General features: G+C 43.0%; 1 protein-coding gene across 1 annotated transcript; it reads right to left on the reverse strand.

Annotated features, from left to right (window-relative positions):
- Positions 1-33,184: 33,184 nt before the first annotated feature.
- LOC120017391 (adhesion G protein-coupled receptor A1-like) lies at positions 33,185-98,607 on the reverse strand. The gene is made up of 7 exons (XM_038960141.1): positions 98,598-98,607; positions 96,728-96,936; positions 75,794-75,921; positions 71,450-71,573; positions 60,702-60,847; positions 39,074-39,169; positions 33,185-37,030 (listed from the first exon to the last, which is right to left on the reverse strand). Exons 1-7 carry the CDS (start codon positions 98,605-98,607, stop codon positions 35,590-35,592), a joined length of 2,154 nt encoding a protein of 717 aa, XP_038816069.1. The 3' UTR covers positions 33,185-35,589.
- Positions 98,608-144,179: the final 45,572 nt, after the last annotated feature.

The raw sequence follows: 144,179 nt of genomic DNA on the forward strand, positions 1-144,179 counted from the left end.
CCAGGCATAGGTATGCTTTCAGGAAGTAAATAAAGAATAAGAAAGAAAAGTAAGCCTAAGAGGTTAATACATTTTAATAAATTACATAAAATGTATGTCGAACTAAACAAAGTTTTAAATGATTTATTGCCACTGCCATAGTGACGTTTCTCATTATAATTTAATCAACAGCAAAGTGGTTTACAGAGACCAGACAAGGTGAGGGATTGGATGCTTACTGCTTAGTAAATCATGTAATTGATTTACACAGAGCAGAGAATCAGTGGTTGGTTAACTGAAGAAGTGAGGAGTCCAACCTGGGTAGTCTAAGTAGGTCTGCAGTGTGGAGAGGCAGGTATGACACAGGGCCCATAGCTCATTCACAGACAGTCTCTGCCCACTCCGTGTGAGTAGATCCCTCAGAGAGATCCACTAGGTCACAGTCAATAAAAATCACTGTTAACATTTCTTTCCCTCTTGGCCAGTTTACCAGTCCCAGATTAAGCTAGTCCTGGATAAAAACCATGGTCAATGAAAAATCACCACTGAAAGTGATTTTTAGTTCAGGAATAGGCTTAATCTGGGTCTGGGAAACCGTCCCAAAGAGTTGTGAACAGAGTTGTGAAACGAAGGCATGTAAATCTACATACATTGTACAGTACATGAAACTAATCCTTGAACTCACCTCATCCTGAGATTCTTCATTGAGGCACAGCATGCTTTTAGTCATGTGATTATTGGGAGTGTAAAGGTTGGAGGTTGAAGTCATGTTGCAAGCAGAGTCGACCAACACGTCCGGGTCTTGAGCTGGGCGGGACGAAGAGGTTTCATCTCGTGTTCCACTTTGACTGTCTGAATCCGTTTCACCACCACATATGGGAAGGGTAGAATCTCTTTCCCCTTCTAATGTCTCACTGTCTCTCGCTGAGTCCCATTGCTCGGAGTCATTGCACTCATAAGGGGCCTTCTCTCTGTCCCCTCTCTTGCTCCAAACAGACCCGTGCCCCATGCATTCCTCAGCTCCTATCTCCGTGAGGTCCGATACATTGACACTGATATCCGCATGGGGCGCGGGCGGGAATGCGGGGGGATTATTGGAGTCTGGGACAGAGCAGGAACGATTCAGAACCCCCCTCACCCTCCCAGCCCTCTCCTGAGCCCGCCTGTGTACAGGAGAACTATTCTGAGATCTGCTATCCAACTGAGAACCAAACATGTCCTCCTCTCTGACACATCCATCCTCTTCCACATCCCCCATACCGTCAGCCCAAAGGGTGGAGTCCCAGGCTCCACATACGTGATGCCGAAGCAGGCCGTTGGAGTCGTTTAAGTCCGGGTTCTCTGCCGTGGTATGTGAGACAATGCCCTGGTTTTTGGAGCTACTGTCCTCAGAGTTGATGCTCTTGTGGAGCTGCCAGTTGGGTTTGGGCTGCTGCCATCGAGCCTCCCAAGAGCCATCACACCCATCTGTGGATAGATACACAGGTAGTATGGTTATGGCCACAGTGGACCACAACAGAAATGTACGTTTACATAGATATACACAGACATATCCCATGTCTAAAGGCTAACCTTGAAATGTTGCGACGGATTCGATTGACAGAACTCTTCGTCCTATAGAAGAGAGTTTCCGGCACAGGGCTGTGGAAGAGGCATCTACTAGCTTTTCCTCTGCAAGGGAGAGGAGGTCCTGAGAGGAAGACACATAATATATCAGCTAGCATAGACATAAAGTACTTTATGATGCAATGGTACGTTTAAGTTTATATAGAAACGGTACGTTTCTCACATTTACCATTGAGATTATATTAATATAAACTATGAACTTTAGGGGGTTTAATACGTTTTGCCATTTCATTGTTGATGACTCACTGTTGAGGACACAGTGTTGAAACAGATTGAATTTGTTTCCCAAAAGAAAATACATCCTGTTATTGGTATTTGAGTTTTATCCCCTGGGCAGAATTCTTGTTTCTTGCATGACTAGTGACCCTGAAGAAGGTACAATGATGCCGAAACGTTGGCGGTTTACCCAATAAATGATTGGGAAATTTTATATAGAGTGTGCGACTCGCTTTATTTATTTTTAGAGCATGACTGTAACATCCTCCATTTTGTTTTTCCCTATCTGTAGCGATGTGCAGTTTGAGAACGATTTGTTATTTTTTAACAGCTATTTTTACTGACCCGAGTCAGGATTCGTTTTTTTTCTGAGTGACTCGTTAATTTTAGCCGTTTGTTTGACCTGCTGGCCCCAATAAGTCCTACAGCATGATTGATACACACTTCTCCGGCTCATGAGGATCTAGAGACGTGCTCTGCTCCAACCAATAACTCTCTTTCATATATGCGCGCAGGACAATAGATCATGCAGCAGGTAACATAGAGAAGAAAATTACATTTTTTAGAACTAATAATTGATCGCATGGTGCAAGAAGGAATTCAATTGATTATTGAATGTTATGATGGACACAGCTTTATAGAACCAAAACATACACCGTCTCTGCTGAACAAACTCAAACTTGAGAAGGAATCGTTTGGGGGGGGGGGGGACGACTACAGTTCACAAACGATATTGGTGCTTATCAGCCTCACAGCAGTCAAGCAATGCATTCCATCAAGAGTCCTTCACAATCTAGTCCGGTTGCGTCCACAACTAGATCTCCTTTCAAATGTATCAAGAAATAATCGATTTTGTATGCCTAGCAATCAACAAATGTACATTGTTTAAAGCAGTCACAAATGACAGCTCCAATAGGCCCACTATGGTGAATGAGAGGCTTGTAGAATCATCTTTCGAGTTTTCAGTTCATCGTTCACCGGTAGAGGGTCCTGCGTGCTCTGGGCGTTGCTCACTCAAATGAACAAAATTTGTCGAAAGATTTGTTCTTTTGACTGAACGAGTCGAAAAGATCAGAGTCATTAAAAATAGCCAACCTTCCCATTACTACCTATCTACATTGCACTGCCATTGCTCCTCCACACGGTGCTGCTCATGTTCAGTGTCTGTGCACATCCAAAGGTACTCTACATGAAGGGTTAAAGTGACTGATATAAATGTTATACAAAAAAAGATTTATTGAAACTTGGACACTTTTGGCAATGTTGGGGTAATTCTTCTGTTCACATGCATATCATTACCTGCAAAGACATCGGCCATCTCCTCAATATCAGTATGTCATATCTCTTGTATCTGTTTGCCAAAGGTGCTTCTACAAAGTATTGACTCAGGGGTGTGAATACTTATGTAAATGAGATACCTGTATTTCATTTTAAATACATTTGCAAACATTTCTGAAAACATGTTTCCACTTTGTCATTACGGGGTATAGTGTGTAGATGGGTAAGAATAATAATACATGTAATCCATTTTGAATGCAGGCTGTAACACAACAAAATGTGGAATAAGTCAATGGGTATGAATACTTTCTGAAGACACTCTATTTAGTTATGTTATGTAGAATACTATCATATTGTGATCTTGCAGACTTCGATTCAGCTTTGATCTAACGTTATAAAATGAGCACCAATCTCCATTCATCACTGACATTTGCCAGAGTAGTTTGTTGGTAGCCTGTTCTCTGGGCAGCCAAATGAGTAGATCAAGAGACTGTGAGTAAAGTAGAGAATCCCGGACATGTACAAACATTTAGGATTTTGTGCTATCGGGAAGAGACTTGCAGAGAATTCGGAATCGCAGCCACTCCGTAATTTGTATAATAAGAGCGTAAAGACAGCACTCCATTAAAGTTCATCCATGACGGTGACGTTACCTGGGGGAGTGGCCTGTCCTCTGGCCCCTCCTCCTGCATCTGCTCCAGCAGTCTCTGAATCTCCTCCCCCAGCTCTGCCTCCAGCTCTGGCTCAATGACAAAGTCCAACGCGGCAGAGAGGGTGGAGCCCAGAGAGTACACATGTCCCTGGAGAAGATTCAGAGCGTCATTGACCTCAAACTGACCCATAACATTCACCACACTGCAATTGTTTATCATAAAAAATAAAAAAAACAAGACTGCTTAGTCATGTTTACACTGTATGGACACGTTCACTTTAAACCATATGGGAATTAAAACCTCAAATATGTGTTATTTACCTCATGTCAGCAGCTCATGTACTAAAAAAGAATCCATAAATCACTACTGTATCCCATGACAACCTCCGTTTATTAGTATATGCAGCAGATGTCCTTTGGGCATCTCTGTGGGGTCTTGGTGGAAACTAGGCCTAGTTGCCATGCTTTTGGTTGAGGAAGTAATTCATCAGGCCATTATTAAGATGTCAATAAAGCTGCAGTAGGCCAGGCCAAGGCAATGTTCCTCCCTCATATGAGTGCCTTCAGATCCATTAGGACAATCGCAACCATCGAAAGCTACTAAATTATCGCCAGCTGATCTCTCGTTAAAACAATCAACACGGGCTAAAATAACCCGCAGAGCCGATCTCAATTTGCAACCAACATTACCGCTCCCTAACGTGGATGTTGAGGTTATCTTTTAGTCTTGATTGCAGCCATCATTTTTCAAGACCATTTCACCATCTGGTTGGTATTATCATGGGAACAATTTATTCCTATTTTATGAGCAAACTAATGGCGATTTATCTATTTGACAATCATTCCTTACAACTGAAATAAAGTAGTTCCTCATTTACCACAGCAAATCTACTGTGGTAATTGTCAAATAGATAAATCTATGCGAACTGGTATTGTTCCGAAAGACTTGAAAATCACAGATATGGCTCTTTTGCAACTGGTGGATAAAATCTTTACAGCCCTCAACAACTCTTGGCACCTTTTTAAATTTATCCAAAACGTTTGACATGGCTGAAATATTACTTTCTAAATTGTATTATTACGGTTTTCATGATTATACATATAAATTGGTTATATAGTTAGGTATATGATAGAGAATCATTTGTTGATGCAAACAGCTGTGCATCTACCAGGGCCAAGATATCCTGTGGCGTGCCACATGGTTCGATAACTGGACCTTTGTTATTCCTAATCTATATCAATGACCTTGCTGCTGTGTCTTCTACCGTACTTCCCATTTACTTTGCTGATGATACCAATTTGATTTTATCCCAAAATTTGGATTCACTAATTAATGAAGTCAACTCAGGCATGGCTAAATTTTCTGAATGGTTCCAGACAAACAAATTATCTTTGAATGTAAAACAATCCAACTTTATTGTATTCACTAGTAAGAATAGGAAATATTAAAATATACAATTTGAAAAAAGAGCCAGAATCTCAATTAGTGGGAACGAAATGGAACCAGTCACATCAATTAGATTCCTTTGAGTTCTAATTGATGAAAATTTATACTGGAAAGATCATATTCAATTTGTCTGCAGCAAAGTGATGAAATCTGTTGGTATCATCAGATAGATAAGTGGTTTGGTTTATCAGGCTTGCTTCCTAACTCTATACTATAGCTTAATTTACCCATATCTCATTTACTGTAATATTGTCTGGGCCAGTACATATGCCTCCTACCTACACAAATGACTCATCATACAAAATACATTTGCATGCCTAGCCACCTCCTCTAATTACCTGGCACCATCTGCACCTTTTGTTATAGAAACTCAATATCTTGTCTATTTACAACAATGTACGCCAATTATGCACTTTTATCTACAAATACTCATACCGCCCGGACAATTAACCTAAACCCTTCAATGGATACTTCCAGGTTAATTCTGAAATCCATCTATATAACACAAGACACTGCGATAACCTTCACCCTCCCCACTGCCGCATCTCACATAGTCAATTCTCTATCAGATACAGAGGTACCATACTCTGTCATTCTTATCTTCACATTGCCAAAATATCATCATCGCTCAATAACTTCAAGCGAAGACTGGGGGTCAGCCTGATGATCCTACTCAGTAATCTCCTCAATATAGCCTAACTCTCACATGAACACACACATTTAAACAAATTATTACTGATCAATAAACGTTTTCATTTACAATTAGTGTTACACATTTATAATTAGTAGGTTTTGTTATCTGTTTTAACAAACCGTTTTTTTATTTATTTGTACTTATGTATTGTAGATAGTTTTTTTGTAGTGTGCTTTTCATATAATCCCATGGGCTTTCAACCACACCTGCACACTATTTTTAATTATTAATTGTTTTTATCTGTATTGTTGTTTATCACTTGTTTTCTCTGGTGCAAATAAATTAAACCAAAGTTATTTAAAATGGCATGTATTATTTTGCCATTTAAAGTGAAACGTTTGAATGAAATATAGGCCTACTACTTCTATATTCTTATACTCTAATAAGTATTTTTTACATTCATCAGCTTTATGGTTTTCAATGCTCCTGATAGGTCGATATTTAATTGGGAGCGGGATTAGGGAATCTAGACCAGCTATCTGGTATCATAATCACTTGACATGGTAACAACAAGAGATCAACTGATCTGCTGGTTTATCCTAATTGGTGTTGTTACAACCAAGCTCAATTTAGCCCGCAGGTGCATGTAATCTCCCGTTAGTAGTGTTTCAAGAAATCCAGCGGCAACCTGCACAAGTGCGTTAAGTTCTGCCTGTTCGTTGTAATCGAGCCATTACGCCTTGCAGGCAATGCATTCGGGGGCCTCATCTAACAAACGCATAATGATCTCTCCATATTTGCCTTGGATCTCATCAGATCATTGGCTGCAATACCAGGAGTCAGTGGAGATGAAATTACAGCACATAAGTGGGAATTTCATGAGAGCCTGTCTCTTTGTAAGACTCAAGAGACTGAAAGCTGAAAAGTCAGACACTTTTACTCCAGTGAACTATTATTGTAACTTGCAGATATTTGACAATCTTCTCTTGTGCTTTACTTGGGGGAATTGTGCTCTCTGTTGCAATTATGGTTGACATGTTGGGTCTTGAATGAATCTGAACCAGGTGGGTTTTTTAGGTCAAATCTCAGACAAGATACGTACTGTATTGTAAACAATTAAAAGGAATGTAACCCATACTTATGTGGTGGATATGGGGAAGGTGAACGATCCAGATCTCAAAGTGTGAGACATAAACATGCCAAGAGCCAGAACATGTTAAATCCACCAGCTGTTAGGTAATGTCTAGTTCCCGTTGTGTGCACAAGCAGGTCCCAGCCATAGAAATATAATGACTAGAAAGAATTATATTTCTATGGCCTCAGCCATTCCACTTGGAGCACTTACGTACATTGGAAGATATTGGAAGACTAGATACATTAGACAACCATTAAACCTGAAATTGAGCAACTGATACATGTAGTCAAGACAGGAAATAAATTCATGGAGCTACACAACCCAAAGGGAGAAATTAGAGAGAGGGAGATCTGATAGAGAATAAGTGAACAAGAGACGAGAGAGAGAGGGGAGGGAGGGAAAATAAGTGAATCAGACAGAAAGATAGATGTAATGAGAGAGTGAAATCCTTTCTTAGTGAGACATATTGTTATCCTCTGTATATGCTGCTATACATAAAGAGGATTTAGATTCCTTTGATTTCCAACATGTTTGTTTTGAAATAGCGTTTATGTAATATTGATTTCTAGTAAATGAAGTATGGTGGACTAATGTGTAGGCACAGTGTTCATCAAACAAACTTCAACAGTGAAAGGTTGTTGCCGTATTGTGCATTTTTATTATGTCCAGTAACAACAATAAATGGAAGAGAATGTCTTGAGAAGAGATCTTATCACTTCCTTTCTAGCGGACATATTTCAGAGTGCAAGTCTTTTCCCCAATGCCAAAATCCACTTACATGAATATACACGAAAATATTACAAAAAAAGGCCTGGTAAACGAAAGGCACCTCAACTGTTGTTTTCTTACTCGTTCTCAACCCTCAATGTCAAGAATGTATTGTAGCATCTGCTACAATGAGACACAAAACACACTGTGAAGTAACCATTGGTAGTGAAAGAATCCCCTTACCTCAAAGGTACTGCCAGTCTTGTCAAACTCTGGAGGTATAAACGCGCCCTCAGGGTCATCTGCAAGACAAGCGTACAAAAGTACATCTAGTTAACGGGTGTAATACATCTTTGATTATATGTGGTGTTGTTAGGCCTACTGTTCCACAAACATATGATCACACGATTCCATCTTAATTGACAATATGGGGCCAATTATAAGACCAGGTGCTAAGCCAATAAAACCATTTGCAACCAGTCATCTACGTCATTCAGTCCAGAAGAATAAGCACAAAACAATACAGTGTTAAAATGTGTAACAAATGTTTTATGACATGTAGTGTTGGTATCAGTCCTAATTGACAATATGGGGCCAATTATAAAACCAGGTGCTAAGCCAATGAAACTACCCACTCATACTGTACATCATTCATTAGCTCAGAGACAATCCCACACAAATGGGACTGCAGCTATCTCCCGATCAGAGCCTTGGTGTTGCGATGCGGAGCATCTTCCGTCTTAAGTAGGCCAGTGTTTGCGCTGGGGTGGAAGCAGGGATAAAGCCGCCCGCCTTCAGCCTCCTCTAACCACAGTTAGAGACGGTTAAGTAGGTCAGGTCTAGATTTGGGGCTGTCTCTGACTACTAGAGTTATGACGGGCTCCCAGCTAGGAGGAGGCCAGACACTCCAGAGGGTCAGAACGAACGGCCAAGGAGAAGTGAGCACTATTGGGTAGAGATCATAGGTGAGCTGGCTCTATGATATGACAGGAGGGGCAAACACATAGGAAGGAGACTGCAGTGAACTCAGTGAGTGAAGGAATGTGCTCCCTCACACTATGATTGAGAAAAACGATCTAAATTAAGGCTCCCATATTCTCCCAGATGGGACTGGAGAGAGCTTATATGAATATGTATTACAATGTGGTCGATGTGTCATAAAAGTATAATGTCATTTTCTACCAATGAATTGAATGGATACTGCCCCATGAGTTATAACACTGCTGCATGCTGATCATTAACTGGCCACATAAGGTCACTCTGTAGGCTCAATCCTGAGGGGACACGTGATGATCTCACACATGCATCAGTATTCAAGAAAAAGCTTCTAAGGTCAATTAAACCTAATGCAGGGAAGAAGAGTAGTATTGGCATATAAGTGCTGGTTAGTGTTCCATTGTGGTTAAAACAAATCAACCCAATTACTGATCAGCAATAGATTCTAATGTGAATCCAGGGTGAGTCAAAGGCACTTATAGGCAGCTGACCGCCAGAATATCTGTTACCGTGGCAACAATCCCCTTGGCAATGTGGACACTGTTGAGCTCATTAATGCTTATCAATTACTGATGTTGCCATGGGGAAAATGGGAGGCTATCCCGGAATGGTTATGTGTGTGTGTGTGTGTGTGTGTGTGTGTGTGTGTGTGTGTGTGTGTGTGTGTGTGTGTGTGTGTGTGTGTGTGTGTGTGTGTGTGTGTGTGTGTGTGTGTGTGTGTGTGTGTGTGTGTGTGTGTGTGAGAGAGAGAGAGAGAGAGAGAATCCGGTGCGCATGTATGTCTGTGCGTCCATGCATACGTGTGTGTGTGTGTGTGTTTGTGTGCCTGCTTGTGTATGTTTGTGTTGAAGGGACAACACAGGTGAGTGTGACAGGTGGTGACATAACCCTGTTTGGTAAAAGACAGATGATTGAGGTTCGTTGAGAGGAGAAGAAGCTAGTCTGTTGGCAGAGACGATTTATCACAATGTCTGAGGGACAAGCCATAGTGAGAAAGCGGCAGAGTATCCTGAACTTGAAAGATGTGACTCAGTTTCACCAACACTCTCCATCCAAATGAGACCAGGCACTGCAGACGACTGCAAAATCACATCACACAGATGTAATCGCACAAAGGCTCAGCATTTTTTAATTAAGAAACAGCCCTCTTTTGCAAATGCAGCCATTTTACATTTCAATCATTTTGGGAAAAGGTGTCATTTTTGTTTGAGACAGATACTGCTGACCAATAGAGAATATGATGGGGTTTGGAAACAAACTTTTCATGGAGAGGAGAGTCTAGGGACCCATTCATAAAGCATCTCAGAGTATGAGTACTGATCTAGGATCAGTTTGAACTTTCAAATCATAATGAATAGAAGGGGGGACTTGAATACGGGCCCTGATCTTCATGACCCTTTGACTTCCCATAGGAAGGACATATTGATCTATGACCTCAGGATACCATGGTCGATCAGATCAGACAGATTGATTGATCAGTGGAGAGAGTGCCGCCTCAGCCTTTTACAATAGCAGACAGCACTGACTAACAGATGTACTGTACGAGACGAAACACCAGATAATCCACTGAATAACTAATAGACCTGGGTCGTGTTCATTAGGCACCCAATGGTAGAACATTAACTGAAACAGGGAGGGACTGCCTGGACTTGTCCAATAGGACACACTCATTTTAGTTTCCCGTTGCAAAACATTTTAAACGTTTGTTTGTGCCCTAATGAATGTGACCCTGAATAGACAGGGAGACCGCATCGTCTGTGATGTAGAGAGGGCCGTGTTGAGCTGTGTTGAGCTGTGCAGGGTTGTGTTGAACTGTGCAGGGTTGTGTTGAGCTGTGTTGACTCACCACTGAGTTGCTCCATGAAGCACACGTTGCCATGGGCGTTGAAGGCCAGGGTGTCGGGCGTGATGCACAGGGTGTGGAACAGGGGTGATGAGGCGATACTCTGCAAGGCCAGGATACACTCCACACACACCGCCCACACCTCCTGCTCCGTCAGACAGATGTCCCGCAACGACAGGATATCCGCCAGGGACACGTTCTCCTGTGGACACACACAGACAGGCATCGACCCAAGCATGCATGTGCTCACACGTAGACATACACACACAAACACACACAGGAGTAACACACACGCACACACAAAATTAATACAGTAAGTGTCCTGCAGCAATATACACACTTACACCTACATCCTTGTATGTCATGCTGCAAACGGTGGAAAGCCAAGTGGGCACATTTCGTGTTATGAAGAAGCCTAATTGCATCCATAAATAGAAAACATCTCATGGCATGTTCGACATTTTCATCACGTGAAGAAGACAGGATCTTTTGTTGGCTTGGCACATGAGCACAAAAGAAAGTCTTTGATAGCACTGAGATAGAGAGACTCCATTGTGACGTGGTGTCCAATACTCTGCATTTCCATGATATGCATGTGACTGAACAGTGTAACAGACCACTGTCTTTTCACAAAAGCCTAGTCTCATGGGACATGGGCATTCAGTCGTTGTCATTCGTTTCATAATGGGAGTCAAGTTGTCTTTCTAAGTTGAATGATGAGCTCATCCCTCACTAGGATGTCCCGTCCTCACTAACGTTCCATGACTATTTTCTCTGTAAAACATCTGGGTCTGTATACACAAAGCATTTCAGAGACGGAGCGCTGATCTAGGATCAGTTTAGTCTTTTAGACCATAATGAATGAGATTACATGGACAGGGGGAACCTGATCCTAGATCAGCACTCCTACTCAGATACTTTGCAGGCCCTGGTTGTCACGTCCTGACCATAGAAAGCCTGTATTTTCTATGGTAGAGTAGGTCAGGGCGTGACTATGGGTTTTAGTCTAGTTTATTATTTCTATGTGGGGTTCTAGGTTGAATTTTCTATGTTGGTGTTTGTGTATGATTCCCAATTAGAGGCAGCTGGTAATCGTTGTCTCTAATTGGGGATCATACTTAAGTTGCATTTTTCCACCTGTGGGTTACGGGATATTGTTTGAATGTATGTGTTTTGAGTTGGTGCACATAGCATATCTGTTGTCACGGTTCGTTGTTAGTTTATTGTTTATTTGTTTTTGTGTTTGCTTAGTTTCACTTTCATTAAAATATGTGGAACTCAACATACGCTGCTCCTTAGTCCGACCATTATTACAACGAACGTGACACTGGTTTTGTGTCTTTGTCATACATTTAAAAAATTGGAACTGGAGTGAATACAGAATATCCTTCTTCAGTTGATCTGAGAGATTATTGTTCGTTACAATCCATTTTTTTTGCAGAACTTGAATAAAGCACACCCATAATGCTGTAGAATATGGCACAATAATAGGACAGAGAGAAGTCACTAAGCAGCAGCATACAGTAAGCCTATAAATAGACTGTTGCCCTTGAGAACAGTGCAGAGAAACATTGAGTCTCTCCCTCTCCCTCCTCAAGTTAAATATGCCGGCCTACATAACTTTCCCTCTCACTCCATGAGCTCTAATAAGACCAACTATACACTGGTGGAGCACCTCAAAGGTTTAGAGAAGGACATACAAGAAGATCGAGGAACAAAAAGAAGAGTGAAGTAGTGATGGACTTTTTTTTTCTGGGTGGGCTACTAAGTGGGTGACTAAGTCATTGAGGGAAATCATGGTGAGCTGTTAGTGGTTTAATTAACCCCTTAGTATTCAAAGGTAAAATGTGATTAAGTTTACACTTGTTCCCCTTGTGTGTAGGCTACAGCTGAATGCATCTGTCAGGCTGACCTCGCACATACCGCCCTCCACTCAAGATTACCCTGCAGTGTCTCTGGACTCTCCACACTTGCAAAGGCACCTGCAGCTCAAAACGTCTGGAGTGAATAACTGTGAATAACTGTTCTGCGCTGAATCATATTTCCCACTGTACATTGTTTAACATTGGAACTTTAAAACACTCAAACTAAGGGATGGGGTAGTGTTTTAATGAATGCCCGTAATATCCACATAAAGCCAAGAGAGGACACAGCAGGGGTCAATACATCTGTACAGTGAGCTAGTCATGCAGATCAATGGTGGATACTACTGTACATCCCACAGTACAATTAATATGGTCCCTGATCACCATGAGAGTTATAAGGAAAGGGGCCACAGACACATTAATCTCATCTTGTTGTCCTGAGAGAGAGAGAGGGAGGGAGGGAGGGAGCATGTTGTTGATTAAATTAGACCTTAGAAAACAGCATGTCTTCTTCAATCATTCAATCCCTCGGTCAAGAGCATAGGTTAGCCTATACACTCTTTTTAAAGGGTACCAAATGGGTTCTTCGGCTGTCCCAATAGTATAACCCTTTTTTGTCCCAGGTTGAACCCTTTTTGGTTCCATGTAGAACCCTCTGTGGAAAGGGTGTTAAATGGAACCCAAATGGGTTCTACCTGGAACTAAAAGGGTTATACTTGGAATCAAAAAGGGTACTTCAAAGGGTTTTCCTATGGGGAACGAGTGTATATATTGGGACTGCACATGTGAATAACACAAGTGCATATGTCACAGCCAATAAAGTCAGTCCCCTGGGGACCTCAGTCCACAATATTGCTGGTACATAATTCTGGCTGATATAATATATGCCATTGAGAGAACAATAATAATTACGATGATAATAATGTAGGCTAAACATAAATGTTTACTCTCACCTCATCTTCAAGGAGTGGAGGCAGATGCTCAACTTCATAGTATTCCTCCTCTTCTTCCTCCTCCACTTCCCCTGAGAATGCGACTGCATCAGTTCCAGACGTCCCCATTGTATTTAGTTTTAATCAAGACTGTGGATATTTGTAGAATTGGGTGAGTGTAGTGTCACTCCCATAGCCTTAAACCTACTGTAAAGCTTTCCCCTTTTGCTTACTGTCCTAGCAACAGTGTATCAGGTCAGGAAAGATTACATGAATGAAAGATTAACGTTACATGAAATCGTTTTCCAAACACGGACAGCGCGGTCTACTTTTTCAAATGTTCCCCGTTCTACCAGCAAGTTGCAACATGATGCAGCATCCCACAAAACGTTCGGTGTCACTGCGGTTCTTTTAATTCCAAAACAGGCGAAGGACAGCTGAAAAACGACCAGAGCAATTGCGTTTGAATGTGTAGCCTATTGCTAATAATTGATGGCAACAGGGTAGTTTGCCAACTATATGCTGTCATGGCAACAACTGCCGCACCTCCACAGAAACAACTGACATTGCGATAATGAACTGCAGTTCTCAAGTCCTCCTAGCAAGGGCTACACTATGCACTACACTACAGTCTATATAACGTTACAATTTGTTTTGAAGAGGCGTTGCCTGTGCTGCCCTACATACAAGATTCGCTCCGCAGTGGCGTGTATTCATGGTTGCCAAGGGAAGCCAGGCTGTACCAAGATTTTTTTATTTTATATAATGCATCTTTCGTCTCTCTGTGTTTCATACTTTTCCTTCAATTCTCAAGAGGCTGAATGTATCTCACAGGAGAACGCTATCGAGCGAGCGAAACAACGGCCCTCTGTCTCTGTATGTGTAGCCCATCTAGCTGATGCTGTCTGGTCAAAAAATAGTATGACATTGTTGCCGCCTGTAGCATCGCACACAAGCGATTGGCCTACCTTCATAAACATACATACAGATGAAACAACAGCCGAACAGCTGTTGAGTGAACTCAACTGTGAATGATCCTGGTGCACAAAAAAAAGTGTCAAGGGAAGCAAGTTTGGATTTGGCTTCACACCAATCACATCAAAGGAAAAAGGTAATTTACAGAAAAAACTTGAACTATTGCATCTCGTTGTGTCTTTGTCCTCCGGTGGCTAGCTAGCTCAAATTGCCCCTTTCCTAAATTAGCCATGTATGAAGATAGGGATTTGGACTTAATTCTTAATTCTCAGTACCGGCCAATCGTTATTCTGATCCAACCATAAATTCATACATTGTGCCCCTGGTCTGAGAGGATGAAAGTTCAATATGTAGCTAGATGTAATAGGCTAATGTTAACTAGCTGGCCTGGCACATCTTTACCCATGAAAGGAAGTTAGGCTAGCAAGCAAGCATTTTAGCCAGGTAGCCTAGGACTGTATGAGTCACAGTCCTAGGCTAGGGCATTGTTTCTATACAAGTAGGGTCAACATGTTTTTTTCTCCTCACGCACGCAGGCACACACACACGCACACACACACACACACACACACACACACACACACACACACACACACACACACACACACACACACACACACACAGAGAGAGAGAAATCAGTACCATGGACAGCCACGTCATATTTAGCTTACGTTGATTGGACTGATTTGTTTTTGGAATCTTAGTTGTCACTGGACTAAGCATAGGTGATTTGATAATGTTGGAGTTGAAATGGTCCTGGAATAGTGGTGGCAGCTCCTGTTTTATTTGCGACTTGCGGTAACACCGGGGTTCTAAATCAATTGTTGGTTAGTAGTCCGAAAATGTCGTAAACATTAACTTGCTGGACCATGATGAAGGTCATGTAACTGTTTGCTACATACAATATGCTTTGTGGACTTCACCGGACAGATGAAGGCTCTCCGGTTTTGTGATGAAACAAATGTGTGGTTGAATTTATTCTGCCACTGTGTCGACTTATTGTCTCGGCCTTTAGGCCTATAGATCACAGTGGAAAACTATATGAACTAACAGGGTATAGAGCAAACAACTCAATTATCACAACACAGATTGTAATATGTTTTTTTTCCTGGCTTGGCTTCCCCAGTGATTTTACCCACGCACCAACGCTACTGTTCGCTCCAAGGTGCCTCTGCATCAAAGCAATTCGTGACATGAGTCATGGGGACTTTTGCTGCAAAGCCTGTCCTACACATATTTTGCACTCCTCGTGACATGAATTGCAAGTGTCACTCATGTATTACCAAGGGCAAAATCACACCTGCACTGGTGACTTATGCACTGATATTCTTAACATTTGATTGAGGATCTCTCTCTCTATCACCAACAGTTGTCTGTGCCAATGCACCACACAACCTAAAGCAAAGCATAATTGCTTACCAATTACTGACTTTGGGCACTTCAACATCATGGTTTGCGTTTTCAACACCACAATCAAATAGACGAGGGTTATGTCAATCTCGACAAACAGAAAATACATCCCTCCCTACTCAGTATGGAAGGCCTGGCTTGACAGTCTCCGAATGTCATTAAACATTTTGGTGTTTTGTAACAAATGTCACTTTACGTTCATTAAGTGGCAGGTGCACTGTTTGGATGCTGAAATTATATTCGAGTAGAGGGGACGAACGTGTGCAGGTAGCATACAGGAGACTTTTGAAGTAGCCTAATGAGATTAAAACATTGTGACTGGTCGTGTTTATGCCACACATAAGGTGATACATTTGAAAGGTTAAATGACAAATATTTTCACTTAGATCGGAGATCCATGCGCAATGATGCACCTGCCTCTTTGCCGCCTATCAGCTATTCCTCTTTGCTCTTGTGGATTTGTATAGAACATTTGGTTCAGCTTTTAATGATTTCATGTGTGGTACATAGCCGCGGGACAAACAATCCACCTACCACTATTGCAACTATGAATGGTGGATAGAGGGCAGGATAGACAGACTGGTAGACTATATTGTCTAGTGGTATAGTAAGCGCACGGAAAAGCGTGAAAGGTGGAGGCGCATGCAAGCAGATTAGGAGATTTGACCAGGATGGAAGATATTATTTAGTAAATCCTGAAAAACGGTGAATGTAAACCAGGGAGAAAACACACTACCCTCCCCTGTGCCCAACAAAACACACACAAGCTTCCCCAAAGAAAAAAATATATTACACAACCCTCCCCTGTTTTGGACCCCCCCCCCCCCCCCCCATGGGTCATGGCTCTGAGGAAGTTTTGAGCCTGCTTGTGTGGGTTCCTTAATCTTATTCTAGTCTCACGGTACCACTACCCAGCTCAGGGTGAAGCTCTCATATCAGCCATCAGCTGATATGATAAAGCTTGCCATGATTCGTCCCCCATATCTAACCAGTGGTGCATTTGTTGCCCAATCCATTGAGGTGGTCACCGATCTGCCTGGCATACATTGTAGATGTACAATGCCATTTGCAGAACTTGATTGCCAACATCATTACGAAGTCCATTTGAGCATAATCCCATGCCTGTTCTAGCGGGTTGAAGTCGAGCCTGTTTGGGTGCCTGCCGAGATGGAGGTGGCAGGGCGGGTGGCAGGGAATGAGATTGCTATTATGTTGGCAGCGCCCCGTGGCTGCTCAGCAGTGATGTAGAGGTCTGCCCTGGCTGGACTGGGGTAAAGACTATTAGATTCAAAGAGTTTCTTTCCAAAACGCTATATATCCATTTTCAGAAATGTTGGTAAATTAGCTTTTATTGTTTAAAGAACTTATGAAATAGATGTGGGTTTTCTTTTCATGGGATGGGATTGTTCAATGATAGTGTATTTGTGTAATGTATTTGTTTGAAATCTATCACTTTATGGTTTCATTTCAGAGAGACAAATAAAAGTTTTGTTGCAAAACGCTATATACCTGCCTCACTCTCAGAGAAATAAGCAGTACTACTAGTTTTTACAAAGACAAATGTGACAAATAACTGCATTTTTTATAAGGAATTGTACACGTGACATGTATTTATTTTTTTATCAATAAAGTAATATGAGATCTGTATGTAAAATATTTACATTTGACATTTTAGTCATTTAGCAGAAGCTCTTATTGTAACGACTTTCTTCCTGGGATGAAGGAGAGGACCAAAATGCAGCGCAGTTAGTGTTCAACATGTTTAATTAAACAATAAACGATGAACATTAACAAATAACAAAATAACAAACGTGAAAGCCGAGACAGTCCTATCTGGTGCAGAACACAAACACAGAGACAGGAAACAACCACCCACAATCCCCAACACAAAACAAGCCACCTATATATGATTCTCAATCAGGGACAACGATTGACAGCTGTCTCTGATTGAGAACCATATTAGGCTGAACACAGAAACAGACGAACTAGACACACAACATAGAATACCCACCCCAACTCACGCCCTGACCAACTAAACACATACAAAACAACAGAAAACAGGTCAGGAACATGACAGAACCCCCCCCTCAAGGTGCGAACTCCGGGCGCACCCCTAAAACTCAAGGGGAGGGTCTGGGTGGGCATCTGTCCGCGGTGGCGGCTCCGGCGGTCGACGAGGACACCACTCCACCACTGTCTTTGTCCCCCTCCTTAGCGTCCTTTGAGTGGCGACCCTCGCCCCCGACCATGGTCCAGGAACCTTCACCAAGGCCCCTCCTAAATAGAGGAGACAACTCAGGACCGAGAGGTAGCTCAGGACAGAGAGGTAGCTCAGGACAGAGAGGTAGCTCAGGACAGAGAGGTAGCTCAGGACAGAGAGGTAGCTCAGGACAGAGAGGTAGCTCAGGACAGAGAGGTAGCTCAGGACAGAGAGGTAGCTCAGGACAGAGAGGTAGCTCAGGGCAGAGAAATCGCTCCGGACAGAGAGGTAGCTTAGGACAGAGAGGTAGCTTAGGACAGAGGGACAACTCTGGACTAATGGCAGCTCCGGACTGAGTGGCAGCTCCGGACTGGGTGGCAGCTCCGGACTGGGTGGCAGCTCATGACTGGGTGGCAGCTCATGACTGGGTGGCAGCTCATGACTGGGTGGCAGCTCATGACTGGAGGGCAGCTCATGACTGGAGGGCAGCTCATGACTGGAGGGCAGCTCATGACTGGAGGGCAGCTCATGACTGAAGGGCAGCTCATGACTGAAGGGCGGCTCTGGCAGCTCCTGACTGGCTGGCGGCTCTGGCAGCTCCTGACTGGCTGGCGACTCTGGCAGCTCCTGACTGGCTGGCGGCTCTGGCAGCTCCTGACTGGCTGGCGGCTCTGGCAGCTCCTGACTGGCTGGCGGCTCTGGCAGCTCCTGACTGGCTGGCGGCTCTGGCAGCTCCTGACTGGCTGGCGGCTCTGGCGGCTCCTAACTGGCTGGCGGCTCTGGCAGCTCCTGACTGGCTGGCGGCTCTGGCGGCTCCTGACTGACGGACGGCTCTAGCGGCTCCTGACTGACGGGCGGCTCTAATGGCTCGGGACAGACGGGCGGCTCTAAAGGCTCGTGGCAGACGGACGGCTCAGACGGCGCTGGGCAGACGGATGGCTCAGACGGCGCTGGGCAGACGGATGGCTCAGACGGCGCTGGGCAGACGGATGGCTCAGACGGCGCTGGGCAGACGGATGGCTCAGACGGCGCTGGGCAGACGGATGGCTCAGACGGCGCTGGGCAGACGGATGGCTCAGACGGCGCTGGGCAGACGGATGGCTCAGACGGCGCTGGGCAGACGGATGGCTCAGACGGCGCTGGGCAGACGGATGGCTCAGACGGCGCTGGGCAGACAGGCAGCTCAGACGGTGCTGGGCAGACGAGCAGTGCAGGCAGCTCAGACGGCGCTGGGCAGACGAGCAGTACAGGCGGCGTTGGGCAGACGGCCGACTCTGACCTGCTGAGGCGCACAGTAGGCCTGGTGCGTGGTGCCGGAACTGGAGGTACCGGACTGGAGACACGCACCTCAAGGCTAGTGCGGGGAGCAGGAACAGGGCACACTGGACTCTCGATGCTCACTATAGGCCTGGTGCGTGGTACCGGAACTGGAGGTACCGGGCTGAGGGCACGCACCTCAGGGCGAGTGCGGGGAGCAGGAACAGGGCACACTGGACTCTCGAGGCACACTATAGGCCTGGTGCGTGGTACCGGAACTGGAGGTACCGGGCTGAGGGCACGCACCTCAGGGCGAGTGCGGGGAGAAGGAACAGTGCATACAGGGCTCTGGAGACGCACAGGAGGCTTGGTGCGTGGTGCTGGAACTGGTGGTACTGGGCTGGAGACACGCACCACAGGGAGAGTGCGTGGAGGAGGAACAGGGCTCTGGAGACGCACTGGAAGCCTGGTGCGTGGTGTAGGCACTGGTGGTACTGGGCTGGGGCGGGAAGGTGGCGCCGGATATACCGGACCGTGCAGGCGTACTGGCTCCCTTGAGCACTGAGCCTGCCCAACCTTACCTGGTTGCATGCTCCCCGTAGCCCGTCCAGTGCGGGGAGGTGGAATAACCCGCACTGGGCTGTGTTGGCGAACCGGGGACACCATGCGTAAGGCTGGTGCCATGTACACCGGCCCGAGGAGACGTACTGGAGGCCAGATATGTAGAGCCGGCTTCATGGCACTTGGCTCAATGCTCAATCTAGCCCGCCCAGTGCGGGGAGGTGGAATAACCCGCACCGGGCTATGCACCCGTACAGGAGACACCATGCGCTCTTCCGCATAACACGGTGTCTGCCCGTACTCCCGCTCTCCACGGTAAGCATGGGAAGTGGGCGCAGGTCTCCTACCTGCCCTCGCCACACTACCCTTTAGCCCCCCCCCAAGACATTTTTGGGATTTCCTCTCGGGTTTCCGTGCTAGCCGCGTACCTTCATAACTCCGGTTCCTCTCTCCGGATGCCTCTGCTCTCCTAACTGCCTCCAGCTGTTCCCATGGGAGGCGATCCCTTCCAGCCAGGATCTCCTCCCATGTGTAGCAACCCTTGCCGTCCAAAACGTCTTCCCATGTCCATTTCTCCTTTCTCTGCTCCTGCTGTCGCTGCTGTCGCTGCCCGTAGCCACGCTGCTTGGTCCTTTGTTGGTGGGTGGTTCTGTAACGACTTTCTTCCTGGGATGAAGGAGAGGACCAAAATGCAGCGCAGTTAGTGTTCAACATGTTTAATTAAACAATAAACGATGAACATTAACAAATAACAAAATAACAAACGTGAAAGCCGAGACAGTCCTATCTGGTGCAGAACACAAACACAGAGACAGGAAACAACCACCCACAATCCCCAACACAAAACAAGCCACCTATATATGATTCTCAATCAGGGACAACGATTGACAGCTGTCTCTGATTGAGAACCATATTAGGCTGAACACAGAAACAGACGAACTAGACACACAACATAGAATACCCACCCCAACTCACGCCCTGACCAACTAAACACATACAAAACAACAGAAAACAGGTCAGGAACGTGACACTTATTCAGAGTGCATTGAGTTTAGGATTAGGGTTACACATATCATATCATATCATATCACATATCACATACATACATGTAGGTGAGACAAGCACATATCACAGTCTGGATACGAGCATTCCATTCCAGCTAGACAATTGATATATAGCTTTTTTGTAACAAAACATATTTTAATACACATTGAAAATCTATGAATTAACAATCTGAAAAAAATTACATTTTACACACACATGAAGGTACCCAGAAGCAATGATTTCAGATGAAAAAAACACAAACATGAAAGATGTGTATATATGGCGTTTTGAAACGAAACTATTCATTTGCTGACTGTTCAGCACTTTGTGGTGTTGAGATATTGGGGCAACACTTTTTACGAGGTTAGCCAGATAATTAATGGGGAACACACACATCCGCACAATGGCTATAGCATTACACTAACTGGGTAATTCATATTTTAGCATAGCTGGCACCCCCGTAGCAGAAAAACACAGTCTCATATTCACAAGATATTTCCTCAGGGAATATGTGAATACTAGTAATACGTTACTAGTTACCACAGCCACAAAGTCATAATTATGGCTAAACCCCTATTTCTACAATTTATTTTCTTAAAATCTGATTTTAGACCTAACCCTAACCTTAACCACCCTGCTAACCTTATGTCTAACCCTAACCTTAAATTTAAAAAAAAGTTTTTGTTTGAATGAATTCTTACAATATAACGTAAACTCACCCCATTCCGTACAAATGTGCGCAACCGTGACATTCAAAAGAGGCTGCAAAGAAAACTAATGGGACTGTAGCGACTGTGTTGACTTCAAAATCTGGGGTATGAACTACGTTTCTACTCAAGCGTTGATCGGTAATGGCTCTATAGTATTGGAGAAAAGTTGAAAAAACGGACCCTCCGTTACATCGTGACGTGTCATGCCGTAACGTACAGCACGCATAAAGCTACTATTTCTGTCTTACATTCTCTCTCCACCAGGTGTAGCACTTCTTTCATCGTTTAAAAACAAGAAATGGACAGTGACGGGGTAATACCTAGTCATATTTTGCGTCGTCCCTGCAAGCGATCACGACTCTCAAAAAAACAGTTTACTTCTGAAGATCAGTTTAGCACCGTCCTAAAAACCCGATTCAAATTCGACACAAACCTTCAAATAGGTATGTAATCACACATTATATAAACTCTTTATAGTGTTTTATTTACATTTTAGAGGCGATAAGGTGATAAGTTGGACAGATCGAGTGGGAAAAAAGCAATTTTCCCACACAACATCTCTCCTTCTCACTATCACGCATTAGTTTCGCTTCCCCACCCGCCATTTTTAAAAAGACCCGACGGGGCTCATTGCCTTCTTGAATCATGCAGAAACGGGCAGCGTTTAGGTCATGTCATTTATTTTGTTGGAAAGGGGAGAACGTGTGCCTTACAATGGTATTGACATTACAGTTGTTCTGGAAGTATTACGTTTTTTGGGCGCTAAAATAAGTGAGTGAGTTTACGTTAGCCATATTTTGACTTCGTTGTTGTGGTAACTAATGACAACCGGATTGTGGCTGCGAACCCAGGTAATGCTTCAGCTGCTCTGCTTCCCTTTGGGAGATGCATCCACAGTATACAAATGAGCCCATATTTGGCAGGTGTGCGCTCAACAATGGCAGCTGCTGTCATCTGATAACACTGAGGCAGACTAAGGTGACCTACCTGATATCATAACCAGTCGATTAATGAGTATACCAAACATTAGGAACACCTTTATAATATTGAGTTGCATCCTCAATTCACTGGGGCATGGACAACACAAGGTGTCAAAAGCATTCCACAGGGATTCTGGCCTATGTTGACTCCTATTGCCTCCCACAGTTGTGTCAAGTTGGCTGGATGTTCTTTGGGTGGTGGACCATTCGTGATACACATGGGAAACTGTTGAGTGTGGAAAACCCCAGCAGCGTTGCAGTTCTTGACACACTTAAACCAGTGCACCTGGCACCTACTACCGTAACTCATTCAACAAAGGCACTTAAAATCTTTTGTCTTGCCCATTCGCCCTCTGAATGGCACACATACACAATCCATGTCTCAAATGTCTAAAGGCTTAAACATCCTTCTTTAACCTGTCTCCTCCCCTTCATCTACACTGATTGAAGTGGATGTAACAAGTGACATCAATAAGGGATCTTAGCTTTCACCTGGTCAGTCTATGTCATGGAAATAGCAGGTGTTCTTAATATTTTTTATACTCAGTGTGTATGGGTGATTCTACAGAAGTGGTGAAAATTGGGGGTTTGATTTAAAAAAAAATGTATATCCTATTTTTACCAAACTTTCAGCACACATCTCTTACAACATACAGTATGTTACATAGACATATGTAGACATATCTACGTCTCACATATTTGAAATATTGCCCTGAATTGTGAATTGTGTAACTGACTAGGTATCCCCTTTCTGTTCCCTTTTTTTTTTAAACAGTACAATACAACACAGTACAGAACATTATAGACTTCTATGTTTGGGCCAAATAGATGTAAATGTTTAGGCTCTTGGAGGGTTGGAGCCCCCTACTGGCTATGCATCTCAATACTCTACGCTTTTCCCTTAAGTGTGCACTTGTCCACTACCCACACGGTCGTTCTCTGTAGCTCAGCTGATAGACCACGGCACTTGCAACTTTAAAATAGAGATAGCCTCAATGGCGCTGCCTGTGCGGTCACAGACGCCATAATGGCCCAGATACAAAGATGAGACCACTATATATCTCTATGGTGTAAATTGTTTTGGTTGTGACTGTTTCGGTTTGCACAATTTAGATTTATTATGGACTAATGAATCCCATAGCTAGCATATGACTGGCTAGCTTTCATTTGGACAGATATACATCCTAGGAAATATATTTTAGTCCCAAAACTATACTTTACACATTTCTTCAAATATTAGATATTAAATATTAGGCATGGCCGATTAATTAGGGCCGATTTCAAGTTTTCCTAACAATCGGTAATCTGCCTTTTTGGATGTCGATTATGGCCAATTACATTGCAATCCACGAGGAGACTGCATGGCAGGCTGACCACCTGTTACACGAGTGCAGCATCAAAAGGACCTGTGGCTGCAAGAAGTCAAGGTAAGTTGCTAGCTAGCATTAAACTTATCTTATAAAAAACAATCAATCTTAACATAATCACTAGTTAACTAAACATGGTTGATGATATTACTAGGTTTACTAGCTTGTCCTGCGTTGTATATATGTAACAGTAAAACTTTTGACCGTCCCCTCGCCCCGACACGGGCGCGAACCAGGGACCCTCTGCACACATCAACAACGGTCGCCCACGAAGCATCGTTACCCATCGCTCCACAAAGGCCACGGCCCTTGCAGAGCAAGGGGCAACACTACTTAAGTCTCAGAGCAAGTGACGTAACTGATTGAAATGCTACTAGCGCGTACCCGCTAACTAGCTAGCCATTTCACATCCGTTACATATAGTCAATGCGGTGCCTGTTAATTTATCACCGCATCACAGCCTACTTCAACTTCGCCAAACAGGTGATGATTTAACAAAAGCGCATTCGCAAAAAAAAGCACATTCGTTGCACAAATGTACCTAACCATAAATAACAATGCCTTTCTTCAAATAAATACATAGAAGTATATTTTTTTAAACCTGCATATTTAGTTAAAATAAATGCATGTTAGCATGCAATATTAACTAGGGAAATTATGTCACTTCTCTTGCGTTCAGTGCAAGCAGAGTCAGGGTATATGCAACAGTTTGGGCCGCCTGGCTCGTTGCGAACTGTGTTTCTTCCTAACAAAGACTGTAATTAATTTGCCAGAATTTTACATAATTATGACATAATATTGAAGGTTGTGCAATGTAACAGCAATATTTAGACTTAGGGTTGCCACCCGTTCGACAAAATACGTAATGGTTCCGAATTTCACTGAAAGAAGAAATGTTTTGTTTTCGAAATGATCGTTTCCGGATTTGACCATACTAATGACCAAAGGCTCGTATTTCTGTGTGTTATTATGTTATAATTAAGTCTATGATTTGATAGAGCAGTCTGACAGATCGGTGGTAGGCAGCAGCAGGCTCGTAAGCATTCATTCAAACAGCACTTTACTGCGTTTGCGAGCAGCTCTTTGCAGTGCTTGAAGCACAGCGCTGTTTATGACTTCAAGCCTATCAACTCCCGAGATTAGGCTGGCAATACTAAAGTGCCTATAAGAACATCCAATAGTCAAAGGTATATGAAATATAAATGGTGTAGAGAGAAATAGTTGACGCGTCATAATTCCTATAATAACTACAACCTAAAACCTCTTAACTGGGAATATTGAACCACCAGCTTTCATATGTTCACATGTTCTGAGCAAGGAACTTAAACGTTAGCTTTTTTACATGGCACATAATGCGCTTTTACTTTCCAAATTGAACATGTTTCATTATTTATTTGAGACTAAATAGATTTTATTTATGTATTATTTTAATTTAAAATAAAAAGGGTTCATTGTTCATTCAGTATTGGTGTAATTGACATTATTACAAATATATTAAAATCGGCCGATTAATCGGTATCGGCTTTCTTTGGTCCTCCAATAAATCGGTATCGTTATCGGCGTTGAAAAATCATAATCGGTCGACCTCTAATAGACACAGGGTAATACACGGGAATGCATGTATGTGGCCAGTCAGGTTGACCTGGGCCATCTGGACAGTCTGTTATACAACAGTGGCATGAGGCCGATCAAGCATGCACAGTCATCCGCCCTGAGGGGATTGTGACAACCAGCAGACAAGCAGTTCTGAGGTGTCAAAGTCCCCAGTGTGGACAAGCCAAAGATGATGCATACTGTAACTGAGCAGCCTTGCCGCTCCAACTAGACGTAACATAGTAAACTTAAATTTGGGTCTGTAAAATTAGTATGACATTTTACGTTTGGTATAGTTGCATGAGACACGTTACTCAAGGCAGAAGCAAAAAGGAGGAAGGCTGGTCAGGTAGGTCGGGTGGGCATATAATGCAAGCGTCTAGCAACCCGAAGGTTGAGTGTTCAAATCACATCACTGACAACTTTAGTATTTTAGCAACTTTGTAATTACTAACAGTTTTTGTACTAGTATGCAACTACTTAAGTTAGCTAATCCTTCCCCTAACCTCTCGTGGACAGACTACGTAAACAGAAATGGTACCGTCTGATGAGTGAGATCGAGCGGTATTAGGAGAGATGGTAGAGAAAGCAAAACATTCCAACATATTGTATGAATTGGAATTCGTAACATATCATACAAATTGGACATACTATGCAAAATGGATGATAAACATCCACAAATTAATACATATCCTACAAAACGTAACATTTCTAAGTGTACAAATGTACATTTACTTTATTACTTCGACCCCAAGTTCAGGTTGAACTGAGAGGGTTTGGATCCATCACCGCCTAGTGTAACAAATCACCCCCTCCTTTGAGACGATTGTTATATAGGCCGTGGGAAAGTTAAGGCTTTGGAGTATTGAAACAGACATCTATTGAACTCGAAGAAGAGTTCAACATTGAAGTAGGAAAAACAGGCCATCAGCTGAACAGTATTAAAACAGTTGAATGCTCGTGGCATCCAGACCAGAACTAACACCATTTCCTCTCCTTGAAAATATATGCTGTGAGTTAGGACACGTGATCTAGTCCACAAATTAAACATCTGGTTTATGTGAACAAGGATAAAGTGAATGAACAGCCGTTCTGCTCTCTGTACAGCTAGCCCTGTGTACAGCTCTCTGTACAGCTAGCCCTGTGTACAGCTCTCTGTACAGCTACCCCTGTGTACAGCACCCTGTACAGCTAGCCCTGTGTACAGCTCTCTGTACAGCTAGCCCTGTGTACAGCTCTCTGTACAGCTAGACCCGTGTACAGCTCTCTGTACAGCTAGCCCTGTGTACAGCTCTCTGTACAGCTAGCCCTGTGTACAGCTCTGTGTACAGCTAGCCCTGTGCTGGGATCTTGCACTGCAGCCAAAGGCTTGAGGCACCATAAGGTTTTACACACTATACTGTGAAGTGAGAGCAGTGCTGTGGGCTCTGATAAATATCCAACTTGTAAAGTTTCTTCCAGAGCATGGCAAGCAAAGAAAATGTGTGCCTGCATCTTCCATGCATGCAGACATACATGTTTGCATGGACCTAGACACACAGACAAACGCACAGCTAATCCCCCCCCCCCCCCCTCCACACAAACTTAAGCACACACATGAATGCAGCGAGTATGCAGATTCTGTTGCAAAACGGATCTTAAACGGAGGCAAACAGAAGAGGGAGGGACCTACCCAAATTTGGACTACTGATTACACCCCAGGTTTCTCGATTCCAGGCCACCGCACAGACAAGGCTTTAGGAAGTTAACGGTTTTTAATTAAAGAAACGTATCAGGGGATTTCACACAAAGTCCCGTCTTTGGCACCTGAACATGCACGAGAGAGCCATTCCGAACAGAAGTATTCAAATACACGTTTAAGGGGTCGACTATCCCATATCTGCGTTGTCGACACTGGTCCCCATTTGGCTCCAGGTATCAATGGTGACTGGCAGTGACAGCACACGTTAGTGGTGATGGTATTATCCCTCAGGCAGCAGGCCCTGAACTGGAGCTGCAGGCTCCCTCTTCAGTAATACGGCAGCTCGTTATGTCAATCAGGCACGGGTGTGGCAGACTCGGGGCCCACTCAGTCTCCGAGGAGTTAAGGGGTCTACAATAAATCAACTAAGAAGGAAGAGAAACATAGCAAACCAAGGTAAATCATGCAACATTTGAATAGGGCACATAAAATAGGTTAAATAGAAGATATCTGCAAACTCAATATAAGTAATAAATACACACAAATTGGACTGGTCTCCATTTTGGGGAAAACAAGTGATGGCAACACGAGACATACACAGACACAAGCTTGTATTTCTCCAACTTTTACTCACCGTGATGAGACAGCTCTGGGTAACATCTTGGGTATTACATAATTAAAACTGTTGAAACTAATTAAACAAATTACATCTGCCAGACTTGATCGTTCTTGAGTAGAGCATCGCTCGTAGGAGTTTGCTGTCAAATGTGAAATTCAGGTCAAATCCTATCTTGCTTCTGGCTGACATAAGATGGGGAAGATCAATTAACGCAGCCCCTTCATCTGTATATTCATCATATCAGACCGTAGTAGTAACTGTTACTGCTGTAATATCACTCTAAAAAGGACAAGGGACTTCGTCTCCAAGGACATCCTCCTGACAGTCTACCACACCCTGATAACAACTCACCTGGAGTACTGTGCCACACATACTGTATGAGCATAATAGCTTCTCTGTGACATTGAGAACTACTGATGTTTTGCTCTGTTTAGATAAGATGTGTTGATGTTAAAGATGCGCATGTCTGTGTGTGTGTGTGTGTGTGTGTGTGTGTGTGTGTGTGTGTGTGTGTGTGTGTGTGTGTGTGTGTGTGTGTGTGTGTGTGTGTGTGTGTGTGTGTGTGTGTGTGTGTGTGCGCATTTTCCTCTAGGGAGTTCTTACGTCTTTCATGTCATGCTAGAACGCAAATTGAGCATGCAGGCAGAAAAGCTAGAGAACAAGGGTACATATTCATCAGGCCTTCCAGACAAGTCATGAGACGCAACAACCAACAACATACTGCCTCAGACTGGGGATGAATTACTGGGGGACAAACATGGGGACAGACATGTTGTTTTGTGGAATGCCCTAGAATGCCCCTTGGAGACGGAGGAGAGGGGTAGAGGGAGGGAAGAGGAGTGAGCAGCGGCCCCTGGAGTTTGCGCCTGTCTCCAATTTTTCACTTTCATCTGAACACTTAATTACTTCAGCTAGCTAATCTTTCACTTAATAAAATCAATTGAATGAAGCTGTCAGGGTCGTAAGTGGGCAATAATTTAGAGAGCTGGAGCACTGCCCTGGTGTTTCTGCCACGCTTGGCCAAGTCATATTTGCGTTCTATGCGTTCTAGTAACTGCTGCATTTGCCACTGTGTATTATGACCAGTGTGTACAAATAATCAATGTCTTTTTTGAAATTAATTAACAGTGCAAAATGTAAATAGAAACTGTTCTGATTTATATTACTATTGCATACAGTTATATAAAAAAACAAGAAAACAAACATATTTTTTTTTAGCTTTGGCTGGTCATGTATATTATAGTATGCTGTTCTCCTAAGTCCCACCACAAGTTATACCCAACCCTACTCTGGTGTCCAGCCTGTTAACCTCAAGTCAAACCTACTGCTGCTGATGAATTGGATAAGCGGCCACAGATTCTGTAAAACATCAAAAGTGACCACAGATGCAGTATCCAATGACACCCCCCTTGAGAGCAGCCTCAGCACTGTACTGTACCGGTGTGTTGTTGCGCATCTTAACCAGCAGAGAGCAGCACTTCACAGTGTTCACGCTAACTGATGCTTCGCCCAATAGGCAGGATTTATCTGCAATGTGTTTGACTCTGGAACCATTCAACACCAATCTTTGCTTAGTTACATCATGTTGAATCATCATTGTCTGTACTTTCATCACGTCTGTACTGATAATATGAATCAGAGTCTGTGTTTGTACTATGGTTATTATGAAGGAACAGACCAAAAAGGATATTAGTTTCTTCGCCCATCCCCATCCCTGTAAATGTACTTAATGAAATAGTAAAATAGTACTTCTGTATGAAACTCAATGAGACTGACTCTCACTCTTACTGGTTATAAAGGTTGTACAATACTGTAGGTCATGTTAACACAGCTGTAAGGAGATCTCCTTACAGCTGTGTTAACATGACCTATAGTATGTACAACCTCTATATACTCAGTAAGAGTGAGAGTGCAGGAAAGAGAGAGGTTGACAGTCAGTCAAAGAGAAATGGGTAGAGAGAGAGAGAGAGAGAGAGAGAATGGACAACTGTCCATTGCAATGCTGCCAGATTTTCTCAGCACTGCTAACACACTAGAGTAGTAATCATGCCGTCCCCCCACCACCCCACCACACGGTCACCAGCTCCCCAGCTGTCCCCTCAGTGAGGTGGCCCTGGCTGGTCCTGCTGTCACAGACAGCAGCCTCTTAGGCTCTATAATCCACTTGATATTAGTATTGTGTATTAAAACCCACTGCATGATTCCTTTCTCCATTCCAGTTGTACCATGTGTTGCATCACCACACAGCTATAAATAACATGGGTAGAGATGAGGGGGGGGGGGCTGAGGCTCAGACAGTGCAGCAGAGACTGAGACTGGCAGACGATTGGCTCAGCGGTAACTCTGCTCACATGAACACAGGCTTTGGGTTAGAGTATTGTGCATGCATTTGCATAGGGTTACATAGCAGTATTTTCATGTGCATATAAGCTTTGGCTTACATAACATTTATATATCAGTATTCACAGAGGATTTTATACACTAACTGTCTGTCTAAGGCAATACAACAGCACAGTAGGAGGCACCAAGAGCTCTGTCAGGACTACAACGATGAGAGAGAGAACGTTTGAACTTGTTACTTATCGAGACACCAAACTCCGCTGCAACAAAAGTCCCATTGTTATGCCATAGAATAATACAGCCACAGTAACGGAGTCAAATCTGGCACAACAGTGAAGGGTGAGCCAGCAATGTAAAATAGGTTGGGTAGAATTCCCCGAATTTGGTTCGTTCCTTGTGTTCACTGAGGGAGTATCTCTCTCTACTAAGGTCTTCTCAGGGGAAGCAGGGAGAGAGACTAGCTGGGAGGCGACAGCTGCGAAAGAAGAAATACTGGGGGGTGAAGTAGAACAATGACAAGAAAATAAACCAATACATTCCTCCTTTGTTTTCATGGTCGTGGCCCCTGTGTGTTGCATTCACACACAACACAGTCTCCAATCCTCCAACCTCCCGCAGGCAGATAGCTACTGTACTGTACAGCTCAGTGGAGAAAATAAACAACCCATTTCCTCTCAAATCTGTAGGAAGCACGAAAGCATGAAATAGCATGACACAGAAATGTGCCTGCTGCTTATTACTATCATCATTAGCAGAGCGGCAAGAGCAGTACAAACACAGTCAGACCCCAGCATTAATGATCGTTCATATGCACACACATGCAGACACTGTGAGATATGCTACACACACAAAGGCAGTCACACATGCTGGGTTTTCTCCCAAGCTTCACTGTCACTCTGTGGAGCTGATGTGAGCAAAGTCTCTCTCTCTCTCTCTCTCTCTCTCTCTCTCTCTCTCTCAGAATGAAGTCTTTCCATCACTATTCTCTCTCATCCTACTTCAAAATACTTCTACATTTCCCACCTCCCTCCCTTTGAGGTGTGTGTACGTTATTTGAGTCAAGGATGACATAAGCATGGTGATCACAGTGTACTGTCAAGAGTCTTTCAGAAACATGTCTGTAGTATCATGACATATACCTACAAAGAGACTCAAAAATGATGCTTTGAGTGTACGTGACGCCAAATCACTGTGGATGGATATCTGAGAAGTAATGCAGCAGTTACAGGGTTGGGTAGGTTACTTTCTAAATGTAATCCGTTACAGTTACCAGTTACCTGTCCAAAATGTTTATCAGTTATGCAATTTTTGGATTACTTTCCGTTAGTTTTGGATTACTTTCCCGTTAAGAGGCATTAGAAGACAAAAAGGATCCATCCAACACATTTGGTGTGTCATTGTATTGGTCTCTGACTTGTGGTCAGACTCGCTCAGGTGGAACAAACATAATAAATGCCTTTCATCAATTGTGAATTGAATGTCATTGAGAAAACAGAAAGGTGTCAGAGTATTTTTTCCCGCAAACATCGTTTCTGAATTGAAAAGTAATCCAAAAAGTAATGATCTAGTTTTTCTAAATAATCTGTAATCTGATTAGAATGTTTTTGCTGGTAACGTAACCGATCAGGTTTTTTTGTAATCAGATTACATGTAACTGATGACATGTAATCTGTTACTCCCCAACCCTGGCAGTTACAGTGAGATGTGAAGATACAGTACATAAAGCTGGCTATTGTCGGTGAGCACTTGTCAGCATTCATCGGGAGCCAATGCCAAACCAGGAAAATACAACATGCCTAAATTGTGTCATAAACATTACATTTGTCTTGTTTAATACAGATTTGAAAAATGAATTAAACAGAAGGAAATGTCTCGGAGTGGAGGGGCACCACTGCTCCTGACCTCCAGGTTTTCCTGTGGGTGGAAAGGCATCCTCTTTCCTCTCTGCCTGTTGTTCTCCATCTTAGACTGAGGGAATAGGGTACTGCAATCTGAGATTCCACCAAAAGAAGATCCAGGATTAAAATCATTGGCTCAGAAACACCATATCTAATGAATCCCCTCCCCCTCATGCCCTGCATTCATTATCACCATAGTCATCAACACTTGGACTCATCTGGCAGTGAACCGCTTACCACCCTGTCATCAACACATATACACACACACACACACGTACGCACACGCACCACCATCATCAACATCGCACAACAAATATTTACAGTACTGTATGTCCTTCCAAAATCAGATCACCTCTCTAGATAAGACACCATATACACCAGTGACTGACCTTAAAAGCATTCCACAAGGTCAAACAGAGATCTCTGACAAAGTCTGTCTTCAGGGCTCAATTTAAAGGCAGGGCCTGGGTTTTTATTTGCTCGAAGTTAAAGGAATAATCTGATGGCTGGGAGGGGGCTGAGTGTCGTGTGGCCAGCTGCATATTAAATGTGCTTATTTCATGGCCTGTCAGCCCTGGCCTGATTTGTGATGCACAAAAGACACAGTCTCGTTTACTCACACTCCCTCACATACTGTACACATACACACGCGCGCATGCAAACACACTAACACACGCACTCAGTCACGAACAAGTGCACGGCGATCAGGCACGCACGCACACACAAACACACACCCACGCCGGCAGGCGTGTGAGCACACATGCAAGCGCGCACAACACACACACTGCCAGTCAAGCCTGCTATCATTCGAATTCCTCCCCTGTGGTGAATCCTTAAGACATCTCCATCTCCACCGCTGCTGTCAGAAGGTATGAATACTGCAAAATAACTAAGAGAAACAAAACATGCGCACGCACGCACACACAAAAATACATGTATTGGTATCCGTGTTGTTGATGTAGAAAAAGGTGAAGACTGGCTTTGAGTTTTGTTACAGTACCACAAGTGTATACTGGCAGAGATCTGACAAGCTATCCAGCTGGCTGAATTGGCAGTACTACTGCTGAATGATGAGACAGGTGGTAGATAGCGGCCTATGGTAACAAACACTGAAGTTCACACACTTGGAAAGCTCTTTTTGCCTTTAAGACATGTCGATGTCCAAGAGGTATAGGAATTAGACCAAAACAATGTAGTCTCTCATAGACATGTTTAATGCGGGATGATTTAAGAATACCAAGGATGTTAGGTGTTTTTAGTGAAACTGTTACACAGCATCAATATTCATCTGATATAGTCTTGAAGTCTCATGGCGGCTCATTTTGCTACTGGTCAGTCTTTGTCTTCCAAAATCAGAAATATTCCTTTTACGTATGTACATCTAAAAATGGTCTCTTTTCAGAAATTCTAACATTTCTTTCTAAAATCAAGTCCCTTGTTGAAGTCAGATCACAATTGAATCACAGTTGACGTGTGTGACATTAAGTCCTGGCATCCCATAGCGGTTAGTGCATTTATGTGTCAAATATAACAAAATATATGGCCAGTCCGCATACCTTATGAAAGATCAGAGCAGAAAATACAAGCAAACAGAAGAATGCACCAAGAACAAATTACATTTCTAAACTCAGATACTGAGCATTAACATTAAGAGGTCTTTCCCATACATTTTCATTACATATATATTTATTTACTCTTTAACATTTTAAATCTTGTATAAAATAATTCATCAGAACCAATTCTATGTACATAGACAAGAGTGCACAAGATGGATGGATGGTGTGGCATGCCAAGGTGGTTTTGGCCAGGCAGGAGTTGCTGTGTTCTTGTAGGTAGTGATTTGTTTCTCTATTAACCTTGTCAGTTCTCTCTCACTCGGGAATGACTTGTTTCCATACCGAACATAACTACGGTGGCCCTAAGGGGTAAATTTGATATTCTTAAATTACTTTGCCACTTAAAAGGCGCTGCGTGGTCAATCTGACGGCTGCACTGGCCGCGCAGCATTTACGGTGATATGGCCTCTGCAGAAGTCAGGGGCATTCATACTTCTTGCGCTTCGCAAAGCAGAGCTGTTGTGAAGGAAGTTAGCTTGTGTTCATACAGGACCTTAAGACCTCACCTACCGTCAACCAATCATGTCAGTGCGGAGCTATATGGAGCGCACGGCGATGTGGTACGGAGCTCAATTTGGCCTCACCGTGCCTCCAGAGGCTCCGCAATTGCGTCACACCATCCATACAGCGCCTCCCACCACATTTTTTGAATCAAGCATGAATTGGCTCTTAGGGCCACCATGCATAACACCACCTGTATAAGGTTAAATATTCAACACGGAATCTCTGCCCTGTCCTCTGTCCCTTAACAGAACATGGTTTCAGGAGCATCCATAATAATGGCATAATGATACTAAAAATCGTGTAAAAATATAATTGTTTGTTTCACGGCATGTTACAGCGAAACACAGCTTGATCTGCTCCATAGACAAAAGTGATGGCGTTTTTCAGGAAATGTGCATTGATATACAAAGCAAAAACACAGCACAAAGCGACATACAAGGCTTGCATGCTCCGTTTCCTATAAAGAAATGAAATATTGTGTTTAAGCATTGATTTCGGACATGACCCATTGAATGAACCTCCAACCATTTTGTGATGCCTTGCCAGAGATGGAAAATGTTGGCTTGGGTTTTACTGTATATCAAACGGGACAAGAGGAAAGGGTTGATCCTGGAACGGCTGCTGCTTGGTCATGGCATGTGATGACATGAATGTCACTATCGCGCCAACACCGCAAATATACACAATGACAATGTGATTGTAGTTGTACACTTCGCTCTAAAAAAACACAACAGTAAGACATCATACAGACAAGAACATTCAATATCAACCTGTAACAGAATACTCAATGTGGTTTCGGTTTTTCAATGTGTGATTTCTTTTTTTTACACTTTCACAACGCATCGGCATCCACGGAACTCTGACGAGAGCAGACATCTTTGTATATTACTAAGAAATCTCTAACTGATATTCACAGTATATTATAGTAAGTATGCTTTTTGTTCAAAATGGCGAAAATACCAATGACTCTAAATTGCTGGTGTGTTTGCCTAAAACACTGATACTGAGCCTCTTGAAGTACTGCAGGTACACAAATCAGAGAGTAGTCGGAGGATTTTAGGGACTCACAAAAGAGAACGCAATCTCATTTGCTTTGAGCGAGAATAGACACAAATGTTCTGTTCACACACACACACACACACACACACACATCCACACACACACATCCGTAATCTCCATCTTCGATAGATCTGTAATAATAATAACATACTAAAAATACCTTAGACAAAAGGTACTGTATCTCGCAGCGTGGGACTCACATTCCTCTATGAAGGAGAAAAATGTGTTCTGTGTACTGTATGGCTGGTCATTGGGGAGCTTAAACGACAATGTCAGATAATCTGTCGAGTGAAATGGAACACATGAAAACAAACAAAGAATATAAAGTAAAAGTCGCGATGTTAGAGTTGTGAAATCATTTTTGTTGTCGTAGTTCCTAGAAAGGAAAGGAGGAGTGAGTTGAGGATTGGAGGGACGGAGGCTGGGGCGGGAATGGATGCCGATATCTTCCCCCCATCTTTAGACTACACAGTAGTTTCATTTTTCCAGGGTCCAGTGCGTATATTCCCTGTGCTGTCTGATGCGTACAGGAAACCCTCGTGCAGGCCACCTTTAAGGATGCCATTCTGATTGGGCGGCGGGTTCTGGGGGTAGGATTGCCTGCGCGGGTGCATCTCCAGGTGGTGATGAGGCATGATCACGTCCTCCTCATTGGCTATTTTGCCACAGCCGCACAGAAAGGTGCCTGTGTCGCCTGCCTCCACCTGGCGCAGAGTGGGGAACAGGTCCGCCTTGGCACAGCAAGGCATGTGCCGGTGGCAGGGGGCGTGGCATGCCAGCGCCGCCTCGTGAGCCGTTGCCGCTTGGCAAGTGTGGTGGCCTACTTCATTGGGGGCAGCAGCTAGGTGGCAGATGTGTCCGTGACGCTCGTGCGTACTGTGAGGGCTGTCTGTGTGGGAGCTGTGGATAGAGCCTCCGTCTACACTAGTAGGGATGTGATAGGCGTACTCCCTCTCTCCCACCCCTCCTCCCCCTCCTGTGCCAGCCTGCCGGTGACGGCTGAAGTGGCGAGGCTTAGTCCTAGTGCTGCCCTTCAGGCATCGATGCAGGTGGATGTCTGGCAGGTAGCCCTCTGGGTCAGCGTGTAGCAGCACGTGTGCGGGAGGCTCCTCCTCCATCAGCTGCTGGCTGTGCAGGGCGGCGCAGCACGGCACCACGGCGGGCAGGCACGTCACATGGTTCTGCGACGACGCCAGGCTGCCATGCTTACAGTGACCCAATGTGCCACTGTGGGTGTGTCCTCCTAACAGGGCCTTACCTGGGTACGGCGAATCCAGGTGGCAGTGCCCATGCCCGTGCCCTAAGGCATCCCCATTGACATTAACCTTTGGGCGAGTGTGGCCGTGACCATGGCCGTGGCAACCGTGGTTGGCGCGTCTCCCGGGGCAGCAGGCGCACCAGCAGTGCCACACATCGTCCCGCTTGGCACAGTGGTGGATGAGCACGAAGAGGCCCAGCGTGACGGAGAAGGCACCATACAGGCAGCTGAAGATCATGTCCAGGAAGTGGCCCTGTGAAACAGCCAGCGCCCCGAAGGCCCACGTGGCCACGCACAAGAAGAGGGTGAAGGCCGCCGTCCTCAGCTGGGCCTTGAACGAATGCTCGTTGGCCAGCATAGAGGGGTTGATGGCAGTGGACGAGTGGCAGCCCGCGTGGCACTGCCCTCCATTGGGCAGTAGTGGCAGGGCTCCGGGCTCCCCTTCCCCTTGATGGCAATGCCTACCCACGTCGGTGATGGATGCCAGCCTCTGCTGCTCCTCAGTCAGGGCTTTCAGCTCGTACTTCCTATCGGGGTGGCGCCTCAGCTGAATGAAGGTACACAGGAAGTAGACGCAGGTGACCAGGACGATGAACGCCACGGGGCCGTAGAAGGCTCCAAGGCTGGGCTCCCACGCCATCCAGCAGCTGCAACACACACACACACACACACACACACACACACACACACACACACACACACACACACACACACACACACACACACACACACACACACACACACACACAGTAGGCTACATTAATATTACAGTATGAGTGTGTTTCCTTAATAAACACTGAAAAACTCACACAGAGTAGCGACATAGGTCTCTTGAAGTGATACATTTCCTTGGGTGACAAGAACATTAAGGGGGGTGAGCAACATACACTGAAGTGTGACTCATATCATCAGATCTATCAGTATCTCATCTATTTTGGAGTGTTAATGAGGTAAATAGTCATTGCAGGATATCAGTGCATGGAGTCTAGACACTGAGCCGTTGAGAAGGTGTGTACAGTGGCTTGCGAAAGTATTCACCCTATTCATTTTTCATTTTTCCTATTTTGTTGCCTTAGAACCTGGAATTAAAATGGATTATCGGGGGGTTGGTATAATTTGATTTACACAATATGCCTACCATTTTGCAGATGCAAACTGCAGATGAAAACTTGAGCGTGCATAACTATTCACCCAAGCAACCTCAATACTTTGTAGAGCCACCTTTTGCAGCAATTACAGCTGCAAGTCTCTTGGGGTATGTCTCTATAAGCTTGGCACATCTAGCCACTGGGATTTTTGCCCATTCTTCAAGGCAAAAACTGCTCCAGCTCCTTCAAATCGGATGGGTTCCTCTGGTGTACAGCAATCTTTAAGTCATACCACAGATTCTCAATTGGATTGAGGTCTGGGCTTTGACTAGGCTATTCCAAGACATTTAAATGTTTCCCCTTAAACCACTCGAGTGTTGCTTTAGCAGTATGCTTAGGGTCATTGTCCTGCTGGAAGGTGTACCTCCATCCCAGTCTCAAATCTCTGTAAGACTGAAACCGGTTTCCCGCAAGAATTTCCCTGTATTTAGCGCCATCCATCATTTCTTCAATTCTGACCAGTTTCCCAGTCCCTGCTGATGGAAAAACATTGTTTTCCTTGATGGCCAAAAAGCTCAATTTTAGTCTCATCTGACAAGAGTACCATCTTTCATATGTTTGGGGAGTCTCCCACATGTTTTTTGGCAAACACCAAATGTGTTTGCTTATTTTTTTCTTTAAGCAATGGCTTTTTTCTGGCCACTCTTCCATAAAGCCCAGCTCTGTGGAGTGTACGGCTTAAAGTGGTCCTATGGACAGATACTCCAATCTCTGCTGTGGAGCTTTGCAGCTCCTTTAGGGTTATCTTTGGTCTCTTTGTTGCCTCTCTGATTAATGCCCTCCTTGCCTGGTCTGTGAGTTTTGGTGGGCGGCCCTCTCTTGGCAGGTTTATTGTGGTGCCATATTCTTTCCATTTTTTAATAATGGATTTAATGGTGCTCCGTGGGAAGTTCAGTTTCAGATATATATTTTTTTATAACCAAAAACTGATCTTTACTTCTCCACAACTTTGTTCCTGACCTGTTTGGAGAGGTCCTTGGTCTTCATGGTGCCGCTTGCTTGGTGGTGCCCCTTGCTTTGTGGTGTTGCAGACTCTGGGGCCTTTCAGAACAGGTGTATATATACTGAGATCATGTGACAGATCATGTGACACTTAGATTGCACACAGGTGGACTTTATTTAACTAATTATGTGACTTCTGAAGGTAATTGGTTGCACCAGATCTTATTTAGGGGCTTCATAGCAAAGGGGGTGAATACATGCGCACGCACCACTTTTACATTTTTAATTTAAAGTAATTTTTTTCATTTCACTTCACCAATTTTGACTATTTTGTGTATGTCCATTACATGAAATCCAAATAAAAATAAATTTAAATTACAGGTTGTATTGCAACAAAATAGGAAAAACGCCAAGGGGGATGAATACCTTTGCAAGGCAGTGTGTGTGTGTGTGTGTGTGTGTGTGTGTGTGTGTGTGTGTGTGTGTGTGTGTGTGTGTGTGTGTGTGTGTGTGTGTGTGTGTGTGTGTGTGTGTGTGTGTGTGTGTGTAAAACAGTTTCAAACTGTGACCTTGAGAATAGGAGACTGCTGGGTGACTTACTAGGGTGCCGCCTCCCCACTGCCATAGTTGTCAATATTGATGGCTGCTGTGATTCCACAGATGATGAAGGGCACTCCGCCACTGACTAAATAAAACCTGAGGGGAGAGAGAAAGAGTGACATAAAAATAAACGTTGCAACACCAATATCCTCTATTTTCCTGCCTGTAATTTAGTAATCGATAGTATTGAGAGAGAGAGAGAGAGAGAGAGAGAGAGAGAGAGAGAGAGAGAGAGAGAGAGAGAGAGAGAGAGAGAGAGAGAGAGAGAGAGAGAGAGAGAGAGAGAGAGAGAGAGAGAGAGAGAGAGAGAGAGAGAGAGAGAAAAAGAAAGAGTGAGACCTGAGGATGTGCTTCTCTCTTTGTGCCAGCCTGGGTTGTAGACTGGAGATGGAGAGAAAGAGAAAAGTAGAGGGAGAGAAAATGAGAGACAGCTTATTAAGAGAGAGGTAAAATTGACCTCCTCCTCTCCTCTTTTCTCTCCTGCGCAGCATAAAAAACGTCTACCGGTCTTCAACATGAAAACAGTTCTGAGGCACAGTATACCCCATGACCAGTAGGCAAACAGATGTATTTGTGCTGGAGCATGTTCACACAGATTGGTACATCCACTTCTCCTCAAATAGGAGATGTCTCTATTATAGAGTTCTCATTCTTAGCCCGAATCCGACGGGGCCCGGTCTTATACTGGGCCGGGCCTCAAATTCAGTGAATTGACTCTGGCCAGGCGGGTTTTGGGCATGCCGTGCCGCGTTAAGAAAGTAAAAACTATGCGTGTCCGAGTATCTTTTAGCCTACTACATCTATCTCTCAGCCGCAGCAGCTGCAGACACTAGTGCCGCCACGATTCCAATATTGGCTGGGCCAGAGAAATGTATGTCTGTGATTCAACTTGTTTTTCTGATGATTGAAATGTTTCAAATTGCGATACAAGTAGGCTTGAGTGCCCTCGGGAGAATGATGATCCACAAGACCACGACAGGCAGTGCATCTCAGTATCAGGAGAAGCCCATGTTCCAGTGGCATCTTAACGCAGATACATCCTAACAACATACACCCTATGACTGCCCTGCTCATGTGCCTTTCTGGACCTGGTAACTATCAAATGAAGACCCAAAACTGATCCAAATGTTTTCCTAATTAAACATGCATTCAAAAACACGGGGCTTTTAAGTGATTATTCAAATGTACGTTTGGCAGAAAATTGAGTTATTTATTTATTGCTTAATTATTCAAGGATCCTTTTGTTATTTCATTTTATTTTTTTTAAATGCTTGATTGTATTTAAAGGCATGAATGACTCGTATGCTTTGTAATGACACGAATGAATGATTTATTGGTTATGCTGAAGTGGGTTACATTAAGACATAAAACAGGATGTGCTCTCACAGCTCGATGATGGATAGATTATATTAGGCTTAGATTATATTATAAGAGCAAAATAATACACTTGATTTAGGCTACATTATTGCATGCTAAATGTTTGTGGTCAGTGAAAGATGAGCAAACGAATAAAGGAGCTACCACTTCCACTTGTCCAACCAGATTAATCAATGAACAAAATGTACAGACAGAGATTCAGTGAAACAAAATCACATTGATTGAAGTCACAGGCTTTTGGTCGGGAGTAGGACAGGCTACTATGCGAGTGAAGAGCAAAATGAACTTGTTAATCTACATAACATGCTAGCAACATGTTCTGATCAGCTAATACAGTGCCTTCGGAAAGTATTCAGACCCCTTGAATTCTTCCACATTTTCTTCGGTTACTGCCTTATTCTAAAAAATATTTTTTTGATTCCTCAATCTACTGTACACACAATACCCCATACTGACAAAGCAAAAACTGTTTAAAAAAAATAAGTTTGTTCATTTATAAAAAAAAATCTAAACTGAAGTATCACATTTACATGTATTCAGACGCTTTACTCAGTACTTTGTTGAAGCACCTTTGGCAGCGATTAAAGCCTTGAGTCTTCTTGGGTATGACACTACAAGCTCGGCACACAAGCTGGGCGTTTCTCCCATTCTTCTCTGCAGATGCTCTCAAGCTTTGTCAGGTTGGATGGGGAGCGTTGCTGCACAGCTATAGTCTCTCCAGAGATGTTAGATTGGTTTCAAGTCCGGGCTCTGGCTTGGACACTCAAGGACATTCAGAGACTTGTCCCAAAGCCACTCCTGCGTTGTCTTGGCTGTGTGCTTAGGGTTGTTGTCCTGTTGGAAGGTAAACCTTCGCCCCAGTCTGAGGTCCTGAGTGCTCTGGACAGGTTTTCATCAATGATCTTTCTGTACTTTGCGCCGTTCATCTTTCCCTCGATCCTTACTAGTCTCCCAGTCCCTGCTGCTGAAAAACATCCCCACAGAATGATGCTCCCACCACCATACTTCACCGTAGGGATGGTGCCAGGTTTCCTCCAGACATGACGCTTGGCATTCAGGCCAAAGAGTTCAATCTTGGTTCCAGGTTTCCTCCAGACATGACAATCAGACCAGGGAATCTTGTTTCTCATGGTCTGAGAATCTTTAGGTGCCTTTTCGCAAACTTCAAGCGGGCTGTCATGTGCCTTTTCCTCTACCATAAAGGCCTGAGTGGTGGAGATGGAGTGATGGTTGTCCTTCTGGAAGGTTCTCCCATCTCCACAGAGGAACTCTGGAGCTCTGTTAGAGTGACCATCGGGTTCTTGGTCACCTCCCTGACCAAGAACCAGCTCTAGGAAGAGTCTTGGTGGTTCCAAACGTCTTCCATTTATGAATTATGGAGGCCACTGTGTTCTTGGCTACGTTCAATGCTGTATAATGTTTGTACCCTTTCCCAGATCTGTGCCTCGACACAATCCTGTCCCGGGGGGCTACAGACAATTCCATCGACCTTATGGCTTGGTTTTTGCTGGGACCTTCTATAGATAGCTGTGTGCTTTTTCAAATCATGTCCAATCAATTGAATTTACCACAGGTGGACTCCAATCAAGTTGTAGAAACATCTCAAGGATGCTCAATGGAAACAGGATGCACACGAGCTCAATTTCGAGTCTCATAGCAAAGGGTCTGAATACTTATGTAAATAAGGTATTTCAAAAAAAAATAATTATACATTTGCAAATATTTCTAAAAACCTGTTTTTCGCTTTATCATTATGGGGTATTTTGTGTAGATTGCTGAAGATTTTTTTTTATTTAACGCATTTTAGAATAAGGCTGTAACGTAACAACATGTGGAAAAAGTCAAGGGGTCTGAATATTTTGAGTGCACTGTATATGAGCAAACTATACTGAACAAAAATGTAAACGCAACATGCAACAATTTAAAAGATTTTACTGAGGTGCAGTTCATATAAGGAAATCAGTCAATTGAAATAAATTCATTAGGCCCTAATCTATGGAATTCACATGACTGGGAATACAGATATGCAGCTGTTGGTTACAGATTCCTTTAAAAAAATGGTAGGGGTGTGGATCAGAAAACCAGTCAGTATCTGTTGTGGCCACCATTTGCCTCATGCAGCGTGACACATCTGCTTCGCATAGAGTTGATCAGGCTGTTGATTGTGACCTGTGGAATGTTGTCCCACTCCTCTTCAATGGCTGTGCGAAGTTGCTGGATATTGGCGGGAACTTTAACACGCCGTCGTACACGTCGATCCAGAGCATCCCAAACATGCTCAATGGGTGACATGTCTGGTGAGTATGCAGGCCCTGGAAGAACTGGGACATTTTCAGCTTCCAGGAATTGTGTATATCCTTGCGACATGGGGCCGTGCATTATCATGCTGAAACATGATGTAACCACACACGACTATTGCTTTCAATTAGTATAAGACATTGGGAGTTTCATTATAAGCAAGAATTACATACATGCCTTCAATGGCATTAGCCTACTTTATTCAAACATTTTCGTCATTCAGTTGATCATAACTAAGGTATGTCTTCCTCTCTCTGTACTTTTTCTAGGCCCATCGGCTGTTTCCTCGTCTCCTCACACCGCTGCTGCCCGCCTTTGCCACATTGTTCTCAACACCAGTTTAAATCAATATACAGTTTTCTAGAAATCGGCCTTTTTTGGGGGTGGGGTTCGGGCTCATTTCATTTCTGTGGTGTTGGACTGGGCCTGGGCTTCAGCTCACCAGGCTTGGGTCGGACCAGACTCTGATTTTCAGGCCCGATGAGAACCGTACTGCTTGAGAGATTTTCCTTTCACTGCTTCAGCTCTGGATAAAAACACAATAGCAAGAACCTGCAGTCCCCATCCTCTTTCCCTCTGTCTGTCTTGCTCTCTCTCCATCTCTACCCCACCCCTTCTCTCCCCACCTCCCTCCCTCTCCCCTTATACTGCACCCCATCCCAAAATTCAATTACAATCAATGTGTGTGTGTGGGCAGGTGGAAGCGGGGGCATTACCGGGGCTGTCAGTGTCTGGGTGGAGTGATTCCCTCAGGACACTCTTCCAACGGAAAGTCATTTACACACATGTCAAGGAGATAAGCATAAAGACGAGAGGACTAGTGGATGTTAAAGCCGAGTGCTTTATGACCACTATTCCCCCTCTCTATCTACAACCCGGCCAGGCTAACCATGCCGGTACACAGACACAGAGGAATATATTCCCAGGTAGGTCTCTCTCTCTCTCTCTCGCGAATGCTCTCACTCACTCTGTCCTTCTTACGCTCTCCTTCTCGCTCTCATTTTGCAGTGCTCTCCTTTAATGTCGGAATCCTTCATTGGTAAAACTGCCACGTCCATTTGCGATATTAAAACAACAAAGAAGTTACTATGAACAACAAACACCCCCCAAAATTTTACCACGTTGGGCAACGCTCCTCACCTCCGCTTTCTCAACAAAACAAAAACAATAATGGCCATGGGGCAGACAGTGGCGCTGTTTTCTCTACTGCGGACTCCATCTTTAAAACAAAATGGCAGACAGTGCAGAGGGCGGGCACTTTTGAGTTAAGTTTTGGGAAGCAGCAGCAATCATCAACTGATATAAATAGACAGCCAAAGCCCCTGGAGCGAGAAGTGCCTCCTCCCTCTCTCCTCTGACTATGTGCCGTCCTCTCTCTCTCTCTTCGTCTGGCCCTGGATATACTATGGGGAGTGGAGTACTCAGGCCTGTCCACATGTTGTGACATTTACTGCTGATGGAGTAAACTGGTGAAGAAACAGCTGCATTGTGTGGTTGTTGTGCTGCTTACTGTAACGCACTCTAGTTTTGGAGACATAATATTGCTGCATATATACTGTAAGGTGTCCAATCAAAAACACATATTTTGACCAATTGGTAAAATAATGTTAATTGTGTAGATAATCCTCCAAGAAAACCAGATGTCCAAACATCGTGTCTCATAATCCGTTCAAAAGTTATTGGAAGTTTTACCCTTGTAAGATGGCTGGAATTAGAGTGACTAAATCAATGGAGACCAGATCAAAAAAGTGGTCAAAACTGAGGAAAATCGCGTCAGCTAGGCTGGATTCTGTGCAAGAATGAATGCAACTGGCTACCTGACAGACTCCCTTTCCCATTGAACTCGTCATCTTTCTTCTCTAATCCCGCAGGACATAAAACCATACAGAGGTAAGATGGATAGCAATTTTGTAATTTAAACCATAATATTTTCATATTTTAATGTACTCTTTTCATATTCATTCAAAATTCCGGTTCTTTTTCGAAGATGTCAATGGCGTACTGAGCCTGAACCAAGCTTTTCATTTTCAAAATCCTTTGACATTTAATTCAGTTCATGTCATGCTAATTTTACTCTTTGCGACCCGCGGAAACAACTTTGAAGACTACGACCACAAAATTTTAAATCCTCAAAAGTTGTTACGTCTGTCACATGTGCTCATGTGCTCAGTGTGAACCTGCTTTCATCTGTGAAGAGCACAGGGCGCCAGTGGCGAATTTGCCAATCTTGGTGTTCTCTGGCAAATGCCAAACGTCCTGCACGGTGTTGGGCTGTAAGCACAACCCCCACCTGTGGACGTCGGGCCCTCATACCACCCTCATGGAGTCTGTTTCTGACCGTTTGAGCAGACACATGCACATTTGTGGCCTGCTCAAGGTCATTTTGCAGGGCTCTGGCAGTGCTCCTCCTTGCACAAAGGCAGAGGTAGCGGTCCTGCTGCTGGGTTGTTGCCTACCTACGGCCTCCTCCACGTCTCCTGATGTACTGGCCTGTCTCCTGGTAGCGCCTCCATGCTCTGGACACTACGCTGACAGACACAGCAAACCTTCTTGCCACAGCTCGCATTGATGTGCCATCCTGGATGAGCTGCACTACCTGAGCCACTTGTGTGGGTTGTAGACTCCGTCTCATGCTACCACTAGAGTGAAAGCACCGCTTGCATTCAAAAGTGACCAAAACATCAGCCAGGAAGCATAGGAACTGAGAAGTGGTCTGTGGTCACCACCTGCAGAACCACTCCTTTATTTGGGGTGTCTTGCTAATTGCCTATAATTTCCACCTTTTGTCTATTCCATTTGCACAACAGCATGTGAAATGTATTGTCAATCAGTGTTGCTTCCTAAGTGGACAGTTTGATTTCACAGAAGTGTGATTGACTTGGAGTTACATTGTGTTGTTTAAGTGTTCCTTTTATTTTTTTGAGCAGTGTATTAGCCAGTTCCACGGCTATTTTTAACAAAGTAAAGTCAGGTTTCAGTGAGTACCCTTTCTTCTCTATAGTGTGTGGCAATTAGACTTTGGCAGTATAGCGTATATACCGTATACCGGGGTATTTGGAAAAAGCCACGGGACGGTTTTTCAAAACTATTCTTTGAAGTTTTTCAATACATTTGAAGATTTGTAGCTACTTTTTAAGTTAATACCTGCAGTCAACGTGTGCAATACGTTAGGAGATGAAGTAGACTGCATTCTTCATTTCACCTGTCATACTATTTTACATTATGAAGCTTACCATAATTCCCCACAACAGTTGAGCCATCACTTGTCTGTTTGTAAATAGCACAACGGGAGAAAGCAGGAGTCCATAGCATTGTATATCTATCGGCGAGTCTCTGTGATGAAGTTGCACTTGTATACAATTCACTACTAAATGTTTGCCATCAGATATCTCATAATGGCTTTCTGCCAGAAGTCACAGAGCTCTGGATGAGTTATCTGTACAGATGCCAGAACAGCATGGATCACAACTTTGTTCATTTGCACAATTTCTCTTGTTCACTTTCACTCGAAAAATTGTCCACACTCACCAAAAATGACATTCGGTAGGTACTAGCTATGCTTTTATAAGTTTATGAGCTGGATTTGCCTGTATTTGCAATTAGTTTGTTTGTTTTCGCTCATTAGCATTTAGCTAACAGTGTCGACGTGTCTATGCTAATTTTGTTAGCATTCTGGGAATAGGGGCCCAATCTGCTCCGTCACATTATCTCATTCTCTAATAGCACTAGGATGACAGACAGCAGCCTCCAGGATATTCCATAACCCCCCCCCCCCCCCCCCCCCCCCCCCCCCCCCCCTGTGCAGTGCAGGTGGTTGAGGATCTGCCTGTGTGGAGAGTGTGAAGAGAGGCTGAGGGTCCTTATCCAGCAAGGTCTTTGTCCTCAATGACTTTCACTGGCATCCAGCTGCTATGGTTCGTGGAGGAATGTTCACTGAATAATGTTTATATTACAGGCTACCTGTAATTACTATACTGCACTATACAATACCTTACAGGAGGGTGTAATCCCAACACCAAACTGATACCATAAACAGACGCGCCAAGAACATCCAGGGAACTTAATGTGCTAGCTGGGAAGTTACTTCAGCACTTGCCATTTATTACTTTTCTATGTTTATTAATTCTTTTGTGACTTTGAATATTCAAAAGTGCTCTTGAACAAAGTGTCAGAGCCTGAGGCAAACAGATCTTAAACATACAATGACATTGAGATTTTACGGTAAACCTGGTGTTGGTGTGCTATCTGTCTGTCTGTCTCCATCGGCACGTGTGTCAACCTCTCTTAGTCAAACAGGCTTTCCTGTGGGATTTGCTCAAATTGAGTTACACAGCACATACGCAGTACCTTTCTCCATCGAGCGAAGACTGTCTGTCTCTCTCTGTCTCGAAGCTGATCCTCTTAAATGTGCCAAACACGGTGAGTAAGCAGAAATGTAAATAAATATATAAATAAAAAGAACACCGGAAGCGACGTTAAACCTGATGTGTGAATCTAAGCGAATATGAATTAACCCTTTACATTCGTGGAAAGGGGGTTATATGGATAGGGCCCAAAATAAGATATAAAAGGCATGTGCATGGCCATGGTAGCTATTGAAAGACAACCCTTTGAAATATAGGGAAATTATCAGACCAAAGGTGAGGACAGTTCACCTGACATAAGACTGAATCCAAACATTACACTGTTGATTTTTTGTGCATTTTACATTTACTGTACTTTTCACAACATTTGTCAATAACGAAATCTGAAAATACTCTTGCTTCAATCAGTAAAATAACAATATTCATGAAAATGTTGGGGTAGGTGCAATATACTGTATATATATATACAGTTGAAGTCGGAAGTTTACATACACCTTAGCAAAATACATTTAAACTCAGTTTTTCACAATTCCTGACATTTAATCATAGTAAAAATTCCCTGTCTTAGGTCAGTTAGTATCACCACTTTATTTTAAGAGTGTGAAATCTCAGAATAATAGTAGAGAGAATGATTTATTTCAGCTTTTATTTCTTGCATCACATTCCCAGTGGGTCAGAAGTTTACAAACACTCAATTAGTAATTGGTAGCATTGCCTTTAAATTGTTTAACTCGGGTCAAAGGTTTCGGGTAGCCTTCCACAAGCTTCCCACAAAAAGTTGGGAGAATTTTGGCCCATTCCTCCTGACAGAGCTGGTGTAACTGAGTCAGGTTTGTAGGCCTCCTTGCTCACACATGCATTTTCAGTTCTGCCCACACATTTTCTATAGGATTGAGGTCAGGGCTTTGTGATGGCCACTCCAATACCTTGACTTTGTTGTCCTTAAGGCATTTTGCCACAACTTTGGAAGTATGCTCGGGGTCATTGTCCATTTGGAAGACCCACTTGCGACCAAGCTTTAAAACTTCTTCTCAATAGGGGGTGCTGTTTGGACTTTAATAATTTCGTTCCCAAATTAAACTGCCTCGTACTCAATTCTTGCTCGTACAATATGCATATTATTATTACTATTGGATAGAAAACACTCTCTAGTTTCTAAAACCGTTTGAATTATATCTGTGAGTGAAACAGAACTGGAGTTGGAGGATTTTTCCTATGAGGATGTGAGAATGCTGAATTCTGCAAGCTGTTCCCAGGTCAGTTTATTATTATTATTTATTTAATTTGCCTGTCTTCTATTGGTTGAGATGCACTGCATACGTCTTCCCCTGGGTGTCAGCGAATAGTGAGAGTTGAAATGGGGTTGCTAGGCAGAACTGAGAGGTTATAAATAGCCTGGGAACGTAGGGTCCGGTCTTTGTTCACTTCGCTCTGACGCAGGAAGGACATCTGGCTGTGGCTCTAAAACGCTCCGGTTATAGGCCTTAGATATATCCGGTCATGTTTTTATTCGTTATAGGTGTTAAAGACATCATAATGTTGTTATATTAAACCGAGTTATATCAGTTTATATCGGTATATTGTGATTTTCGGATATTTAATCGTCCTGCGTTTTAGTGAGTCGGAAATGTCTTTGCCACATGGCTAATGTTTACTGCTAAATCGAACGTTGAAGAGGACAATCTACAACCAAGCAATGATTCTTTTGGACTAAGGACACCTTGCCCAAGATTCTGATGGAAGCTCATCAAAAGGTAAGAACTATTTAAGATGTTAATTCGTTGTTCTGTTGAAAAAAGTAAAATGCATATTCCGCCATTCATTTCGGTGCGGTCTCGCTTTAACGCACGCTGTATGCCGTAGTAACGTTAATTTTAAAAATCTAACACAGCGATTGCATTAAGAACTAATGTATCTTTCATTTGCTGTCCAACCTGTATTTTTTAGTCAAGTTTATGATTAGTTACTGATTAGATTAGGTGCCTCTCCCAAGATTTCTCCCGACATATTGTTGGCAGCCTGGCTACTTTTCTCATTGTATAACCACGATTTGTGCCGCTAAATATGCACATTTTCGAACAAACTCTATATGTATTGTGTAATATGATGTTATAGGACTGTCATCTGATGAAGTTTTGAGAAGGTTAGTCAAAAATGTAATATCTTTTGCTGGTTTATTCGCTATCGCTTACGTGCATGAATCAATGCTGCTGTGTGGTTGCCTATTGTAGTAAGCTAATATAATGCTATATTGTGTTTTCGCTGTAAAACACTTAAAAAATCTGAAATATTGGCTGGATTCACAAGATCTTTGTCTTTCATTTGCTGTACGCTGTGTATTTTTCAGAAATGTTTTATGATGAGTATTTAGGTAATTCACGTTGCTCTCTGTAGTTATTCTAGTCGCTTTGGTGAGAGTTGTGATGGTGGCTGCAATGGTAAACTATGATTTATACCTGAAATATGCACATTTTTCTAACAAAACATATGCTATACAATAAATATGTTATCAGACTGTCATCTGATGAAGTTGTTTCTTGGTTAGTGGCTATTTATATCTTTATTTGGTCGAATTTGTGATAGCTACCTATGCAGGAAAAAAATGGTGGAGTAAAAAAAGTGGTGTCTTTTGCTAACGTGGTTAGCTAATAGATTTACATATTGTGTCTTCCCTGTAAAACATTTTAAAAATCAGAAATGATGGCTGGATTCACAAGATGTGTATCTTTCATCTGGTGTCTTGGACTTGTGATTTAATGATATTTAGATGCTAGTATTTACTTGTGACGCTATGCTAGGCTATGCTAGTCAGCTTTTTTACTGATGGGGGTGCTCCCGGATCCGGGTTTGGGAGGAACTAGAAGTTAACTTCCTGACTGACTGTCTTGAGATGTTGCTTCAATATATCCACATAAGTGTCCTACCTCATGATGATTTCTATTTTGTGAAGTGCACCAGTCCTTCCTGCAGAAAAGCACCCCCATAACATGATGCTGCCACCCCCGTTCTTCACGATTGGGATGGTGTTCTTCGGCTTGCAAGCCTCCCCCTTTTTCCTCCAAACAAAACGATGGTCATTATAGCCAAACAGTTCTATTTTTGTTTCATCAGACCAGAGGACATTTCTCCAAAAAGTATGATCTTTGTCCCTATGTGCAGTTGCAAACCGTAGTCTGGCTTTTTTATGGCGGTTTTGGAGCAGTGGCTTCTTCCTTGCTGAGCGGCCTTTCAGGTTATGTCGATATCAGACTCATTTTACTGTGGATATAGATTGTACATGTTTCCTCCAGCATCTTTACAAGGTCCTTTGCTGTTGTTCTGGGATTGACTTGCACTTTTCACACCAAAGTATGTTCATCTCTAGGAGGCAGAAGGCGTCTCCTTCCTGAGCGGTATAACGGCTGCGTGGTCCCATGGTGTTTATACTTGCATACTATCGTTTGTACAGATGAACATGGTACCTTCAGGCGTTTGGAAATTGCTCCCAAGGATGAACCAGACTTGTGGAGGTCTACAATTTTTTTCCTAAGGTCTTGGCTGACTTCTTTTGATTTTCCCATGATGTCAAGCAAAGAAGAACTGAGTTTGAAGGTAGGCCTTGAAATACATTCACAGGTAAACCTCCAATTGACTCAAATGATGTCAATTAGCCTATCAGAAGCTTCTAAAGCCTTGACATAATTTTCTGGAATTTTCCAAGCTGTTTAAAGGCACAGTCAACTTAGTGTATGTAAACTTCTGACCCACTGGAATTGTGATACAGTGAATTATAAGTGAAATAATCTGTCTGTAAACAATTGCTGGAAAAATTACTTGTGTCGTACACAAAGTAGATGTCCTAACCGACTTGCCAAAACTCTAGTTTGTTAACAGGAAATTTGTTGAGTGGTTGAAAAACGTGTTTTAATGACTCCAACCTAAGTGTATGTAAACTTCCGACTTCAACTGTAGGTCTAACTCCAAGTGGCCACACACCTTTCAAACTGTGCACAGCTCCTAAGTCATTTCAATGCACTTTAATGAATCAAGGAAAGTGCCTTCAGCTACGAGGTGCTTTTTTTTTTTTAGCTCTGCCGTTGAGAAACGGACGCAAGCACACTTCATTTGAAAGCTTATTCTATTCCCAACATTAGTAGCTGTTTTAGAATATGATCTTACAGTGTTAGGCTTTCACAAGGCACTTCAGACAAACAGACTGTAATTTTGTTGCGCATAGAACGGGATCACGAGTGCATTCAAGTGCGTGTTCCACAACTAATTTTCTTCACAATACGACAGATATTCTCATTCTGTTCAGGCCAGCTCAGGGTAAGACGCATGTCATCCATGTGACTATACACCAAACATAGCGATCATAAACATTGATGCGTCCCATCTTTCAGAGCACATCGACTCCTCTCGATTTACGGCATTCCCCTCAATCAGACAACGAAACATTTGCAAACATAGCCCAATTGATGGGTGTGATGAGGGCATCTTTTTGTTGCACGTGGTACACACATTTAGAACAGCCATCAGTTGAAACCCATACAGTGCTAACAAACAATGCAATCTACATTAAGAACCGGTCAAGCATGGTGGTGGTAGTGTGATGGTTTGGGGATGCTTTGCTGCCTCAGCTGGACGACTTCCCTTAATAGAAGGAACCATGAATTCTGCTCTGTATCAGAGATTTCTACAGGAGAATGTCAGGCCACCCGTCTGTGAGCTGAATCAGAAGCAGAAGCACAGCTGGGTCATGCAGCAAGACAATGATCCAAAACACACAATCAAGTCTACATGAAAATGGAAACAAATGAGAAGTTTTGGAATGGCCTCGTCAAAGACTTGAAACAAGCAGGTCATGCTTGAAAACCCACAAAGATCGCTGGGTTAAAGCAGTTCTGCATGGAAAAGTGAGCAGGAAGAATTTGGTTGGAGTCATTGCAGCTAAAGGTGGCACAACTAGTTATTGAGTGTAAGGGGGGCAATTACTTTGTTGTCGTGTCATTGTTGTGTTATTTGTTCACTCAGATTCCCTTTATCTAATATTAGGTTTTGGTTGAAGATCTGATAACATTCAGTATCAAAAAAATGCTAAAGTAGAGAACATTAGAAAGGGGGAAAATACTTTTTCACAGCACTGTATGCTGATGATTCAACCCTAAATGCGTCAGCAACCACAGCTAGTGAAATCACTACAACCTTAAACAAAGACGTGCAGTCAGTTTTAGAATGGGTGGTCAGTAATAAACTAGCCCTGAACATCTCTGAAACTAAGAGCATTGTATTTGGTACAAATTCTTCCCTAAGTTCAGGACCTAAGCTGAATCTGATCACGAATAATGTGGCAAATTAGATGATTGAGGAGACTAAATGACTTGGTGTTTCCTGGGATTGTAAACTGTCATGGTCAAAACATATTGATTGAATGGTTGTAAAGATTGGGAGAGGTCTGTCCAATATTTTTTTTACACCACAATCCACGAAGCAGGTCCTGCAGGCTCTAGTTTTATCTTATCTTGATTATTGCCCAGTCATATGGTCAGGTGTTGCAAAGAAGGACCTAGAGAAACTGCAGCTTGCCCAGAACAGAACGGCACGTCTTGCTCTTCACTGTAATCAGAGGGCTAATATTGATGCTATGCATGCCAGTCTCTCTTGGCTAAAAGTAGAGGAGAGACTGACTGCATCACTACTTATTTGTATGAGAAACATTGTGTTAAAATTTCCAAATTGTTTGCATAGTCAACTTACCCACATCTCTGACACACACACTTATCCCACCAGACATGCCACCAGGGGTCTTTTTACAGTCCGCAGATCCAGAACAAATTCAAGAAAACATACAGTATTAATAGAGCCAGGATTGCATGGAACTCCCTTCCATCTCAGATTGCTCAAGTGAACAGCAAACCTGGTTTGAACAAAAATAACAGACAAAGCAACACATCACGGCACAACGCCTCTCCTCTATTTGACTTAGCTATTTTGTGTGTATGTACTGATATGTAGGCTATTTTATATTTATGTAGTTCTGACTTTGAGCTGTTCTTGTCTATTGATGTTCTGTATCATGTTTTGTGTGGACCCCAGGAAAAGTAGCTGCTGCTTTCGCAACAGCTAATGGGAGCGGTCTTTGGTGAACGGGGCAGAAATGGCTTTGGGGATCCCATCCAGCTGACCAACAGTTTCACCCACCTGCTTCCAGAGATTCCTGCTCCTTCATCCTCTACCCTGTCTCCTGAGGCTCCAGCTCAGGGGGTTTCTACCACAGGCCTGTACCCCCCGGGCTCCCTCTCACATCAGGCCTCGAGGGTGTCTCAGGCTCCACCCCCCCAACCTGCTCGGAGGGCTTCTCTTGATTATGTGAGACCTCCCTCTCCCGTCAGTCCCCATGGAGGCACAGCCAAGGCCAGACATCCACGGCCATTCACCTTCCTCCAGCCATCATCAATGATAGCTCCATGGTGAGGCACATCTCGGTTCTTGGAGCAAAGACCTGTGCTACCAGGGGGCTACAGTGAAGGATATCACAGGATTTATTCCGTCTGTCCTACATCAGCAGCCAAGAGCTGTTGCGGTCGTAGTGCATGTGGGATCAAATGATATTAAAAAGGGTAAATCAGAGCAATTGAAATATGATTTTATTGAGCTGATCAACACCCTGAAAGGCTCTGAAAAGCAGCCTATTATCTCTGCCGTCGCTGGGTCGCGGCTGTAAAAGGTTCAAAAGGGAAGCCCACTGTGGTCTGCTCACCCAGCACTATTAGTACAAATGTGAATTCCATAAACTTGAATAGCCCCTTGGTTTTCAAATCACAGAGGGCTTGGGCAACCAAAGACCATGTAGGTCAGTTTAGAACCTTCCATCATTGGTTACTCTGAGAGTTCCTCATTGGCTGCAGCAAGGGTCTTAGCACTTCATATTTGTATTATTATTATACTTTTTTACATTTAACCTTTATTTAAGTAGGCAAGTATCTGGCTTAAATACCACTGCCACTCTGTTGGCTTAACTTTTATTGACAATGTTGACATTTTTATGAAACAAAATATGCTCTACAGAGATTGTGGACTCCACCCAAACCGTATAGGAGCCTATACCCTCTTTTCATTATGTCAAGGCTGCGTTAATATATTGACTCGGAAACAAACCAAACCCCGCTCAGGAAATGCCTTTCTAAGCATTGTTGTTGTACTGTTGTCTATACTGCCAGGGGTGTTATCAGTTGTAATATTTTACCCATTTGTTTGAACTCTACTCTTAGATCTGCTATTGTTAGCTCAAAAGGGAAGCCCACTGTGGTCTGCTCACCCAGCACTATTAGTACAATTGTGAATTCCATAAACGTGAATACCCCTTGGTTTTCAAATCACAGAGGGCTTGGGCAACCAAAGACCATGTAGGTCAGTTTAGAACCTTCCATCATTAGTTACTCTGAGAGTTCCTCATACTGACATTGGCTGCGGCCTCAGGCCCTATTGTGCCAACCTTGGAAAAGTAATTCCAATTTCTACTCTCTCCTCTATTACAAATAGGGATAGACCCTCAGACAGGGCCTGCAACTGCCTATTGAACATAGCTTGTTTGAGTTGGAGACTCCATGTGACTTTAAAAATCGTTGATGCATCTGAACATTAGGAGCTTACTTCCTAAACTGGATTACATCAAGATCTGGGCTATGCAGACGAATATGTACATTCTGCTATTGACTTAACCCCATCAGTCACGATGGCCTGAGTTCTGTCACTAAGAGAATCAGGAAACCATGAACAGGTGTCAGAGCTCAGGCCTATCGAGGACAACGTATTCAATGAAATAGCATGATCAACAGCATCAAAAGCTTTTGACAGGTCCACAAACAAAGCGGCACATTTCATTTTAGTGTCTAAAGCGTTGACAAGATCATTAACAACTAAAGTGGTTGCTGTAATAGCACTATGCCCAGGCCTAAACCCTGATTGGTTTAAATTCTAAATACATTTCTCAGATAAAAAAAATAGCAAAGTTGTACATTTACCAAGGATTCAAGAAGCTTAGCTAGACAAGAAAGCCTTGAAATGGGGTGATAATGATTAAGATCACTACTACCCCCGCCCTTATGGATTGGCAGTACAAGAGCTGATTTCCATACTTTTCCTGATAACAATGTTAAATACAAAATGTGGGGTATTGAGCCAACAGTGATGGGCACTGCACACTTAAGCAGACCAGGATCCAATTGGTCAGTCCCTGTGTATTTCTTGTTGTCTATTGCTAGCAAAGCATCCAGGACTTATTTATCTGTCAATAACGTAATACAAATTTCCTGATCATTCAGCAAGTGTCCGCGATCAGCATCCAGACCAGTATCATTGTGAATAGGCTTAAAAGTTATTTCAAAGAGACAGCCCGCTAAAATAAAATGGTAATTAAATGCATCAACGATGGCATTTTTCCCCTTATTGAGGCCAGTGTCTGAATTAATTTGTTGTGGCAGAAAGGCGGAAGTAGAACCCTTCGGGGATTTGACAATTTTCCAGAATTTAGCCGGGTTCCCATTACAATCCGAAAGACTGGTTACATAATAATCAGATTTAGCCTTTCTAGTTTGTCTTACACAATGATTCCTCAATTGCTTAAAAGCTTGCCAGTACCGGGCCTATGCCTGTGTTCCTAGCCTTAACCCAAGCATTATCTCTTTTATGAATTACTTCTGATAATTCCGTAGTGTACCAGGCATTCGACCTACCTTTAACCCTTCGTTTTTTGAAGGGAGCATGATTATTCACAATAGTATTGAAGACATCTGCAGAAAGAAATACAATCAAGGTCACTGAAATAAAGACCATGTAAAAGAGCCTGTTCACTATAGTTTTTAAAGTTCCTCTTTGGGATGACACAAGGCTTCGATTTTTGTATTCTTACATCTCTAACACAAACAACTGGGCAATGGTCACTAATATCTTGGGCGGACACATTAGTAGAAACATATTTTTATTGTGTATTCGTTAGAATAAGATCATTCAGAGTTGACCTTGAAGGATCTTTAGGGTTGGGCCATATAGGCTTAGTCACCAGCTGTGTTAGGTTTAGATCATTACTCATGTCTTTTAGATTGTCTGAAGCCTACATTTCCCAATCATAATTTAGGTCACCCAGGATAATAACTACTGATTGAGTAAAAGAAGACGACAAACGAGTTAACTCCGACCCCTATAACAGTTAACTCCGACCCCTATAATAGTTATGGATACATTTTCCCCCAGACAAAGGCTTAAAGATAGTAGCTCAGATTTTTGGGCAAGGGAAATGGATTTCAATAAAGACAGATAAATATCTATAAGAATGGCCACTTCACCACCTCTACCCTCTGTCAGCTCTGAACGTATTATAACCCTCAATATTAATATCAGAGACTAGAATGTCCCCAAAGAACCAAGTTTAAGTCAGAATTTCTTGAAGTGCATAAAGCTGTACCACAGGGGTCCATTTTGGGACCTGTTCTCTTCACTATTTATATAAACACCATTGGTCAATCTGTTAAAAATGGTAACTTCATCTATATGCGGATGATACTATTACGTATACTATTGCCCTGACTGTTGATCTGGCTGTGTGAAAACTACAGTCCGATTTTATAGCTATGCAGGAATCCCTCGCTGATTTAAAACTTAATACGGGAAAAACAAAATACAGAATGTTACAGATGAACTACATGTTCACTCATTAGATGGTTCTCCAATCGAACGTGTCCCGCATATAAATACTTAGGCATTTGGATTGATGTGGATTTGACGGTTAAAAAAATATATAGATGAGCTGGTTAAGAAGCTAAGATTTAAAGTTGGCTTTTTCTACAGAAACAGATCACGCCTTTCTCTAAGCAGGAGGAAGAAAAGTATTCAGTCAACCTTTTTCATATGTTCTTGGTTACTTATCAAAGTGCAGCTGCTGCTACTCTTAAAACTTTTGATGCCGAAAAGATCTTCAACCAAAACCTAATATTAGATAATATTACGTGCTTCTACACCTGCATTGCTTGCTGTTTGGGGTTTTAGGCTGGGTTTCTGTACAGCACTTCGAGATATTAGCTGATGTACGAAGGGCTATATAAAATAAAATAAACTTGATTGATAAAGGGAATCTGAGTTTACAAATATATATATTTTTAAAAATCATTATTTGATTTATTTAATTAACAATGTTATGCAACACTCAATTCCCCTGTGTGAAAAAGTAATTGCCCTCTTACACACAATAACTGGTTGTGTCACCTTTAGCTGCAATGAGTGCAAGCACATGCTTCCTGTGGCTGTTGATCAGTCTCTCACATCGCTGTGGAGGAATTTTTGGAATTCTTCTTTAACTCAGCGACATTTGTGTTGTTTCAATATCCCTAAAAGCTGATATTCAATGCAGGCTCACAGGTCATTGAGGTAACTAGAGCCTTGGGTGGGCACTATGGTAACAGGTAATTGTTTAAGTCTCCTCATTCTTCTTCAGCAGGACAGACACTATTTCCTCTTCTTTCTCTCCTCTATCGCTCTTCCCTCCCCCACTCTCTCCCAGCAAAGCAGTCTCAGCTAGAGGACTCAACCAACACACAAACCAAACCCATTTATCACCATGGAAACCAAACAACTCCCTCTGTCTAGCACAAAGGCGAGAGAGAGCGGGCGTCTTCAATAGGTACTTAGACTCAAAAAGTGGCAAAAACAGGGAGGGTGAGTATGAGTACCGTTATAGTTTTTACTCTAATGCACCAGCAACCTACTACTTGGCACAGACTCTCAGACTCTCTCCCTATAGTTGAGTTTATAATATAAATAAATATATGACTGTCAAATGTTTAACATGTCAGTTTGCAAACCAGCCTCGCACAGTCACTGTGATTTGTTATCCTACCAATGAACCAACAAGTCCCTGTGAAATAAAATTTCCACCGTGGCCTCGCCTTCATTTTCTAAGGTAATATTGATGACAAGTTCCTGAGTAATTATCATAAAGGTGATAATGACCATGACGATGCCTATGATGATATTAATAACAACATGCTCCCTGGACAGACGTCAGCAGGTATCTTCTCCATCCCTACAGTGCCTTCAGAAATGATTCATACCCCTTGACTTATTCCACATTTTGTTGTGCTACAGTCTGAATTCAAAATGGATTAAATTGGGGGGGTTTTCTCACCCATCACCTCGAATGCATTTCAATTAACAGGTGTGCCTTGTAAAAAGTTAATTTGTGGAATTTCTTTCCGTCTTAATGCATTTGAGCCAATCAGTTGTGTTGTGACAAGGTAGGGGTCATTTACAGAAGATAGCCCTATTTCGTAAGAGACCAAGTCCATATTATGGCAAAAACAGCTCAAATAAGCAAAGAGAAATGGCAGTCTATCATTATTTTAAGACATGAAGGTCAGTCAATACGGAACATTTCAAGAACTTTGAAGTGCAGTCGCAAAAACCATCATGCGCTATGATGAAACTGGCTCTCTTGAGGACCGCCACAGGAAAGGAAGACCCAGAGTTACCTCTGCTGCAGAGGATAAGTTCATTAGAGTTACCAGCCTCAGATTGCAGCCCAAATAAATTATTCACAGAGTTCAAGTGACAGACACATCTCAACATCAACTGTTCAGGGGAGACTGTGAATCAGGCCTTCATGGTCGAATTTCTGCAAAGAAACCACTACTAAAGGACACCAATAATAAGAAGAGACTTGCTTGAGTCCAAATGTGGAGATTTTTGGTTCCAACCGCCGTGTCTTTGTGAGACGCAGAGTAGGTGAACGGATGATCTCCGCGTGTGTGGTTCCAACCGTGAAGCATGGAGGAGGAGGTGTGATGGTGCTTTGCTGGTGACATTGTTGTGATTTATTTAGAATTCAAGACACACTTAACCAGCATGGATACCACAGCATTCTGCAGCAATACGCCATCCCATCTGGTTTGCGCTTAGTGGGACTATCATTTGTTTTTTAACAGGACAATGACCCAACACACCTTCAGGCTGTTTATGGAGAGAAGAGTGACAGAGTGCTGCATCAGATGACCTGGCCTCCACAATCACTCAACCTCAACCCAATTGTGATGGTTTGGGATGAGATGGACCGCAGAGGGAAGGAAAAGAAGCCAACAAGTGCTCAGCATATGTGGGAACTCCTTCAAGACGATTGGAAAAGTATTCCAGGTGAAACTTGTTGAGAGAATGCCAAGAGTGTGCATAGCTGTCATCAAGGCAAAGGGTGGTTACTTTAAAGAATCTAAAATATAAAATATATTTAGATTTGTTTAACACTTTTTTTTGGTTACTACATGATTCCAAATGTGTTATTTCATCGTTTTGATGTCTTCGCTATTATTCTACAATGTAGAAAATAGTAAAAATAAAGAAAGACCCTTGAATGAGTAGGTGTTTCCAAACTTTTGACTGCTACTGTGAGTATTCACACCCCTTTGCTATGACACTTCAAATTGAGCTCGGGTGCATCCAATTTCCTTCGGTCATCCTTGAGATGTCGCTTGATTGGAGTCCACCTCTGGCCAATTCAATATTTTGGAAACGATTTAGAAAGACACACACCTGTCTATATAAGGTCCCACAGTTGACAATTTCGAAAAACACGTTTTCACCTTGTCATTGTGGGGTATACTTTCTGAAGGCACTGTACCTCCCTGCTTAAAGCTATTTGCTAAGCAGCAGGCAGCTCGTTGAGCGTCACCTCTCCCGCACTAATATGGGTCTCTAAAATTGAATAGGTCCCTTTTCTGAAATGTGTTTGATTGGCTCCCAGCAATCTAGGGTATTTATCTGAGTAAATTCCAAATTATGTGAGTCAAATTATTCAAACTAAAAGTTGTTCCCTGACAGCAGAGAGTGACTCAAGTTCAAAATGTAATTTCTTGACAAGAGTAAGTGTAAGAGAAGCACTAGCTATTGAAGAGCCAATCTGTATACAGTAATATTACAATATCGGGCTTGGAGTGTGAGGAATGTAATCTCGCTATGTATGCTTCTTTTGATAAATGATCCGATAACTCTCCCAAGTGAAACCCATGGTAATCGTGCTTTTAGAGTAGAAGAAAACAGACACACACGACTAAGGTTTATACAGAATCCACCAAGCATGACTTCCTTACAATATCCTCTCTTTCAAGGAACCTACTAAACTACAAGCCCAATGATCTTTCTCTCTGTAGCTGACAGCGTTTCAGAAACAGTACATTACAGAAAGGTTAAGAACAAAAGGTACACATCCACAGCCTATAAAAACAGAGAAGCAGGATACCAGGGCTTGGATTTAGTGCGAATGACGATGTAATAAGTACTAACAGGAGAGCAGGCCAATGCTATTGTGTACCGATTTCTACAAGCATCTCTAGGCCACACAAGGCATACAGTATGGTAGGGAGAGAAATGAAATAAGAAAGCATAGAATTGTGCACTGAACCAGTCCTTGACCTAAAAAAAAAAGATTCACAACAGCACATTCACAACAAGCACGATCAGCTACATACAATTCAAATGCACACACAGATGCACGATTAGACACGGAGGCATGCATACTCACGTGTGCACACACTCACGAGCACACACACAGAGGGGGGGATTGCGCTTACTTTAGCATGGGCTGTTTGGTGTTGGCAGGCGGGTCACCGTCCTGGGGCTGCAGGGGCTTTTTGGTCACCTGTTTGTAAATGTTCCGGGCTATCACCCCCAGCCACAGCGTGGTGGAGAGGGACGAGTAGTGTAGCACCATGCCAACCTGCACCAGGGGACACAGACAGACATGGGTCACTCGCTGTATGTATCCTCGCGTCATGTCCCGCTCTCGTCTTCACATTCTTCATGTCCCTCTCACGTCCACTTCTTCACACCCAGTTGACTCACAGAGAGTTCTTTTCCAGACACAACAAGCATGTCATCAAAGTCGCTATTCACAACGTCACTAACATCAAGATCAATTGCAGCGGGAGCAGAAGACTGTGACCTTTTCATTAGTGCACGCAAGCACGCGCGCACATGTACGCGCGCACACACACGCACCCACATCCGCCATCAATAACATTAGAGGACTCAGGACAGTAACCTTGAGCCGTCAACAATAAACCACAATATAAATGTCAGTCACGTCTACAATGCTGACAGACATTGTATCCCATCCTCTCTTGTTCTAATATTCATGAATTATGCTTGAATGGGAATCTGCCATTGTTTTAAGGCTTTATCAGGAGACAGAAAGACAGCTACGAGGGAGAAAGAGAGCAAGAATAGAGGAAAGACAGAATTAGAAATGCATTGTGTCTTCTTTCCACAAACACACTCCTCAGTTCGCTCAGAGGGCCCAAAACTAAGAGGCATCCAATCAAATAACTCGCTCCAGTCTGCTAGGCTTAACCAACTCTACAGGGACTGAAGGAACCATACAGGAGTCAGATATGACACTGATTTGAAATAACCTTGAGACTGGTTAACGGTGGAAGAAGCTCCCAGTGAGTAGGTGGTGGTCTGTGATTCAACCAATCAATGATTACACTCTGTGAAAAGGGTTCTACATTCAACCCAAAAGGGTTCTACCTGGAACCAAAACGGGTTCTCCTATGGGGACAGCTGAATAACCCTTTTAGGTTCTAGATAGCACCTTTTTTTCTAAGAGTGTAGCTGTAACCCACATCCTTTGGACTGAAAGGAACGCTGGCTGACTGGACAAACAACCACTAATGTAGGATGAAATGGAACCCAAGTAAAAAGTTATTCAGGGGGTGAGTCGTATTGCCACACACTGAACTAGTCCTTGACCTCAAGAAGATATGAGCAGCACATTCACGACAAGCAATATCAGCTACAGAAAACTCAAAAGGGATCAAATCAATCTCTCGTACACACACACACACACACATACAAAAAACGATGTGTTTTAATCAGTTATTTGGTGACGTGAATATATAACTGGATAACATTCAGATCACATATAAATAGATACGTTTAATGTTTCACTATATTTATTTTTATGAAATTCACTGAGTAGGATGGTCCAGAGACAGAGAGAGACAGAGAGAGGTGGGTCACGATCAGATGAGCTCCTGCATTTTTCAGCATTTTCTTTAAAAAAGATAAATTTAGAGTTAGATAAACTTGGATTTTTTGTCAGGAACCCATACAGGATGCTACCCTCTACAACATAACCTTCACTTCAAATCAAAACTCAAAACCTACAACCTGATTTTGGACGGATTTACGGAATCACCTGGAAGGTTCACATCTACCAAGGATTAATTATTATATTCAGCAAATCCTCTGGAAAACAACAGAAACCTGAGAACACCACCCAACCTGGAACTGAGTGAGTAATGTTTAGTCTGAAACTATATTTGATTTCCAAAAGCCAAGAAGAAAAATACATGACACTACTTTATAAGGACTGAATAGTAATATAATTCTGCCAAGCTTGATACAGCTTCAACTAGCACTTAAGTGTCAAGTGAGAGGTGTCAAAGCCCATTAGCCCAACAATGGCAGGAGAGTCGAATAGTCTACCCCAACCAAATGGAGAGGCCTTAGAAGCTCCCTCCTGCTGTTCAGAGGTAATTAAAATACAGTACCCTGTGCATGTAAAAAAATGACAAGACAAGAAAAGATCACAAAATGAAGCTCCTTATGGAAAATCAAGAGACACTTTTTGCTGACTATTACAAAAATGGGAACATCAGCAACCTTATCTTCCACACAAACCATCCCCAGGCATGGCACAGTGCTATATTAGCACACTACCCCTCTGTTAAGAGAGGGGGGGTTAACGAGGGGTGGAAACTCAGGATTCTTGACAATGAGGACGAGGAGTCAGCTAATATAAATCTCTATAAGTCTGGAACAGTATTGGTACAGGGCAACCACAAACAGTTTCAGCTGGACTTTCACCTAATCAAAGAATTAGCCCAGCAGGAGAAGCTCTCCCTTGATAAAGATACCCCCACCCCAAGTGGGTCAGACCAAACCTCTTCACCATATAACCCCACAGACGAGCAACCCTCAGCAGACAGTCAACCTCCCAGTACAGAGTACTTCTCCCTCATTGAAATGAAGGATAAATTCACCCAGCTGGAGGTAAGGCAGGTGGAGCTGGAACAGCAGGTGATCACACTCCAGTCAGCACAGACCCAGACAACAGTCCAGCACAACAACACCCCCTTAACCAGACCTGGAGAGCTGGAGGTGGAGAAAGACATATCTGCACTATGGACAGTGGTGAGACAACATCAACAGGAGAAAGAGCAGAAGCAGGAGAAGAACAGAGCACTAGAGGAGAGGATCAGACTACAGGAGGAGAGGGAGAGGGGGATGGAGGAGAGGATCAGACTACAGGAGGAGAGGGAGAAGGGGATGGAGGAGAGGATCAGACTACAGGAGGAGAGGGAGAAGGGGATGGAGGAGAGGATCAGACTGCTGGAGGAGAGGTTGAGGGGGATGGCATGTGACAGAGAACAACCCACTAGGGAGGTGGCCATCCCCACAGAGACGCCAGCAGAACAGCCCACCTCAGCACCCGACAAAAGTCTCGACACCACAGCAGAACAGTCCACACCAGACCCTGACCATAGAAACGACATCACAACAGAACAGACAAAAGAAAAACCCCAAGCCCAGCAGCTCTCACCCCCTCTGAGCACCCCCCCTGTCAGCCACCCTGATAGCCCTCCTGACAACCCCCCCACACCCACTGAGGACAAACACAAGACACAGATTGTCCTTCTTATGGACTCAAATGGGAAATATATAGAAGAAAATAAACTTTTTCCCAAACACAGTGTGTCTAAACTCTGGTGTCCAAACACCCAGCGCGCCCTAGACCTTCTGTCTGAGGACAAACTAGGCTCACCTAGCCACATAATAATACACACAGGCACAAACGACCTGAGAGCACAGCAGGAAAGGGTGGCCACAGCACTGAAGGGAGTGATTGAAAAAGCTTCTTCTACTTTCCCCAACGCACAAGTGGTCATCTCCACCCTGCTACCACGAAAAGACTTCCACCCTGCTACAATACAGCGGGTAAACGCAAGCATTTCCCGTGACTGTGCCTCAAAACCAAATGTTTTTCTGGCCCACCACTCCACCCTGGACTTGAACAGCCTCTATGACCAGGTCCACCTCTACAAGGCAGCAGTGCCCACCTTTGCCCGGACTCTAAAGGACATCGCTCTCAAACGAAGCCCCAACACTTCACACAGGAGCAACAGATCAATAGACACCCCACCCAGACCAGCGAGACACCCTCCAAGACCTCCAGGACCCCCCCCTGGACCTACACACCCCCCCCACATCAACCATGCCCACACCCAATTTAGGCCCCCTCAGATCAGACCCATGCCACTCCTGCCCACCCCATGCACCCCACCCCCGCAAAGAGGGCATCAACATGGAAGTCACACATACGCCCAGGTAGTGAGCGGGCAAACAGGCCCAACCCCCACTCTTACACTCGCCCAAGCCAACGGCATGTACCAGATGCTCAGCAGGCTCTGCTCACACTTACTGGCCTGAGGCCAAACCCCGACCAACAACATTGGACACTTTATGGAACAAAAAGCCTTCACTATATCATCCTGGAATATCCAAGGTCTGAGGTCATCTGCCTTTGGCCTAAAGAGCAGGAACCCGGACTTCACCAAAGAAATCGGTAATGCAGACATTGTCATCCTGCAAGAAACATGGTATAGAGGAGACGGACCCACTGGTTGCCCTCTAGGTTACAGAGAGCTGGTAGTCCCATCCACCAAACTACCAGGTGTGAAACAGGGAAGGGACTCAGGGGGAATGCTAATTTGGTATAGAGCAGACCTAACTCACTCCATTAAATTAATCAAAACAGGAACATTTTACATTTGGCTAGAAATTCAAAAGGAAATTATCTTAACAGAGAAAAATGTCCTCCTGTGTGCTACCTATATCCCCCCACTAGAATCCCCATACTTTAATGAAGACAGCTTCTCCATCCTGGAGGGGGAAATCAATCATTTCCAGGCCCAGGGACATGTATTAGTCTGTGGCGACCTAAATGCCAGAACTGGACAGGAACCTGACACCCTCAGCACACAGGGGGACAAACACCTACCTGGAGGTGACAGCATTCCCTCCCCCATATGCCCACCTAGGCACAACTATGACAACATAACCAACAAAAACGGGTCACAACTCCTGCAGCTCTGTCGCACGCTGGGTATGTACATAGTCAATGGTAGGCTTCGAGGGGACTCCTATGGTAGGTACACCTATAGCTCATCTCTTGGCAGTAGCACTGTAGACTACTTTATCACTGACCTCAACCCAGAGTCTCTCAGAGCGTTCACAGTCAGCCCACTGACACCCCTATCAGACCACAGCAAAATCACAGTCTACTTGAACAGAGCAATACTCAATCATGAGGCATCAAAGCCAAAGGAACTGAGTAACATTAAGAAATGCTATAGATGGAAGGAATGCAGTTTGGAAACCTACCAAAAAACAATTAGGCAACAGCAAATTCAATCCCTTTTAGACAACTTCCTGGGTAAAACGTTCCACTGCAATAGTGAAGGTGTAAACTTGGCAGTAGAAAATCTTAACAGTATTTTTGACCTCTCAGCTTCCCTATCAAATCTAAAAATCTCAAATAGAAAACCGAAGAAAATGAACAACAATGACAAATGGTTTGATAAAGAATGCAAAAATCTAAGAAATAAATTGAGAAACCTGTCCAACCAAAAACATAGAGACCCGGAAAACCTGAGTCTACGCCTTCTCTATGGTGAATCACTAAAACAATACAGAAATACACTACGGAAAAAGAAGGAACAGCACGTCAGAAATCAGCTCAATGTAATTGAAGAATCCATAGACTCTAACCAATTCTGGGAAAATTGGAAAACACTAAACAAACAACAACACGAAGAATTATCTATCCAAAATGGAGATGTATGGGTAAACCACTTCTCCAATCTTTTTGGCTCTATAACAAAGAATAAAGAGCAAAAACATATACATGATCAAATACAAATCCTAGAATCAACTATTAAAGACTACCAGAACCCACTGGATTCTCCAATTACCTTGAATGAGTTACAGGACAAAATAAAAACCCTCCAACCCAAAAAGGCCTGTGGTGTTGATGGTATCCTTAATGAAATGATCAAATATACAGACAACAAATTCCAATTGGCTATATTAAAACTCTTTAACATCGTCCTTAGCTCTGGCATCTTCCCCAATATTTGGAACCAAGGACTGATCACCCCAATCCACAAAAGTGGAGACAAATTTGACCCCAATAACTACCGTGGAATATGCGTCAACAGTAACCTTGGGAAAATACTCTGCATTATCATTAACAGCAGACTCGTACATTTCCTCAATGAAAACAATGTACTGAGCAAATGTCAAATTGGCTTTTTACCAAATTACCGTACAACAGACCATGTATTCACCCTACACACCCTAATTGACAACCAAACAAACCAAAACAAAGGCAAAGTCTTCTCATGCTTTGTTGATTTCAAAAAAGCCTTCGACTCAATTTGGCATGAGGGTCTGCTATACAAATTGATGGAAAGTGGTGTTGGGGGTAAAACATACGACATTATAAAATCCATGTACACAAACAACAAGTGTGCGGTTAAAATTGGCAAAAGACACACACATTTCTTCTCACAGGGTCGTGGGGTGAGACAGGGATGCAGCTTAAGCCCCACCCTCTTCAACATATATATCAATGAATTGGCGCGAGCATTAGAACAGTCTGCAGCACCCGGTCTCACCCTACTAGAATCCGAAGTCAAATGTCTACTGTTTGCTGATGATCTGGTGCTTCTGTCACCAACCAAGGAGGGCCTACAACAGCACCTAGATCTTCTGCACAGATTCTGTCAGACCTGGGCCCTGACAGTAAATCTCAGTAAGACCAAAATAATGGTGTTCCAAAAAAGGTCCAGTCGCCAGGACCACAAATTCCATCTAGACACCGTTGCCCTAGAGCACACAAAAAACTATACATACCTCGGCCTAAACATCAGCACCACAGGTAGCTTCCACAGAGCTGTGAACGATCTGAGAGACAAGGCAAGAAGGGCATTCTATGCCATCAAAAGGAACATAAATTTCAACATACCAATTAGGATCTGGCTAAAAATACTTGAATCAGTCATAGAGCCCATTGCCCTTTATGGTTGTGAGGTCTGGGGTCCGCTCACCAACCAAGATTTCACAAAATGGGACAAACACCAAATTGAGACTCTGCATGCAGAATTCTGCAAAAATATCCTCCGTGTACAACGTAGAACACCAAATAATGCATGCAGAGCAGAATTAGGCCGATACCCACTAATTATCAAAATCCAGAAAAGAGCCGTTAAATTCTACAACCACCTAAAAGGAAGCGATTCCCAAACCTTCCATAACAAAGCCATCACCTACAGAGAGATGAACCTGGAGAAGAGTCCCCTAAGCAAGCTGGTCCTAGGGCTCTGTTCACAAACACAAACACACCCCACAGTGCCCCAGGACAACAGCACAATTAGACCCAACCAAATCATGAGAAAACAAAAAGATAATTACTTGACACATTGGAAAGAATTAACAAAAAAACAGAGCAAACTAGAATGCTATTTGGCCCTAAACAGAGAGTACACAGTGGCAGAATACCTGACCACTGTGACTGACCCAAACTTAAGGAAAGCTTTGACTATGTACAGACTCAGTGAGCATAGCCTTGCTATTGAGAAAGGCCGCCGTAGGCAGACATGGCTCTCAAGAGAAGACAGGCTATGTGCTCACTGCCCACAAAATGAGGTGGAAACTGAGCTGCACTTCCTAACCTCCTGCCCAATGTATGACCATATTAGAGAGACATATTTCCCTCAGATTACACAGATCCACAAAGAATTTGAAAACAAATCCAATTTTGATAAACTCCCATATCTACTGGGTGAAATTCCACAGTGTGCCATCACAGCAGCAAGATTTGTGACCTGTTGCCACAAGAAAAGGGCAACCAGTGAAGAACAAACACCATTGTAAATACAACCCATATTTATGCTTATTTATTTTAACTTGTGTGCTTTAACCATTTGTACATTGTTACAACACTGTATATATATATAATATGACATTTGTAATGTCTTTCTTGTTTTGAAACTTCTGTATGTGTAATGTTTACTGTTAATTTGTATTGTTTATTTCACTTTTGTGTATTATCTACCTCACTTGCTTTGGCAATGTTAACACATGTTTCCCATGCCAATAAAGCCCCTTGAATTGAATTGAATTGAATTGAATTGGTCCTCCCCTTCCTCCTCTGCGGAGCCTCCACTGACACACACACACACACACACACACACACAAAGACACACACACAAAGACACACACACAAAGACACACACACACACACACACACACACACACACACACACACACACACACACACACACACACACACACACACACACACACACACACACACACACACACACAGAGTAGACTGATGCACACAGGGTGGAATGGTCAGGGGAGGGAGGGAGAGTGACCCAGTATAACTTTGCAGTAGTATAGTCTTTAGCTACTGTATGTCACTGTCACAAGGAGTGGTATGAAAGTGTGGTATGTTTGAATCACAGACGAATGATTGGGTCTGTCAGTGTGGAGTATAATTGAGTGAGTCTGGTTTAGGGTCAGTATTACTGTCGCAGTGTGGCTTAAAAGTAAGAGATCACTAACATTAGAGAATGCAAAGTGACAGTGAGGAGTGGGTTGGAGGAAGGAAACGAGAGAGGAGAAGGAGCTGTAGAGGGAGAGAGAGAGCGAGAGATGGGGGGAGGTTTGCAGAGGAAGGGGGTTTGCAAGTGCTTGAAGTGCCGAGAGAGGCTGCCAGAGACGGTTCCAGAGCTCCTTGAAGTTTGCCTGTCAGAGGGGGTGGTGTGTAACAGCTCCCCCGGGGAGGTGGCACCATGCTGGGCCTGAGCGGGATCCATCTGCAGGCAGGGCGGAGGGTGGAGAGGTGTTTGTGATCACACATGTCCTTACTACCAGCTCCTCTAGCAATCAGCCATGTAATCATCCCAGACACTGTCCCCACTGCTGGGAACAGGGGAACAGCCTCAAACCCATTGAGAGGAGGGGAGACAAACCGGGCCCAAATAATCCCACAGCAATGCCGAGTTACGCATTAAAAATGCAGTGCTTCTACATTAGGCAACGTGATTCAATCAGATAAATAGCCAGTGGTAAGGAGCACCAGAGACACTGTGCAGAACACACCTGCGGTGATAATGACATTGAGAGAGGGGTAATATCTACACATGTGTGAGTACAATCAAGATTTCCTATGCTTTATACGGGCATCTCTCAAGCTGTGGCATCTCGGCAAGATGTCTGCATGTCACTCAGAACACATGTTGCTAATGCGTCCATGTGGACGGAAGATCTGACGGGGAATATTCTAATTGGGCCTTAATCATGTGCCATTACGCAGCGGGGGAGCAGGTGGGTCGATAGGGGGGTGGAGTTTCATGCCGCGACACCGGCTGAACTGTGTCACAATGTAGTCGTCGACGCTCGCTTGACGGGCGCGGCATGAACCGGAGGCGCCTAGCCTAGCTAGCCGTCTCTCTGTCGAGCCGAGCCTCCTGACAGGCAGCCAAGGCATGCCAGGCACTGTTGGCTTCCATGAGCTACAGTGAGCTACAGTGATCGATGTGTCTAGCTCCACACTGAGGTGGACTCATTGTGTTTTACAACAAGAAGATGTCTAAACTGTTGGTGACAGGAGGACGAGGCAGCAGCCCGGGTGTCCCGGGTGCACTGACGGACTTGGTTCTGAACAGAACAGAAGAGCCTTGTCGATAGAAATAGAGGATGAGTTTGAACCCTTCGAAAGCTCAACTGAAAGGTAGAAAGAGAGAAAAGCTAGCTAAATGCCCCCGTGCTGAGGAGAGATCGCAGAGGCAAGATGACGTGTTCAACCGGACGTATCAAACTCTCTTTAAAACCTACAGTATCATCTAGCTGTCAATCTCTCAAAATGTAGCCATGTGCCTGGTCTTCATGCTCCTTATTTTGTCAAGACACGATTGAGTCCATCGCAAACGCGGACGTTTTAACTCCACATTACCCATCGTCGTAACGTCTTCCTATCAATCTCCCCAAAACAACAATGGGCATGCATACCCGAGTCTGGTTGTCTTACTCCTTATATTGTCAAGACAAGATTGAGTCTATCGCTAACCCTGAAATCAAAACTCCCCAACAGTATCAGTTAAGCCAATGATTGACTAAGAGGTAAGCATCTCTATTTAAAAGATGAAACATCTCTTACCTGATGTCTCCAACCAGCTGCTTTATCTTTAAGTAAGGACTCAGGATACACCTCAGGTCTTGACATGCACCCCCAATTAGCCACCCCAACGCTATCCTTCCCCTCGATGCCTCCAGGCTCTGCCCTAAAAACAGTACGTGTGGCAGGATCCTCTCACATTGACAGATCTCCCCTGATCTCTTCTATTTTCTAACATCTCAGAGCTAAGCGTTAATGCTCCCAGCAGGAAAGAAAGCACTCCTGTGACCCGTTAGCTAACCCACACCGGCATACAGGCCTCGTAACCAGCCACGTCCCGCAGCGCTTACTGGTGCCTGTGTCTCGCTCTCTCTTCACCTTTCTCTCTCCCTCACTCGCTCTCTCGTTCTCTTTCCCTTTCTCTCTCTCTCTCTCTCTCTCTCTCTGTGTATTTCTCATTCTCATTCTCGTTCACAGCCTCAGGCTAAGAGACAGAGGTGCCACCTACGGAGGAAGAGAGAGCCAAGCGGTAGGCAACATCAGTAACGGCAGCCATACTCCTACTCCCCTTGAGACGACGGCAAAACAACACCCTCATAAGGACAACAAACTGCTGGGTAAAAAGCCCCTGGGGGCCGTGTCGGGAAACCCCTGGAGGGACAGGCAACCCGGCTTTCATCACAGGATATGTACTGCCAGCCAATATGTCAATAGGAAACACACAGGAAGACAGCTAGCTAGATAAAGCATTCATTCATCTACTGTAGGGTAGGCAAATTAAGCTGGATGGACTGTACTGTACTGTCTAACACTGTGGAGAGAGAGAGAGAGAGAGAGAGAGAGAGAGAGAGAGAGAGAGAGAGAGAGAGAGAGAGAGAGAGAGAGAGAGAGAGAGAGAGAGAGAGAGAGAGAGAGAGAGAGAGAGAGAGAGAGAGAGAGAGAGAGAGAGAGAGAGAGAGAGAGAGCTATACGTACTGCACTGTGCACTCAGAGCACCTCAATAGACATTCATAATCATTTCCACCGGAGAGCTTTGAGAGGGCGGAAATGAAAAGGCAGTGCACTTACTGCTTGGCAGATGATGGGGTATTTGATTCGATTGATGCCTCCGGCAAACACAGTGAAGGTCAGAGCCGTGTGGAAACAGAAGTTGAGGAGCATGTGCCATCCCTTCCGACTGATGCGGATTGTGCTGCCAAAAGAAAAACCCACACAGTCAGTCAAATAAATATGAATAGCACAGAAAATCAGGGGAATGGATTACAGATTGATGGAGAGGATGTTGAACATTTTAGAGTTTTCAAAATACCCACTTCATCATTCTGGTAATTTATTAGGATATAAGGGGATGAGAAATATGGGGATGAGGGTAAAATCTGGTGAAATGCAATGTACATATCCCCTAAATTAATATACAGATTTTAAAGCACAGACATGTCATACAATTCATCGTTCAGATCATATACAGGGAAGTACAGAAAATAGATGGATGAGAAAATAGAAATAACGGGATGAGGTGAAAGTCACTCTCTGCCACATGGCCTCAAATAGCACCATTTTGTTTCTCTCCGTCGCCCACGCACTTTCAACATTTAGACAATAAAGCACTTTCCCTTTCCATTGTGTTAACAATGGAGGATTGTTTGATTTGCAGTAACTATACGTTCTTTATGATGATTGACGAGAAAAGTGTTCTCCAACCCGTCGGGTATCTCTGCACCCTCATTTGCCATGTCTTGAAATAAATACGCAGACAGATGGATTAAAAGTACATTTACATTGTAATACTTCTGACAGCCAACTTTCTAACTCCGACCATGACGTTTGGACTTTAAAGCATTCCCAGAAGGCATGGATTATTGAGTCATTGTTAGTTTTACACTTAAGACATGACTGCTGTAAAAAAAAAAAAAAAATTGTCTCGTGTAATACATTCTATACATTCGTTTATACTGGATTAATCGTACATTTTTGTTAACTGTATTTATGTTATGCTACGTTAGTTATGTTCCAACATTCCCTCCATCGTGTGCCAATATCAGTTATTTCTAAGTCTTGGTTCCAATAGTTGTCAGTTGGATAGGCTCTCTGCAAGGTTTTGTATATCTTACCTGTCATATGAATATCCTTTTCTGACTCAAATAGGAATTCCTTAAGATTGCTCTGACGTCCAAAATATTTCAAATAGACATTTCTTCATATGAAACTTGCAATGCATGTGAAAATATACATTGGTTCCTCCAGAACTGCTTTTTAAAATTCTGTCATGGAAATACATGTATTTCCTATTACCAAGTACTCTATGCCTTTAGTTTTCCATGTGGACCAATTTATCTGTGAATTCTGAAAAGCTATCCAAGGATTGTTCCATAGGGTTGTGTTTTTAGGGAGTGATATTGGTTCTTGTAGAATACGTTTCATTTTCTGCCAAATTGTTATAGTGTTCTTAACTATGAAGTTGTTAATGTGCTTCGCTTTATCCTTTGAAAATAGACACGTAGAAAGATTCTGGGGATGAGCATGTGCAGCTTAAATATGAACCCATTGTTCCTCTTTACGGCCTTTAACTATGTGTCGTAAGTTAAAAGCCCATGATGGAACACGAGTCACTTTAATAATGTTTACATACTGCTTTACTCATATGTATATACTGTATTCTATTCTACCGTATTTTAGTCAATGCCACTCCGACATTGCTCAATCTAATATTTATATATTTCTAGATACGGTTGTGAATCGTTTTTAGATACTACTGCACTGGTGGAGCTAGGATCACAAGCATTTCACTTCACCCGCAATAACATCTGCTAATATGTGTATGGGACCAATAAAATTGGATTTGATTTGGGTGGTGAGTTGATGTAAGGTTAAAACCACGCTCAGACTCAGGAAGTTGTAAAACCTTCCTTTTTATTCGAAGTGTTTTATTTGCCCATATAAAGTGTGTTATGACCAAGTATACTTTTTTTAAAGAATGTCTTTGAGGGGGTTAATTAGTATTACCGAGAATAAATATAACAACTTTGGGAGCCATGCCATTCTGAAGAAAGAGAGAGAGAGAGACCCTTAGGCATGGCACTTAACCTATATTGCCACTCTGTGTCCAGCTGTTGGAAAAAAATACTAAGAATATGTGGGTTAGCCAATCCGGATGTGGTATCCAGGTCAAATAAACTATCTATCCAGTATCCTAAATCAGTATTATCCTCATCATTTTCACCAGTGCCATTATACACCAGGGGGAAGACATGTATAGGAAAGCAACCTCTGTCGAGAGAAAGAGAGGGAGAGCGCAAGACTGAAAGAGAGAGTAAGAGAGACCACATGAAGAGGGAGACCAGAGACCAGAGAGAGAGAGACCAGAGAGAGAGCATTAGTGAAAACAAGTGATAATGAGAGAGACATACAGACAGAGAGAGAGGGAGATAGAGAAAGAGATAGAGCAGCAGTATCCTGTGAGGCGTGTCTGAGTTAGTGTGCAGTGTTATGTGCCAAAGAGGAGAGGAAGAGCTGCTTTTTAGGTGCTAAACTACAACCGGGAGGCTCCAGGAGAGGGCCATAAATCACTGCAGCCTCTGCCTGCCTCCCAGTGCTTGTCATGGGCTTGGCTATGGGCTCTTATTGGGTCAAGTGCATTCACCTGGAACCCCTCCACTTCCTCGTTCCCCCGGGAGAGCATGTGGCTAAACTGACCTCTCACTTGTTCTCCTTGGCCCGAGCGGATATTCTCAAGGGTGAACTTGGAGTCCGAATGGAATAAACCCTTGATAATAGGCTCACAAGCGTCACTATTCAGTCAATACACACTCCCTTTGTTTGAAATACACTAACGTTATGACAGTCAGTGAAGTTATTTCTACACATTTAGGACATTTTTCTGATTTGAGATCTGCGTTCACAACTCAAGGCTTTCGCGTAAATCGTTCACTGACATCAATGGGAGACTGGTGTGCAAGGATCTCAATTCAGAATGTCGCCCTTAGAGCATTTCTACAGTAAGGAAGACACGGCGTGGCTATGTTGTTATGCCTTTGGACATGGAGGGAGGCGAGGTGTTGTCGTGTTGTACTCCTGCTGCAGCTGTGAGACGATGGCTCGTTCCCTCAGAGATCAGGGTGTCTCCCGACTGCAGTCGTGGAGCCGCCGCCGACATCACTCCTCCCAGACTGCAGTTACCTGTCTTCATCATCCATCTACCCTTATAGATCGGGTTAGGTGACAACGTCATGAAAACGACACGCACAGATAGCTACCAACAATGACAAGAAACTGCCAATGTGGGGAATTGTAAGTGACTCGTTTCATCTTGTTCTTAATACCATGTCTTGTTTTGAGGTGTTTTAACTGATTTTATGTCAATGCTAATATGACAAAAAAATTGCTAGCTAGTTAACCAACAACTGTAACAATGTATTTGAGAGACAACAAGTGCTCATTGTACAAATGTATTTATGTTTTCGATAAACATTGGAGACGAAATATAGTTTGCATGTTGTCAACAGTCTAAGCCAACCCCGTCTGTTGCCCCATAGTTGCGCATGCGTCAGTTTTGTTGCTGAACAACCAACCCGTCTATAGCCCTTCATTTTGTCAATATCTCTTTTCCCTCTTTCTCAGAGTTGCCTCATACTGATGCCAACCTTACATTTGCTCATAGACCTTCGTGACCCATTACACTTCCCATCGGAACCAAAAAGGTCTCGTTTATTTCATCTGTCGTTTCAGAGACATGGAACAATTTTCTTTTCGGTCTTTTATTCCTCAGCACAGTGAAAGTGCAGAAGGAATGAATGCTCGTCACATTCAGTCGCTTACTCCATTGCTCGTGAGTGACTAACAAAGACTCAAAAGGGGAAAATGAGGCCCGAACAAATAACAAGCTATCCAGGTTGCCTGGAGACCACACTGGATCATCAGTAGAGGACGACTAGACGAACTGACATATAGCACAGCCCTCAGGGATTCAAAGACTATACGGAGAGAGGTGACTGAGGTGGTCTGGACATTATGGAGTAGGGGTAGTTTGGCTCACGCACGCACACACACACCCCTCTAAACGGCACTGAGACACACACGCGCGCACACACATCAATCCTCCAGTTCAGACGTCTGAGTTCGGCCCACAGCGGCTGACTCACAACCCAGGAGCGTGACGGAGGAAAATGAAGAAAGAAAAATCCCAAAAAGGAGAGGCGGTGTGTTGTGTGTGGTGATGGATACATGACCTGGATGTGTGTGTGTTTTTACCAAGTGTGGTTGGTTAACTGAAGATGAGAACTCACTTCAAATCCTTTCAACACGGAACTGAAACAAACAGACACACACATACTGTACACATCCACGCAGACAGACACATATCCCCTCCCTTTCCCGCCCCCCACCACACACACACAGTATTCCAAGGGTTTTTACCTGTGGTGCACGATATAGGTGATGATGGAGGCGAAGAGGCAGAGCAACATAACGGCCGTGCAGGCATACACGACCGGGTGCAGAAACTCCCCAGGGTACGGGGGGAAAGAAAGCACCTTCTTCAGATCCTACAGGAGAAAGAGAGAGAGAGAGAGAGAGAGAGAGAGAGAGAAAGGATATACGATTATGCAATTGTACTCAATGCTTTGAATTGAGAGAGAAATGGACATGGGAGAAGAGAGACAACGAGACAGTGGGGGAGAGAGTGGCGGACGGGGGCAGAGAGAGAGAGGGGGGTGAAGAGAGAGAGAGAGAGAGACCAGGGTCAGACACGACATATGGTATCGTATTTCACATACTACGTCGACAAACAAACAATGTACTGTATATGACAGTCGAAGCGCATAGAAAACGAAGTGGACCTCATGTGTATGCTGTAGCTGGGCAACCGAAAACAAAACACACTCGCACAATGCTCATTACCACATGAACAATAGTCCACAAAAACCGTTATGTCGTGCAAACCATTCTCCGAATTTGCAAAACACACATAGCGCTCCCGGGGAGCGAGAGAATCAGCATGACTCTCTCTCTCTCTCTCTCTCTCTCTCTCTTAATGTCATACTACTAGAGTAGCAGACGCTCATTAGGAAAACTTCAACATCCCGCTGCATCTGCGCTACACATCTGGAAGCATATATTGCCCTTTACAGGCGTTACTATGCTGTCACGTCACACTGAGAACACACACACATCATCGTGACAACTATGTACATCGTTCTCTGGGAATGGTTTGCTCCTCTTTCAGGGTTTGGGTAAACATATGTTCTTCCACATCATATCCATCAAGAAATAAGAAAGCTAGCCTAGCTCCATTGATTTGGCTGTACTGTGACCATTGGTAAAACTGCATGGGGCAGTTGAAACCAGCAGTGAGGTGAATAGGAGGATAGGACCAATGTTGTCACATCCCTTCCATCAAGACACATGAAAGTTAGCGCCATTGATTTGGCTGCACTGTGATCAACGCAGCCGTAGAACTGAATGGGCACCACTACTGAGGTACAGATAGGAGAGACATGGTATGGGAGTGAACAGGGTTGGCTCCGTAGCTCTGTATCTCTATGATACCCCGTCTGTGTTCATGGCCGTGAGTGTATTCTACACAGCTGTCCTTCTCTATCACCACTTCCCTGACCAGCTAACACACAGGCTCACACAGGGACCGGTAGGGGCCGATAGAGGCCTGTGGGGGCCCGTGACCCTGCTGTCCTGTGTGCCAAGCACTAATAGTCAGGGCTGGAGGGTAAGAGGGCTATGGTCAGAGGCGGATCTGGATCTCTTACAGATATATGACAGTGTGACAGGGAGAGACGACCACTCAGAACATCACCAGTCAGTTCAATGGAGCCTGAACTGAGAGAGGCAGAGGGATAGCAGGGAAAGCGAGTGAGAGAGAGAAAGAGGGAGAGGAAGCTGAAGAGAGGGAGAGAGAAGATGAGGGTGAAATAGAGAGCGAGAGAGAGAATTTGTACGTGGAAGGAGGGGGAGAGAGCGTGAGAGGGCAAGGAAAAGAGAGGGAATGAGGCAAAAGGAGAGGGAGGGCTGATTGCCAAGTACAAGTACAATTCTCAGCTATAGTAATGACAATCTGAAATGACAGAACCTTTTTTTATCCGTCCAGAGTGGTTAAAAGTACAGCGAAGGGCAAGTTCCCGGGGTCAAAGTGTCTCATGGGACATATCAACATCACCAGATCATCATCATCACTGAGGCGATAATGGTAACTGAGACTACTGAAGCTCTGCCTCTTAGCCCCTGAGCCTTTACACCATATTCAACCATTTACCACTTGACTGACTGAACCAATCAAAACTACTCGTCAAATGCCCTCATATTGGATTCAAGGAGCCTCCTGCTAAGTAAAATCCATATATACCCAACTAAATCTTTATACCCTATCCATATATAGCCTGCTGAGAGTATCCCCATAACTCCAGGAGCAGTCCTAGTATCTGAGAAATGGCGCTGCAGGAGGGGATGTCACGCCCTGGCCGTAGAGAGGTTTTTATTCTCTATTTTGGTTAGGTCAGGGTGTGACTAGGGTGGGCATTCTAGTTTCCTTATTTCGATGTTGGTGTGGTTGATTCCCAATCAGGGGCAGCTGTCTATCGTTGTCCCTGATTGGGGATCATATATAAGTTGTCATTTTCCTTTTGGGATGTTGTTTTCTGTTTAGTGTCTGTTACCTGACAGAACTGTTCACTTTCGTTTTGTTATTTTGTTTGAGTGTTTTTTTGATAATAAAAATCATGAACACTGGTCCACTCCTTTCGACGAGAACCGTTACAGGGGACTTTAGCTCACGGGGCTGCCCAGGACTGGATTTACTGCTGTGGGGTGAGGTGACTGGAGGAACACTAACAGTCATCCGACTGGCTCGGGTCAAACGGTAGGAAGGGGCTCAGAGAAGAGGAGGGGAAAGGGGAGGGGAGGAAAGGGAAGGGGGGAGGAGGGTGATGAAGAGAAGAAAAAAGAGCATGGAGAGGTGGAAGAGAGGAGAGGAAAAAGGTGCAATGTATGGAGGGTTAGAAGTAAAGAAGAAGGGCAAGATGGAGGGGTTGGGGTCGGAGGGAGATGTCACTCACCAGACCGAGAAAAATTGTGAATCACACTGCAGGGTGCATGACTGCCTGCTTTGAACAAATAGTTCTCAGCGTTGCCAGTCCCAGTGGTAAAACTCCTGGGGAGATGCAGGGAGAGACAGACCTCTCATACAGTGGACAGGAGAACAAAGACTGCAGGGTGATTGATGCCAAATACTGGCGCATCAACTTGATCTCACAACCGAATGATCCCATTGGTTGAAAATCAACGTCCCAGGAAATGGAGAAAAAGACCTGCATATTCTCCCAATTGCAAAACATCCGTTTATCATTATCATCGCTGGTGTTGTCTCGACACTCTTAGAAAAACCTCAGATAGATAGTCGGCTGTTCCCATAGGATAACCTTTTGAAGAACCCTTTTTGGTTCCACGTAGAACCCTTTCTACAGAGTTCTACATGGAACCCAAAAGGGTTCTACCTCGACCAAAAAGGGTTCTACCTTGAACCAAAAAGGGTTCTCCTATGGAGAAAGCCGACAAACCCTTTTGAAACCCTTTTCTCTTTTTTTCTAAGAGTGTCGTTGCTTAACAGACACATAATGCAATATCCATAACCATCATAGTTTGCCTGTAGGGGGAACAAAAAAATACAGTATATCCCTAATTGTTCATATAGCAGTGATACTGAGTGATGTCTCCTTGCAATACCTTGTAGCACCAGGCTCTGAACAATTCCCATTCCTCACTTATTCTCCCCAACCCAGCCCTACTCCCAGCGTCAGATAAGAACAGCAGCCAGACAGTTTCCAATAGGATTCTTCCATCCAGACCACTCACAGCTATTATTATCATTATTACTATCATATTACATCAGTGAGTGTTGCCTGGCTGCCTGTGTGGACATTATTAGTGTGTTTAGCGGGGCCCCTGTCCCGGCCCTGACAGCACAATTCACTACAGACTGAGCCACAGTATTACCGTGCCCAGGCCGGCTAAGCCTATTCTGGATTAGCCGCCATGTTCCGTCTAAGCACGCTCCATTGTCCCTTTCCCCTCTGCAGCCAAACAGCCTCTTTATCCCGTGTCTGTGTTGTCGCTACACATTTAATCCACACGACACGCGCTCTCGCCCACCATCCCCGAAAATCAGATTACTAGTGTTAATTAAACCAGGCCCAATCCAATAATCCATAATCTCAAAAGATCCCAGTTACATTGAACATTTGAGAGATCATGGAGTCAGTGGGGTCTGGGAGGTGCTGTGCTAAGATGGTGTCTGTATACCAATATTTATTTTCATGAAGATTTAAGGATCGTGGTCAAACTGAAGCGCATGCGCTCAATATCTCTCCCTTGTTCTTTTCCCCCCTCACACATGCATACGACGAAAAAATGCGGAGACTTACAGGAACACACACACATTTAACGTCCCTTGGCGGACTGCCCGAAGGGCTCCCGGCTCCATCCAGCACCATGCTTTATCATCCCTGAGCAGCCGTTCTGGAACGGAACTGGAGAGTGTGCAAATCAAACCCATCTATAACCACCCAATAACACTCAGGGGAGCAGGCCAGTCAAACTCCCTCCCTGGACAAATCACTTTTTATTTGTCACGTGCTTCAGTGAAAGGTGAAAGGTGACTAGCAGGCGATGTTCCCGAAAACCATTACGCAACATGTATTTCTACAACGTTTCACTATGGGATGTGAGCCGAATGCTCTTATAACCTTGGAGACGGGAATAAGACAGATAGGATCGAGCTGTTGACAGAGACATGCACATGAAGCACACTGTTGTTTGTGTAATGACGTCAAGTTCAATCAAATAATAACACGTCATATTATGGACCATTATGAGAGGATGTATCTCGTTTGGAATACGGTGAAACGTCCCTCCAGACATCGTTATTTAAGGGTCCTGTGTATAATTTGGGCTTTATTCCTCTACTTACACATCAAAGGATACGGTTAACATCATGTCCCCAGAGTCTCTTCCTCTGCCTTAGATTAAAAGGAAGTAACATTTCCTGTGTATCTGAATTACGCTGAGTGTACAAAACATTACGAACAGCTCTGAGATATAGACTGACCAGGTGAATCCGGGTGAAAGCTATGATCCCTTATTGGTGTCACTTGTTAAATCCACTTCATTCAGCGTAGATGAAGGGGAGGAGACAGGTTAAAGAAGGATTTGTAAGCCTTGAGACAATTGAGACATGGATTGTGTGTGTGCCATTCAGAGGGTGATATTAAAATATTTAAGTGCCTTTGAATGTGGTATAGTAGAAGGTGCCAGGCGCACAGGTTTGAGTGTGTCAAGAACTGCAACGCTGCTTGGGGTTTTCACGCTCAATAGTTTCCCGTGTGTATCAAGAATGGTCCACCACCTTAAGGACATCCAGCCAACTTGACACAACTGTAGGAAGCATTGGAGTCAACATGGGCCAGCAAACCTGTGGAATGCCTTTTGACACCTTGTAAAGTCCATGCCCCGACGAATTGAGGCGGTTCTGAGGGCAAAAGGGGGCGCAACTCAATCCTAGGAAGGTATTAGGAATGTTTTGTACACTTAGTGTATACTGTATCACTCTAGTTACTGCAGTCTCTTTTCTTAATAGACTTGAAGCTATGAGCTTAAGTGACCTATACTAAGTGCTCTGTGGAGTGACCTTGGCCCCTGTGTGTGTGTGCGTGTGTGTGTGTGTGCGCGTCTGCGGCGGAGCCCACTCACTGTTCAGCATTACATAAAGTTACTCAACCATGATTACAAGGAAAGGATGTTGAAGGAATGACTGTAGGCTGAGAGTTCCTAAATGAACAAATGAAACAACCTGAAACACGTCTGAATGACGAAATAAGATGACCTCCACATTTCACTAACCAAGCTTGGCTCTCAACCTACATACATGTACATAGAACCCACATTATCTGTTGAATACCTTGTCAGACTATGATAACATCTATACTTGAAAAATGCAGTGCTTTTCTAAGAGGATAATCTATTGACATATTCACATGGTGGCCTACCCGGTGGAGAGCTGGCTGGTGGGCGCTGTCTGGGGCTGAGAGTGAGAGGAGGATGACTCATCCCCTCTTCACTACACAGCAGTCTCAATGGAGCTCTCTGTATGCTCTGTATGCTCTCTGCACACACACGCACACGCACACACACACACACACACACACACACACACACACACACACACACACACACACACACACGCACACACGCACGTTCCTTACGCCTTCTGAGACCACATGCTGCTCAACACTTAGAGAGAATATGGACAACATCAATCTCCTCCCTCACTGGTTGATACACTGTACACAAAACTGCAATTTTCTTCTAAAGTGCCCAACAAAGAATAACAATAACACTCCACAGGTTAAAGGGATACTGCAAGATTCTGGCAACTAATTCAATTTTTCTACTTTGTAAACTTGACAACATCATAATGACGTCAAAGTTGTTTTCGACAAATTGTTTGTCTACTTTAGCAATGTATTTCCAGGCCACTAGTGTAAATTTGACGATATAGTCATTAGCCGCCGTTTAGAAAAGACTTGGCATTTTACAATCAGTCAGACATCAATATGCTGCGGCATATTGTAGAATGTTGATAACAATGGCAACGACGCGACCGAGTGACCGAGGTACAACCAATGTTTACCACGCCCATACATCACTGCACATCTCTATGTTCTACACTGAAAAGGAAATGAAGAAAAGGTATTTCGAAAATCTGTCGCTATGATGTCATTGGGAGGAATGCTTTTTTAAAACTGATTTTCAAAAACTACAATGAGTTTCCAGCCAGGGAGGTGGCATTTTCACATTCGAAGACCGGTATGCTGCTGGAGATAATGAATATGATGTTAAAAAGTTAAAAGTGCTCAAATGTCCCTTTAACAATAACTCAGCTAGTGCAATCAGAAAGCTCACCAGAGAGACTTCCTCTTGTCTATTCCTGTTCAACATTTGTTTCTCGGTCTCCTGAACCAACAGAGGCCTCCCAATGGCATCCGAGTGCCGCCGGCCCATAAAAAAGCACTGTAATGTAATGTTAGAGCTCTGATGACTCTATTACGATCATCATAAAAACCACATTGTTTCCAAAACACTTCAGACTGAAATTTCCGAGTGCGGATGAAGGGCTTGTCAAAGACTAGACACTGCTGAATCCCCATCAGGGCCAGACCATAACTAGCCTACAATGATGTGTGGCAGCAATACACAACTTGATAGGTCTGGAAGAGAAAAGAGAGCAGGGAAAGACAAAAAAAGTGTTTCTGTGCTTATTGTATATGCCTACGTGCAGCATGTCCATGTGTATTTACAGTGTGCGTGTGTAGACTATGGGAGTGTACGTTCATGGCTGAGAAACTTCTGCCTCACACCTTCCGACCCCCTATGCTTTCCCATTTCCCACCCTCCCTCCCTTCCTCTGCAATCTTCTCTTCCATTTTTTGATTATGGATTGCATGACAACAAGGCCAATCCCATTTCACACCCTGACAGCTCTGCTACCTGCAGCCATTTAGGCCTAAGTGGCCGCTCCATCTCATCCTGCTCCCATTTACATGTTTGGGTCTCATTATGACATAAGGCAGGCAGGCAGGCAGGCCGCCACATAGTGTTTGGATGCGAAAAGAGGAATTTCACTGGCCAGATTAGTTTTCACCTTTGATACGGGAGCGTATCGCTCACCCAGTGGAATGGGACGCGGGGTGGGGGGGAGAATTGAGTGAACTTTGAAGTTAAACCGTGGAGGTGCAACGCCTCACCTGACCTCCGGAGAAATACTAATGTGAAACATGACTCACACACACGGGCGAGCACAGCCCCTACACACACATCCGTACTTCGCACACACAAACGGCCCCCTCTCTCAGCGAGACACAAGAACAAACACACACGCACGCACACCGAAGAAATGGTACGAGAGCTGTTAAAATCAAAGAAACATAATCTCTCAGCATTTTACTAAAATATTCCTGAAAAACATGTGATTATGATCCACTTTTTTTCCATGCACAGCCATGCTCTCTTCCTTCATGTAAACTATTACTGTCAGGTCAATGAACATAAAAATATATTGCCATAATTATGACCATATGGAAAGTAAGTCAACGCATATTAAGATAGTAAGTCTGTCTGGCTAATTTACTCATATCCCATCACTTGCTGTGTTTGACCCAAGATGAGCTACCCACGTCAACTCAAATAACTATGCCTTGCCTCGGCAACCCTTCTCATAAAAAATACTGTACATACATTTGAAGTCAGACGTTTTCAGACACCTTAGCCAAATACATTTAAACTCAGTTTTTCACAATTCCTGACATTTAATCCAAGTAAAAATTCCATGTTTTAGGTCAGTTAGGCTCACCACTTTATTTTTAGAATGTGAAATGTCAGAATAATAGTAGAGAGAGTGATTTATTTCAGCTTTTATTTATTTCATCACATTCCCAGTGGGTCAGAAGTTTACATACACTCAATTAGTATTTGGTAGCATTGCCTTTAAATTGTGTATGTAAACTTCCGACTTCAACTGTACATAAGGTGATGGGCCAGGATCATAGACTTTGATAGACATAACATCTCTGTATCTGTGCCATGATGACGTCTGTGAGAGCATGGGCAGCGTCATTGAGGCCATCTCCATCTTGAAAGTCAATTTTCTTCTTCAGAAGTAAAATGTATTGGCTGATCCCTCCTGATGACCCGGCTGTCACGACTTCAACTGAGTCATCAGGTGTCATGCCAACCCGGTCATCAGAAGGGATCAGTCAATCAATTTGGAAGTCCTACCCAGTTGACTAAATCAAAGCGGCGAAAGTCCTCAATGGCGCTGCCAATGCTAACACTGGGTTTTGGTCACTACAGGACTCCATACAAATCCATGGCCAGGGCATAGGTTTAGTTAGGTTTAAATTATAAATCAATCCTAATGTGACTTGGATTTAAAGGATAAGCACCTAGACTGGTGCAAGAAATATGGCGGAAGGAAACTCTCTTGCCAATGTTTACACCAATCCAATGCTTTTTTAACTTTAGTAGTAGATGTAAGAAGAATCAAATACCTTTGCCTTTATCTGACAGAAAAAAATGACGTCATGGCACATTTGACATGTTATGTTTATGTAATATTAAACATGTATCACCGACTAACCCCTTCAAATAGGGTTCATGAAAACAGCTGCAACAGCAAAAATATAAGCAATACAACACTGCTACACAAATCTATCAGTTCATAGCCAGCCAGCCTGTGTGTGTGTGTGTGTGTGTGTGTGTGTGTGTGTGTGTGTGTGTGTGTGTGTGTGTGTCTGTGTGTGTGTGTGTGTGTGTGTGTGTGTGTGTGTGTGTGTGTGTGTGTGTGTGTGTGTGTGTGTGTGTGTGTGTGTGTGTGTGTGTGTTTCTGTTCAACCCAACAAGATTTTCTGGTTTCTCTTCAATAAGACTCTGTGTTCCAGAGAGGTGGTCATTCAGTTTCTCATGCCTGATGACAGTTGACCACAGACAGAGAATATTCTCTCCACGAACACCTGGGATACATGGGCAGAAACCAGATCCAGTGCCACGGGGTGAAGCTTAGGATAAACAACCTTCCTTGCCTGCCAGAGCTGGAGAGGTGACTCTGTAAACATGCCCCTCTTTACCTCTTCCAAGTATTTCCACAGATCACACAGTGCACTTAATGCCCTGTCAGATTGACCCTCCAGCTGGACAGTGACCTCAGACACAATCTTCAATGCAAGGAAGCTATATTTCTGAAGCGCTGTGGACGAGATGCTTGCTGAATTCATCGTGCTGGCATCTTCCTGGTGTCCTGTTGCTCCGCTGCTGTACTCTCTGATTTGTTGAAGTAAAGCAAAAGACTCATCAGTGGCTCCATCTCTGTTTAGCAAAGTGCCAGAGACATATTTGGGTCCATCAGGCAAGCTGCTGCAGGGGTTGGATCAAAGTTGGCTGCCAGAGGATTCAGTATGCATGCGAAGCGCTCACACAGTGACTTCAGGAGGACCTGTGCCAACTGTTTTGCAACAGTAGTTGACTGCAAGTGCGCCTCAAGGTTGAGAAGGCATGGCACCACATCAGACAGCGACTGGCTTTCAGTTTGAATCTGGTCGGTGTGGGCCAACTTCACAAGTTGGTCAAGCTTGGCCCAGTCACGCACCGTGCTCGCCCTCAGATTTCTTTCCTGTTAGTTAGTGATAATGATGCACAAGCTAGGCTTATTTGAAACATCGGCATCTATTGCCAGCATTTACAAACCAGATTCAGAAGCTCAAAAAACCCATTCGGGAAAAAAACTTGAAAACCCCATTCGATTTTTGCTTGAAGTTTAGGGGGAAAATTACCATAATTTAGGATGGTTTTTATAAAAATGTTGTTAGGTTTGTAGTCAAAGATAGTTTTAGTTTTTAAAATGTTTTTCATTTCAGTTTACTTAATTGTTTTTCAAAATGCTGTTTTTATTTGGGTTTTCATTTACTCGAATAGTCTAGCTAACGATTATTTCTGCTGCTCTATCGATCGCTACATACTTTAGTCTGAATCTGTCATCTTTGAAGTCATTTCTGGTGACGATGGCCGTTGTACAAAACAAAATCATTAGCGATTGGACCAGAGTATCAAAGCCAATGGTGAATTTTCAAAACTTCACTTTATCCACGTTTGTTCTGGCTCTGGCCCAACCCATCGGTTTCTGGGACCAATCAGACGGTTTGAATGTGTTCACATTCTAGAAGGGTCGGGGAGGGAGTCAAATCCAGACTCATTGTGGAGAAGAAACAACCGTTTGGCTGGAGCAATGAGTCTGGGTAGCCCCACCCATCCCTCCCCACAGTACAATAGCCATGTCCTTTCAACCCCAGCCTTGATGTGATACTGTCTGTGGTGATATCCTCTGCTCGGGGCCTGGGAGCAGCTGCAACCAGCCCACCCCAGGAGGGGGGACATTCTGGGAAACAGTGTATTGGCTGATGAGACAGGCAGACCATTGAGGTATAAAAGAACTAGAGACTGTGTCCAAGATGTCTGACCTTTGTTTTCAATGTAATCCACTCACGTTCGCATTAGCCGATTCATGAACCATCTATAACCAGGTTGCATCTGGTTTACACGGCCCAACTTCACATGCGCACTAGCACTCAGTGCGCACAGTGAGCAGCGCGAGCAGCGACGATGTCATCACTTTATCCAAAAAGATGGCAGACATTGGATGAATATAAATTGTTAATATCTTTGGCTGTGAGTGACAGAAAAAAATCTGTCACAGAAACAATTATTTTAATAATTCAGTGCACGTTTTGCGCACGAAGGCGAAGACTGTCTTATTAGGAATTTTCTATTCTGACTTCTCTATGTGGCTGTCTATGGGCCGGGCGTCAGTTAAACTGCAGTACCGAAGCAAGACTGTAGGAGCAGTCAAAACTGTGCTTCTAGACCGGAACCCTGGCCCCTTGAGGCAGACCTGAAGCCAGCCAGCCAGTGCTGAGATGGATCACACTGTACATGGCCCTAATGGACGCAAAGTAAGCTCGAAATGTGTTTGTCTAGACCAGCCAGCATGTATAAATAATGTGCTGTCTGTTTCGGTTAAAGCAATACACAATAGCAAGAGCCATGCCCAAGCCCTCCTCCAATCGAAACTAGCCTACCTAGTTTCATTTGGATCCCGCGATGTGGTTAGCCTCATTTGCTGGGGCCGCTACTATCTGTCCCGGGATACTGCCAAACCCTAAAGTCTGAAGAGCTGCTGCTTGGCGCCTAGCGAGGTTTCCTTGACAGTTTGAACACAGCCCACGGCGTGGTTAGCCCTTATGGCTAGGACCGCGGATAGTCTCGGGCTTGTGGCTGTTTAAATCGCTGCTGTTTGTTGCTATTTGCATCGGTCCTGCAAGCTGTGCTGGCTGGAATTGCCAGTGTTAGCCTACCATGCTACCATGACAAAGACCAAAGCAGGTGGAAGTACCATTGAGGACAAGGTTATTTTAGGCAAACAAATTGTTTTACAAGCAATTGTTACAGCAACAATAACATAGTTTCAAGTTTTGCATCCAAATACTGGTGGAGTCAACTAAAAATATAATGGACGATTTGACCAGAAAAGTCCTGAACCTGAAGAATAGTTTGCAGTACTCCAAGGGTCAGCTCGATGAGTTTAAACAGGACAATCAAGGCGGAACGACATTGTTGTGGACGGAATTGCAGAATCACCACATGAGACCTGGACGGAGTCTGAGGACAAAGTGAGGGAAATAATCACTGAGAAACTGAAGACGGACCACAGGAAGACTGAGGTGGAGCGCGCCCACAGGACTGGAGAACCGGCCCAGGTGACAGGCCCAGGTTGATACTGGTCAAGTTCCTGAGGTTCAAGGACAAGGTAGTTGTTCTGAACAGAGCCAAGAACTTGAGAGGAGCGTACATCTTCCTCGAAGAGGACTATCCTGAAGCTGTGCACCAGAAAAGCAGAGAACTTATCCCAGCCATGAAAGCTGCCAGAGTGCGTGGAGACATTGCTTACATCCACTATGACAGGCTCATTGTCCACCCTCCCTCCCAAAGCCTGGAAGGGATGAGAGCCAAGCCTGTGGGTTCATAGCTTCAACCCCGCAGCACACGCACACACCAACTAGTTAATGGACTGCTGAATACTTTTATTTCTGTTAGTTTGTTTATTATTTTCCCTATTATGTCTATCTCTGATAAGCTACACAGGAAAGGACGAAAAGTAGCCCATATAAATATGTGTAGCCTTTAGAAATAAGCTTAATGAAATCAATAACTTGCAAACATCAGATAAGATTCATATATTAGCCATTTCTGAGACACTTCATTATTTTGAATATACAGCATTAGCAATACAAGGATATAACATCTACAGAAGAAACAGGAATTCCTATGGGGGAGGTGGTGCTGTATATAATCAGAGCCTTATTCCTGTAATGCTTAGAGAAGATCTCACGTCAAGTGTTATTGAAGTGTTGTCATTGCAGGTTCACCTGACTAATCTAAACGCCTATTATTTGGGGGTGTTGCTACAGGCCACCAAGTGATAACCGTCAGTATCTAAATAATGTTTGTGAAATGCTTGATAGTGTGTGTGGGGTGACCTGAACATTGACTGGTTAGCAACTAGCTGTCCTCTCAAGAGGAAGCTTCTAACTGTGACTAATGCCTCTACTATGACCCAGGCTATCCCTCAACCAACTGGAGTGCATACCAATAGTGTTAGATGTGACATCCACTTGTATTGATCATATCTTCACGAATGCTACAGAGCTTTGCTCCGAAGCAATATCAGTTCCCATTGGCTGTAGTGACCATAACATTGTGGCAATAACAAGGAAAGCCAAAGTGCCAAATGTTGGGCCTAAAGTCATTTATAAGAGATCATACAAAATGTTCTCTCGGGACTCTTTTGTTGATGAATAAAATGTATGTTGGTCTGATGTGTATGAGGAAGTAAATCCGGATGCAGCACTGGAAGTTTGTAAAATGATTTATGCCAATTGTTGACAAGCATGCACCTCTTAAGAAATGAACTGTGAGAACTGTTAGAGCCTTGGGCCATTACTCTTCTCTATATTTACAAATGATTTGCCACTCTACATGTCAGCACCCAAAGCCTGTGAGCTCATTGAAATTCTAAATAAGGAGCTACAGTCAGTGGTTAATAATAAACTGGTCTTAAACTGGTCTTCAATAAAGCAACAACTAAAAGGACTGTATTTGGTTCAAAACATTATCTAAGACATAAACCTTAACTGGAGTTGTGTATGAGAAAGTTGTGGAAGCTAAACTCCTAGGTATATCATGTAATGTTGCTTTTCTTTGTCATGGTCAAGTCATATTGACAAAGTTGTTGTGAAGATGGGGAGGGGTATGTCTGCTCTAAAAGATGTTCTGTGTTGTTGACCCAAAAATCAACGGTACTTGTTGTTCAGCCTCTGGCCTTGTCCCATTTTGATTACCGTCCGGTAATATGGTCAAGTGCAGCAAAGAAAGACCTAGCAAAGCTGCATCTGGTTGAAAACAGAGCAACACGCCTTGCCCTTAACTTCACATACAGAACTAACATCAACAACATGCCAGTCCTTCCTGGTTGAGGGTTGACGAGAGATTCACTGCATCAATTCTTGCTTTTGTGAGAAATATTATTGCGTTGAAATGTTCAAATTGTCTGTATAATCAACTTGCATATAGCTCTGACAGACATAGTTACCCAACCAGACATGCCACCGGGGGTCTCTTTACACTCCCCAAATCCAGAACGAATTCAAGGCAACGCACAGTATTATGTAGAGCTATGATCACATGGAACTCCCTTCCATCTCAAATGACTCAAGCAAACAGCAAAAATATGTTTAAAAAACAAATAGAACAACACCTCTCAACACAACGCCTCTCCCCTATCTGACCTACTTGTAACGTCCATGTTAGTGTTTTTGAAATGTATGTCAATTGTAAAATATTTGGTCTGTAATGCATTTTTCGTTATGTGTGGTACACCAGGAAGAGCTGTCGCCCTTGGCGATACAAAAAAATATCCTGTCCTCATTTCGACAGGGGCAGTTCTTGGGGTGGAAAAACAGTGAAGTGGCCATGGCTAGGAGGGCTGCTGGTGGGGAACAGTTGTTGGGAGAGAGTCCCTATTCCTCCTCTTAACATGGCTGGAATCTGCTAATATGGGATTATTTGATGTATTATTTATACTCTTCACTGCCACTGTAGATTATATTAATTGTGTCTGAAGGTTACAAGTAACTTTAATCAAAATGATAACTTACACATACACTGAGTGTACAAAACATTAAGAACACCTGGTCTTTCCATGACATAAACTGACCAGGTAAATCCAGGTGAAAGCTATGATCCCTTCAATCAGTGTAGATGAAGGGAAAGTGACATGTTAAAGAAGGATTTTTTTATTGAGACATGGATTGTGTCTGCCATTCAGAGGGTGAATTGGCAAGACAAAAGATTTAGGTGCCAAGTGCATCGGTTTATGTCAAGAACTGAAATGCTGCTGGGTTTATCATGCTCAACAGTTTCCCGTGTGTATCAAGAATGGTCCACCACCCAAAAGACATCCAGACAACTTGACACAACTGTGGGAAGCATTGGAGTCAACGTGGCCAGCATCCCTGTGGAATGCTTTTGACATTTTGTAGAGTCCATGGCCCAACGAATTGAGGCTGTTCTGAGGGCAAAAAGGGTTGGGGGTGCAACTCAATATTAGGAAGATGTTCTTCATGTGTGTGTGTGTGTGTGTGTGTGTGTGTGTGTGTGTGTGTGTGTGTGTGTGTGTGTGTGTGTGTGTGTGTGTGTGTGTGTGTGTGTGTGTGTGTGTGTGTGTGTGTGTGTGTGTGTGTGTGTGTGTGTGTGTGGTTCCATATGAGACATCTATACTAAATGGTTCCTCTTATTCAACCCTTTCCCATGTAAAAACATATGTCCTAGCCAACTGAAATGTAGCACTGTTAAAGTTATGCGTAACACATCACATCAGAATAAAAATGTAATTTCAACAACACCATTATCATTTATAAACAGCGTTCATCAGCATGGACAGTTTTACAATTGAAGTGTAACGCAATGGTGCTGTCCATAAAAGCCTGTCGCTGCTTAGCTGCCAATGAATCAGTCGCTTTCCAGAAACAACATTAAAACTGTGAGACCATTGAATAGCCTATTAACTTTCTTTGGATCGCTCCAACTATGATTGTGTACCCAGACATATTAATTTGAAACATCCTTCTTGCTAGGAGCAGAACTATTATAATCTTTCATATACTTAGCCGAGGACAGCAACAGTCATTTGAATAACAATAGGTTAAAGTAATGCCATTTGTAACCAAAAGAAGGGGAGGATCAAATACGAGGGAGGTTTTCCCATCCAATATGTTGTGTCAGTGAAAAATAAGCCCCAACACTGACTATTGGCTGACTACAGCAAAGCCCCAGCAAAACTGTTGACGTTCAAATGAATGGCATGCCGTGCAGTTGAAACTCATTGTTCATGGTGAAATCAATCTGCATCACATGCCAAATTATTGGCAAGTTGGAATCTGTTATGGAAGTGATGATTACTGACTCTGCTAGACCTCCCTAGACGTATAGTGACTATTAAAACTGGTCCCAGATCAGAAAAGTGACCTAATCAATTATCAGGATCCATATGGGGCCAGACATTTTTCCTGACTATTTGACCTGGCCAGGGAAAACTCTGTGCCCTAAATGTTCTTGATTGTGTCGCATGGTAAGGAAACACTCCTGGCCCTTGTGTATCACAGAGCAAGAAATGACACCCTTTCAACACACTTCAGTCATCAAAACTTCAATGGTACTGTCATACAACCGCAGATAACACAGATGGCCTGATTCTTCATTCACCCAACAGCTTCGTGTGAAAAAAAAATGACTGCCTATCATACCAACAGAATGGCATCTGAATATGTGGGAAAAGGAAAACAATTAACCTGTGTATTAATTCGATTTTCGTAATAGTCTAAACGTTATAATAGCGTTCAACTGAGTGAGCAACTGTGGCACTTTCAAATTAAAAGGATAATCTATCCCCAGGTGTCCTTAAGTAGCTCAAAAACTCTTTGGAAATCTCCTCTCAGACAATATGAAAGGGGAATTGATTCTATGTTCCCGCGCAGCAGACTGAATGAGCCTAGACTCTCAGTCAGAAACCAGAAGGCGTAGTGATTCCGATCGCCTACGCATACATGGAAATGTCCTCTCCATACGCACCCATCTTTAAAACAAGAGTGGCTGAGAGCTAGGGGTCAGAGGTAAGCACGGGTAAGTGGCTCACAAATCGTCGGCTCTGCCCTAACCCTCATCGTTATCACACAGTGGGGGGGGGGGGGGGGGGGGTTGTGTGCAGTGCATGTGTGTGCGTGTGCATGCATAATTCCACCACAATGATGCCAACCGATAAGAAGAATGAGACAAAGGGAGTACTTGTACACTGTCTCTCCTGCTTGCCATTAGTATACTCTCAATACAGATTACAATCCACTCGCAAAATATTTCCTTTATTTACAGTATGCATAGTTGATTAATTTCCATGTTTTAGTTATTAGATACACTTTGTGGTAAAAAGTGTATTCTAGGAATTAAAAGTGGACGGCTCACCTGCTTTGCTTCATTCCCACACAGAGCCCAGTTAGTATTAATTGCAATGCTGAACCAAGTCTATTTTCCCCTGTGTGTCCACTCAGCATTACACAGTCAGCCTGCCCTACAGACTATAGAAATAGATCTCTGAATAGACCCTCTTCCATTGGCTTATGACTTTTGAGCCTTTGTAATGATTGGATACTGACAAATCCAGCTTTTCCCTGCATTCTGCTCTCTGTAAAGGTCTGTCCTTGCATATTAAACAGGCTGGAGCACTGGAGCAATCACATGGAGAAAACATGCCTCCCAGACTTCACCTCATGTTTAGACCAATCTAAAAATGCCTGCATGTTTGACGGTGAAAAACATACACACAGGTTAAGAGGAAAAAAGACTGTCACTGATGAAGATGAACGATCAGTCTGCAATGCTGTAAATTAATGAATCAGCCTTGCCCGCCCTACAGACACAGGCCTAGTGGGCTACAGAACACACACAGAGAGGAGGGACTGGGCTAGGGAAGGGCTACAGCTGGAGCTGGCCATGGTGCTGAAACCTAGAGCACGCATGCAATTTCAATCCAAATAGAATGTTCATTTATTTTACTATATAATTTGGCATTCCCAAAGAAGGCTACAGCGAGCAGGGGTGTCTGGATCTGTCTGTCCATGGTTCTGAAACCTGGGCAGTCAAAATCAAATCAAATTGTATTTGTCACATGCGCCGAATACAACAGGTGTAGACCTTACAGTGAAATGCTTACTTACAAGCCCTTAATCAACAATGCAGTTTTTTTTTAAATACCAAAAAAAAAAGAGATAAGAAAAACAATTGATTAAAGAACAACAGTAAATAACAATAGCGGGGCTATATACAGGGGGTACCGGTACAGAGTCAATGTGCGGGGGCACCGGTGTGGAGGTAATTGAGGTAATATGTACATGTAGGTAGAGTTATTAAAGTGACTATGCATAAATAATAACAGAAAGAAGCAACGGCATTCCGGAGGGGGGGGGGGGGGAGCAAATAAATTGGGTTGCCATTTGATTAGATCTTCAGCAGTCTTATGGCTTGGGGGTAGAAGCTATTTAAGAGCCTCTTGGACCTACACTTGGCGCTCCGGTACCGCTTGCCGTGCGGTATCAGAAAGAACAGTCTATGACTAGGCCGGCTGGAGTCTTTGACAATTTTTAGGATCTTCCTCTGACACCGCCTGGTATAGAGGTTCTGGATGGCAGGAAGCTTGGCCCCAGTGATGTACTGGGCTGCACGCACTACCATCTCTTTCAGTTACTAAAAAAACAAACATCTCATAGAAGATATAGAATAGAACATTACGTAGAGGAGTAGACTCATATTTAGCAAGACAACGGCATAACTGGAACTGTCCAAGATGCCGAGACATGGGGCCCAGCATGCCACAACATGTATTTACAATTTCATTTAGGTCCAAAAACAAACATATCTTACATAGAACTGTGGGATTCATAAGGATGCTGGGGGGGGGGGGGGGGCTGTCCATGGTGCTGAAACCAGGAGAGCAGCATTCTACTGTATGTGTCTTCTATGTCTCAGGAGTACTCAAATACAAACATGAAGGTGTATTCAATAGCATGTGATTGAAACTGTCCCTGGTGCTATTTCTCCAATCTCTTTGATTTTCCAATTTATGACTCAACAGTCAACACAGCAAGGGAGCTCCCCGTCTCTTCTTTAATGAGCCCAATACCAACTTCTGTCGTATAATTGAATTTGGTATTCACAAACTATAATGAAACAGGTGCTATTAACAATGTACCTGCTGTCTATTCCAAGACCCAAAGTTTTCACATCTATATTAATATTCATATCTAGGGGCTAATCCTCTTCATATCCAGGGGCTAATCCGAAAGACAAGGACGACAAAGAGCACCTGCAATAAAATTCTCCTTCTCCCTTTCATTTAGCATTCTGGTCACAGGTCTACTCGAGACACTAGCATTTAATTTTCCTAAGCCAAGTCAAAAGCATCTCATTAAATTGCTTTTAAATAACAAACCATAACTGGATACCAATCCCCAGGGACAATTGTATTGGTCTGTCACGCTATTTGTAGACTAATCATCTCCACACAAGCCCCAAAGTGCTGAATGAGAACTGCCTACATTATTAGAGCTGGAGATTGCTAGTGTGCCTTTCAGACGAGATGATGGTTTTCTCACTTTGCTATCTCCCAGAGCTGTCTTTCATTGTTTGACCCACTGTCATTCTGTTAAAAGTTGTAGATGTATCCTCTAATGGTTTCTTGTGTTGTACCTAGCAGAGGTTTGACTGTGGCCCACTCATTTGAGGAAATTTGAGTACAGACGTGTCATGTTTGCTCTACTTCTTTGCAGTCCTGGCAGTGGTTCACCTCAGAGGTGAATACTGTATAATCCAATCACACTGTGCTGCAGAACTGTCCACGCTGAACATCTGCGATGATAACACCACAGCTACATACACTAGGAACATTTTGTGAAATAAATGCTTGCTCTTTCTGATATTAACAATGCATCTATTCAGCATTAGAATTAGACACCAGAATACAAGTTTGGGTAGAGTTTACAACTTGTTGAGGTCACTAGATTTGCATTAACACAGTTGTTGTCATTCTGCATCAAGGCAGCTGTGTCAGGTGTATTTGGGTGGTCCAAACCTGCATCAATGACCATAGTCCCTAACACCAGTTAACAAACAGGCAACGATATATTATATGGTGATATATCAAACACATTACCAGAACAGTTCCAGCTTGACACGAGGAGATCATGCAACAGGTTCAGAGCCAAACAGGAGCGAGAAAATCCTACTGCAACAGAGATAGCGCCGAAAAGAGAGTGATGTCACGAGTCTGTAAATATGGGTCCTTTTCTCGGGCACTGCAGAGACTACCGCGGGTGTGGTGATTGCATTAGTAAGGCGCGCAGGGTCTCTGGCACAAACACCCGAATAAAAAAACATAATATCCTCTCCTTAGAGAGACCAGACTGCAACAGCTACACCCACCCAACACGGCCAGCACTTCCATGTGACGGGCCCTGACGTTCAAATCATTAATCTGCTGTCAGGTCTATTCACTAAATTGTCTCGCGACCTCACTTTGCTCGTGCGCTGACAGCCACTACATACCCAATAAAGGCGTGCCGTCAAGTGCATGCAGTGAAAAGCATCTCCCCTAGCCCAGGTTGTATATTAAATTGATAGCCTACATTGCCACAGCCCCACGCAATGACCATCAGACATCTGCGCTCTCTACTTGACAACAGCTTGGTATTCCATGCACACCATCCCTTGCTCTCACTATGCCGCTTTTTCTCCCCTGTCTCACACAGCAACTCTTCAATTTCTGCTTTTCAAACCCGGTTTATTTCATAGGAAAAATAACGAAATTGAACAGCCTCATAAAAGGTGCAGGTTAAAGCAACTCTGGACAACACCGACATTCCACAAAACACCACTTTCGTGCACTATAAGGACTAACCTCCCAATCTAGCGAATCCCACTCTTCGGTAAACATCCGGAGAATTCCTGTCTGTCCAAACGCGGACTAGGCGCAGAGGCACTATGGAACGACTGAGCGATGCGATGACATTGCGCTGTCGGTGTTATCCTCATGAAATCTATTTTCATAGGAGACGTCGACAGGAGAAGGTATTCAGAAATACACACAGCGACAACACCATGACCAACTTGAGCGAGAAAGATTTAAAGATGGCTTGCTTTACAATCGAACATTTCGGTGGAAGAAGGTTGCAAATAATTAGTAGGCTACACCACTTGCGCTTGCAGGCGAATACTGACAAGGCGCTCGTTCTATTGAGCACGGTTTCGATTTGAGCTGCCGTACTCCGTTTAGCAGAGGTAGCAGACAAGAGAACCAACTTCGTGTTTCCAAAAAACGAGTAATACCATCCTCAGCCATGGTTCCATTGTGCATCTCCCCATTACATTTTCCTCCTTTCCTCTACAGGATTAGGCTACAACAAACAATAAAGCAACATTTGGAAAGGTCCCTTAACATCACGACGTGCTTGATAAAGCACGTGGCTCTACTGATTCGTGCAAAATCATGTGTTTGATTCCTTATAAGCAACAACCCGCGAGAGCCGGGGACGATGTGTCCTGTGAGACGGATTGTAATAAGGTCACTTCTGTACTCACCATTAGCACCGCAAAGTTATTGTGATGAGTGCAATGGATGGTGGTCGTGCTGCCCAGGGAGTCTGTTATGTGGCACCCCTCTGCCCGCCAGCCACCGTGCCCATCTAGCAGGTCAAAATCCCAATAGGCTGCGGTGGGGTCTACACCCAGCGCGAAGTGCCTGAGAGCGATGGTAACGGAGTGCACCGCGCTCCCGAGGGTACACCTATCTGCAAGAAAGCAAAACATTAAATTCGGGAAACCAAGTGGAAAGTCTTTAAGTGCAACATCCAAGACGCATGGGCACAAACGAACACACAAACACACACGCACGCAGTGATGTTACTGTTGCCAGACAAGCCATCAGTTATGATTCATTCTGCCTTCTTTCATTATGTTTATTCATCTTTCATTGATATGTTTATGTTAAAAGTTTAAAAGTTATTAAACATCTGGCACAGAAATCCTAAAGAGGGTGGTATTTACGGAAATAACATGCATATACAAATAAATCAAATGTGGTGCGAATTAGGCTATGCGTTACAAATACATGTAATATGGATGAAATCTCTACAAGCTGCGCACTCTTTTCCGTTTTGTATGCATGTGCGTGTTCCTGTGTTTGTCGACAGATCATAGTTGTAGACAGCGTTGACATCAGAGCCATGATGATAAAATGCATGCATTTCCTCTTACCTAATTTGGTGAAAGCAACTGGTGTCGAAACGCTCCTACGTTTTCCATCATCTGCAAGATTTGACGAATTCCCTGTGCAAGGAAAGAGTTTCCCATTTCGAAAGACAATAAACTGTAGCTTGCAAGTCGAGTTATCAACAGATTGCAACGCAGAGGGGTTAGGCGTACCAGCCAGCGGTAAATGGATTGAGGCGACTGCCACCGAGTTCTGCAGATGGAATAAAAAAGGACAACATTTAAATTAAATAAACCATTCGCTAGAGATGCGCTGAAAATTATCACTCCAGTATAGTAAGATTGACAATTTGCTTCCCTCTCCAAGATTGGAAGCGATCAAAGAGCACAAGTTACCATGGGAATGGGTTTCACTCAGTAGGCTATGTCTGAAGCGCTCTCGTGCGCCTATTTGGTCAGGCTCCCTGCCGCAGAGGTGGAAATTGTTCTTACGCCTCGATCACACCGACAGTGACTGCGTTTTGGTACACCAGAAGTACATTCATTTCCAATTGAACGCTGCGTTTTCCTTACAACATTACATTGCAGAGGCAGTTGCTGTGCTTTCTGTGTGGTGCATACGTTCGATTTATAGAACATATGCATCAAATTATATGCTTAGACAGCTTGACAGAAATAGTAGCAGAAGGTGAATTCTGATTTTTTTTGTTGCATACATATCCAGATGATGCTGCGTTCCATTTTTGCGCAATATCACTGTAGGTGTGATCAAGACTTTAACGTCTAGGCTCTGCAGCGTTGATTTAAAGAGACAACCGGACTCAATTGATGTTCCACTCACAGCCTTTAAACACCATGGAACCCCCTAACATTGCCCTTTGTGAGCTTTGGGAGGGATACACGTTTCTAAAAAGAGTAGCGGCAAGCATTACATTGTGCGTTGGGTCCGGATGGATTGAGTGCGCTTAGGAGGACCCTACCCAGAGTAAGCATTCCTAACATATCTGAGTTCAAGTCTAATCATATAAAAGGATCCCAAAGTGCTACAGTCATCAGCTTAGGGGCATATGAGAATGCAACCTACACATAATTAATGTGATCTGATTCATATTTAGCTGATAAATGTGTAATAGATATTATACATTATTACGACAACATAATTGCATCTTTCCACTCCAACACAGCAAGATATACCTACCTAGTGATGTGTTTCTATCCATCTATTTATTTGGACACCTACCATTTACCATTGCGGATATTCAGGGAGAATGATCAACAGAGAAACAGTGTTGGGTGAAACCATGATTCAACAACATAATAAAAAAAAGCATTCAAAACTTCTATAGGTGCATGAGGTCTGTTGTGGTTGTGGATGTGTGTGACGTCAAAGAAGCCTGACACCAGCTAGTACCAAGGGAAGGGGCAAGAGTTGGGTGAGGAATGAGAAGGACTGGAACTGTCCCTTGTGCTGAAACATGGCGAGAGATGAACATTTTCTTCCTTATTATCTATTCTCATCCCATCCCCTTGTTATAGTGGTCCTCTGTAGCTCAGTTGGTTTTGCAATGCCAGGATAGTGTGCTCAATTCCCGGGACCACCCATAAATAAAAAGTGTATGCAGGCATGACTGTAAATCACTTTGGATAAAAGTGGCTGCTAAATGGCATATATTATTGCTATTTCCCTCACATATATTATGGTTAATGGGTCGTTTCAGTCCTGTGTTCAGCCTTGTGTCCGCTTGGCCAGCTGAGCCGTGGAGCAAACTAAAAACAAATAACAATAATACATGTAGACAGTGCATTTGGAAAGTATTCAGACCCCTTGTCATGTTCCACATTTTGTTACGTTACAGCCTTATTCTCAAATGGATTAAATAAAAAATAAATCCTCATCAATCTACACACAATACACCATAATTATCATGTGAAACCAAGTTTTTTGATATTTTAGTAAATGTATACAAATGTAATTTTAAAAAAGTACCTTATTTACATAAGTATTCAGACCCTTTGCTATGAGACTAGAAATTGAGCTCAGGTGCATCCTGTTTCCATTGACCAACCTTGAGATGTTTCTGCAACTTGATTGGAGTGCACCTGTGGTAAATTCAATTAATTGGACATGATTTGGAAAGGCACATCCCTTTCTATATAAGGTCCCACAGTTGACAGTGCGTGTCAGAGCAAAAACCAAGACATGAGGTCGAAGGAATTGTCCTTAGAGCGCCGAGACAGGATTGTGTCGAAGCACAGATCTGGGGAAGGGTACCAAAACATTTCTGCAGCATTGAAGGTCCCCAAGAACACAGTGGCCTCCATCATTATTAAATGGAATAAGTTTGGAACCACCAAGACTCTTCCTAGAGCTGGCCGCCCGGGCCAAACTGAGCAATCAGGGGGAAGGGCCTTGGTCAGGGAGGTGACCAAGAACCCGATGGTCACTCTGACAGAGCTCCAGAGTTACTCTGCGGAGATGGGAGAACCTTCCAGAAGGACAACCATCTCGGCAGCACTCCACCAATCAGGCCTTTATGGTAGAGTGGCCAGATGGAAGCCAATCCTCAGTAAAAGGCACATGACAGCCTGTTTGGAGTTTGCCAAAAGGCACCTAAAAGACTCTCTGACCATGAGAAACAAGATCCTCTGGCCTGAATGCCAAGCGTCATGTCTGGAGGAAACCAGCACCGCTCATCACCTGGCCAACACCATCCCTACGGTGAAGCGTGGTGGTGGCAGCATCATGCTGTGGGGATGTTTTACAGCAGCAGGGACTGGGAGACTACTCAGGACTGAGGGAAAGATGAAGGGAGCAAAGTACAGAATAATCCTTGATGAAAGCCTGCTCCAGAGAGCTCAGGAGCTCAGACTGGGGCGAAGGTTCAGTTTCCAACAAGACAACGACCCTAAGCACATAGCCAAGACAACACAGGAGTGGCTTCGGGACAAGTCTCTGAATGTCCTTGACTTGAACCCGATCGAACATCTCTAGAGACCTTAAAATAGCTGTGCAGCAACGCTCCCCATCCAACATGACAGAGCTTGAGAGGATCTGCAGAGAAGAATGGGAGAAAATTGCCAAATACTGGTGTGCCAAGCTTGCAGCGTCATACCCAAGAAGACTCGAGGCTGTAATCGCTAGCAAAGGTGCGTCAACAAAGTACTCAGTAAAGGGTCTGAATACTTATGTAAATGTGATATTTCTAAAGTTCTAAAAACAGTTTTTGCCTTGTCATTATGAGGTATTGTGTGTAGATTGATGAGGGAAAAAAACTATTTAATCAATTTTAGAATAAGGCTGCAAAGTAATAAAATGTGAAAAAAGTCAAGGGGTCTGAGTCCTTTTGAATGCACTGTATATACAGTACCAGTCAAAAGTTTGTGTCCAAACTTTGGGCAAGCTTGTCATCCAGACGTCAAAATACTGCCCCCTAGCCCAAGAGGTTTTAAGGGTTTGTTAGTTATTCGTTTCTGCTTTTACTCACACTTGAAAGGCTATTGATTCAAATCCTGCAGAGATAGATGAATCTTTAGATTTTCATCCTGCAGAGAGAGATACCATTTAGGTTATATGGGTTTCCTCCAGAAAGGCTTAAGCAAGCAGTCTATATCTAAAAAGCTCTGGGATAAAAGGCACCCCAGGCTGCGTCAAAGTGGATTTGATCTGTGACGTTGTCAGGGACAGGTGAAGGATAGTGGAATCCTTGAAGGGGTGGCTCAAGGATGTGGATTCATATTCACAAAGGGTCTCAGAGTAAGAGTGCTGATCTAGGATCAGTTCCTCCCTGTCCATGTCTAATCTTATTCATTATGATCTAAAAGACTAAATTGATCCTAGATCAGCAGTCATACTCTGAGACATTTTATGATGGGCACAGATCTCAAACGGTAAGGAATGACAGATGACCTCACCTCATAACACAGATTGTTTCAAATACCACAACACTGCATGGAAATCTTATCTCACAAGCCCATCTTCTCGCTGCATCTTTTCATCCTTTTTACCAGACATTTCAAAGGGATTTATAGCCCTGGGGATGTGCTGTCTATGGCATGCACAAGGCCTTGCTTTAACAAACGCTCTAAGTCCTTCCGGGAACGACCTAAGAAGGTAGTTAGGCTACATTCGCCTGAGGAACTCGCTGGGGACTTCACACTTCAGAGTTATTTAACTGGGTGCGGCGCCACCGTGTGACCTTCCCTGATCCCCTCCCCTTCCTGAGACGTGGCATGCTGTAGCCTCTCTATAGCCGATACCTCAGAGAGCACATGCTTCTTTTAGTTCTTGTTGTTTTCACATTTCACACAGAGGTCATCCAGGCGAATGCCAGGAGTCACTTCTCATTTCCCTCAAGGTTGGCTGTCGGCGGTGAGCTGCCTACATGGATATAGGTGATACACACATACACACACAAACTCACTGACTCTACTCCCCCTTCTTGCTCCTTGATGCAAGGCCATACATGCTATCAGCTAGGCCTACAGGGCAAACTCAGCCACAGACCTGCCCCAGGGCAAACAGTGAATCAGAAGCTCAGAGTGTGCCCACGCTTAACACTGGCTCCGTCCTCAGGTCCACAATGGATTATGGGCCATCTCTGATAACCGGCAGACAGAAGATGTTTACACCGAGAGGTCCAACAAACAATTACTCCCGTAAATGTTTTTCAAGCAAAACACAACTCGGTTGTGTTGATGTCAACGGAAGAGCAATAGGAGAGAGTCAGTCTGTCCGTATGAGCTCTATTGCCATGTAATCAGATCACTAAAATTAATGTCAAGCTAAAGTGCCATGAAAATTAATATCTCTCAGCTGTAAAAATGAACAGGACACTTTTTCGAGCCAAATCTTAGGTAAATGCGAGTCAGAGAAAATGAATCCTTGTGTTTGTTCGCCTTGTTTATTTGTTTGTGTGTGCGCGCAAGCGTGTGTTTCTGAAAGACTACTGTCACGCACTGTCTAGTGATAAGTAACATCATTTGCTTACACTAAGCATAATGAGAACATGGGAATTCCTTTTTAGAAGTTCTTTCTAGCAATTGTTAGGCTGTAGCACAATTTAATATGACGACTCCACATCAAAAAGACATAATTCTCTCAAAATGATTGTCATGTTTGAAGCTTAAATGGCCCATCTCTCTTGAGCATTATAGTTCTGTTCAGTGGTGTGTTGTTAGCATTACTCACTCACATAGTGAGAGAAATTTAAACAGACTACATGGTTGCTATGCCAACGAGCTGCTTCCCCCAGACAAGGTTTGGATTGAGAGCAGATTGGAGTGAGGCAGGAAACACAACAGGCTCTGTGGAGACAGAACACTGTGACTGCTATGTCTTGGAAACAGATTTCTCTTCTTACAGTCTTACCCAATTCTGACTGTCTTCCACAATTTTTCTTTCACTTTTGAGAGAAATACACTATGAAACAATCTCTCCACATATTGAAATATGAGGCAAATATCATATTGTTGCATTAATAATATGCCATTTAGCAGACACTTTTATACAAAGGGACGTACAGTCATGCGTTCATACACTTTACGTCTGGGTAGTCCCGGGAATTGAACCCACTAACCTGGCGTTACAAGTGCCATGCTTTACCAACTGAGTTACAAAGGAGCTAAGACAAACTGTTATAAATTATTTAGAGCCTAAGTACATAGGGCTATGCTGTGGCTGGTTTGACAATCATTCCTAGTCGATAAACATTTGATTTGTTTGGTTCATCCAAAGACAAACTGTTATAAATGGAGCCTTCTGTGGGTATATAGAATATGCTGTGCCTGTATTTATATAATTCTTCCTAGTAAATTAAACAGCTGGGGTGACAGAGCTGTTTGCCCCGGGAGCATTTCTCTTAAAGACTGCACTGCAGTACTGAGATAGATCTTAGCAGAACAAAGACATGCTTCTTGAATGTCGCAAGGAAGAAGAGGCTGTACTAGTCCTGTAAATGTTGTGTTGCATTAAAACACTCCATATTAATTTTAAATCAAAGGGAGTGAAAGGCATATTGAGTGCCTGAAAGGATGACAAAGGCTGTCATCTAATAGTGAAATTTCAGATGTAAGTTATTCATTCAGTCATTAATTTCATTCCTTAAACCACTCAATACCTGTTCATTCAGTACATGATGCATTCACTCACAATAGAGCTGAATGACTTGAGTGGCAGTCCACTTTATTAAACTGAATGACTTGCAATCCATCATTTTCAGAAACACTCTATATGAATGCTTACCATGAAGCTAGGATCCAGCCCAAAAGCCTTTTTTTTTGTGGCTCACATGATGATTTTGCCCACATACAGTGGGGCAAAAAAGTATTTAGTCAGCCACCAATTGTGCAAGTTCTCCCACTTAAAAAGATGAGAGAGGCCTGTAATTTTCATCATAGGTACACTTCAACTATGACAGACAAAATGAGGAAAAAAATCCAAAAAATCACATTGTAGGATTTTTAATGAATTTATTTGCCAATTATGGTGGAAAATAAGTATTTGGTCACCTACAAACAAGCAAGATTTCTGGCTCTCACAGACCTGTAACTTCTTCTTTAAGAGGCTCCTCTGTCCTCCACTCGTTACCTGTATTAATGGCACCTGTTTGAACTTGTTATCAGTATAAAAGACACCTGTCCACAACCTCAAACAGTCACACTCCAAACTCCACTATGGCCAAGACCAAAGAGCTGTCAAAGGACACCAGAAACAAAATTGTAGACCTGCACCAGGCTGGGAAGACTGAATATGCAATAGGTAAGCAGCTTGGTTTGAAGAAATCAACTGTGGGAGCAATTATTAGGAAATGGAAGACATACAAGACCACTGATAATCTCCCTCGATCTGGGGCTCCACGCAAGATCTCACCCCGTGGGGTCAAAATGATCACAAGAACGGTGAGCAAAAATCCCAGAACCACACGGGGGGACCTAATGAATGACCTGCAGAGAGCTGGGACCAAAGTAACAAAGCCTACCATCAGTAACACACTATGCCGCCAGGGACTCAAATCCTGCAGTGCCAGACATGTCCCCCTGCTTAAGCCAGTACATGTCCAGGCCCGTCTGAAGTTTGCTAGAGAGCATTTGGATGATCCAGAAGAAGATTGGGAGAATGTCATATAGTCAGATGAAACCAATATAGAACTTTTTGGTAAAAACTCAACTCGTCGTGTTTGGAGGACAAAGAATGCTGAGTTGCATCCAAAGAACACCATACCTACTGTGAAGCATGGGGGTGGAAACATCATGCTTTGGGGCTGTTTTTCTGCAAAGGGACCAGGACGACTGATCTGTGTAAAGGAAAGAATGAATGGGGCCATGTATCGTGAGATTTTGAGTGAAAACCTCCTTCCATCAGCAAGGGCATTGAAGATGAAACGTGGCTGGGTCTTTCAGCATGACAATGATCCCAAACACACCGCCCGGGCAACGAAGGAGTGGCTTCGTAAGAAGCATTTCAAGGTCCTGGAGTGGCCTAGCCAGTCTCCAGATCTCAACCCCATAGAAAATCTTTGGAGGGAGTTGAAAGTCCGTGTTGCCCAGCAACAGCCCCAAAACATCACTGCTCTAGAGGAGATCTGCATGGAGGAATGGGCCAAAATACCAGCAACAGTGTGTGAAAACCTTGTGAAGACTTACAGAAAACGTTTGACCTCTGTCATTGCCAACAAAGGGTATATAACAAAGTATTGAGATAAACTTTTGTTATTGACCAAATACTTATTTTCCACCATAATTTGCAAATAAATTCATTAAAAATCCTACAATGTGATTTTCTGGGGAAAAAAATCTCATTTTGTCTGTCATAGTTGAAGTGTACCTATGATGAAAATTACAGGCCTCTCTCATCTTTTTAAGTGGGAGAACTTGCACAATTGGTGGCTGACTAAATACTTTTTTGCCCCACTGTACATGGCCGTGTGGAATTATTCCAAAGTTCGGGAAATTTCGGCACCATATATCCCTGCCCTATCAGCTGCAAAACTCAGACAAACGATGGATGATTGGACACTTGGTGCTGTAATAACATACCTTAAGGGAAGTGTGAGACGGGAGCCATATGATCGGTGAAGATTCTCCCATTGCGAATGTACGGTCCCTTACTAGACGTCCGACTTCGTCTCGGAAAATCGCGGACGGCGTCGGGCCGAGGGCGGGGGGGAGCTCTTTCAGGAAGTCATCGAAGAAATCGTCTCGGACGTTCGGTCACCGTTTTATAAAAATAACAAATTTTTGACTTGGACTCCGCATTCTCGAAAATTCCCACAAGGGGGCAAATAAATCATATTGCAGGCGCACGAACACGGGGCTAACGAGCGCGGCCTTTTCTCCTAAACGGAAAATATTTCGAAGACGAAACTCGGCGAGCGTAGGTTTGGAGTAAAGGGAAGTTGGCCCCGAACAAGATGGCGTCGAGGCCTCTGCGCTTTTTGAGTTATGGCCATTTTTCTGGGATTAAAGGTCAAAAACGCAAAGTAGGGTGCAATTTGACCGCTTCACGTCAAAGTACATAAGCATACGGTGTCAGGAAAAAAAGAACCAGCCGTTTATCTATCGTAATTTAAGAGAAATCGTACATTGTCCATTTGGTGATGTTCACGAAGAGGAATTTTTTTTTCAAAAAATTCACAGATCCAGTTGCAGTTTGTTCACACGAACATTTTTAAAGTGGGTCTCGAAGCTCTGCGAGAATTCTGTGATTTTATGTGATTTTATGAAGTAACACACACTCATTTAACCCTCTGTTAATAAGTCAGTTCTTAACATAAAGACTTAAAACTCAATATTAAATAAGAGCCTACCCCAAGGAGGGTATGTGTTCACGTTCAGCTTCCTATGTCAACTGGAAGTACCTTAAAATGGTGCATAGGGTCAGGTTTGAAGGGTAATAAAGGTCAGATCTTTTCAAAACTTCACTTGTGTGATTAGACAACCCTCATGAAGTGTAATCAGTCATTTTTCCCAACAGATGTCAAAGAAAAGCTCTCTCACACACACACACACAAAAAGGAAGGATGGAGTGAAAAAGTACGGTGCTTAAAGACACACAAAGCCTGCAATGGCATGACTATTATCTCCAGGCCGTGCCGAGTTCAACGAGATGCCCCGCTTGACCGTAGCTCGCTCGGTCTGAGCGCAGCGACCGTTACAAGAAAATGGACCCAAATGACCTTTTGACCTCATGTCAATTTTATTTGCTTTTGGGAGACAGAGAGAGAACCGTTAAGGTTAGAAGCACAATTTCACCTCAGGAATGTTCTTAAGGTCCTCCCGATCTGTGCAAGCCTAACCTTGACCTTGTGGCATTAACCCTTAACAGTTAAAAGCTGGTGTTTACATCAAACAATTTACAATGACATGTCGCCCCATAGGAATACATTGACTGCACCTCTCAATTCAACCTGAAGCCTATGTGGGTTATGAATGTCTTATGAACCTGTCTTTGATGTCAGTCCATCAGGCCACCATGAGGTCTACCTGTGTCGATTCTAAGCTTCCTGGAGCAACCGGAAGTGGTTAAATCACCCTAAAAGTGTTTGCCATAGCCAACCTGCAGTTTGAGAGAAATAGTGCATTCAGCCCTATGTAAATCAGTCAATTTTTAACATACAGACTTAAAACTCAGGATTCTGTAACAGCCTACTCCAGTGATGATATGTGTTTATTTATAGCTTCCTGTGACAACCGGAAGTGCCATAACTGGTGTCAAATGGGCTGTTTCGAAGGGTTAAAAATGTCAAATCTTTCCAAAACTTCATATATGTGAATAGACAACCCTCATGAACTGTAAATCAGTCCTTCATCCCATCAGATTTCAAAAATAAAAAATACACACCGACACAGAAATGATGGAGGGACACACTGAGGGGCTAAGAGGCAGACAGTGCCTGCAGTAGTTACTTTTGTTCCAACTTTTAAAGAACCGTCAGACCTAGAGTTCTGAAAATTTACAAACCTGTTCTAGACCTCAGGTCGATTGTGCACGGTGAATTATATGACTCTAGAAGGTTCTCGGATCGATAAAAAGCCTCGTGTATTTGCCATGTTTTCAATTCATTTTGACCTCAACGAAACGGACGACCTTTAGAAAAGTCCCAGAGTCTCAAGACTAGGTGCGTTGAAACCGGCTCGGCCCATAGAGACAGACCCCAACGAGCCTGTTTGATTGCTCATTCAAGGACCCCGTAGCAAGGCAATGAAAAAAGTGGAATTTCAGCACCAATTAGGGTTTTGCTCGGGCACCGAATGACCTATCGAGCCGAAACTTGGGATTCGAGGTCGCTTCACATAGGGCTAAACATAATGTGTGAACTGGACCCGCAACTAGAACATAACTACGTATTATTTGTTTTATTATGGTTTAAATAGAAGGCGCTGTGAATTTTGGGCCTGCTCTGAAATATGTTATAGTTGGCATCTAAAGGAGTTGGAAAAAGTGAGTTTGGAGTCAGATGGTATCAGTTTGGTGTCTGAAAATATCTATTTGACTGATGGACACTGACTTGCTCGTTGACTTTTGTACATTTGCAATATGTTTCAACGGGGAGGTACCATGAGGAAAAAGCGACATGATGAAATTTCACGAAACGAGCGATGGAGAGGAACCACTATCACTGCCCGGCCATCCTGAGGTCATCAGACCGTTGACTTTTGCATTTCTAAAGTATTTAAGAGAATGTACGTTACATTTGCAATATGATTCAACATCACATCATATTGCAAATGCACGTTACATTTGCAATATGATGTGATGTTGAATCATATTGCAAATGTAACGTGCATTCTTTAAATACTTTAGAAATACAAAAGTCAACGTCCTGATGACCTCAGGATGGCCGGGCAGTGATAGTGGTTCCTCTCCAACGCTCGTTGCGTGAAATTTCATCATGTCGCTTTTTCCTCATGGTACCTCCCCGTTGAAACATATTGCAAATGTACAAAAGTCGACTAGCAAGTCAACTAGCAAGTGTCAACAAAAGTCAACTAGCAAGTGTCCATCAGTCAATTGGATATTTTCAGACACCAAACTGATACCATCTGACTCCAAACTCACTTTTTACAACTCCTTTAGAAGCCAACTATCACATATTTCAGAGCAGGCCCAAAATTCACAGCGCCTTCCATGAATGCACCAAAATAGCATTCTGAAATCACCACTAAAATGACATTGCCATATTCTCCAGGCCGTGCCGAGTTCAACGGGATGCCCCGCTTGACCGTAGCTCGCTCGGTCTGAGCGCAGCGACCGTTACAAGAGAACGGACACGAATGACCTTTTGACCTCAATGTCAATTTCATTTGCTTTTGGGAGACAGAGAGAGAACCGTTAAGGTTAGAAGCACAATTTCACCTCAGGAACAATCCTAAGGTCCTCCCGATCTGTGCAAGCCTAACCTTGACCTTGTGGCATTAACCCTTCACAGTTAAAAGAAGGCGTTTACATCAAACATTTTACAATGACATTTCGCCCCATAGGAATACATTGACTGCTCCTCTAAATTCAACCTGAAGCCTATGTGGGTTATGAATGTCTTATGAACCTGTCTTTGATAACAATCCATCAGGCTACTATGAGGTCTACCTGTGTTGATTTTAAGCTACCTGGAGCAACCGGAAGTGGTTAAAATCACCCTAAAAAGTGTCCAGATATACATGACTTGCAATTTTGAAAATCACTGCATTCAACCCTATGTAGATCAGTCAATTCTTAACGTATAGACTTAAAACTCAGGATTCTGTAACAGCATACCCCAGTCAAGATATGTGTTTACCTATAGCTTCCTGTGCCAACCGGAAGTGCCTTAAAATGGTGTCATGGTGCTGTTTCGAAGGGTTAAAAAGGTCAGAACTTTTCAAAACTTAATTTGTGTGATTAGACAAGCCTCATGAACTGTAAATCAGTCATTTCTCTAAGCAGATGTCAAAGGAAAGCTCTCTCTCACACAAAAACACACACACAAAGCAATGATGGAGTGAAAAAGTACGGTGATTAAAGACACACAAAGCCGGCAATGGCATTCCCATTATCCCTAGGCCGTGCCGAGTTCAACGAGATGCCCCGCTTGACCGTAGCTCACTCGGTCTGAGAGCAGCGACCGTTACAAGAGAACGGACACGAATGACCTTTTGACCTCAATGTCAATTTTATTTGCTTTTGGGAGACAGAGAGAGAACCGTTAAGGTTAGAAACACAATTTCACCTCAGGAATGTTCTTAAGGTCCTCCCGATCTGTGCAAGCCTAACTTTGACCTTGTGGCATTAACCCTTCACAGTTAAAAGAAGGTGTTTACATCAAACAGTTTACAATGACATTTCGCCCCATAGGAATACATTGACTGCTCCCCTAAATTCAACCTGAAGCCTATGTGGGTTATGAATGTCTTATGAACCTGTCTTTGATGACAGTCCATTAGGCCACCATGAGGTCTACCTGTGTCGATTCTAAGCTTCCTGGAGCAACCGGAAGTGGTTAAAATCACCCTAAAAGTGTTTGCAATAAGCACCCTGCAATTTGAGAGAAATAGTGCATTCAGCCCTATGTAAATCAGTCAATTTTTAACATATAGACTTAAAACTCAGGATTCTGTAACAGCATACTCCAGTGAGTATATGTCTTTACTTTCAGCTTCCTGTGCCAACCGGAAGTGCCATAATTGGTGTCAAATGGGCTGTTTTGAAGGGTTAAAAATGTCAAATCTTTCCAAAACTTCATAATTGTGATTAGGCAACCCTCCTGAACTGTAAATCAGTCATTAGTCCCATCAGATTTCAAAGAAAAATTTACACACCCAAACAGAAATGATGGAGGGACACACTGAGGGGCTAAGAGGCAGACAGTGCCTGTAGTAGTTACTTTTGTTCCAACTTTTAAAGAACCGTCAGACTTAGAGTTCTGAAACTTTACAAACCTGTTCTAGACCTCAGGTCGATTGTGCACGGTGAGTTATGTGGCTCTAGAAGGTTCTCAGACCGATAAACAGCCTCGTGTATTTGCTATGTTTTCAATTCATTTTCAGCTCAACGAAACTGACGACATTTAGAAAAGTCCCAGAGTCTCAAGACTAGGTGCATTGAAACCGGCTCGGCCCATAGAGATGGACCTCAACGATTCTGTCCGATTGCTCATTCAAGCACCCCGTAGCAAGGCAATGAAAAAAGTGGATTTTCAGCACCAATTAGGGTTTTGCTCGGGCACCGAATGACCTATCGAGCCGAAACTTGGGATTCCAGGTCGCCTCACATAGGGCTAAACATAATGTGAATATTGGACCCGCAGCTAGAACATAACTACGTATTATTTGTTTTATTATGGTTTAAATGGAAGGCGCTGTGAATTTTGGGCCTGCTCTGAAATATGTGATAGTTGGCTTCTAAAGGAGTTGGTAAAAGTGAGTTTGGTGTCAGATGGTATCAGTTTGGTGTCTGAATATATCTAATTGACTGATGGACACCGACTTGCTACTTGACTTTTGTACATTTGCAATATGTTTCAACGGGGGGGTACCATCACAAAAAGCGACATGATGAAATTTAACACAACGAGCGATGGAGAGGAACCACTATCACTGCCCGGCCATCCTGAGGTCATCAGGACGTTGACTTTTGCATTTCTAAAGTATTTAAGAGAATGTACGTTACATTTGCAATATGATTCAACATCACATCATATTGCAAATGCACGTTAGATTTGCAATATGATTCAACACATCATATTGCAAATGTAACAGTGTGTGTTATGTTTGCAATATGATTCAACACATCATATTGCAAACGTAACAGTGTGTGTTATGTTTGCAATATGATTCAACACATCATATTGCAAATGTAACAGTGTGTGTTATGTTTGCAATATGATCCAACACATCATATTGCAAACGTAACAGTGTGTGTTATGTTTGCAATATGATTCAACACATCATATTGCAAATATAACAGTGTGTGTTTGCAATATGATTCAACAGTGTGTTATGTTTGCAATATGATGTGGTGTTTTTCACTGTTGAATCATATGCAAATGTAACGTGCATTCTTTAAATAAACCCTATGTGGGTTATGAATGTCTTATGAACCTGTCTTCAATGACAATCCATCAAGCCACTATGAGGTCTACCTGTGTTGATTCTAAGCTTCCTGGAGCAACCGGAAGTGATAAAATCACCCTAAAAGGGTTTTGCCATACCCAACCAGCAGTTTGTGATATATAGTGCATTCAACCCTGTGTAAATCAGTCAGTTCTTAACGTATAGACTTAAAACTCAGGATTCTGTAAAAGCATACCCCGATCAGGATAAGTATTTACTTATAGCTTCCTGTGCCAACCGGAAGTGCCTTAAAATGGGGTCATAGGTGCTGTTTCAAAGGGTTAAAAAAGTCAGATCTTTCCAAAACTTTAAGTGTGTGATTAGGCAACCCTCATGAAGTGTAAATCAGTCATTTCTCTAAACAGATGTCAAATCAAAGCTCACATACACACACACAAGTCCAAACTGTTCGTGCACCTGGTATTTTTTGGGGGTTACCAGGTGCCATGTTTCAAGATGGTTGAAATTGCGTTTAGGGGCATCCAGACCTCCATACCCGCTCTGGGAGCACTATTCTACGGCCAAAAATCAATGGGGGCTGGCCTGAGTGATTTATGGAGGTTTTCACAAAAACTCAGAAAATATTCAATGTTTTTTTTCTGGAAAATATTTTACGCTTTTTCTTTTCGAGTCAATGGGGTACGGCCTGAATGATTTATGGAGGTTTCCAAACAAAGTCAAAAAATATTCTATGTTTCATGTTTTGGGTTACCAGGCGTCATTTTTCAAAACGGTTTTAAATGCTTTTAGGTGTCATCCAGACGTCCATGGGAGCACTATACTACGGCCCCAAATCAATGGGTGCTGGCCTGAGTGATTTATGGAGGTTTGGGGGGTGATACGTTTTTTCTAATTTATTCACATTTTTGACTTCGTATTAAATCAGATTGCAAATGCACAAAACATATTCCTTAAGTACAAGTAAACATTTATAAAAAATTATGATAGTAAAATGTGACTAAAGTATTTTCATACAGTTCTTATATATGTGTAATTGACGTAAAAATCGAAAGAATTTCAAAAAACGGTCCAGAAAGCACTTTTTTAAATGGAATATACGTTTTTTCCACATTTTTAACATTTTTGACTTGTAACTTTTGACTTTTGACTTCCTATGAAATCACATTCCAAATGCATAAAACATATTCCTTAAGTACAAGTAAACATTTATAAAAAATGATGACAGTAAAATGTGACTAAAGTATTTTCATACAGTTCTTATACATGTGTAATTGACATAAAAATCGAAAGAATTTCAAAAAAACGGTCCAGAAAGCACTTTTTTAAAGGGGGTGATACATTTTTTCCAAATATTTGACATTTTTGACTTTTGACTTTTGACTTCCTATGAAATCACATTCCAAATGCACAAAACATATTCCTTAAGTCCAAATAAAAATGTCCAAAAAATTATGTTAATAAAATTTGACAAAAGTATTTTCATACAGTTCTTACACATGTGTAATTGACATAAAAATCGGAAGAATTTCGAAAAACGGTCCAGAAAGCACTTTTTTAAAGGGGGTGATACGTTTTTTCCAAATTTTTGACATTTTTGACTTTTGACTTTTGACTTCCTAAGAAATCACATTCCAAATGCACAAAACATATTCCTTAAGTCCAAATAAAAATGTAAAAAAAATTATGTTAATAAAATTTGACAAAAGTATTTTCATACAGTTCTTACACATGTGTAATTGACATAAAAAAAGCACTTTTTTAAGGGGGTGATAAGTTTTTGCCAAAACTTTCAATATTTCAAAATTTCAAAATATGACTCTTGGGTCTTGACTTGCGTTACAGTAAGCCTATGAAAAATTAAGATGGAACACACTCGCCCACTATAGGATTTTTGGGGTGTTACACAGCTCATTTACAATATGGCATTTGTCATCAACTTTGGACGAAACAGCGCCGGATGTAATGTGAAATCCCACACAATCCCATCGTGTATATGGTCCGCTCGGTGCCAATAAGTTGCCATGTTATTTTGTACAATTGAGGGGGGACTTCCCTTACAGTTGGTTATCACTTTGATAAAGTGCGATTGCTACGGCTAGACTTGCCGTAAAGGTGAAATAAAGCCACAACTTTGGATTCGGCTGTCATATGGGTGTGTCTTCATTTGGCCCATTCCAGAGAAGAAAAAAAAAATGTTCCATTCAGTCCCGATCTCTGCATTCCATTACTCTACGGTTGGTTTTAACCTTCATAATTTTCACCGAGGAGGCTGTGGGGCAAAAAGACAACAAGATAACGGTACAATAAAGCACATGCTACTGGTCCCTGATTTAGGTACAGATCCTCCTTTTTCTGCCAATCGAAAAATATACATTTAATATTTGTCACTACTACCAACTTGTGCATCTTTAGCAGCATCTGTCAGAGTTAACACTAAATAGCAATCTCCCTAGATAACATGGCTCGGAAATTCCAGGAATCTCACGATGCGATATAGGTGCCGATTTGGTATGCATTGCGATTCTATATGTATCACTATTCTATATGTATTGCAAACAGACACTAGGGCTGAGAGAACTTTTCAACATTAAAATGTTTAAACAAAATTGGGATCCTTAACGTTCAGAAAAATCCCTTAGATAACCACACAATTTAAATCACAGTGCAGATATCACAAAACATATTATTTTCCGTGTTATAGCCTAACTAGACAATAGACTATAAAGGCCTGGGGAAAGTTGTGTAATTTAAAAGTGGACCCAGTGATCTCAAGTAGATGCAGAAAGTAAACAGCATAGTAGTGGGTCAATTTCCGCAACCAAGAGCGTTGAAGCTCAACTTCTCTGCTGTTTTGGTGCCCTGGCTACCACGCTGTGAAGTGTGACGCTAACACGCGCACATACTGTGTGTGACTGTGTGAGAGCGAAGCGCTGCATCTCGCTCATATCAATATCGTATCCTATTCAATGATGATAGGCCGTGCTTCACTGAAGTTGTGAGACATTGCGAGATACAGCTTTTGATTGCCAATAGATAGGCCTAATGCACGGTTCTGACTGTCTGCCTGGTGGCCGATCTGCCTACACTGTGCCCCTCCCATCTCTATCTGTTCCTTTGTTAGCTCGCTATGAAAGATGTGTGTTTGTGTTCTCGAAAGTACCGCAACTAATCAGTCGCCTCTGTTCCAAGCGGAATCGAATCTCGACACCGGGAGTAGACATGCAGGGAGTCGAGGAATCAATTATTTTGGAGTAGACTCTCCACCACCACGTCATCGTCTTCAACAGTTGGAAATATGGCAAGGCAAGCGATAGAAGCAAAATTCTGTATGGCAATACAAACTTTGCGAGGTGGAATTGAAGTACAGTAATGGTAGTACAGGTCCAATGATTAACCATCTGAATGGGACGCACTTTGAGACCCAAACCGTTGCTGGCAGCAGCGCGCGGCTGCATTGTAAATTCACATTGAATTTTAAAACCGATAATTTGTTCGTTTTTTTTATTTTTTTGGGGAGTCAGAGAATCTAATCTAATATCATCAACAATAATATTGCGATACTATCACTATCAGATAGCGTATTGCTCTAGAACAATGTGATTTACACTAAAACAATAGTCGCTACTTTGTGGCCGTGCAGATTGTAATTTAAGATTTGGGCTCAGAGGTGGAATGAGTGTGTGACCTGGGGTGTACTCTACACTTCTACTCATTCAATTACCTTTCCAGCTACTACCACATTTTGATTTTTTTGTGTGTCGTCTTTAAGACAATCCCCTCAATTGTGGTCAGTCCACTGAAAGGGCTGTAATTTCAGTGAGTGTAGTGTTTTAAGTACCACCCATTTGCATACACTGAATTCACAACAGCCTGAAATTGACACATCGTTGTAATTATCAGCACAGCACATATCATAGATTGTGACTCCACTTCTCTAAAGGTAATACATTCATCTCAGGAGTTTAGAAGAGGACATGCACAGCCACTCACACTCACCCAAACACACCTCTTTACAGATCAGTATTATCCATCTTTCTCACATTTCCATGAAGTATGGGCCATATTCGTTTATAGCAATAACCATTGAGAGATGTTGGCTCATAGTGCCTTTCCCAATTTATGACACAGCAGCAAAGAGGAGGTATAGCTACACCGTTTCGAGTGTATCCATGGTAACCTGGTTATGAAGCTGGCTGACTTAACAATTTCATTGCAGGGCACAAGAGCGGGAGTTAAGGGAGCAACTGGTAACATCTCATAACTGACAATGTACCATTACATCAAAGTGTAGAAACATGAATATTCATGTTGGAGATTGGGGGGTTTGATCATTCATCAGCTAAATGAAAGTCTAATTCAATAGCATACTGGTTGACAGTGGACCTCTGCGAGGGCCAGTGTGGGAGGAAACTTTTATATCTGCAGTAGAAGTCAAATGATGTAATCATTTGAAATATACAGGATTATAGCAATCATCATTATAATATCAGGTTAGAATTACAAGCAAGTCAAAGCGGGATGTGTTTTGAAGACAGGTTTATAACGCAGAGTATACAGTTTTTAAGGTTGTAATAAGTGGTTATTATGCACATATAATGCCACCGACGCAATGGCGCCACATGGGGCTCTCCGATGTTGTGCCTTTGAGCAGCAGACCAAGGTTAAGTCACAAATGGGACCCTATTCCCTATATAGTGTATTACTTTTGTACCTACACACCTAGAGCATATGTAAATAAATAGGGTGCCATTTGGGACACAGCAGTCATACATTTTATTTCACCTTTATTTAACCAGGTAGGCCAGTTGAGAACAAGTTCTCATTTACAACTGCGACCTGGCCAAGATAAATACCTCCCTCACTTTCCACCTACACACCTAGAACATGTCAATAAATGATATGTCAGAAAGGCAGAGGAATACGGCTGTCTACATAGCTAAGGAACATAATAATGAGGCCCCAGAACAAAGCTTCCGAGATGAATCATCTCCCATCGTACTTCTAAACGGCATAATGGGGGTTCTGCGATTTCATCACGGTGTTTGATGATCCGACAAGCTGACTGACTCCAGCTGAACCCTGGCATGCTGCAGTCAGCCCGTCAGCAGAGAGGAGGAATGAGTCCACACACAGGCACGCACGTGCATTGAGACCCAGACAAACACACACAAGTACTGACATACACATAGGCACACACACAGCACTGTCAAATATGTATGTGGTGTCCACAGTGTGAAGTTAATGGATGCAAATGTAAACTCATAATGGCTATCCCATCATAGAATATTGATTTTGTTAACCAGATGAAGGTAATCATTTGAGTTAGGCAGCCAATGAATATCAAGAAAAAACTAGTACTGTATCTCTCCCTATCACTGTTTCAGAGTAGCAGATCAACAGAAAGCGAAGCTACCATAAACATTACCTTCACACTGCTGTTGTGTCTAATGGTGTGCTCTTTAATTTGTATTTACCTTATGCTCCTTAACGACTGTTTGCCAGGTTGAATTGAACAGATCTAGAGAATTAAGAGACTTGGAGCGAGATAAAAGTGCTTTATATTTACAGCCTCCTGTTACCATATATTAATTATTTCCCTCTAAATCTTTGGCTGCACCAAATACAACTGTTCATCACTCTGATGATGAACTAACTGGCAACAATGACAAACTAACTTCCTTAGCAGCCCAGGGGGGGCATTCATCATGCGTGCCCACAGTCTGAGAGTGCGTCACTGAATTATGCTCTGCCTTGAACCACATGCAGATTCTTTATGTGAGAGCATAATGGGGAGGAAGAGATAGGGAAGATACACATTTCCAACCAGTAGGAAAGAAAAGTCAATTGAGAAATAATATTTTACAAGAATTTTAGATTTGGATTTGCCAATACGTGTGCTAAATGATGTAGGCTCTTATCCTCAAACACTGAATAGGTTCAGCCAGTGCTTGACTTGGACAGAAATAGGTGTGGGTAGTTTTATATTTAGGCGCAGGACCTCCACAATACTTTTGAGCTAATATTCTATAAGAGGAACAAGCAGTAGAACATTTGAGATCCTGGTTCTTAGCTCCTGCCAAGTCAAGCACTGGGTTCATCTGTACTTAGTCGCATCCCATTCTTTTTCACTTTTAGGCCACCCTAGATCCAGAGCAGCTGTTTGGCATGCCGTTAGGCACCCCTCAGTGTCTTGGCCACATTCATAAGTCCAGACCTCTATTGATCTTTTCAACTGTCAAAACAATAACACGTTCTATATGCACGGGAAAGAGGTTCCCCAGTAAACATCCCGTGTCAGTGACAGATCTGACTGACCGTCGCGCCGATTTGCCACATAAACATTTTGGAAGTTGTTAATATTGCGATGACCAGTCAACGCGTGCAGTTTGCTGGAAAGGGAAATACAGATCGGGAGAGGTGCTGCAAATTAACGTTAGCCAATAGGCTAGCAGCGAATTCCGTGGCTATATATGTAGCTAGCTTACTAGCGACAGTATCAACTTGTTTGTTACTGTATAAAATAGTAGTTGATTGTATCTTCTGAACTAATAGTTTCAGTATCTTGCTCTGTTAGCTACCAGGCTAATAAGCTAGCTAGCAAGTAGTGTAGTCATTTAGCTAGATAGCTGCAATGCAACATAACCAAAGCCATTTACAACCTTTTAAACACATCAATGGCTATGCATATATGGAAAGTATCAAGTTGTGTGTAATTGTCACCGTTTTAAGTAGATGGACATAACCTACTGCAATCATTCTGGTCAAACACATTCTGAGTTTGTCCTTGGTGAGAGAGTCTTTACAAATACTGCTGGTTGTCATCTCTGCCAGTGTGCATCCTCAGGTTATCAGGAGATGGGAAGCCCACCTGCCTGCTCTGCGGCACCATATTTTCTGAAACAGTAAAGCTGTTTCTTGACTTAAAACTGTCAAAGCTGCTAGTCATCGGTATAGCTATAATGAATATTGACTTTTTCCTTGAGAATGTCGACTGGAAATTGATTGACATAATAGCCAATAACACTGTTTAATTAGTTGATTGATTTGTCATGCCCATGTTATACCAATTAGTTTGCACAACTAACAAATTAGGTTATTAGTGACCTGTGATAGATACATGGTCCTACAGGTAACAGTTATTCTTGTCCTTAAAATCACTAGTGTTCAAGAAACAACTAGGTTTTCTTGTAATGGTTTCCAACATACGATGTGCAGAAGAACTTCACTGAATAAGACATTTTTTGTATTGTAATTCTATTTGCAGAATACCTTATTGAACATCGTAGATGTATTGTTGTCTCTACCTTCTTGCCCTTTGTGCTGTTGTCTGTGCCCAATAATGTTTGTACCCTGTTTTGTGCTGATACCATGTTGTGCTGTTGTCATGTTGTGTTGCTACCATGCTGTGTTGTCATGTGTTGCTACCATTTTGTGCTGCTGCCATGTTGTGTTGCTACCATGTTGTTGTCATGTTGTGTTGCTACCATGCTGTGTTGTCATGTGTTGCTGCCATGCTATGTTGTTGTCTTAGGTCTCTCTTTGTGTTGTGTTGTCTCACTTGTCGTGATGTGTGTTGTGTTCTATATTTTTATTTCATTTATTTTTAATCCCAACCCCCGTCCCCGCAGGAGGCCTTTTGCCTTTTGGTAGGCCGTCATTGTAAATAAGAATTTGTTCTTAACTGACTTGCCTAGTTAAATAAAGGTTAAATAAATAAATAAATAAATACAATTGTTTTTGGTAACAAAGTGGCACTATAAATTTGACTGAACACAGTTTAGCAACAATGGATAAATCCGTCCTCTTCTTCCTCATCAGTAAAGTTACAAACATTAGTAGTACATTCGTGGCCAATATTTTTGAGAATAACACAAATATTAATTTTCACAAAGTCTGCTGCCTCAGTTTGTATGATGACAATTTGCATATACTCCAGAATGTTATGAAGAGTGATCAGATGAATTGCAATTAATTGCAAAGTCCCTCTTTGCCAAGAAAATTAATCCCCCAAAAACATTTCCACTGCATTTCAGCCCTGACACAAAAGGACCAGCTGACATCATGCCAGGGATTCTCTCGTTAACACAGGTGTGAGTGTTGATGAGGACAAGGCTGGAGATAACTCTGTCATGCTGATTGAGTTCGAATAACAGACTGGAAGCTTCAAAAGGAGGGTGGTGCTTGGAATCATTGTTCTTCCTCTGTCAACCTTGGTTACCTGCAAGGAAACACGTTCCGTCATCATTGCTTTGCACAAAAAGGGCTTCACAGGGAAAGATATTGCTGCCAGTAAGATTGCACCTAAATCAACCATTTATCGGATCATCAAGAACTTCAAGGTGATCGGTTCAATTGTTGTGAAGAAAGCTTCAGGGCGCCCAAGAAAGTCCAGCAAGCGCCAGGACCATCTCCTAAAGTTGATTCAGCTGCGGGATCGGGGCACCACCAGTACAGAGCTTGCTCAGGAATGGCAGCAGGCAGGTGTGAGGGCATCTGCATGCACAGTGAGGCGAAGACTTTTGGAGGATGGCCTGGTGTCAAGAAGGGCAGCAAAGAAGCCACTTCTCTCCAGAAAAACATCAAGGACAGACTGATATTCTGCAAAAGGTACAGGGATTGGACTGCTGAGGACTGGGGTAAAGTCATTTTCTCTGATGAATCCCCTTTCCGATTGTTTGGGGCATCTGGAAAAAAGCTTGTCCGGAGAAGACAAGGTGAGCACTACCATCAGTCCTGTGTCATGCCAACAGTAAAGCATCCTGAGACCATTCATGTGTGGGGTTGCTTCTCAGCCAATTTTGCCTAAGAACACAGCCATGAATAAAGAATGGTACCAACACATCCTCCGAGAGCAACTTCTCCCAACCATTCAGGAACAGTTTGGTGACGAACAATGCCTTTTCCAGCATGATGGAGCACCTTGACATAATGCAAAAGTGATAACTAAGTGGCTCGGGGAACAAAATATCTATATTTTGGGTCCATGGCCAGGAAACTCCCCAGACCTTAATCGCATTGAGAACTTGTGGTCAATCCTCAACAGGCGGGTAGACAAACAAAACCCCACAAATTCTGACAAACTCCAAGCATTGATTATGCAAGAATGGGCTGCCATCAGTCAGGATGTGGCCCAGAAGTTAATTGACAGTTTGCCAGGACGGATTGCAGAGGTCTTGAAAAAGAAGGGTCAACACTGCAAATATTGACTCTTTGCATCAACTTCATGTAATTGTCAATAAAAGCCATTTGACACTTATGAAATGCTTGTAATTATACTTCAGTATTCCATAGTAACATCTGACAAAAATATCTAAAGACATTGAAGCAGCAAACTTTTTGTGTCATTCTAAAAACTTTTGGCTACAACTGTAGTATTGGAGACAAAGTGATATTCCTCCTCGGTTTCTCTGAGCTATGGAGACTGATCATCAGCCAGGAACCACCTGTGAAAAAGGAGCAGAAATTATGCAATGGTTAGCATGTGTGGAAACCTAAAACAGATCACCAATGTACAACTCAGGCAATTGCACTAGTCACAATTTAAATACCCTACCTCTTTTTTATTGTTCACTGTACGCTTCAACCATTAATTCACTAAATTTACCCAAGTATGATCTTATTGAGTAGTTACAGCACAGGTAGGGATGACAACACACTATTGCCCATCAGACAAAGAATGAGGAACAGTGAACTAGACGAAACACTATTGTCACAGCTATTCCAGAAGAAGTCAGTCTAATGCACTAAGGTGGTCAAAGGCAAATGAAGTGAGGGAATGAGAGTATCTGCATCCCGATTCACCACCCTTCTCCCCCACCATAGATTTATAAACATTGGATTGGTGTTGTCATTGGCTATTGAGGGAGTTTCCATTGTTGTCAAATCCATGACAGTGCACACTTTGGGAGAAGGGTGTACAATCAGGACACAAGCCTACCCTTTACCCCTGAGTCAAAGGAAGCACTCATACAATCACCCTCATGGGCTTAAAAAGAATGGACTGGTGGTGTAAGGAATCGCCATTTTATTGCCACTCCAGCCCTTGCTTCCTATGGGAGAGGATCCTCACCTGTTTGATGGTGGGCAGCTTGGTCAGCGGCATCTGGAAGACAGGAGGGGGCAGCATCTGCTGGAGGAGCTATTGGGGTTGTCCACACACAGCAATGCCATTGTTCAACGGAACCACTACTTTCTCAGAGTTTCCTGATGGTTTGAACACAAAATAGATTAGTTGGAAAGGCACACTTGTGAGGTCTGGAGCAAATTAACTTCTATAGAAAAGGTTTTTCTTCCAAAAATAACTTTTGTAGCCTTCAAATATAGCAATAGGAAAATGAGACTGAATCAAACTAATTCCAGTCCATATCATAGATCAGCCACTTTTCAGAGTCTCTGGTACTGTCCCAACTGTTGACAATTGACAATATTTAGTGGTACGGAAAGAAGGCAACAGTAAACATGAGATCCGCCACGAATAATGCAGCCTCCCCTCCACCAATTGCGATTTTGCGTGTGACTAACAAATTTCAGTTAATTACTACAGCTCGGGTCAATTAGTGTAATTTTGTAAATTCCGGATAGCTATGGCAAGACGCATCATTAAATCGGGATAGTGCTGTCTGAGATATTGCGTGTGACGAACGTATGAACGGACGGAGACAGTTCCACATTCCCCTCTCCGATTTCATCGTGAGGGACAACAAAAGCTTGACTTGCAACAAACAAAATGTCACAGAAAACCTCAGTGGGGGACGATGGGACTATGATATGAGTATAATTCAATTTTATTTAATGCCGTAGACAGCCCTTATCTTGTAATATTGCTGTAGCCTTTAGTATAGTACTGGGCGTAGAGGTGGTTGAGAGAGCACACAAGGGCTGAAGCATGTCTCAATTCTCTACCCTTCTCCCTAAGTGTGCACTTCTCATCATGAATTTAAAAGCATAGGGTTGGTGTAAGCATGGAAAGAAGGGCATTTCCATGGTAAATCCATGCAAAAAAGTATACAAGTATACACTTTGGCAGAAGGAAGAGAATGGGGACGCAACTCAGCAATATGACTTTTAAGTCCAACTCATTTGAGTACTGCTTATGAGGAGAAAGGGTACTTCAAACACGGTCTGTTCACAGTGTGTGACACATGATGCGTCTTTGGGTTGCATAATCAGTGCCAAGTAATGACTTGCATTGACTTGGAAACATAGAGTTAGATACAGTACAGTATCTACCTGTATGCTTGCAATCCCTCCACCTATCTATCCATCCAATCAGTAGTACCTAATATGCAGTGGTGGAACAAGTACCCAATTGTCATATTTGAGTAAAAGTGTAGATACCTGAATAGAAAGTTACTCAAGTAAAAGTGAAAGTCATCCAGTAAAATACCACTTGAGTAAAAGTCTAAAAGTATTTGATTTTAAATATACTTTAGTATCAAAAGTAAATGTAATTGCTAAAATATACTTAAGTATCAAAAGTACAAGTATAAATAATTTCAAATGTGTTATATTAAGCAAAGCAGACAGCACCATTTTTTGTTTAAAAAATGTACAAATGGCCAGGGGCACACTCCAACATCATTTACAAAAGATGCATGTGTGTTTAGTGAGTCTGCTAGATCAGAGTCAGTAGGGATGACCACGTATTATCTTGATAAATCTGTGAATTGGCCCATTTTCCTGTTCTGCTAAGCATTCAAAATGTAACAAGTACTTTTGGGTGTCAGGGAAAATGTATGGAGTAAAAAGTACATCATTTTCTTTAGGAATGTAGTAAAGTAAAAGTAGTCAAAAATATAAATAGTAAAGATACCCACAAAAACTACTTAAGTATTACTTTAAATTATTTTACCTAAGTACTTTACACCACTGCTAATATGGGATACCTACAGTGTATCACCTGTTATACTGTAGATTAACTTCATGAGGATGAGCTCCTACATCTGCTCGTTGGTCAGTGAACATGCCCTCAAGTGTTGTTTGAAACTCCTAAACAAACAGAAAGACAGACAGGCAAGCAGACGGACGGACAGAAGGACACACACATACACTAACTCACTGTGAGAGCTGGGTGGGGAAATAAACAAATGTAAAACAAAATGTTCTATTGTACATGTACATTATATAGCATGATGACATTTCAATCAATGCCCTTACCATAGTTATCCCCTCTAGTAGGGTGTGAGCCCACTCTGCCCACAGTAGATGAAAACGTGCTTTGGTGATGACATAAAATACATTTTACCAAGACAAATATGATTCTTCTGAATCTTAGTGGGGTCTTTCTCTAACATATCATTAACATTATATCCAAAAAGTCGTATTTCATAACCGAATACTGTACATTAGATAATTAAGCCCCGAGCTCTGCTGACAGAGCAGCTTTATCGCCAAAACTTTTGAGGATTTTACATTTGTGGTCGTGTCATCCAAGTTGTTTCTGTGGGTCGCAACTAGCAAGATTAGCATGACACAAGCTGAATTAATGTAAAAGGCTTTGAAAAGAAAACATTTGGGAGTACACTTAGTGCTCCGTAAAAATTTCCGCGAGATTATCTAGTTTTTTTCTTTTTTTAAAAACAGGAACTCCCCATTAATATGAACAGCATATACTAAAATATGAAAATACTACATGTCATGTCTCAAAATCGATATCTACCTTACTTATATATTGTTTTATGTCACAAGGATTTGAAAAGAAAGATGACGAGTTCAACGGTAAACCTGTCCGGTAGCCTTAATTCTCGCACACAGCATCCAGCCTAGCAGACATGATGCTATTTTCCTGATTTATGGCCGCATTTATCTCTGGCCGCCATTGATTTAGTCGCCTTAATTTTGACCATCATACAAGGGTAAAAAGTCCAATGCATTTTGAACAGAGACGGAGGTTTGGACCACTGGATTTCTTAGAGGATTATATACACAATTAACATATTATTGTACCTAACTTCCGTGCATCATAACTTACTAGCTGGCTGTGATAAAATATATATATATATATATATATATATATATATATATATATATATATATATATATATATATATATATATATATATATATATATAACCATGGTATCTAGTTAACTAGCTGATTGTTTCAATGCACCTCCCAAATGTGAAATTACAAGACACAAAAGACACTTACCTAGGAGTGTTCGTTGATGTCTTCTTTGTTGTTAATGTAGTTACCTAGTCTAGGAGCCAGTAGCCACTGAGTCTTCTTTATTCAAAATGGAAAAGTAAAATAAATACAAACCAAATCAAGCTAATTTATACAATAAAAAACGGGTTGCTAGCTAGTTAGCAGAGCACACTGTTGCCTCACCATATCCAGCGAGCTAGTTATCTAACCTAGCTGGGTGTACTAGCCATCAGCTAGCTTGCAGCACCTTGCCCGATCTGACCCTTCTCCCGCGACACCTTCTCGCGCACGGATTCGTCATAGCAACAGTAACTATGGGGTGGAGTTATGGGAGAGAAGCAGCGAATCAACTTCCAAAATGTTTGTCAGTGATGCAGATCGGCACGACTGTCAGTCAGATTCCGTAGGCAGTCAGATCTGGCGCTGCAGCATGCCATAATTGGGTAGCTAGCTAGCTAGTTAGTTGTCGAGCTAGCACAAAATTACAAGTTTATATTTCTTGATCCAACCAAAAAACTGAACAAACAAGTTATATACACAAATTGAATTATTGCTACCAGATCCACTAAACAAAATCATCAGACAACATTTATTTCCCGTTTGCTCAGGTGCTGGTGTTAGCTACATTTGGCTAACTTAGCACAGCGAATAACCACAGAGCTAGCATTATGTGAAGGTAGAGAACGATCAGCTTACCTTGTTAGCCAGATAGATAGATCGATTTCCCTTACGGCAGCCAACAATATAACTAAACTAAATGTAGCTGAGGAATGTAGGATGATGGCAACACCACCATCCTTACGGTGATAAACCGGTTTTCCAAAGCCGCCCATTTTATTCCCCTTCCTAAGTTGCCCTCAGCGAAAGAGAAAGCCCAGCTCATGGTGCAGCACGTCTTCCGGATCCATAGACTGCCGTTCGATCTGGTCTCCGATCGCGGTCCCCAGTTCTCGTCCCGGTTCTGGAAGGCGTTCTGCATCCTTAATGGGTCGTCGGCCAGCCTGTCCTCTGGTTTTCATCCCCAGTCCAATGGACAGTCGGAGCGAGCCAATCAGGACCTGGAGACAACTCTTTGCTGCCTCGTCTCCACTAATCCCACCACATGGAGCCAGCAACTCGTGTGGGTGGAATATGTCTTCTGTCCAGGTGTTTGTCCATCGCTGTCGCCGTACCTGGAAGAGAGCCTGGGCCGCTCTTCTCAAGACCACCTCCAGGTACCAACGACAGGCGGACTGCCACCGGACCCCTGCTACCCGCTACCGTCTTGGGCAGAGGATATGGCTGTCCACTCGGGATCTGCCCCTCCGGATAGAGTCCTGCAAACTATCACCCCCATTTATCGGCCCTTTCCCCCTCTGCTGTTCGTCTTCTGTTGCCCAGTACCCTCCATATACATCCCACTTTTCATGTGTCCAGAATTAAACCCATGTCTCGCAGCCCTTTGTCTCCTGTTTCCAGGCCCACCCCTCTCCCCCGTCTCATCAACGGCCAACCAACGTACACAGTGAGGCGCCTCCTGAGGGTTCGACCGCTGGGCAGGGGATTCCATTACCTGGTTGACTGGGAGGGTTATGGCCCGGAGGAGAGGTGCTGGGTCCCCGCTATGGACATCCTGGACCCAGCCCTCATCGCTGAGTTCCACCGGTCAACCAGGTATACACCCAGGTAGGACACCAGGTGCCAGTTCATCTTGTCTTGTCAGGTCTTACCAGTGTGCTTTCCCGTCTTCCTTTTTCTCAAGTTCTGTTTCCTAGTTTTCCCTGTTCTGACTATTCTGCCTGCCCTGACCCCGAGCCTGCCGTCCTCTGACCTAATTACGAACCTGCCTGCCGTCCTGTACCTGCCTTACTCTGACCTGATCACGAACCCCTGCCTGTCCTCGACCTGCCCTTGCCTAGCCTGTGTTCATAAATAATAATCGGAGAACTGAACTATCCACCTCCTGTGTCTGCATCTGGGTCATATCCTGAGCCGTGATAGTCTCCTGTGCATGTCATCCTTAAGGTCTGTATAAGGGTAGGGCTTGCACTAATCCATTTCATGACAGCATGTACAGTAGCTGTAGAAGTTAAATCTGGTATCCTTCAACATGGTTATCCTCATTAATTGTATAATGAAAAAGGAAAAGTGCCAGTATCAGCCTTTTCTTTTATTTCAAGTTATTAGCAAATGATTCCAACACACAAGTAATCTCAGATGTGTGAGTGCTTTTCCTATTTTTCTAATAGTATACTTTCAAATGGAGAAAATATCTCAACAAAATGCAAACAATGTGTGATGATTTGCTAATCTTGTTTCAGTATAGAAATGACAAACCATATGTACAAGTGCATTGGACATGCCCACGAGGCCAATACTAATCCCATCATATGTCTACATTGGGCATGGATGCCATAAATAATCTCTCATCCACTGTAAGCATTGGAACCAAAAGGGTATAGCATGGATAGTCGAGGCAAAAGAAAAATACCCTGGAGAGTGCCCACAGTAAAGGCTCTGCAGGAGGAGATCCTCCCGCACCGGAGATGCTTACAGTATTAAAATATAGATATTAATGATAGACAGGAGGAGACACTACTTCAAGTTTTAGGGGGATGACATCACATCACGGTAGGTACTAGAACTCACCTGTAGCAAATTCTGCTACTGTCACACCCCTTTCAACTCCTCCTACCTCACTGACTTTAACTCAGCCGACGACTGTATGATTTGAGTCAATGTAGCAGAATTAAATACCCACCAAATTAATTATGTGGGTGCTAGAGTGACTGAGTTCACAGTCTGCAGAGAAGGAGGTCAGTGAGTGTAGCAGAGGGGTGAGTGTGTAACACATTGGAGCTAGTTGACAGGTGAGTGCTCTGAATTCTTCCTCGCTTCCTCTCATCGCCTCCTTTTCAAAACCCATAACCCATTGGAGAAGGTCAGAGGGGAGGGACCTTGCATCTTCTCCTCCAATACAGTTGTGATACAATACAAGTGAGGAGATAGGATGCGAGCAATTCAGGAAAGACAAATTGAGACAAAGCCCTAGTAGCCATCTTGTGTTGATGTCACCCGCCCTGAGACCTAAAGTACTGTTACCCTAGCCCAATAGGATAATAGTTTTGGTTGGATAATGGATGCTGCTTTGTGGGTATGAAGTGCTGTTGTGGACAGGGGTTGCATTCTACGTCAGCCATACAGAGATTGTTAGACCCACACCAATGATCAAGGACATCAGCTTCAGCTGCAAATCTGTGCAATATCATAAGACAATATTACTGCACTGTTGGAGCATTTCACTACACCTGCAATAACATCTGCTAAATATGTGTATGTGACCAACACAATTTGATTTGATATGAGAGTGAGTGACAACCAAATAAAACAGACAAACAGGGAATGTTTAATGACCAAAAAAGACACTATACATAATTAAAAGAATCAACACTTTATTTCATGTCATACAGGAGATGATTGAATAGTTAAATGAATAGTGTCTAATACCAATAATAAGCAGAATGTCAGGGCTGGGCTGGAACAGAAACCTGCACAGCCAGTAGTTCTATGAGCAAAGTTGAGCATGCATGTTCTAGGTGTATGCATTGTTACTTTAAACAGTATTTTTGTAGTCCTACAACCAATTCTAAAAGTTAAACAATAGCATACAGGCTACCTATAACCCATTGGAGAGATATATCCTTGAGTCTCTCCAGGACTTTCTTTGGGACCTTCATTCGCAGACAGGGTTTAGCAGCTTTCACAGGACTCTGTATCTGAGGTTAGGAAACAAAGAAATTAGACCAGGACTTGCTTCATTATTCTTAAGTGTTATGACATTTGATATTTCATTGCAATTATATTTTTGTATTGCCATAGTTCTCTTTTTGGGTCTGGAAATCTGTTCTTTAGATAGCTAGCTTAGCTACTAACTAGATAGCAAACATTGTTGTTTTTTGCAGATCAAGCTAATATTTGTGTCATTAAAATAACAATTATTGGATGGCTGTCTATCCTATTTATATGTACAGTCGTGGCCAAAAGTTTTGAGAATGACACAAATATTAATTTTCACAAAGTCTGCTGCCTGAGTTTGTTTGTATAATGGCAATTTGCATATACTCCAGAATGTTATGAAGAGTGATCAGATGAATTGCAATTCATTGCAAAGTCCCTCTTTGCCATGCAAATGAACTGAATCCCCCAAAAACATTTCCACTGCATTTCAGCCCTCCCACAAAAGAACCAGCTGACATCATGCCAGGGATTCTCTCCTTAACACAGGTGTGCGTTTTGACGAGGACAAGGCTGGAGATCACTCTGTCATGCTGATTGAGTTCGAATAACAGACTGGAAGCTTCGAAAGGAGGGTGGTGCTTGGAATCATTGTTCTTGCTCTGTCAAACATGGTTACCTGCAAGGAAACACGTGCCGTCATCATCGCTTTGCACAAAAAGGGCTTCACAGGCAAGGATATTGCTGCCAGTAAGATTGCACCTAAATCAACCATTTATCGGATCATCAAGAGCGGTTCAGTTGTTGTGAAGAAAGCTTCAGGGCGCCCAAGAAAGTCCAGCAAGCGCCAGGACCGTCTCCTAAAGTTGATTCAGCTGCGGGATCGGGGCACCACCAGTACAGAGCTTGCTCAGGAATGGCAGCAGGCAGGTGTGAGTGCATCTGCATGCACAGTGAGCGCTACCATCAGTCCTGTGTCATGCCAACAGTAAAGCATCCTGAGACTATTCATGTGTGGGGTTGCTTCTCAGCCAATTTTGCCTAAGAACACAGCCATGAATAAAGAATGGTACCAACACATCCTCCGAGAGCAACTTCTCCCAACCATCCAGGAACAGTTTGGTGACAAACAATGCCTTTTCCAGCATGATGGAGCACCTTGCCATAAGGCAAAAGTGATAAGTAAGTGGCTCGGGGAACAAAACATCAATATTTTGGATCCATGGCCAGGAAACTCCCCAGACCTTAATCCCATTGAGAACTTGTGGTCAATCCTTAAGAGGCGGGTGGACAAACAAAACCCCACAAATTCTGACAAACTCCAAGCATTGATTATGCAAGAATGGGCTGCCATCAGTCAGGATGTGGCCCAGAAGTTAATTGACAGTATGCCAGAGCGGATTGCAGAGGTCTTGAAAAAGAATGGTCAACACTGCAAATATTGAGTCTTTTCATCAACTGTTACGGCTCTCGTCGAAAGGAGTGGACCAAAGCGCAGCGTGGAAAGTGTTCATGATAATTTAATAATGAAACACCAACAAAACAATATAAACTAACGTAAAGTTCTGCAGGGGTCTCAGCTACTGTGCAAAAACAGGCTGCCTAAGTATGATTCCCAAACAGAGACAACGATAGACAGCTGCCTCTGATTGGGAACCATACCCGGCCAACAAAGAAATAGAAAACTAGAATGCCCACCCAAATCACACCCTGACCTAACCAAATAGAGAAATAAAAAGGCTCTCCAAGGTCAGGGCATGACATCAACTTCATGTAATTGTCAATAAAAGCCTTTGACACTTATGAAATGCTTGTAATTATACTTCAGTATTCCATAGTAACATCTGACAAAAATATCTGAAGACACTGAAGCAGCAAACTTTGTGGAAATTAATATTTGTGTCATTCTCAAAACTTTTGGCCACGACTGTAGTTAGCTAGCCAGCTGCCATTACCTAGATTAGATGGTTAACTTGATAAACAACTTACCCGTGTGTTACACATGATCCTGGCGCCGCCACCTCCTGCTGCTAACGAACGTTATTATCCATGTAAGCAATACAGCACGCTGCGATGCTTCTTTGGGAAATCTATCATCTTTTTTTTTTTTTACGGATTTGTCCCCGGTCGTGAGGACCATCCCACCCGTGAATACTAAAACAACTCTACTAAGTTAGCTAGCTAGCGGTTTACAGCTGCGATGGAACAGCTGTTGTTTACAAACACACTAGAAGTTATTTGGGGTTCCAGGGTTCACTTCCGCCTCCTCCTCAAAAAGCCATTAAAAGGTCTATAGGGACCAGTTGGGATGGGGAATTTATTGGTGTGCTCCTATGGCGCAAATGCACATCTATTTAATCGATCTGGTGAAGCATTACCATGGCCCCTGCTCATTCATCCGCACTCCTCCTGCCCTTCCCCCTCCCCTCCTGATCAACATGTGTCCCGTGGCCAACCCCACTCCAACAGCAGCACTGTATGTGCTTCATATAAAGGATCATAAAATAGGTGCCATTTTCTCTTTGAATGACAGCTAAATTGATGCCGCCGATAATGGAGAACACGAAGAAGAAGAAGAATGGTATTCCCGAAGGACCTGTCCTGGACTCAATATATGGATGCCTGATCTGTTTAGCACCTGAAAATGACAGTTAAACGCTGTAAGCAGTAATCAATTCTACGTCCCTTATCACAACTATGTAAATGCTATTCAAGCCTTGACGCTGTGGCAGCATTGTGAAAAAAGCGATGCTGTCGCAAACGTCGCAGCCTTTTAACCTTGACTTATATTGGTTATTCCTATTGAGATAACATCTCTTTTGCAAGAGAGACCTGTTCATCTCTATGCTGATGTCATAGTTCAAGGTCAGGTAGAGGGATAGCGATGATGATGATGATGATGACAGGTACTGGAGGTTCTAAGCGGAGGTGTATGATCTGACAGCCCTAACCTAAACCAGCTGCTGTCATTCCACTCCTTAGCCAGCCCTGTTACCTACGGCTCTATTTCATCTCTGCCCTGCTGCTGCACAGCCTCCACATGGCCTAGATTAGCCTCAGAGGAGAGGGCACACTTTGAGTCCTCCCATTTTCAGAAAGGCTGGCATGGGGCCAACCTAGTAAACCACTGGTGAAGTATTAACAAGGCCATTTACTGTACATGAATGCACAGAGGGGGAGAAAGCCTTTTCACTAATCATTTGTTTTCATTGTCCTTCAAAGCAGACAGATAAAGATGGAGAAAACCCCACAGACCTCTGTTGAATTGGTGCATTTACCGACTGTTAGCAAACATCGGAAGAATCACAACTACTTTTTATGAAGATCGAAAAGATCAGGGGTTTGGTGCCAATGACTGTTGTTGATTGATTTTCCTGCTTGTTCCTGTTGGCCCAAGCAATCAAAGATTTAGCTCTCTGACATAGCTTAGGTCCTGTTCGCTTGCATAAATAATCACCTTTACCCATTGCTGTACCTTCCATTGCAATACCTCCTATTGCTGTACCTACCATGGCTGTACCCATTGCTGTACCTGCCGTTACTGTTATCCTTGCTGTATCTCCCATTAATGTACCCAATGCTGTACCTCCCATTGCTGTACCCATTACAATACCAACCATCGCTGTACCCATTACAATACATCCCATTGCTGTACCCATTTCAATACCTACCACTGATGTACTACTAGAGCATCAGCATAGTGTTTGAAAAGACCCAACTCAGTCGCTATGATCCTCACTGCATGCCATGGGGATTGAGTCAAGAAGGATGGCAGCATTAAGGCCCAGAGCTCCTTGACTCTTGCCACTCTTATCCTGTTTAACGGCTGCTAAATGCTAGTTTAGATTCAGAGGGGGTTAGATGAGTATCACGTGTTTCGAGCCTCGGGGAGTGATTTATATTATCGTCTCTATCCTCCACAACTCCACACACACACACACACACACACACACACACACACATTCCTTTCCATCAGGAGACTGACACTATCTCTCCTCTGCCAGTGTTGCTCTGAACTCCTGCTGCCAGTCTAATCCAAGCCCCGACCATCTCTCTCTCTCTCTCTCCCAGAGGAAATGGGCCTGTGATGCACCACTAATGTCCTTTTTTTAATGTCACAGCGATGGGAGTTGCATCAGCCACCTGATGTATGGTGTAATTGGTCACTTCCAGGGCTGAGTGCCATCTCTGTGTTCGAGTCTCTATGCTGGAAAGGATGGTACCTTGCTCTGCTGGAACCTCTAAGCACCATCCACTCAACAGCTGATCTGACTACATTAGCTAAGGCCCTTTTATACCCAGCATTACATTGCTGTTTGTGCCCAATTCTGACCCCTTATGGCTTCTACAGTACATGTATGTCACATGCACCAAAATGCTCATCTCACCACACTAAACCAAATGCCTTGAGAATTTCCAGATATGTGCCCATCTTTTTACATTTAGCTGCCATCTGGATTTTCCCATAGCCCCTTAGAATGGGTATACAACTAATTACTAACTGTTTTTATTAGCATATGATGTTGGTGTTGGGGAGACCCCTCCCCCTCTCGCCTATAGCTGTCTGAGACATAACATTTCCCCGGAGAATGTTTAATAGATAAGTAAATCATTAGAGGGAGAGTTCATGCTATGTACGCCTCCCACTAAGCATGTGAGCGCTGGCAAAACAAATGAGGTGCCAGAGGAATGTGTTCATCCTAAACAGGGAAGACTTAGGCCATGCTCCAGTGAGCATATTTCTCATTTTACATCAATTTACATTAGAATGCCGAATTTATCATCAACGGAAAAAATGCTTCAAAAGCAGTTTGGATTAAATATTGACGGGGGCAAGTTTTAATGGCATTCTCTCATCAGAGTTTTTGCTCAAAGCGAAGGGACGGCAAAACACGCAGAAAGAGAGAGAGAGAGAGAGAGAGATACAGAGAGAGAGAGAGAGAAATGGAGAGAGGGAGAGAGAATGTGACAGAACAGGGAAAACGTGTGTGAGTCAGCGCTAGAGAGACAGAGGACAGAGCTCCTTATTCAAGGGTGAATCAAAACATCGTGCACATGTAGATTCTAATTGGGACGCCACATAATGCGATCTCATCTGACAGATTCAAAGCAGACACCAAGAAAAGAGCAAAAGAGCCAATGCAGCATTTGTACTACAACAAGTCACATCCACTTACAGACAGAGAAAACAGAAAAGAGGGGAGAGCAAACCACTCGCTGAGGCAATGGGAGTGGCACATCTTCCTCAAACAAGAAGCTCAAAGACAGAAAAGTGTGGCTGCAAAACTGCAGCCTCCCAGGATTTGCTATCTGCATGAAATTGCCTATTTCAGAGAGGCTAGCGCCAACCTAGCTTTAGTTACGCTCCAGGGGTAGACCTGCTTTCCCATGTCAGTATAAATGTAAATTTCACCCAGTAAACTGCTTGAGGCATCTCCTCCCCTTGGATCACAGATTAAGGTGTGAGACTGGTGCGTGTGTGTGGCAGACAGACAGTGATAAGGGTATCAATGTGTTTACATTTGAGTGCATCTACACTGTGTTCCAGGGTTGGCACTGGCCTTCACTCGGGAACGGGGAGAGAGAAAGAGCTAAAGACTAGTGTGTCTACAAGTATGTGAGGGTTCCCGGTTGGAGCTGGCCTTCACTCAGGGTTGTGTGTGTGTGTGTGTGACTGAGTGAGAGTGAGAGCAGATAGTTTCAGTGCCTATAATGATGTGAGTTTGCATCTACAGTACATGGTGTGTGTTCCAGCCAGGGTTGGTACTGGCCTTCACTCGGGAACAGAGAGCGCGGGGAGGGGGAGGTGTCCCCGCCTGCATCACAGGGGGCGGACGACAGATATTTAAAGGCCTTTTCATCGACGTGGCGGTAATTGCGGCAGCTCCCTATCTTCCTGGCTGAACACCATTCCACCTTATCTCCCTGACCTTCCACTGGCAGACCTCCATACCTCAATCCCATGGACCAGAGAGAGAGAGGTTGGGATGAGCCAGTGTGGCATGCTTCGCCTCACAGTACACCACGACCGACCTTCAAAGGGTGTGCTACATATGATGGATTTTTTAATCTTTTTTTTTATCTACGATGCTTGTATGTTTCTGTAATTGAAATGTATGTGTTTCTATGTCAATTTTTTTTCATGGGGTGTTTATTTCGGTCAGTTGTTACAGTATGATATTTGTCTCAAACTTTGTTCCCCCCTGCTGCTGTGTTGGTTTGTTGGTTGAAAAATAGATTGTATCTCAATGAGATAAACCTGGATAAAAAAGGTCTAAGAACAGGCATATTTCAGTGGAAAGGTAGCCTGGTCTATAGCTATTTGCTTTAGTTTAGCACATGCATTTACAGCACACACAGTCTGGCTACAACACATACAGATCTAGGACCAGGCTAGAAAAAAACGGCTGACTAAAATCAAACATCTTCTCCCTCATGTAGTATTTCAGGTCTGTAAATATCACAAACTCATTCCTTTCACAACCAAGTCTCTCTCTAAGCTTCCAGCTCACTCCTGGGGCCCTGAGTCCCTGATAAGTGCTACAGTCCACAGATCACAGCATGTAAACATATTCAGTCAATCAAGGTCCTCTGGAGGGAGGGAGCCAGTTCAACGCCAAAGGCCCGTAAACATATCTCTATCTTCCCATTGACTGGTTGATGTTCTTCAAAAAATAAATGGGTGTATAACTTAAATAATCAAAAACTGCTGCAATCACAGAGTGGGACTTGAATGGTCACTATCCTGGAAGCTTTCTCACATTAGTAACTGTTTAACTACTTGAAAGCTCTTTTTTCATTTGGCTGTTGTGCTATTTATGAGTTGCCACACACAAAGTGTTTCCCAGGAAAGGTGAGGCCAATGCTAATAAGCTGCTGTCGTAGTTGCTAACAGGACAATGTTCACAAGGCCTTCCTGACAGAGCGGCAGATAGAGGCTTGGGGCTCTGCCAGTGAACACGGACTCCCAGCCACCCCTCTTCTTTGAACTTCAAGAGACTGGTGGATGCATTATTCTGTACTGATTGATACATGTAGATTACTGTACCAGCTGTATACGAAGCCTGCAGCACACCATCAGTTAACCGAGCAAGATCCAAGATCGAACTAGAATTGAATCAAATTCAAAGAGGGTTAAATAGATGCAAAAGAACTCGAGAACAAAACCAGATATTAGTTTGAATGTGGGAGCTTTACGCTGTGCTTTTCTCTCACCAAAGACTCCTTCTTCCTGGAAAAAGTGGAGTTGTTGTGGATATCATAAGGTGAATGCACCAATTTGTAAGTCGCTCTGGATAAGAGCGTCTGCTAAATGACTTAAATGTAATGTAAATGTTGTGGAGCGCAAACAGGAGACAAGGCAGTATAACTGTTACTGTTGTCAGTCTGGGGTAAGAACTGGTTCTGGGTAAATATACAATGTATGCCATCAAGCAGACACGTTTAGCTACGTACAGTAGTGAGTGAATACATTTTCATAATGGTGACCCCAGCAGGAATTGAACACACAATCTTGGTATTGCAAGTGCCATGCTCTACGAACTGATCTACACAGGATCAAAGAGGAGGACATGATGGGAAGTGGAGGCAGATATACCGTGATACCATCACACTGTTGTGATCTTAAGTATCATACCAACACCAACCTCAGCTGGCATTTTGAAAGGGGGCCATTACCTTCTGAAGCTTTTAACAGTTTAATATTGTTTCAAGAGGACTCATTAATCTTCAATGTGCTTGACCCTGAATGAGTGGAAGAATCACTAGTGAGGACAGGAGGTTTCACACTGTGAACAAGAGCCAACAGACCTTCTACTGTTGGGAGATGCTGCACCTGCCCCAGCTCTAGTCCTGGAAATGGGTTAACGTTCTAATGAACTACCCCAAATTCCTTAGTAACAACGCCACTAACACCAGATTACTTCCATATAGTTACCACAAGTACTAGGTCAAATTCATTAGGGCTTATAAAATAGAAAATGTTTTAAAACATTTTGTAACAGAAAATGGAAATGTAATGGGAGATACAGCAAAGATTACAGTAACGGCAGACATGTCACCAGAGATGTCGCCCATAGAGCATGTTTGGGATGCTCTGGATCGACGTGTATGGCAGCGTGTTCCAGTTCCCACCAATATTCAGCTACTTCGCACAGCCATTGAAGAGGAACATTTCACAGGCCACAATCAACAGATCAACTCACCTCCTGACCTTCAAGGTCAAACATATAATTGTCTCGGGCCCAATTCTATCTCCTCGCCATTGTGGGACTGAGTGCTTTAGCTGTCTTTGGTCTCTTCACCAGTGGTTAATGCGTCTGACCAAGGACTTGGGCATGTCCTTGGTCGACAATTTTGACTCCTTCTGGAATAGGCCTGGCTACTTTGTGGAAGACAGAATTCACCTGTGTGAAAATGGCTCCCGGCTGTTGTCATCAAACATGGAAAAATGTTCTTGGTCAACTAAATTGATGTGAGGACCATATTAGCATTACATGTAAGTCCGTTTTTACCATGTCCTCTTTGATCACTGTGAGAGTTCCACATGAAAGTTGTATATGAAAGTGGTGACATGCCTAATTGTGCTAACTGGAGAAATGTAATTGCTATTCCTACAATGTTTTCTTTTCCTAATAGGTACAATCCAATCTTGGAGTCTCCTGTTGTTCGGAAATCTCAAAGTAATCTCACTTGTATTGAAACTCTATGATTTTAAATGCAGAAAAGGTTTGACATTTTTACATCGTAATAGTCGTAGTTTATCAAGATCTGGACCTGGTTAACTGATAAAACCCGGGACTCTGAGGTTGCTATGGATGGTTACAATGTGTTTAGGGCTGGTAGGAAAGGCAAAGGTGGTGGTGTTGCTATTTAAATCCAAATCAAATCAAATGTATTTATATAGCCCTTCAGCTGATATCTCAAAGTGCTGTACAGAAACCCAGCCTAAAACCCCAAACAGCAAACAATGCAGGTGTAGAAGCACACAAAGAATAGTATTTCTGTGTCTCTGTTAAAGGCTACCTCCAGTCCTAAACGGTTTGAATTGTTGGCTTTAAGTCTTCCGATGGGTTCAAACTCAAAAATAACAGTTATAGGAATTTATCGTCCACTCTCCGTCAAGAGCTGTGTACTAAACGAACTTGAATTGCATTTTTACCACCCCAGAGGTGTTGATCGCTGGAGATTTTAATCTTGCATGGGGAACGCAGGATGCTAACTGTTTAAATTATTTTTGTACTAATCTAAATTTGACCCAGCTGATTACAAAGTCCACTCGTCCAAACTTAAAGGACCCTACGAAATCGACTTTGATTTACCTGATATTTACAAATACTCCAGAGAAATATGCTGGGAGTGGGGTGTTTGCTTTGGAAATTAGTGACCACTGTCCCATTGTATGTGTCAGGGATATACGGATGCCTCAAACCAAACCTCGTTTTATCAACAAGAGGAATTGTAAACATTTCAATGAACAGGCATTTTTTGTGACCCTTATTTTGGTGACTTTGATTATATTGCATCTATACCAGACCCAGAGTTGGCTCTGAACCACTTCTCAAATGTTTTAAATTGTATTGTAGATAAACATGCTCCCTTTAAAAAACGGAATAAAAAAATTGGTCTTGGCCTTGGTTCAGTCCAGAGTCATACACAACAGAGATGGTGCCTGGGCCAGTGCTCGATTCACAGACTTGGGCCCAGACTGGCCGTCTTTCCGGCGATTGAGAAACCTGTGTGTAAAACTAGTTAAAAGAGCAAAATCTGATTATTATGTTAATACACTATCTGAATGTACAGGGAATCTAGCTACATTTTGGAAAGCTGTTAAATCACTGAAGGTTTGTGTCTCCTCTTCTCTCCCCCAATAAATTAATTTAGATTCTGGCCCTATTACTGACAAAATTGATATCATTAATGCATTTAAAATCACCCTTTTTTCTCTGCAGGCTTTATGTTTGAATGTATTTCAAAGCCAGCTCTTCAAAGAGTAGTTTAGATGTACAGTAGATGGTGACAATCTATTGAATGATACTGAAAACGCTGGTCAGGAGTTTTTTTCCCGGAAATTCACTGATAAAGAAGTCCTGGATGCTTTGTTAACATTAAAAACCTCTACCGCTTCTTTCTCAGGGATCAGGGATCCTCCTCATCAAAAAAGCTGACTAGCATAGCCTAGCCTAACGGGACAGGGATATCATATAATATAATTTCATGAAATCACAAGTCCAATACAGCAAATGAAAGATAAACATCTTGTGAATCCAGCCATCATTTCCGATTTTTAAAATGTTTTACAGCAAAAACACAATATGTATTTATATTAGCTAACCACAATAGCCAAACACACAACGGCATATTTTCACCATGTTTCCACCGCATAGGTAGCCTTCACAAAACCCACAAATAGAGATAAAATTAATCACTAACCTTGAACAACTTCATCAGATGACAGTCTTATAACATCATGTTATACAAAACATTTATGTTTTGTTCGAAAATGTGCATATTTAGAGCTGCAAATCGTGGTTATACATTGTGAATACGTAGCAACGATTCACCAGAATGTCCGGAGATATTTTGGACACACCTAATCTGACCAAAGAACTCATCATAAACTTTTCATAAAAATACTTGTTGTATGGCAAATGAAAGATACACTGGTACTTAATGCAACCGCTGTGTTAGATTTTTAAAAATAACTTTACCACAACATACAGCATGCGTTATTGTGAGACAACGCTCACCTATTCTCCGCGGTGTTGGAGTCAACATATTACACAGAAATACGAAATAACATCATAAATGTTGTCTTACTTTTGCTGTTCTTCCATCAGAATGTTGTGCAAGGAGTCCTAGGTCCAGAATAAATCGTTGTTTGGTTTTAGAATGTCCATTTCTTCTGTCGAATTAGCAACTTTGGCTAGCCATGTCGAGCTCACGCGTCCATCATCTCTTGACGCATGGAACGAAAAATTCCAAAATTCCCAATAAACGTTGAATAAACTGATCAAACTCGTTTGAAAAATCCTACTTTATGATGTTTTTCTCATATGTATCAAATAAATCAGAGCCGGAGCAATTCGCCGTGTATACCGAATGCTCTTCAGAAGACAATGTCGAGGTCCCCCGCGCGCCGTCGAAAACAAACAAAATACCGGACCTGCCACTCCAAAAGCTCTTATTCGGCCTCAGATCAAGCTACACACCCCATTCAACCTTCCACTGCCTGTTGACATCTAGTGGAAGGCGTATGAAGTGCATACATATCGATAAATAAAAGCCAGTTGAATAGGCAGGCCCTGAAACAGAGCCTCGTTTTCAGATTTTTCACTTCCTATATGGAAGTTTGCTGCCAATTCTGTTTTACTCACAGATATAATTCAAAAAGTTTTAGAAACTGCAGAGTGTTTTCTATCCAATAGTAATAACAATATGCATATTGTATGATCTAGAACAGAGTACGAGGCCGTTTAATTTGGGCACGATTTTTTCCAAAGTGAAAACAGCGCCCCCCTATTGACAAGAAGTTAAACAAAAAAATCCAAATGGGCTGATCATTTGGAGCCTGGTCTGCTTAAGTGTGCAGCACCCCTTATTGCTGGCTCAGTAGCCCAAATGTTTTATTAAACATTGTTATCAGGAAGTATTCCAAAAGCATGGATATCCAGTCAGAAGTTTACATACACTTAGGTTGTAGTCATTAAAACCTCGTTTTTCAACTACTCCACAAATTTCTTATTAATAAACCATAGTTTTGGCAAGTCGGTTAGGACATCTACTTTGTGCATGACACAAGTAATTTTTCCAACAGTTGTTTACAGACAGATTATTTCACTTAGAAAATTGGAAAATTCCAGAAAATGATGTCATGGCTTTAGAAGCTTCTGATAGGCTTATTGACATAATTTGAGTCAATTGGAGGTGTACCTGTGGATGTATTTCAAGGCCTACCTTCAAACTCAGTGCCTCTTTGCTTGACATCATGGGAAAATCAAAAATAATCAGCCCAAAAAATGTAGACCTCCACAAGTCTGGTTCGTCCTTGGGAGAAATTTCCAAACGCCTGAAGGTACCACGTTCATCCGTACAAACAATAGTACGCAATTATAAACACCATGGGACCACGCAGCCATCATACCGCTGAGGAAGGAGACGTGTTCTGTCTCCTAGAGATGAACGTACTTTGGTGCGAAAAGTGCAAATCAATCCCAGAACAACAGCAAAGGACCTTGTGAAGATGCTGGAGGAAACAGGTACAAAAGTGTCAATAGCCGCAGTAGAACGAGTCCTATATCGACATAACCTGAACGGACCCTTAGCGAGGAAGAAGCCACTGCTCCAAAACCGCCATAAAAAAAGCCAGACTACGGTTTGCAACTGCACATGGGTACAAAGATCGTACTTTTTGGAGAAATGTCCTTTGGTCTGATGAAACAAAAATACACTGCTCAAAAAAATAAAGGGAACACTTAAACAACACAATGTAACTCCAAGTCAATCACACTTTTGTGAAATCAAACTGTCCACTTAGGAAGCAACACTGATTGACAATAAATTTCACATGCTGTTGTGCAAATGGAATAGACAAAAGGTGGAAATTATAGGCAATTAGTAAGACACCCCCAAAAAAGGAATGGTTCTGCAGGTGGTGACCACACACCACTTCTCAGTTCCTATGCTTCCTGGCTGATGTTTTGGTCACTTTTGAATGCTGGCGGTGCTTTCACTCTAGTGGTAGCATGAGACGGAGTCTACAACCCACACAAGTGGCTCAGGTAGTGCAGTTCATCCAGGATGGCACATCAATGCGAGCTGTGGCAAAAAGGTTTGTTGTGTCTGTCAGCGTAGTGTCCAGAGCATGGAGGCGCTACCAGGAGACAGGCCAGTACATCAGGAGACGTGGAGGAGGCCGTAGGAGGGCAACAACCCAGCAGCAGGACCGCTACCTCCGCCTTTGTGCAAGGAGGTGCACTGCCAGAGCCCTGCAAAATGACCTGTTTGGCCATAATGACCATCGTTATATTTGGAGGAAAAAGGGGAAGGCTTGCAAGCTGAAGAACACCATCCCAACCGTGAAGCATGGGGATGGCAGCATCATGTTGTGTGGGTGCTTTGCTGCAGGAGGGACTGGTGCACTTCACAAAATAGATGGCATCATGAGGATGGAAAATTATGTAGATATATTGAAGCAACATCTCAAGACATCAGTTAGGAAGTTAAAGCTTGGTCACAAATGGGTCTTCCAAATATATATTTTTTAACTCAGCAAGTCAGTTAAGAACAAATTCTTTTTTTCAATGACAGCCTAGGAACAGTGGGTTAACTGCCTTGTTCAGGGGCAGAACGACAGATCTTTACCTTGTCAGCTCAGGGATTCGATCTTCCAACCTTTCGGTTACAAGTCCAACGCTCTAACCACTAGGCTACCTGCCACCCCACAATGACCCCAAGCATACTTCCAAAGTTGGGGCAAAATGGCTTAAGGACAACAAATTCAAGGTATTGGAGTGGCCATCACAAAGCCCTGACCTCAATCCTATAGAACATTTGTGGGCAGAACTGAACAAGTGTGTGCGAGCAAGGAGGCCTACAAACCTGACTCAGTTACACCAGCTCTGTCAGGAGGAATGGGCCAAAATTCACCCAACTTATTGTGGGAATCTTGTGGAAGGCTACCCGAAACAGTTGACCCAAGTTAAATAATTTAAAGGCAATGCTACCAAATACTAATTGAGTGTATGTAAACTTCTGACTCACTGGGAATGTGATGAAATAAATAAAAGCTGAAATAAATCATTCTCTCTACTATTATTCTGACATTTCATATTCTTAAAATAAAGTGGTGATCCTAACTGACCTAAACAGGGAATTTTCACTAGGATTAAATGTCAGGAATTGTGAAAAACTGAGTTCAAATATATTTGGCTAAGGTGTATGTAAACTTCCGACTTCAACTGTATCTTAGCGACAGAACTCAGGCCATCTTGATAGAGGTGGTTAAATCTGAATTTCTTGAGATTCAAAAAGGTGTTCCTCGGGTCGATTTTTGGTCCATTATTGTTTCACTTTTTATATTAATGACATCGGAAACACTGTTAATACTCTATGCAGATTCATCTCTATGCAGATGACACGGTTTTGTATAGAAAATCTGACTAGGAAGCTAAGATCCAAGATTGGTTTTCTATATCAAAATAAATCATGCCTTAGTATTAAAAATAGAAGAAAGATTGTTCTCTGAATTGGATTTTGGTGATATTGTTTACATGCATGTGGCAACCTCTGTTTTAAAACCCTTGGACGCAGTCTACCATTCCGCAATACGTTTTATCACCGGGGACAATTTTAGGACTCATCATTGTAGTCTGTATAAAATGTAGAATGGATCTCTCTGTTTGTAAGAAGAGAGCTGCATTCTCTTTTATTTATTTACAAAGCAATCTTACAGAAACTCCCTCTATATGTAACATAATTAATTAAGATAAGAATCCTAAGTTACCAAACCCGTTCACAGGAATGGATAACACTAGAGATCCCTTCAGTCTCCACAGATTTGGGAAAATATGCTTTTAGTTTTTTTGCCCATAATTTGTGGATGCCCTGGGCCCACTCAGGCAGTTTCAATTATTGATTGAGGATCTCTATGTAGTTGAATGTGATTGCTTTTATTAAATATGTTTATTTTTGCTGAATTATGTTGTTTTACACACATATATACTACTGGTCAAAAGATTTAGAACACCTACTCATTCAAGGGTTTTTCTTTATTATACTATTTTCTACACTGTAGAATATTAGTGAACACATCAAAACTATGAAATAACACATATGGAGTCATGTAGTAACCAAAAAAAGTGTTAAACAAATCAAAATATATTTAATGTTTGAGATTCTTCAAATAGCCACCCTTTGCATTGATTACAGCTTTGCACACTCTTGGTATTCTCTCAACCAGCTTCACCTGGAATACTTTCCAGTCTTGAAGGAGTTCCCACATATGCTGAGCACGGACTGTTTTTCCTTCACTCTTTTGTCCGACTCATCCCAAACCATCTCAATTGGGTTGAGGTCTGGGGATTGTGGAGGCCAGGTCATTTGATGCAGCACTCCATCCGCTCTCCTTCTTGGTAAAATAGCCCTTACACAGCTTGGAGGTGTGTTGAGTCATTGTCCTGTTGAAAAACAAATGATAGTCCCACTAAGCCCAAACCAGATGGCGTATCGCTGCAGAATGCTGTGGTAGCCATGCTGGTTAAGTGTGCCTTGAATTCTAAATAAATCACAGACAGTGTCACCAGCATAGCACCCCCACACCATAACACCTCCTCCTCCATGCTTTACGGTGGGAAATACACATGCAGAGATCAACCATTCACCCACAACGCGTCTCACAAAGACACAGCGGTTGGACCCAAAAATCTCAAATTTGGACTCGAGACCAAAGGACAAATTTCCAACGGTCTAATGTCCATTGCTCGTGTTTCTTGGCCCAAGCAAGTCTCTTCTTATTATTGGTGTCCTTTAGCAGTGGTTTCTTTGCAGCAATTTGACCATGAAGTCCTGATTCACATAGTCTCCTCTGAACAGTTGATGTTGAGATGTGTCTGTTACTTGAACTCTGTGAAGCATTTATTTGGGCTGTAATTTCTGAGGCTGGTAACTCTAATGAACTTATCCTCTGCAGAAGAGGTAACTCTGGTCCTTCCATTCCTGTGGCGGTCCTCATGAGAGCCAGTTTCATCAAAGTGCTTGATGGTTTTTGCGACTGCACTTGAAGAAACTTTCAAAGTTAATGACATTTTCCGCATTGACTAACCTTCATGTCTTAAAGTAATGATGGATGTTTCTCTTTGCTTATTTGAGGTATTCTTACCATAATATGGACTTGGTCTTTTACCAAATAGGGCTATCT

Source organism: Salvelinus namaycush, chromosome 22, assembly GCF_016432855.1.
Source record: "Salvelinus namaycush isolate Seneca chromosome 22, SaNama_1.0, whole genome shotgun sequence".
Lineage (NCBI taxonomy): Eukaryota > Metazoa > Chordata > Actinopteri > Salmoniformes > Salmonidae > Salvelinus > Salvelinus namaycush.

Coding starts and splice junctions, on each gene's coding strand:
- LOC120017391 (XM_038960141.1), bottom strand. Junction 71,574..75,793: donor ACCTATATCGTGCACCACAG/GTAAAAACCCTT, acceptor TTCTTTTGGCAG/CACAATCCGCATCAGTCGGA. Junction 60,848..71,449: donor ACCCCATCATCTGCCAAGCA/GTAAGTGCACTG, acceptor CCCCTGGTGCAG/GTTGGCATGGTGCTACACTA.